Source organism: Patiria miniata, unplaced genomic scaffold, assembly GCF_015706575.1.
Source record: "Patiria miniata isolate m_02_andy unplaced genomic scaffold, ASM1570657v1 HiC_scaffold_1, whole genome shotgun sequence".
Taxonomy (NCBI): Eukaryota; Metazoa; Echinodermata; class Asteroidea; order Valvatida; family Asterinidae; genus Patiria; species Patiria miniata.
In genome coordinates this window covers 8,459,603-8,603,781 of record NW_024037047.1, presented here as the reverse complement: position 1 = coordinate 8,603,781, position 144,179 = coordinate 8,459,603, and the positions used below count along the sequence as shown (strand labels likewise).

The 144,179-nt window shown below is 40.2% G+C and overlaps 4 protein-coding genes and 1 non-coding gene across 7 annotated transcripts; 4 read left to right on the top strand and 1 right to left on the bottom strand.

Moving 5' to 3' along the window:
* Window positions 1-14,280: 14,280 nt before the first annotated feature.
* LOC119721942 (ecdysone-induced protein 78C-like) lies at window positions 14,281-31,449 on the top strand. 3 transcript variants are annotated; one of them, XM_038191905.1, is made up of 6 exons: window positions 14,281-15,000; window positions 23,594-23,781; window positions 25,312-25,468; window positions 27,828-28,147; window positions 29,312-29,771; window positions 31,014-31,449. In XM_038191905.1, the coding sequence occupies exons 1-6, from the start codon at window positions 14,970-14,972 to the stop codon at window positions 31,271-31,273; spliced, it is 1,416 nt and encodes a 471-aa protein (XP_038047833.1). In that variant the 5' UTR covers window positions 14,281-14,969; the 3' UTR covers window positions 31,274-31,449. The 3 variants fall into 3 exon arrangements, with proteins under 3 accessions (XP_038047833.1, XP_038047846.1, XP_038047838.1); XM_038191918.1 differs by having other exon boundaries at window positions 14,282-15,000; window positions 25,312-25,456; XM_038191910.1 differs by having other exon boundaries at window positions 14,282-15,000; window positions 25,312-25,462.
* Window positions 31,450-43,555: 12,106 nt separating this feature from the next.
* LOC119721935 (17-beta-hydroxysteroid dehydrogenase type 2-like) lies at window positions 43,556-63,069 on the top strand. The gene is made up of 5 exons (XM_038191893.1): window positions 43,556-44,005; window positions 56,915-57,127; window positions 58,029-58,211; window positions 60,317-60,454; window positions 62,172-63,069. The coding sequence occupies exons 1-5, from the start codon at window positions 43,744-43,746 to the stop codon at window positions 62,732-62,734; spliced, it is 1,359 nt and encodes a 452-aa protein (XP_038047821.1). The 5' UTR covers window positions 43,556-43,743; the 3' UTR covers window positions 62,735-63,069.
* Window positions 63,070-68,934: 5,865 nt separating this feature from the next.
* On the bottom strand, window positions 68,935-69,024 carry Trnay-gua. The gene is given in 2 exon segments: window positions 68,935-68,970; window positions 68,988-69,024. It is a non-coding gene; the product is annotated as a tRNA-Tyr (tRNA).
* A 309-nt stretch (window positions 69,025-69,333) lies between these two features.
* On the top strand, window positions 69,334-85,581 carry LOC119721924 (ruvB-like 2). Its single transcript, XM_038191883.1, has 14 exons — window positions 69,334-69,405; window positions 71,579-71,758; window positions 72,990-73,062; window positions 73,706-73,835; window positions 75,375-75,441; window positions 75,845-75,951; window positions 77,110-77,203; window positions 78,281-78,404; window positions 80,358-80,452; window positions 81,046-81,164; window positions 82,608-82,727; window positions 83,377-83,506; window positions 84,255-84,372; window positions 85,018-85,581. The coding sequence occupies exons 1-14, from the start codon at window positions 69,397-69,399 to the stop codon at window positions 85,038-85,040; spliced, it is 1,389 nt and encodes a 462-aa protein (XP_038047811.1). The 5' UTR covers window positions 69,334-69,396; the 3' UTR covers window positions 85,041-85,581.
* Window positions 85,582-89,492: 3,911 nt separating this feature from the next.
* On the top strand, window positions 89,493-124,882 carry LOC119721916 (troponin I-like). The gene is made up of 15 exons (XM_038191872.1): window positions 89,493-89,635; window positions 105,304-105,405; window positions 106,991-107,083; window positions 109,748-109,871; window positions 110,988-111,053; window positions 111,986-112,078; window positions 114,474-114,587; window positions 114,626-114,703; window positions 116,481-116,534; window positions 117,438-117,563; window positions 118,520-118,741; window positions 119,630-119,673; window positions 120,598-120,646; window positions 120,930-121,019; window positions 121,720-124,882. The coding sequence occupies exons 2-14, from the start codon at window positions 105,329-105,331 to the stop codon at window positions 120,981-120,983; spliced, it is 1,194 nt and encodes a 397-aa protein (XP_038047800.1). The 5' UTR covers window positions 89,493-89,635; window positions 105,304-105,328; the 3' UTR covers window positions 120,984-121,019; window positions 121,720-124,882.
* Window positions 124,883-144,179: the final 19,297 nt, after the last annotated feature.

The window sequence follows — 144,179 nt, the reverse complement described above, 5'->3', positions numbered from 1 at the left end:
CATGCGTGCATTTTGGTATTCCTATTGGTCGAAGGAGCCGGGAGTGCATGTGTACTACCTTAGCGCGACTCGCGCGAGCCTGGTGCCACCGCAGAAAATGGCTGCCGCGGGATTTGTCTATAGATGAAATCGCATTCGTGATCAAACGGTTGTACATGGTTTTTCGGGGTTTCACAAAAAGTGTAATATCCACTGAACTGAAACTTCTATGGGGTAGCTTTGAACATTCTTCTTTGGATTTAGAGTGGGGCTATCATTGGAAAGGAGCAAAATGCATGGAAAACGAATGGTCCGATATACCTTTTTAAAGTTGAATTTGCTTGCAAATTGGTTTTCGTTATTTGTTCTATTGCACTTCAGTATGATGCTTCCCTGTAATCTCTGTTATAAAACTGAAAAAAAACCCTAGGTTTTGTAACCACTGTATGACTCATTTCTATAGTTTCAATTCGGCACGTGTACCAACTTGTTTAAAGGAAATGTACAAAATTTGCAAACATCAAAAAACAAAACTAGCAAATTATTATGAAATACCTTACTGGACTGTTAGTGAATGACAGTCTAAAGCATCCTGTAAAATCATGGCACCTGGTGTGCTGATATTTTCAAGAAAAGTGGTATTTTTGTATCAATTTCCAACGTTGGTCGGTCGACCAGCATTGGAAAAAACTGGCTTTTTTCAAAAACTGCCCTCAATTTACCATATTTAGTTAGTCCGCATAATTTTGTTTGCAATCGATTACACACCTACGAACGGGTACAAGCCAGCTAGACTGGTTCCCTGACCTTACAATTCCCTGATTCCCGTTTCATCTTAAGTGGGGTCAGGGAACCAAATTACAGGGACATTCACTGAAACAGTGGTCCCGACATTTGGGATTCAATTTTTTTTTACTCACCCTGTACAAAGACGTTGGCTGCACACTATCTACGGCTGTATATGAGTGGCATGTTTTGTCTAAAGTACCAATGTTTATAATGCTTTCGTTGGCCCAAATGTGTCCACATTTTATAAATCTTAACAGCTGCCAGTAATTGTACATTATGACAGTTTTTCTGGCAAATTTTCGTCCCTGAATATCCTATTGATCAGTTCAAGTTTCTAGTTTTTCGCTGACAACAAGGAATCGCCCAAAGTGTCCGATCGCCACTAATGGTGGATAATTCTATTAGGCACGTGTGTCATGTAAATTCCGCCCTTGGTGTTTGTTGTTAACTGTTTTTGGGAAGACTCCCTTGACAAAGGACTCTTTTTTTTGTCCCTTTGCTTTTTTTTTAATGGACTGAGCCTTGTTCTTGTTTTGGTTTGTGAAAAGAAAATTGTCTGTTTGTATGTATATGTTTTCATGGTTTTAATGTGAAGCTTTTAATGTGAACGTAATGCAGATCGAGAAGTTTCATGGTTAACATGATGAGAATACACAATGTAAATTGAAATGAATTGAATTGAATATGTTTTGAATGGAACATTGCAAATGCAGTAATTTTGATATTGATTTGATTTGACTTGTCAAGAACAAATTTAGCAAATGGACAATTTCACGCAAATGTGGACATGGCTGAAAAGTGGACAATTTATGAAATCTTCTGAACTACAACCACCACAACCTCACATGTGGTATCAAATGAAAGGGGACAACATGGCCTTTTATTTGAGTCGTGTGCCAGTGAATGATAGAATGTTGTTCAATGTATTTTGTGTGTCAAAAAGCTGGGTTTTAGGAGCTAAATTAGGCCAAAAAAATTATAGTTCTGCTTCCAGTTTCTCTACCTACCCTATTCTGACAGCCCCCAATTTTTTTTTATGGGAGAAATGAGAAAAAAAACACCCCAAACCATCAACTTCTACCTTTTACCCTTGACTACAGGCAGACGCCTCCATATGATCATACACAAAAAAATTGGCAAAAAAATAAAATTCCCTACCTATCTACACTATTTTCAAATGCTTTGTATATAATCGGAAGCAGAACTATTTTTTTGGCCTTATAGGTTTAAGGTACTATGTAGTCATTTTGGCAGCTTGTTTTTACATGCAAAACGCAAGTGTTATTGTGAGGTTTTGTTTTTAAGGCAGAGAGAAAGGTTCATATGTTATGAAAAATTAACACAGAATTTAGAATACCATGATTCAGTATGCAACCAAAGCCACAGGCAAAGTTCTCTGAATTCTCTGTTATATCCTTGCCATATTTTTGACATCCTTGTGAAATCCTCACACCTTTCATTGTCTGATCGCATCAGTTATAATTTAAAAGCAAAAAAGCAGCTTTCACCAACAAATAAAAAGACAGGCTCGTGTACATGTGGTTCTTCATCCTTCACACTTAACGCAGATTTTTCTTTCATATCAAAAGATACTCTTGTGTCTCAAGGACGGAGTGAGTGAAAAACTTCTTTGTCAGATGATGTTTTTTTTTAAAATCCATTAGCACACAAGGGTAGACGCTCATTGAGCCGGAATAATAGTCATTTTTAAGTGCAACTTTGCCCTTGTTAAATGAAATGAAAGTGCTTGTCATTATGAACAAAAATGATTCATGGGTGTTTTTTGTGGGGCTGTCGTTAACAATTAACGCCGAGGGCATATCTAGAGGGAAGCACATTAAACATCCTTTCCCCACCTGGAAAATTTGTATGGTTAAATATTGTACAGTTAAATAATGGATCATGAAATACAATTGCTCTGCTTTATGCCGTTCATTTAAGGCCATCATCATTTGATGCGGTGCTTGTACCCCATCGCCACCTTTTTTCGAACATAACCTTTGAAACGGCTTTTTAAAAATCAGGATACCCCACTTTTTTATCACAATTATTTAAAGATGAAAAAGGGATATGTAAAGATCACCCCAAGTTATAGGTTAGAGGGCTCACAATTTTAAATAAAGTACAGTCTTCATAGTTTCACTTACTGTAATTTTCGGCATATCAGCCGCAACTTATACGCTTATTTTGCCCATGAAAATGTTCACTGCGGCTTATACACAGGGCCCTTTATATAGCTTTCGTAGTGAAAATAGAACTGGTCCAGAGCTTTCTGACTTCAGAATTTGGAGGCCTGACAAAGTTGAAACCGCTGCGGCCGGTGCAGCTTATACGCCGGACCTTGTAAACCCTTTATAAGGTGGTACATAGTGGGTCTCATATTTCTCATGAATTTCATTTACCTGTCTTTAATAATAGACATAATTTCCAGCGCCTCCGTTATTAAAATTGTGGTCCAATGGTTCGAACCCTGACTGTGGGAACTTTGTGCTTGTGCTCTTGAGCAAGGCACTTGACCATCATTGCTTCGTCCTTTGGATGGGACGTAAAGCCGTAGGTCCCATATGTTGTGTAATGCACCCAGTAACACGTATCGCTAAGAGAAGGGGTTTGCCCCGGTGTTTCTGGCAGTGGCTGCAATATGCGCCGCAGCACCTTGTAAACCCTTATAAGGTGCTACATGCACATGTAGTGGGTTTCATATTTCTCATAAAGTTCATTTACCTGTCTTTCATAATAGATATAATTTCCAGCACCCTGAGTACCCAATTGTCAGTAGATACATCCGCTATATATTATTAAAATTGTATACTTTCATTTGTTTATTTTGTTGGTTGCTTATACAGATAGCATTACAATTGTCCTTCACCGTATGGTTTCTCTTCGTGTTCGTAATTAATCGCAGCGTGTCTGGTGGATTGTTTTACCTTGCTCACATTAAGTCATTAAATATGTACATTTGTATGCCTGCATTTTTTTCCCTCTACTACTACTACTACTACTATTTTATTTCTTGGGAAAATATCAACAAATACATGTAAACAAATGACTAAAGTTACAACACAAAGCAACAAAAGCTTTAGATACATAAACAAACAAACAAAAACAAAATACCATTCAGCTCCCGAAGGATTGCCCAAAAGAAACGTTGTTTCTGTCTAGGGGTTCTCCAAACTGAATGGCATACATGAAAACAACAAGCAATAAATATAAAAAGAAATTTTAACTATACAAAAAAAAAAAAAATATTATGAGGTCAGATCGGTTTAGTAAAAACAACAACTGAGCTCCTGGTATTTTGATATATACATGTAGGCCTAAATACATTGTAGACCTGCCATAAGACCTGCTTTTGGCATAATATGCTGATAAATTGCATGCTTGTATGGTCGTTTGTTGATGAACTTGACTTTTACTGTGAAAGACATTGTGTGTATAACTATGTACAGTTGTAACATTTTACATGGTGTCCCAAAAAAGGTAGCCCACTAACAAAGGGATGATATGGACAGGCTACACATGTATGAACTTAATGACCATTGTTATGGTTTTATCAATCAAATTATAGGTTTTGCCCTTCACCGACGTTTAAACACTGTATACTCTGGTGAAGTGCAAAACTGGTGAAGGGCAAAACCTATAATTTGATTTATATCACCCCAACGCAAAAAAAAATCCATCTGATAATTATGGTTTTATCATAAAGTCGGGTCAGTAAGCTTTCCATTGATATCTTGGATGTATTCCTCTGGCCGTGCTTCAGTGAAGTTCCATTATCTTGAAAATGGTACTGAAGAAGGTTTTTAAGACAATGAAGCTGAGTGATGCAGGACCTGAGGAATGCATCAAAGATATATCAACGGAAAGATATCAATGGATGTGCATCAGAACCATTGATGTCAGGACCCGGTTCCAGATTATGGGATCGGGTGACCGTAGCCAACTATAGAAATTACTTAGTAACTTCTCAGACAATGAAAAAGAAAAGGTTCTGCATGTCATTTGTGAGGAATTTTCAAAGTGAAAACTAAGCTACATATTGGAAAACACCGATATTGTCACACCGATGAAGTACCTTCGAATAAAAATTCACAATTACACTTGCATTTTGCAAAACAAGGTGTCAAAATGACTTCCTAAAATCCATAATTTTAGCCCAAAATACAGTATTTTGTCAAAAAAAAATACATGCCATCTCTCTGCCACATCACTCAAATTCAAGGTCTTGTTGTCCCCTTTAATTTGATGCCACATTTGAGGTTTTGAAGCTTGTAGTTCTAAAGATTTCATAAATTGTGCACTTTTTTCAGCCATATCCACTTTTGCTTGGAATTGCTCAGATAATAACAGTACTACATGCAACCATGGAGCTACAATGTGTGTGCATGTATAGGCCCTACAGTTATTAAAACACTGCATCCAGGCACAGTTTCATTGTAATGAGGGCACGGTTTACAGATACATGTATAATGACCACCAACATTGCCTGTTCTATAATGGCGCAAATGATCTGTGATGATGCACTGGACCAGTGGTCAGTGTTCTCAATACGACGCTCCAATTTTGGACCATTTGGCAATTCCAGATTCTGCTAATGAATGGTTGGTAGATCGGTCTGCTCATAATAATTGACAAGGCTGTACAGTCAACAGTAAATAGGACAGCATTGTGGTTTTTGTTTTAGTTATTGCAATGTTTCAGAAGGAATTCAAGAAAAAGCCACGATTTAGATTTTCAGAGCTAATTTTATTTTTTTTCTAAATTCTCAATTCAGAAATATTGTGAAGTGCTTGTAAAAAAAATTGTTGGTGACATAATATTAAACCTTAACCCCTTGAGCACCTATACTAGAAAGTATCCCGAATCTGCCAAAATCCACCAATTTTGTCATGCAAAAAATACATGTATGTGGTGTCCTGAGTCCATCAGAATCCACCAGTGAGTCCATCAGAATCCACCAGTGAGTCCATCAGAATCCCCAGAATAGTACATATGCCTCATACACACCAAACATATAGCCAAGGAGTTGAACTGTTGAGATCCTGAATTCATGTCCTCCAGCTACTCAATATCCTGAATCCATCAAAATCCTGCTGTACTGCTAGGCTTACTGTCCTGAATCCATATAGACATCCCCCAACTTTTTCAATATGGAGGTATACTGAATCCGCCAAAATCCTCCAAAACAGGGGTTTTATTTTGATGGATTCAGGTATCATAGGGAGAAAAAAATTTCAGTTGATTTTGAAGATTAAAAATCCTCCTATTGTTTGATATGAGTCACAGACAATCTAAAAATAGTGGATATTTATAAAGCGCACGTATCCACCAGGACTGTTGCTCAAGGCGCTACATCATTATTACCCCTGCTCATTGGGCACATGAAACATTCCAAATACCATCTCAGCTCCCTGGGGAGTATACAGCTTGATGCAGCCTGTTAGGCGCAAGGAAGCTAATTCAATCACAATAACCATCTCTGCCCTCACAGGTACCCATTTACTCCTGGGTGAAGAGAAGCAATGAGTGACAAGGGCCCAAGGGCACACGCACCATGACCCCGCCAGGACTCGAACCCACAACCTGCAGCTTTACCCGCAGACCACGAATCAGTGCCCTTAACCACGAGGCCACAGAACTCCACGCAATCTAAAAATTCTTCCACTTTCCCTGCCATGCATTTGTATACAGACTAGTAAAAAACAGTCGGATCACATTCATGTAAACACTGTGACTAGTCAAACTCCATCAACAGACAAAAGAGGTAACTGTACAGCTGGCATATCAATCACCTCCAGTCAAAGCATGGCTTGTTAAAAACAGTCACTTGATTGATTTGGACTGCTGTGATGGCAGAGCTGAATTTGCCAGCATTTTTCTTTTAATCTGATAGATGAAAATCCCAGGCATTCCTCCCAATCATGGACGTCCCCAGGATTTTTTCTAGAGGGGGGCAAAAAAAAAAATTGCCAAAAAATGCTTGTATTTCTCAACACATTCTCGATTTATCAGTTTTAGAGGGGGGCAGGGACATTTTGCCCCCCCCCCCCCACTCATTAAATTTACACCACTTTGTCTTCGCGCCTCTTTTTCTTTTTTTTCTTTTCTTTTTTTTCTTCCTTTTTTTTTTAATTTCTTTTATTTGCTTTTCCAGGGGGGCCAAGTGCCCCCCCTTGCCCCCCCCCCTCGCGACCAATCATTGAAAAAACTTCCAATCATCGAAAAACGTCCGTGCCAAAATGCTCTCAGATAATAACTTTCTGCCTAAGTTAGTACATCAGTATTCTTTTCTCTTTTTTGGGGGAGATTATAGCTGTCATAAAAACCCACCTACGGTAGATCATTATTAGACTTTTATGTTGCAGCTCATCATGTTTTTTAAGAGCCCAATAAAACACTCTCACTAATGCCTCATGCATGTTCATGTACTGGTGTACTTTCTGGTGGCCAAATGGATAACATCATTTCCATTTTATGGGTATCCAAAATTTGTAACGTAAATGATCGACGACACTAACATTTTGCTGGTACCGTTACGGTAGATGCCCATATGTTGCTTGACAAAATTGTTTGTTTGAGTTTGTGCATATAATCTAGCAAACTGCCAGTTTTGCCAACTGACTGTGAACGTGACGCTGAAGTATGTAAATTGAGATTTATGTACAATATGTACCAGCAAGTTGTACACGTTGGACTCTTTTCACTTTCTTCTTCCAACATTGCAATTGCTCACAGTGCGTTACATCAGGATAGACCTTTATCATGTTGCAACCATTTTAGTCATGTTCCCTGTATCCAGTAACATGAATGATAGTGTTTTTGTGCAGAAAGGAACCAGACTAATTTTCCTTCCAGCCTCGCTTTGGTTACGTTGATTTGAATGGGACAGAATCAAGATGGCCGCAACATGATAATGGTCTATTCCCAGCCACTCTGGAAATTAGTGGTGGGATTTGAAATCTGGATTTTTTTAAAATTTGGTTTGGATTTTGGAAACGGAATATTCGAAACCGACCTTAAAAACAAATAAGCCTTCCATTTTTTTAATGGCACAGGCTAAAGAAAATATCTGGAGCATCCCATAATTTGCTCCATGGTCTCTGATTGTAATCGCATTCACTCGCTAACAGAACTTCTTGGTCCGTGAATAGGCTGCTCATTCAACTGATCGGAGAGTTTTTCGCCATTACGACTCTGGAGTGATTATGTAAAGGCCAAGTGGTCAATAAATCTAGCGAATTAAGTTGTGGAGGGCATTGCATGCGGCACCTTATCAAGTTTTGTTGGCGTGATTGCAAGCTGAATGGGAACTTCCAGTGAAATCAGATAACTGTTATTCGGTTTTAAAAAAAGAAGGATAACCGGATTTTGAAATCTCCGATTTCTCCCACCATTACTGGAGATCAGGGAGAACCTTGAAAACGAGTTTCCATTTTTCCAGTCAGGGAAAACTCAGTACATCTGTATCAATATAGTTTTTTATAGGTAGTCTACTATCCGCTTTTTGCAAACAGATTTTAAAGATGCAAGGTGACATTTCAGTTCAGTTCAGTTCTTTAATATTTTCCACACTTAACAAATTATACAAAGCGAATGTATACAAGTACAACATTAAGCTTATGAGGGTTACATAAATAAATGGTTATAATTAGAAAAGTAATGAAACAGAGAGAAATTAAATGTGTGGAAGGAGGCCCTTAAGAAGCAATGCTTGTCTAGTAAGGACTAGAAAATTCTAGTTGGATATTTTGGTGGATGATTGCATATTCAATATTTTGGTATTCCCAGCATAGTCGTACCATTGCTTTTTTTTTAAACATTAGTTGTGCATTGAGACAGCGAGCCAGTTTGATAATGAACACACAGGTGGGTAGGAGTAATCAATTCACATGACTGACGGAAATAAAAAAAGTAGGAAAAAATCTAGCTCCCAAAAGAAGGGCAAGGATGCAGAAGGACATACTATCACTCGGATCCGATTGCAAACAATATTTGCTCAAGTGGGCAAAAGTAGGCCACGTTTTTGTGTCTGTTTATGTATTACATGTTGAAAAGATAGCCCATTCCAACGTGTTAATAAAGGTAGTTCGGTATTGGATATTGGATATTCACATACATTTGTACAGTGAAAACGATTGTCGCTTATTTGATATTGGATATGTTCAAAGTGATATACATGTACAGGGTGAGTAAAAAAAAACGGAACCCAATCCCAAAGAAATATTTTTCATATTTAAAAACATACGTAGCACCACAAATAATTATCTTGTAAGCCAATTTAATAAACTACTTTAAAATGAAAAAATACGTCAATTGCTCAATCCATTCAAATTATATCACCATTTAAAGGAAATGACCCCAAAATCAGTTTTGTCTCCAAAAAAGGAATTTAATGTGTGTTCTGACTGTTTGGAACAAAAAATATGACACAGAATACTTGCTTCAACAATTGTAGAACACAATATCATTATTAACAACCCAGCTTTGGTTATATGATTTATAATAACAGCCCGTTTTTTTGTTAAGACGGGCTTTCAAAGTGACTTTGTTGAATATTTGTAACTTTTAAACTGAGGTTTTATCTCTGGTGATATTTGAAGACAATTGTAGCAACAATTCTTGAAATCACATTAGGAATTATTAAAAGACACAGCCAGCTTCTTAACGAGTTTGGCACCAAATATCCCCGTCCCTTTTCCAAGAAAGGAGGAATTTCAAACGTCTTAATTCCCACTCTCTAAGAGAGGATTTTCATTAAAAATACAAATGGACACGGTGTGTTCGTAAATAGTTACGTGGTACGGAATAACGTCAGCAGCATGCGCAATTGCTTCGGACAACAAGTCAATCCTTTGTGATGTCGTTGACCTGTTGAGTCCCCCCCCCCCCACCTCCCCCCTCCCTCCCACCCACGCTTGACCACAGGACTGTGTGATACAATTAAAAGGCTTTCTCACTCTGTCCAATAGGAATAAGGCCCTTTCTGTTCACAGTTAGTCCTCGGACGTGCAAACCAAGCCCGCTTCATTACACCGCATTGTACGCCTTATAAACACAATTTGTGTATGGTCGTAGTTAATTTTATTTTTAATTTTTGAACGGTTCATTGGTCGTGGCCAATAATTATTTTGTTGTCCGTGTTTTTTTTTTTTCCAGTTATTTTTTTTGTTTGTTACAGAATGCTGCTGTAAATAGATTGTTCCGATCCACACATAATTTGGTTTTAAAGAAGTCAAAATGCACAAACTGAAAACGATTGTTTCGTCGGTGAAGGACCAAGCCAATATTGAATTATCATCACCCCGACGCAAACTCCATCTTATGAATCGTGATATTTTGTATGCAAAATGATATTTTCCAAGCTGGTAAGACATGACTTTGTGTTTAACGAAGCTGCAAGAATAGATAAACAGCAAAAAAGGGGAGAATTTTACATACCTTATGATGCATATATACAGTTTGCTGAAATTTTTTTTATGGGCATCATATTGTACAAATCAATACAAATTTGTTCAAGGTCACACAATTCACATAATACATGTGGTTCTTAAATTTCATCCGTGCCAAATTTAACTCCATTTTTCCCCATTTTTCTCAGTCTGAGAGTAACAGGGAGGCGAACAAAAAAAATAAATCAAGAATTGAATCTTAAAGGAACAAGTTCCCTCACACATTTTGTACACGCGCACGTAAATCAATAACCGTTTACTTGCTGATTGAATTATGCCAATGGTTGCCATGGTAACGCATCAATTTTTGACAGGTTGAACAACCCAATTTGGGGACGCGGTGCGTCGGATATTGTAGGCGTGATATTGCCGTTGCTAACGGACTCGGGGATTGCCCAGCAACAATGGGATGTGAGCGGGTAATTTTAGCCAGCACTGTCAGTGGATGTGTTTAGATGACCACCAAAAAAAACGCTGCAAATTGAACTGAGATTTAGTTTTGATCCATTGACTCCAAACTCAAAAATGATGTTCAAATGATGATCTTTTGCTCAAACAAATTATGATATTAAAGTGGTCATAAATTGTCTCAGATTACACTTTGCCCCCCCCCCCCCCTTAGAGATTTATTTCGTCAGCATCACCACGAAGTAACACCCATGTACACACCAGTAAAAACTAGCATTCGGAGAAAACGGCATCTTAAGTTGAACGCCTTCTAAAACGACACTTTGCGTGAAAACGACAGAGTATTTTCAGTTGGGTTTCTCGTTGTGGACACTTGATGAATTGAATTTATTAAATCTGCTGTTTTTCAACCGTTTGTGAACCCCAACGGCAGGTTTTGTTGGGATCAGGATGGGTACAGTACCCCTAAGGCCAAAAACAAAAAGTCTCCGGTTTCTGGTATGGAGCTTGCCCAAAAAGTGGTGCGGCGACGCGGCTTTTTTTTTTTTTACCTGATTTTTTTGCTTCAAATGTCGGCTGATGACTGCAAATGGTGCCCGACTAAACTTAGTGCAAATATATGGGAGTCCAGAGAGGCCACAAAAAGCTTATTCTCGACCATAACCCAATCTAAAAACACATTAAAATTGTGCAGCAGCAGGAGTCCAGTCAAACCAGTGAGTTTGGCGGTTTTGAGACATCATCTTTCATTGAAAAGAAAACCTTTTCATTTTGCCGACGCGCATGGCTACGGCGACGCGCGCGCATACCAGAAACCGGAGACTTTTTTGGGGGGGCCTAAACTGGCAGTCTTTTACATTGGGTTGGCACACCTCCAGAATCAAAGTCAGAAATATGTGTGTGCAGTTTCCCATATGGTGTTGGAATTTGCCAGGATGGGTATGATTCCTTGTAAATCATGCTAGGGAGTTAATACCGATTTACATGTAACAAGAAAATCCTTGCTCAAAGTGAAAATAGGACTGGTACCAAAAACCCTGTAAACTTATTCTGTTCTGCCTGAAATGGTATCATTTGGAAGAAAACAATCATTGAAGGTGGCTTAAGAAAGTGTACCCGCAGATTTTTTTTGTGTGAATAAAATCATAGTGCTTTGAAAAAGCAATTGAAATAAAGGAAGTTTGGGGTTTTTCTTCGTGGTCAAAAATGGAGGAATGCATTTTTGAGCCCAAAGTTTGCATCAGGGTCTACATGCTATAGTATGCTCACGTCGCTTTTTCTCATACCTTGCATTATATATGAGAAACACTAAGCTTGCTGCCGCCACCGTTGTTCAATTAAGAGGGGGGGGGGGGAAGAAGCCGCTCTCATCCTGCGTCTTATTTTTGCTTTCTACCAACTCCAAGGTTACGCATCTGCGTGTTCCGTGTTTATTATGAATTTTGCATGCATTGTTATTAAGCTCTTCCTTGTGTTCGAGTTGGACAGCAGAAAACCAGGTCTAGTGAAAAAAAAACAGGAGAAGACATTGTGGTTGGTTGCGTGTATTTTATTGCGTACTAGGGTGGAAGTCGATGAGAATTGAATGCGAGTGTTCTGTTTTTGTCATGGCTACCCATTAAAATTTGAAAGGACCGGAAATGCAACCCAACCTTTCGAGCGCATTGTCAGAAACATGCACAGAATGGATTAGGTACATGCTACTTAAGAGCATGGGTTTTAATCACAATTCATTCTTTTCGTGGAGCTATTTGTTAAAATAATTTGTTTGTGACTTAATCTGTTTATGCAGCTTTTCTGGAAAGAAATGGCTTTTGTGGTGTATATATCTAACCCAAACTCCTTGTCCACCTTTCAATATCTACAAAATATAATAAGTTACATTTACATAAATGCAGGAAAGTGGAGGGTATTTTGTCACTTAGATGTTAACCCTAAAGGAGCCAGGTTATTTTGACCATCTCACAGCTGGGGGGGAGGAATTTCCTGACTTTAGGTTAAGGGGTTTTGGAATTATCGCCTAATTAATTATTCATATGCACCAATGGTAATTCTGTTTTGTGAACACTACATGTGGGGAAAATTTAGTTTTCACTGCAGGCAGTGCCAAACAAATTTTTCGCTGCGCGGTAACCATGGTAGGAATTGTATGTTTTTGGTATCAATACACAATACACAAGGATAAAAAGTCAGGAAAGCTGGGTGGGGAAAAAAAAAATTTTGCAAGGGTATTTCAGAAAAATTTAGGGGGGTGGCGTATTTGAGGAGTCAGGGTTTTATACCCCCCCAGCCCTTTTACCATTAATGCACTCATGGTGGGTTTTTTTTTAGCGAAACAAAATTTTGCAGACATCATTATTCAAACTTCTGAGAACAGTACAAATGACACCCCCTCCCCGAATAACTTTGGCAAAAAATTTCAATCCCATGGCTTATTGGATCTGTTCTTCTTCATTAATTCTAACAAAAATGTTTACCTCCCCCACGTCCTCCCCCGCGAAAGCGTCCCTCCACCCCAAGCCCCCCCCCCACCAAAAAATAAAATAACCAATAAAACAATTCCATTCATGATGGCCATTTCCAACGAACCACCTCTTGTCCATTGCTAGGATACCATTGACTATTTCACACGTGACCAGCCCCATTGGGTCGTCCCCTTGTTCATATATTATACACTGTGGCTAAACTACCCGTGCAGTATGGAGCAAGCCCGAACAGGTTTGTGTGTAGGTCCCCGCAAAGGCATGCATGTAATCGGTCTTATCGTTTGGGGACCAATCAACAATAGCCATCATGTTTTTGGCCCATTAATTTTCAACTTTGTGTTTGCCGAGCGCCAGCCACCAATCATGTTCGCAAACATGTTTACCGTGGATTGCGCGGTTCCGTCAAGGGATCACGTCAAAATAGTTCTATTTGTGAACTGAAATTCTGTGAAAAATTTGGAGAAATAATTCCTCCTATAAAAACTAGAGTAAATTAAGTAATTTTTGTCTACTTAGAATGACATTAGTAGTTGAAATATACATCACTCTACAAAATGTTTGTAATAAAAACAGCAACATCTGTCGCTTTCTATTGGCAAGGCTTCTCACGCGTATTACACATGTTGGTAATGTCGTGATTTATGCAAAATGCTTTCAATGGCAATTACAAATGTTTTGTTTTGTTTTTCTTTTGGGTAGTAACTTATAGTTTGTTTCAAATTGCAACAACTATTCAGTTCTAAATGTGACAATGGCACACCATTTCAAATTTTGGATAACTAAGTTTTCATTGGATTAATATTGTAAATGGCTATCACTAGTTTCTACTTGCTGATTTTCATGCAAGAATATAAATTGTTAATAACTGTATTTTCTCCACCACCCACACCGTAAATTCTGTAATGTAATTATGCGTGTTAATTTCCAAGCAGTAGAAGAAAGAAATAAGAAACATATGTACAAATTTATGTCTGTCCTAAATTTACAAGGCCTTGCTATTTAAACCAAACTAAAACTTCTGAAAGCACCAGTTAATTATTGTTCACTGTCATTCGTAATGACTATTTAATTAAACATTTTAAATAACTTCCACTGGTCTGTAGACACTTTAGTCATGAATACCAGCAACACACATACACACTTCAGGACCAGCATTGATTGTATTATGTCCCAAAAAACCTTCACCGCAGTGAAGTAGAGTTCATGACTTGTTCAAGGCGGCCTGTTGTTAAGACGTCATGAGTCAAAAAAAAATAATAACTGAGGCGTTATAAACGGACTGGACATTAGCGGCCATGATTTTTCCCTGTGATTTGTGGCCGGCCCTATTCCAAGGCAATCCCCATGCAAACAATATCACCCAACAGGCTTTGCGGGGCCTTGACCCAATGTTAACCTTCGCTCCAATCGAGAGGGAACCAACCATTGTCAGCCCAGCTACATGTATTTGCCTAGGTAGTTCATTGACCAATCAAGTTGCCGGAATCCCACTGCAAAAGAAGAATAGAACCAGAACGATAGAAAGAGAAGGGGGGAAAAAAAAGTCCAAAGAATCATGAAAATCGGTCGCACCAAGTGAACCCACACAATTTGCATAGGTTTAGTTCGTTCGTTTTTTCTATGCAACCGTTGGACTTGATTTTTTTTTACTTTTACATATTTTGGTATTGTTGGGACGTGAGCGATGAATAGTGGGTGTTAACGCTGAATGCCGATGCATTATTAAGAGCTGGTCTGATAGCGTGGTAGACACACTTGGATGGTGTATACCCTGGACGAAACATCGCACCCCGGGAATCAGTGCGTTGCTAGAAGGCGTGACCCAAACGGAGCGTTGGTTCTTTTTTAGCCGGCCGCTATGGTTCTTACCTGTGGGCCTGAGAGTCGGGGTGAGTTTACAAATGATGATTTTGATTTCCAAAATGCGATTTGAAACAAAGTGAAAATGTGCACGGTTTTGAAAACGTATACACAGTATACCAGCTATTTCTAAACTTCATTATTTGCTTTATTGTATTCTTAAATTGTGTTTAACTACATGTATAAACAGCCATCGAAACCAACTTTGGGGCTATGCCAGATTCTTCTAAAGGGCTTCTTCTACAGGGTTTAAGGCTGATGAATTTCAGGCAGTGGTGCATCCAGGATTTGTGGGGCCACAAAATTTTGTTTCCAATTTTTTTTTTAGAAGTTTGAATTTTTTTTTCAAAAAATGTTGCCCAAAATTTCTGGCCGCACTATTCTGACATAGGTGGCACCGTTTACACCCCTAAAAAAGGCCACATACATGTACATACCACCACGGTCAATAAAATTGAAAAAAAAAAAAAATGACAACCTCTTTGGGGAGGGGCTCAAGCCTCAAGCCCCCCAGCCCCCCCCCCCCCCCCCCCCCCACCCCCCTTGGGTGCACCATTGATTTCTGGAAAATTTTGGTAAATTTTCAGTTGATAATTCCAACCTGAAAAAAAAACGGGAAAACTTTTTCAGTATCACATGGAGGATTTGAGGTGTAACTTTTGAACCCATTCGCACTTGTACTACAAGTAAATTGTATTACATTGTGTTAATTCAGTGATGAATTCATAAAACCATAGGGGCCATTCCACGGTTACTCACGTTACATTTTTGATGTACTTTTGAGTTTCCTTGGGCTGTAATTACCTTACTGAAAAGGTTTAATAACTGTTATCCCCATGGTAGATAGAGTAGACCTAGACCTACCTAAGCACCAAAGATGACATCCAGAAAAATGTGTTATGTATGATAAACAAGATGCACAGAATCGGTTACTCATGTTACATTTTTGTAACGTGAGTAACCGATTTTGTACGTCTTGTTTATCATACATAACACATTTTTCTGGATGTCATCTTTGGTGCTTAGGTACATGTAGGTCTAGGTCTACTCTATCTACCATGGGGATAACAGTTATTAAACCTTTTTCAGTATTAGGTAATTACAGCCCAAGGAAACTCAAAAGTACATCAAAAATGTAACATGAATAACCGTTGAATTGCCCATAGGGTTCTGGGTGGTCTTGGGTGCTGGGGGGGGGGGGGGGGGGGTAATAGGCAGGGCAGTTTGGGGCGGTACAGTGACTAAAGGGTTACAAGAAAGCAGCTAGGTTTCAACTTCACCACCAAAGGAAAAGTTATAATTTTAGTTGAAAATTTGCAACACCCTGACACAATGTTCCAAAGTGTTGATTGCATTACAACCTTCTGATAAATTAAAATTGAATCATTCTCCAATTGGGGTAAATTTGGCGGTTTAAGTGGTTAAAACATCTGCACTAGTCAGACAATGGTTGTACAGTCACCCGAAGCAATCCGATCAAATTTGTGTTTTTTTGCAAAGGCTTTCAAAAATCCTTGGGCATACAAGGTTTTCATCATTGTGTTGTTGAAGGTTGTGCAGAACTTAAAGTAGGACTGTTCTTATCTGAACAAAAACTACATAGCGAAAGTTGATAATAAGCAGGATAAATTCCTTTCAAAACTAAACATCTTCTAAGCAGTAGTTATTACCACAGGTAGTTACCGCAAACCGAAACGATACCGATACTCCACCTAAAATCTTAAATACATAAATGTACATGTATATGGGTATAAGCTGCCAAAGTCATTATATTCAGGCGTGCAACTTTTTCGTCAAATCAGCTGGTTTCCCCCCCCCCCCTTTTCATTTCACACTTATGTCATTAAAAATTGGGAGAAAAGTCTGTATATAAAGTCTTTTGAATAAAGCTTGCAAGTTCCCTTGTTTTAATTCCTATAGTTGCATGCCTGTACATTATTCACCACATGAGAACTTGTACAAGTCATGAACCCTAACAGTCCAGAATCATCCACTTTTAATAGGATATTTCACACACTTTCTGGAGGTTTTAATAAATTTTATAAACTCTTTTATTGCACTACATACTTCATGTGTATTAAAGACATTCCTTGTTTGGAACAGATAAAAATCAGTCTTCCCATTGCGCAGTTGGATAGATTCCAATATGCATGTGCATATGCACAGTTGTACTTTAGAGTTTGGACGCGAGTACGATAACGGATTTCCAGGTTTTGTTTTGATTTCAGCTCCATTAACAATGGGCATTTCTTGTTTAAAGTACAAAGCTTATTTGACAAGATGGAAGTACGTGTACATGTATCTTATCGTAAAGTTTGTGCAACTTTTTTTTTTTATGGAATTGCAATCAATGTAATAATCTGCAAGAATTGAAGTTGCAGTGCATAACTGCATGTACAAGTACACTATGTACAACTTAATTAAACCGAAACTTACACTGTAAAGGGCCCATGTAATGTAATTTTTTTAATGGCATCCTTGAAAATGCACATTTTGCGTCCCATTTAAACCCTATTTTCAACTTTCATTTTGCCATTTTCAAGTTTATTTTGGTGCCTTTGTGATATTTATGCTAATATGAATTTCCATATTCATGAGCAAAATTGTGATGTCCTTTCAGGCTGAAACCTTAATGTTACGGCTATTTCTGCACCAAAAGTTGCCAGAATTGTGGATACTTTGCTGTTAGGGATTTTCTTTTCTTTGGTGATTCGTTGTTGTGTCGACCAGTACACGGCAGTAATTATCCAAGGAGCAAACTTTTCTCACAAGTGTTTCAATGAGCAACTGTTTGGGTTCACAATTTGAACAGAAAACCCCTAAACTGAACAGTGTCTTCCTGAAATGATATCACAGCAACAGCGCCCTCAGTTGTCCGGAAAAGCATGGCCAATTTTAATTGTTCAAAGAAGTGCACTTTTAAACACAATCAACCAAAAAGGGATGTCATATATTTTTCATACATTTAAGAGGAGTAGAAAGTTGCACAAAATATGTTCCCAACAAAAATTCACTGCATGGACCCTTTACAAGGCCGGTTCGTACTTCATGCGAAGCATCTTTTCATAAGTATTAAAAAGAAATACAAAGCTTATTGTGGGTAGCTTCGTGTATTCTACCTCCATGCCCTAATACTGAACATGGAGGTTATGGTTATATCATGGAGGTAGAATTGTAGAGGGGTAAAAAAAAAATATTTGTAAAATTTTCAGTTTTGAAATGTGTTACACAAAACAGCTTAGGTATGCTGTGGTTTTTGTTTCCCTTATACTACTTGACCTTTGACCTGAACCAAGTTATGAATCAACCATTGTATGGAGAGTGACATCGCTCAAAAGGTTTCCTTTGGCCCTGCAGGCCTAATATAGTTGTACGTTTCTAAGCAGAAGTGAGATTTGTCAGGATTTTTGAAAGGATTTTTCCTGATTTCAGAATTTTTAAAGAAAAATCCTGTTTGAAATCTGGAATGCCTGCGGTTTTACCATGAAGGTTTTTCTACTGTGTTGCAGATTTTTTGTTATTTTCCCCCAATCTCGACCTTGTTGTAACTTTTCCCCTGTAAGTTCCCAGACTTATTGGGGGAAGGTCCTAGATTAGAGAAGACACCACTGTAAGAGGAAGGAAATTGCAACGGGAACAATGTGTGATTTGTCAACAGTTTCCCCTTGTTGCCCTAATTTTCTATTGCCCTAATTCGATTTCTATTGCCCTGTGCTATATTTGTCATATATCAAGCTGGAATCTCCATAGCGACCTTAATGGTCTCGTGTGAATTTTTAAACGTTCTGTTTGATCTTCCATTATGTGCACGGCAGAAGGGCTATAGTGTCCATAAAGCGGTTGTAGCCACACTGCATTGTGCCTGTAGAACTTTGCAATAATGAATGAACCTGGAGACTTGTCACTCCAAGCAAAGAATATATATTTCAGGTTATTCCTAAATGTATGCATCGCCATGTCCGTGCAACAATGTCGTTTCTCCCAAAATGGCTTGTGATGTTATGTATGTGAAACGCAAGTTTTCAATGTCAAAACGTCGTATCTTGCTTAAACTAACCCGGATGTACACACAAAGTCAATGGACGTCGCGATACGCGAGATATGACCTTGTTGCACAGAGCGTATTCGCGCGAGATACGACTTTGTTGCAGAATCATGTTACGACCTTGTTACAATGCAAGTCAACTGGTTGAATATGAAAAAATATATAAAGCCAAAAAAAATGCTTTTGAAATGCATGTCTCTGAACTTGAATTTTTTAGGGGCTGATAATAGGATACCGCAAACATCACACTCACTCAAGGCAATGTCTGCAGTAAAACCCTCTATAAATTCATTCTTCAACTGTATTCTCTATCGATTCTTTTAACATTTTTTCCTACAACATGTACGTATAATACAGCCTTTGAAGAGGCAAAGCCAGTAAGAAATGGTTTAGGAGAAATCCAGAATACAAAATTCCTACATTGTTTTACTGTTGTCTCAAGGATGTTCTACCTCTGAACCAAGTGTGGTCTTTTTACGAGTTGAAATGTGCGTCGGAGAGATGTAAATTTTTATATTCAGTTCTGCCTTTCGCCAACACATCTTTAACACATTATACTCAGTGTTGTCCAAGGGCTTGCTATAGAAAGAATTCAAAAGTTGACTCTGGTGGGACTCGAACTACACTAGTAAACAGAAGGTCCTGGGTTCGAGTCCCACCCAAGTAAGCTTGTAAATTTTTGTTCTCCCAATCCCCAAACAACACTGAGTATACAGTGCTTATAAAACACATGTCGGCGAAGGGCAAACCCAATATTAAAACAAGTTTGGTCTTTGCTGTGTTTCTGCTACAGAGGCCCAGTCGGCTGAAAATAACTCTGCAGCGCCATGAAATTAGGTCCATCTGCTGAGATTCCAAATATCTTAGCTTATAGCTGGTAAAATGCAGTCTATTTTTATTTTCTAGAGGGGACTGATTATTGTAAGGACTTGGCACAGGAAACTGGATGTGACGGGGAAGGGAAATTGCCTGGCTGAAGAACCGCACCGCATCGGTAATCGGTTTGTCGGGACACGATGAAAACGTTTGGCCCGGTGTACAGCCGGTACCCATGGGGGTGGTACGGTTTTGCACACGTCATCCCACATTGCAAAAAGCCACACAAAAAATCACTGCCTGCCAATCACTGGCCAAAAACCCCCAGCAATGCGCTTTGTCCAATCAGAAGCCACGTGTTATGAAACCGGGGCCACTTTTATGGAGCCACTTAGTACAGAGTTCTGCTAAGCATGGAAGATACTTGCTCAGCAAACACAGGTTACCACCCAAAACGGCATATCATTTGAACTGCTTTGACAGGTACTCTGCCAATTTCCTGCTGAGCACAAATAGCCACCCATACCGATCCATATTAAGCCCCGCCCCATGACGCGTTGACCAATCACAGCCTTGATTGGTGTCCGCCATACATGCATGCACAAAAGTCTTACATGATGCCGTTTTGTCTGATGCCAGACATCGTAAATATTCATTAAAATAACTTGTATCCAGTCAAGAGGAAGTATTTTAGAGCACTGCATATTCATGAGGAATTAGTATCCAATCAAATTCGTGAACAATCTTTATAGTGTAACTACATGTACACTCATACCTTGCATATGGTACTTGTTCCATATCTGTGGGGAGTACACAGGAGTTGTCCCATGGTACTACATGTATGGGGACCTACGGTACATGTATTGTGGGTACAGCGGAATTCAAGTCCCCGTAACTCGGTCCTAATTTGCCTAACAATAAAAAAACCTCCCCTTGCTCATGTAGTACTGACAATTACATGCTGTGTAAATATTCATGAAGAACCACAATTCACCCATTTAGTATCAAATAAAACAAAAATGGGATGGGATAAGCCATTGAAGATGTTCAATTGCTTGCTCAGGAAAGGATCATCTTCAAAATTATTTTGTAATTCTATTGTTGAAAAGATAAATGCGATTTGTGGTAATTTTGGTCGAGTTTTGAGTCACATAGGTCTAGTCAGAGTCTGCAGGGTGGAGTCCGAGTCCCAGACATTTCTCATTAAATTATAAAGTTTGCGGGTAACACCATGTGGAAAGATATCTCTTCTTGGAAGAAGTGTGGTTCTGAAAAGAACCGGTTGGTTGAGTGTAGAACTCGACGTTTCGGACATTTGTCGTTTCAGACGTTTCGGTCATTCACTCATTTGTCATTGTTACTCGAGTCTGAGTCCAAGTCACGAGTCATACAACTCTGGGTTTTCAAAAGATCTTGGAGGGTTGGAGTTGACAAAGTTGTCTGTTAGACAATAATTTTAATATTGTTATTTTAAGTATACATGTAAAGGCTTCTACAGGTACGGTACATATCTATAATATGTACCGGTGGCACACTGCATAAATCCTTCAACATATTGCATAATAGACGGTGTATCGTGAGCCAATTTAGTAATTACATGCCTTATCCCCAATGCTTCATGGCCAGTCCCCCCCCCCTCCCCCTCCCCCCCCCCTCCCCACACACACACACACAGAGCAAACCCCTGATCCCTTTGGCCTTGCAAAACTAAATGAGAGAGTTAATGTTTCATGATGAGAAATTACGGCCAGCCGTTAATAGTGGATGGCTTTCAGTTTTTGTCCATTTTCATCAAATATTCACATCCAAGGATGTCAGTGCCAGCACTAAACATCTGTCTGTGAATCTCCACAGTGCAATTTTAATTATCATAGAACGTGCTAGAAATTGTCTTACATTTTCCATCTGGACTGGGTTTTTTTTTTTTTTGTCTGTTTATATTATCATAATTTTGCAATAATGAAATTAAGATTGTCATTTTAAGTAGTTGTATTACATAATGACTGGAAATGAAATCAAGGATTCCACAACTGAAGCACCCTATGCACTGTAGCTCGCAAGCCGGAAGACACCTGTAGAAAGAAGACAATGAGAAGCAATTACAAATTTAGAGGTGGGAGGAAAACCTCAAGAAGATTATTCTGGGGGAAAACCCATGGAATCAGGTAGGGACTGAAAACCCAATCCACATTCGGACCAGGGCAGGAATCAAACCCAGGCCATCGAGGTGTAAGGCAAGGAAAGAAACCACTGCACCAACCTGACTCCGAAAATCAAAGCTCCAAAAAATTTTTTTTATGGAATCTAGGATTTGGAGCCATAAATACCAAATTGATTTTGTCCCAACCCCCCCAAAACGAAAAGTTAATCATTAACTTGCACCATCCAACTGCGCGCCATAAATTGTCCAATTTTAGAGTTCTGATACGTAGTTCAAGTTTGTATTAAACTTTCAATTACTGTACCATTTGCTTTGCAATAATTGGCAAGATGCCATGTTTTAATTTGCATATTACACATTTTTGAAGGGTAGTTATCATAGAATTAACCACCCGCAGACCTTGAAAATGTTTCACATTTTTGTGGGTACCCTCATCTTTTCCTAAATAAAAATAATAAATGCTATTTTTTTTTACTGGTTTTCAAGCGTCTCTTTTGAGTGCAAGTATTGCAAAAAAATAAAATTGCCATAAGTCTGGACAAAACCAATAGCAATTGTGAAAAGTAAACTCTGATCTTTGTGTACTGATTGAATAGCGAAAGTATACATGTACTTGATCATCACAGACACCATGAACTGACTCTCAGTTGCGGGTGAGTGTGCGGCACGTGCGCGCATTTTACAGAACCGCGTTAATTATTTTCATTTTCACGAACTGACACCCGGCACAGTGCGGCACTTCTAGCGCGCACTCCATACATTTTCGTTTTCACAAACTGACACAGATCGTAGTTACACCAGTTAAAACGGTAGGCCCTTTTTAATCAATTTTTTGTGTATTAAACCCACAAGTATATGGATGGATTTAATTCATGTAAAACCTTTCAAAGCGTTTTTCTCCGTTCTGTATTGCCGCAGCATGCTTGGGTGTCAGTTCGTGAAAATGAAAATGAAAGGATGAACGACTTCCCCAAATGTTTGGTTATAGGGGCGTGATAGGGCACTCGGGCGTCGTGCATGCACGGGAGCAAGACTCAGCGCGCGACTGCAGTCTTTCACTGGTCAAATTTCTGTCAGGATGCCAGCTGTCTGCGATTATGTGCTCAATTTATATGCTCAATACGTTGTTCTATGTGCGGACGCGGCATATCACGCATGTAGACAATCTGTTCCGTACATTTTGTACGCAAGCCCAGATGAGTTGTTTATCCTTGTGTAGAGGATCTGTGTTTAGCCTGAATACACGCGCATGAGGTGTGCTTAAAATGCCTTGGGTCAGCGCACCAAAGTTCCCATCAAGACTGTATTTGATTCATGGTTGCGTTCGCACCCGGATCGACTCGGGTAAAGGCAGACGGGTTAGCTGTGTGAGCCGGGCTAAGCGAACGCTCAAATGCAGGCCGGTACGATCCTCACATGACGTCCATAGCCGTGGACGTAGCCGTTGACAAAAGCCCTTTTTGGACTGAGTCGAACAATTCCTTCCTCATAGCCTTTACAAACCCTGCTCCATGAGCAAGGTCTGTGGTGGCTGCCCCAGCCGAATTTGCCAGCCAGTTAAATAAAGTGTGGTCCTTTTTGTGTGTTTTGATTTGTGCAGAGAATGAACACCAGAATGGCACGATAAGTTCGCTATCCAGCAGTAGTGAAGTCCTACAGAAGCCGGTCTCAACGCAACCGACGCAGTCACCGATGCAGCCACCACTACAACAAAACTCCTGCTGCTTGGTGTGCGGCGACAAATCCTCAGGGTTCCATTATGGTGTCTTGGCCTGCGAGGGCTGCAAGGTATAGCACTCTTTTTAGTGGAGAAAATCTAAAAAAGATCCTTAAACCGTATAACCCCCTAGGCTCTTTTGCAAGGAACCAATCTCAATCCTCCAAAATCCTCCAAAATCCTCCAAAATCCTCCAAGATCCTCCAAGATTGTGTACTTATGTTCAAATGAAGGATACCCAGTGCCTCAATCCTTCAAAATTCTCTAACAGCCCTGCCTCTCAAAATGCATTCAGCCTCAATCCTTCAAAATTCTCCTCTTCTTCAAACATCAGTAAGCCGATATCCTCCAAAATCAACTGATACTGATTGTCCTTGTGCCCTCGATCCTCCACAATCCTCCAAAATGTTATGTTGCATTCAGCCTCAATCCTCCAAAATCCTCCAAAACCACGTACCTGGAGGACTCTTTAAAGTATTGAGAAAGGTTAAAGTTATGGCATTATGGGATAATGCAGTTATTCCAAAAGTAACCTACTGGCTTATCATCAAAATACTTAATTGGACTAAAGATCGTACTGGTACTAAACACCCCATGAAATTATTTGGTCTGGCTTGCTGTCATTTCGGAGAAATCGATCAAGAAACGTAGGTGATTTCCAACGATTAGTCAGTTGACTGATTATTGGAGATAAAGGAGTGTTGTGGATGAAATTTCGTTTCGTGATCGACAGGTTGTGCATCAGGTTGTCACTCATTTTCTCCCAAAATGTAATATCCACTGTGCTGAAACTTCAACAGGCTAGGTTTTGAACATTCTTCTTTGGATTTGGAGTGGTGTTATTATTGGAAACTTACAAATGCATGAAAAGCAAACGATCCTATGCCCCTTTAAAAATCTTGTAACTATATTCAACTTCAGTGTTCCATGGATACAACATCCAAGTGATACACTGTCCTAATTAGGCAGCTTTAGAGTTGAAGGCAAATGTGAATGCAAAGCAAATTTGACTTGACAAAACATTCGCCGTGAAATTCGCTGGAAACAAAGTATGCACAACTAATGCAGATTTGCATCACGAAAACTTGCAAGGCATCACAAATTCACACACATGTATTTGCATTCACTTTCATGCCGAATATGCAGTAGTCCTTATTATTATTTTGACTTTTTAGTGTGAATGTTACGCACCTCTCCAGACAATAACAATTGCATTGCTGCAACCGCCTCTCAAATCAAAATATTTCTCATGGAATTTTGGATAATGTAGGGAAAACTGTTTTCATAAAGAGCTTGGAATTATCCCGACTGTACGTGTAAAACAGTGCATTTATAATGGCCAAGCAAAATGTAGGTCCAATTAGTATCGAAGCCGAGGCTCTTAGTTTTTAAGCAAGGGACCTTTTCCTCTGTCAATCCTCGTCACAAAAAAACACACCGATGCTGTCAGTTTCTAAGGTATTTTGAAAATCTTCTTCTTCCAAGGTCTCATGACGTGAAGGACGTGTTTAATCATCTATTTGCCTAACCCAATTGTCTTGATTAAACATAATAAAAATATGATTTGTCTTTGTTTTTTGTTTTTTGTCTCCAAACGTCAGGGCTTCTTTCGGAGGAGCAGCAAGCGTGACAAAGAATACACGTGTCGCCACGGCAACGGGCACTGCACAATAGGCCGCATGAACAGAAACCGTTGCCAACACTGCCGCTTCAAGAAGTGCTTGGCCGTGGGCATGTCAAGAGAAGGTAACTGTAAGAGTAAGCCCTTTTTTTTTTATTTTCTCCTTGTTTTGTCCTCGTTTTTGTTTTTGTATTTTTTGTCTCCCATCTTTGTTTCATCTTGCATCATGAGCTTTCTGTTCATATATAAGCAAGTTTCGAATGGCAAAATATTAATTCTGCTTCTGGTTTCCCTACCTACCCTGCTCTGACAGTCTCTACCCTAATATGTTTTTATCGGAAAAATGAGAAGAAAAAAACATCTAAAACCATCAATTACTACCTTTTACCCTTGACTACACGCAGATGCCTCCATATGATTGTACACGAAAAATCTGCCTACTCGATTGCCATGTAATCGGAAGCAGAAGTTTATTTGGTTTTTTGGCCTTTTAGCTATAGTTTGATAATTCCCTGCAGTTGCAGGCCAGTAATTAGGCCCGAAATAGCCGGCCAAATCACAATTTGCATGGCCTAATTTTTTTTTTTGCTTTATTTATTTAATTCTTATTTTTACTGAGTAGCCCGTTCAGTGGAATCCACTGGTCTCCCACAGGACCCTGTAAAGTGAAGACAATGTGAAGAAATGACAGTTTTAGTTGTGGAAGGAAACCCCAGAAGAATATTCTGAGGAAAACCCACGGAATCAAGTAGGGACTGAAAACCCAATCCACATCTTGGCCCAGGCAGGAATCGAACCCGGGTCACAGCGGTGGAAGGCGAAGAAAGTACCGCTACTCCAACCTGACTGCCCTATGCTATTACTAGAGCATTTTGTGGGCCATAAACTTGAGGGTTTGTTAAAAAAGAAGGATGGAAGTCGTGCACAGGAATGGGAGCTTGTATATATATGTGAAATTGGGATAAAATTGGGCCCTAAAATTACTCTATTTTGCAGTGGAGCACAGGCATCATTTTTCACAAAGGCAATGGGCTTCATGACTTCTTTTGGGGGTGATCATCTTTGAATGGAATTTTCTCCCAAAAGTCATTGAACACAAAATGAAAGATGATGAAATGAGCTTTAATTTGATGTGTGTCTCAAACACCTTGGAGAGTTGGGGTATTTTTTCCTGTATTTCGGATGTGGGCGTGCTTATCACTGGGTCTATGGCAGTTTATTTACTAGTCTGCAACCTTATGGGGTCCGTGCACAAGTACGCCCTCAATGTTAAGACGGGGAGAGCTGGGGGAGACCACTGGTTGGGGAGACTTTTGAGCGATTGTTGGCTCTGATATTTTTGCCTCAGTGGGAGCTAGCCTAAAAAAAATGAAACTTGCTTGCATGTGACAGTAGTTTAATTTGCATCTACTAATTGTCATGAAATCGCTGTTTTACTGCGTGTGGTCTTGTGTTCTGTGCTTTTGTTCTTAGTATATCTTTTCACTTAAACAAGGTGGTAAAAATAACCGGAACCTCATACTTCCACTACCCAGAGGCATGGGGAATCTTTTTAGAAGAAAAATGAAACCAAGATCGCCCGATTCGGTCCAGTTGATTTTGTTCTAGAGCGTATTTTGTGAAGCAAGGTGGGGGTCATTGTTGTCCCGATGAATTACTAAACCGCGCCCGGGAATTTGACTTGCATTGTAATTGATGGAGGGATTGTTATCTAATAATACCCACATGAAAGAAGAATCCTTTACAAAATAGGCTCTGCAGCAAAAACTACTGGATGGATCGGGATATTTTGGTATCATAATTCTTCTAAAAGAATTCTCCATCAATTGGTACAGGTGGTTTGAGTCTCAAGGTAGTGGAAGTACATGTACATGTATGCCGTTCCGGGTTTTTGTTTTTTTTGACCACCCTGTTTATGTGTCAATTATAATTTCATGGCCCTACCATAACCAGAGAATAGAATTATGTGCTTACAGGCTCCGTACACGAACAAGAAGGGGCACTTTTTGACCACTTTCGAGAGTTGCAAAATGTGATTTGAAAATAGTAAAATTTCTCTCGTAACTTTGTAATGGGGAGGTGAACTCAAGGTTTATGAACGGGAATGTTTAGAGCATGATGAACTTTCACTTACTGTGAAATTTAGGGTAAAACTGTTGATCTAGCAAGTCACTGGATGCAACAAAAGTATGCCATGTTAGGGGCCGGCCCACCTTAGGTGTCGCCTCACCTTAGGTGTCATCAACAATGCATGACAGTCTTTAGTTGTTCTCAACCCATTTCACTATTCCTCCAAATCATTTCAATCATTCATTCATGATAGTTTGAGTTCCTATTTTAAAATTTGTGGTCTTGCCATGAAACATTAAGTTTTCTCACCAGAAGGATTGTCAAGTTCTGTCATGCCAGCACATGTATAAATCACGATTTACGTCCTTTTCAATTAAAACCGAAATGCCTCTTTTTTTTGCCTCTCTGTCTAACACACCAATTTAGCCGTGAGATACGGTCGCGTCCCGCAACGCACGAAGGTCAAAGGCGGCTCGGGCGCCACGTCGACGGCGCGGAAGAAGAGCACGGACTCGGAGTACGGCGTCAGCGACGGCGACGACATTCCACACTTGCCCCACCAGCCGCCACCCATGAACGGGCAGACGACCTATGACCTGAGCGTGGTGCAGCCGGGGGGCGACACGCTACGCTTGAAGCAGGCGGAGATGTACGACCTGGTCAGCACCGTGTCCTACGCCTTCCGCATGACCTGCATGTACAGCCCCAACAATGCACCGTATCTCAGAGATTTCGCTTTCACTCAGGTGAGAAAAAGAACCCAGAGGCGGATCTAGGATTTTGCATTCTCTATCTGGGCCTATCTGGAGAGGCCAAACAGGGGGGGTGTGGAAGTCCAAGATTTTTTTAAGAGGGATTTTGGCATAGATGTCAAACTCAACACGTACAGAGACTGTGAGTAGTGAACTGGGATTTGCAATATTGTAACAGAGTTGTAACGAGTCACTGATTTTTGTGACTAGAGTCGAGTCGAATCTTTTTAAAGAAGTGACTCGAGTCGAGTCAAGTTGAGTCATTAGGTGAAGACGGTCGAGTCGAGTGGAGTCGAGTCGAGTCGAGTCGAGTCGAGTCGAGTATTTAGCTCGAGTCAGTTTGAGTCCCAAATATTTGAACACTATACAATAAATACACACAAGAGAGAGAGTCATTTTTTTGGCTTTTTTAATTTTACATTCGGGCTACTACATGTGGGGACACCACATTTGACTCTTTATGAAAATAAAAAGGGGTGCCAGCTGATCGTCATTCAACTAATGGGGACACTGATCAAACCACGTATGTATATATACATCATTCGCGAAGATTCTAACATGAACAAAAACCGGTACTGGCGTAAGTCATTGCAAATATTTTTTGTAAATTTTTGCTTTTATTTTTTGGACTCCAGTCTTATTAGCCTTCCTCGAGTTGAGTCGAGTCATTCTGATGAGGGACTCAAGTCGATTTGAGTCACCAAAAATTGTGACTCAAGTCGGACTCGAGTCGAGTCATTGACTCAAGTCATTACAACTCTGTATTGTAAGCATGGTGTTATTTCAGGGAAGGGAATTTGGGATTTTTTTTCTTAATGGTCAGATTGGGGGGGGGGTGGTGGTTAGCCACCCCAACCACCCCCCTTCATCAGTCCTCAGAACCCTTTGATATGTCCATGAGCAATGTACTTTACTCTAGCTTGCCTTGTCTTTCTGGACCTATCTGGAGAGCCAAACAAGGACTTTTATATTTCACTGATATGAAATGCAAGTGTCACACAACACCACCTCATAAGTTTTTTTGTGTAGAAATCCTTACTTGTAATTTGCCTTCGAATGTTTGGATGATGACTATACCAATTAAATGCTGGTTCATCCAATCACATGAGCACAGCTTCAACACACTCATGTAGTCACACTTTTTCCCTGACCCTTCAGGACAACTGCCAGCTCTCGACGACCAACGGCGACAGCATGGACATGATGGGCCGACGGACGTGGCTCCAGCTGGCCGAGCTCCTAGACCAAGCCGTCAGCGGTCAAGTCGAGTTTGCCAAGGCCATCCCCGGCTTCCGCAACCTCTCCCAGGACGACCAGCTGCTGCTCCTCAAGGCCAGCTTCTTCGAGCTCTGGGTCATACGGGTCTCCCCCTTGGTCATGTCCATGAGCCCCCAGACCAACGGGTACATGTCAGGAGGGATGGGGGTCCAGGGGCACCCGCCGCAAGCGGCGATGGCCGGCAGCCCCACTGGCGGCTCGCTGCTCTGGCAGCAGCTCTGCCAGCTGCTGTCGCAGGACCTGTTCGGGATGATGTCCACGTTTGCGCACGAGATGAACCAGCTGTTTCTGCTAGAAACGGAGGTGTCACTGTTTGCTGCCTCGCTGCTGACCGCCAGAGGTTGGTTTTGGCGTTGATTTTGAGTCATTGATTTCGGCGCTGTTTAAACCGTTTCATTTTGCAGGTGGAGCAGAACTGGTCAGGCAAGTTACTGGTTTGTCAGTCTTTGTCCAAGTCTGGGTTTTGATTTTCTTAATGTACTGCAGGAGGGTGCTATCAATAAGTCAAATCCAGTCTTGTGAAGTTTCAGCGGTTGGGCCTGAGAAATTCTGAGGATACCTCAAGTACACTATGTATTCAAGACAATGTGAGGTTTGCATCAGTGGTGCACCCAGGATTTGGCTTAGGGGGGGGGGGGGCTCACAATTATTTTTTTAGAAATTGAGGGGGGGGGGTTCCCAAAATGGCCACAGAAAAAAATTGGGGTTTTTTTTGGGGGGGACGGACTATTTTGACGTTGGTGGCACCATTTACACCCCTATTATACTACTCGAAAATAGGCCACATACATATCACCACGGTCAAATCGTGGGACTAAAAAAAAGAAATGGATGTGCCACTGGTTTGCATGGCATTTCTTGGGTCCAAAGTTGCCGGGATTCCCATGACTAGACTAATGACTCTTCTGATTGACAGCACTTTCACTGCAATTGTTAGGGACCGACTGCAAATTCAGTCTTGGACTAAGACTATCGACTATCTTGCAAGGTTGTTGGTGATATGACCTGTTGAACAGCATGTTGCGCGATCCTTCCATCAGTACTCAGAGGATCCGTGCACATATATGGTGAGTCTGTGCCTGGATAGACTCTGCACATAAACAGCAGATGGTAATCCATTTTAGTGTTCATGCAGCATGAACATCACACACTTCTCAAAACAATAACAATAAGCCTCTGTACTGATGACATCGCACTTTGTTTACGTGTGTGCTTTCTGTGGTGCTTAGTGGACCGTGGGCCCCCACTGGCTCCATAGGAAAGTGCACATGTAAACAAAGTGTGACGTCATCAGTACAGAGGCTTATATTGCTGTGCTACACTACCTATTGACTTCCAAGCAACCTTGAGATTAAAAGTGAAGATATTTCTCATGGAAGTTTTGAAATTTCTCAGGGAAATATCTGGGAAAACTTATGGAATTTGTCTTCATAAAGTGCTGAGAACCCTGATACACAGGTCCTCTCAACATTTATCACAAGCCAAACACAATATGATCTGAGCTTTGGCAAAACTGACTTCACATCTGCAAGTTTAGAAGAAGAATAAATAGGACCATTTTCTTTTGCTCCCTCCCTTGCAGATATACCAGGTTTGGCCAACCCAACCCTAGTCGCTGAGCTTCAAGATCAACTCTTCGAGGCGCTACGCATCCAAGTGGAGGGCAACCACCCACCCAGCAACCCACCCTTCATTAGCACCCTAGTCAACAAGGTGCACGTCCTGCGACGCATCGGCGCCATGCACCGCGACTACGTCATGGGCTGCGCGCAACGCTGGCCGGACCTCTGCGCCAGTCTACCGGCCCTCTACGCTGAAATGATGGACATCAGCATGCAGTGACCCCAAGCCACAACTAGCTATACGACAGGGAGAAAAAAAGGTGTCTTTTTTATGGTGTTCTTGCAAATAGAAATTCTGGTTATTTGTCAGTTGCTAATAACAAGTGTCGCAGTTCGAGATGTGTTAACCCTAACCCCCATCGGGTATTCTTCAGGTACCCTGCTAAATGCAACATATCCAACTCAACTCAAATGAGAACCGCGCCAAATGCAACAAACTGCAACACTGGATTCTGTTGCATTGTGCAGTGAACCCAGTGCGCGCCAGCCTTGGCACCAAGCAGTTACCCTGCTAAATGCAACAAGATGCAACAGGGCACGGTTCTTGAGTTGGCTGCCACTGTAAATGCAACAGTGTGCAACAACAGTTCACCTTTGTTGCTTTCTGTTGCATTTAGCAGGGTTAGGGTTGAAGGAACCGTGGATTTCAAAGCATGCCTGTGCTGTGTCAACAGAGCACGGTACTTGAGTTGGCTGCCACTGTAAATGCAACAGTTGTGCAACAACAGTTCACCTTTGTTGCTTTCTGTTGCATTTAGCAGGGTTAGGGTTGAAGGAACCGTGGATTTCAAAGATACCTGTGCTGTGTCACGGCTTTTGATGCTGAAAAATGCAGGGGTACGACTATTGGTGTAAGTCGGAGCTGCTGATTGGTTGAAGATGGAGATTACCGTAGCCTGTGTAATAGACTTTGCAATTGGACGGTGTCATTAATTTGAGAAGTGCCGGCTCTGTAATTTACAGAGTGTGGCCTTTTCTGGAGAAACGTCCGGGAAAACAAAAGGCAGAAGTAGCAACTTGGTAACAGTTGGTACAGTTTTCATATGCGCATTGTTCCATCAATGAAATTAGCAGACCAGATTCTGTGATGTATAGCACTCCACTCTCAGAATATTTGCAAGAATAAGCTTAACTGGCTTTACCAATAACTTCAAAGAAGATGCCAAACCCGTCAAGGAAGATTTAAAAAGTTGTGAATGTGGTTTTTTTTCCGCAATTTTATCCGTCCGCACATGGAATATTTGCGCACGGATAAAAAGAAAACTATAAATATATCATTACGGCAGGGATTTTATTCTTTGTGAATAAATATATTATTCACAGTTTATGTTACTGTTTTTTGTGAAGAAAGCAGTAGCGCACGACGATGTAGTTTAGGAGTACAGTATGTGAACGGTATCAAATGTATGTTGATTACATTGTAGAAAACTAAAAGGAGCTTTCAAGTCTGGGGATCGCAGATGGGGTGTGGTGCGTAGCGGCAGCCATCTTTGGTCTTGTTCCCTGAAGCCACTATGAACATTGTCAATATAGGGTTGATGCATGATACCAGGCTGAAGTCTGCAAAGCAAGGAGCCACCAATTTTCTTCTGAAACTGAAATCGTTATCCTGACATTAATCTAGCCCACACCTTCAAGTAAAGTACAACTTGTTGAAATCAGAGAATCAATTTTATGAGCTGTGTACACATATGTGATGCAATCAAGCTAAATGAGTCGTTTGTCGACCCTGGCCAATTTTTTTTTTACAGATTTGAAAAGAGCTCAATCTCAGCATTACTGCTGTGAAAACCGCTTGCTGATACCATCTTTAGTTCAAAAATTGGGAAGTCGGAACACCAAGAAATGTGATAAAGTGATGTGATGAAGTGGTCCTATTTTGGCCTATATCTCCCAATGAAAGTCCCTGACAAACGACTCATTTAGCCTGATCGCATCACATATTAAGAACTATGAAGTTAAGAAGAGCAGTGAAATTTAGCCTCGATATTACAGCTGCAATGTGCTACGAATTTGACTCGACTGTAAATCACTGTTTCACGACGACTTGCCAGGCAAAATTATCCAAAATTTGAAATAACTAAACCAATACCGGAAAGAAAGAAGTTCACGACTGTGGCAATATGTCTGACAAAAACCAACCGTTGTGGCACTTAATGTCCTTACTATACATGGTTGCTTGTCATTGAAGAAAGACTGTGTCCGAATTAGTTGCTAAGTAACTAATATTCATAGCTATTGTAACTCGGACAAGGAACTCTTAACAACAAGCTGCAGCCTGTTCCATGCATGCAAATGATCCAGACCACAGTTGCATTAGTCTGGTTCCCTGTCCCTATTGTCCTTCGGACTTCCAATATGGGGACAGGTAGCTAGCAGTGAACCTGGCTATACATCAGGAGGCCATTCTCCTGATGTATGCAAATTATATGCATGACCTGTGCAGGTCTCCATCCCGCCTCGTGAATTCAAAATCACAACGGTAATTGTTGCGCACAACCAGCCTGTTGAAAAATGGCAATAGGCCGCGCCACAAACGTGCAGTTTCCGAGGTGATGAGCTTCGATTTTTTGCTGAGTTCGAAAGTGTCTCTGGCAAATATCACTAAAGAGAGGGAAATTACTGTTCAGTATTTAAAACCTATGCAGTTGGAAATGCTTGAAAGTTGCCCTCATGGAGACACTGACGAATTTGCGTACTATTTGTGGTGAGGCAAGAGCGAGTTTCTTGACAATCGTGTGTGTTCAATCACCATCCAAACGCAATGCTAAGCAGCGATTCAAAAATAAACAATCACGCTACGCGCGGGCAGAGGTGATCCAATCAATGGCTTTAAATGGGAGCTAGCTACCGGTCCCCATATTTTTAGGGGGCCGGGAAACAGTCGACAGTTACATAAGCAATTTTGGCTGTGGCTTTTTACCATTAGTGCACTGCCATAACAATCCGTAGCCACAGACAAAAGCTGCTCAATCCAGAACACGGTTTGAACAACTTGTATAAAGAACGAAAATTAATGGGCATTATTAACGAATAAACCTTGTAAAGTTATTTACAGAAATACTCAAATGTATAGCCACCGCTGTAGATATTAGACAAATTAATGCACATAAGTCTTGCTCAAAACTCAACTTACATGTAAATTGCCCTTTTTTCCCCTATTTCTTTCATAAATGTTAAGTTTTCTCTGAAATAAGCTTGTTTTTCTGCCTTTTTTTTTTATCTTTTCGAAATTGTATAAAGTTTGTGGGCGTTTAAATGAAATACATAAATGTTTGCAATAATTTGTTTGTCGTAAAGGTTCTTAGGAATTATTTTGGTCTCCGATTTTTAACGCTTCGCCAATGTATATATCAGTGTACACAACTGACACTCACTTTTAGTCCATTACACACAAGTTTTTGTTAAAAACTTCATCCAATGAAATTGTCCTCATTCACAGTGCATCGTAGATAACTATAAGATCACAATATAAGATCAAAGCTGAAAGTGGATGTAACTGGCCAAAATCTTACAACTCTGAAATAACAGTCATCTTGTCAAAATCTTGTCTAGCCAAATAGAGGTTGCAACTTTCTTTTAATAAAAAAATGCTTCAAAAGCTATTCAGAAATTGACATTTTGCCAAAAGAAACACAAGTTTTAATTTCTGTTAACCATGTTTTCTGCCAAAACTAAAAAAAAGCAATTTTTGATAATGAAACCACCCTCATATCCTTAAATTACCGTTAGTGTGACAAAATATAACTTGATATAAAAAAATAATCTTTTTTTTTGGGGGGGGGTCACTTTTAGACAATCAGTGAATAGGACAATCTTTTGTTTTGCTTACTCCATTCTAAACTAAAACTATATCTACAGTTTTGTTAAAATTGCATGATCAACTTTTTTTGGGGGGGGGGGCAACATGATTTCTTCTGCTTATAAATTGTCTTCAAATCTAATTAGGGTCATGTTAAAAAAAAAACCTGGTTTCTTGTCAGTATATGTGTCATGATATGTATGTACTCTCTCCATGTATTTTTTTCCCGATTTTTGCTTCAATGTTGTGTACAAGGAAAGACATTTTATCTGTGGTCTGCATGTTGTGAAATTGGAACGAAAACTTCAGCCATTTACAGAATTTGGGCCAGATTTTTTTTCTAATTTCTTCTACCCATACCGGTAACTTATAGACCTTTCTTTGCCAAACTATGGAAGGCCAGCACCGCAAAAATAAAGAATAGTTATAAATGTTTCCAAAACATATCTTTGGATTGCTGAAAATACAAAATATCAAACAAACTCTACCAAAAACTTTATCAAAACACCTCTTTACACAATGAGGGTGTTAATATACAATTTTTTTTTACAGTACAATAAGTTTCTGGCCGCGGCTTACATTTATGCCCTTGCAGCAGCCTATACAAAATGGAGCTCAACATTTACAAATGAAAGAAAGGTCTATATTAGGCAACCTTGTTTCCATGGGTACGAGATCTTGCTGCGCCATGTTGTTTCCCATCATGCCTTTCGTGAAGCTTAACCCCTGGAATTGTGTAATTTCAATGTGTCACAAAGTAGGACATCTTTATTAGGACTGCAGTCGATGTACCTAACGCGCGACGCAGTGCTTAACATTTTGAAAGTTCTTTTCTGTGTAGAATCAATCTTTTCAAACATGACATTTCGACGTCGCGTTATTTAGCGAGGATGTACGTATCACTGTCATCCTTTCACAACACGAGATGCAGGTTTGCTGAGGCTAAAAATGAGACTTCCATAATCCCTATCATACAGGCATCGCGCAGTTACCAAAAAAATGTTCGTACGTGACGTGACGTGCATTGTTGGTCGTGCAGTTTTCAAAATACACGCGCTGTACTCTCTGAATGGGTGGGGCACGTGTGGTCTAGCGGTGGAGCACAGGATTCGTGATTGAGAGGTTGTGGGTTTGAGCCCTGCCGTGGTCATGCGTGTTGTGCCCTTGAGTAAGGCGCTTTACCTCAATTACTCCTCTCAACCCAGGTGTTAAATGGGTACCGGCATTGTTCAATGCTGGGAAGGTAACAGACTCGCTGTGGAGGAGGTGTGGTGATCCCTCCCACAGCAGCATACGAGTCTGGCCCAAATGCTAACGAAAGAGAGATGGGCACTCCGTTCCTGTGAATACAGGTTTGTCCCCCCTCCCCTTTACTCTCTGAATAGCCGGTCAGCGTCATTTACGTATTCCTCATGGCCAGGGGTTAGTGAAGGAATGCGCACGCACCCATGGAGTCGAGGCTGTATATTAGGGCACAGTGCTGAAACAAGCCAGGTTTTTGTTTTGTTTGGTTTTTGTAATGCGGCTTCATTAGGTTTGCTTTCTTGTGTAGTGTGTGTATCTCGTCTGGGCGTGAAGCGCGTGCTCGCTTTTGTCGTCTGACGTCATAAAACCAGTATGCTGAAATATCATATGGGGTTCGTAGTGTGCAGTATTATATGCATGTATAGACACTTGGGGATATACTCTGTGTAGTGTAGGAAAAGGAAGAAAAAAAACCAAGCAGTAAATTTTTATATCTTGTTGTTTTTAAATGTTGTTTTGTTTCATTTTTTTTTTAAGTTTGATTGTGTAAGTCTCTTAAGGTCAGTGGTATATTTGTTCATGGTAAAAAATCCCATACTCTTTGTAATTTACGATTACTTGTTTTTGACGGAGTTTACTTTTTTGTGTTGAAAAAAAGTAGCCATGCAAACACGAGGTCCAGTAAACCGATCCGCTAAGCACCGTAGATCATTAAAGCCAATCATATAGCCTTGATTATTCACGTCCGATGTGCATGCATGAAAGTCCAATATGCGTGCACACACATATGACATGCGCGGCTGGATTGTGGCATTGAAGAGGCACACATGTTGTTGCACCATATGCGTAGTGGGCGGGGCCTAGTGCGTAGTGGGCGGGGCTTAGTGCATTTTGGGTGGGGCCTAGTGCATAGTGGGCAAGGCCTAGTGCATGGTGGGTGGGCCTTAGTGGCTCAGTCTAACCCCTAGAAATTGCTTTATATATCTACCTCTGAAGGGTTCTCCGCTATGCATATTTATGATAACACAAGTTGTCTGATTTGCATATGTATGATTTATGTAAATGCAATGACTGACAGGTCCAGAAGAAAAAACCAAGGAATAAACTCATTTGCTACAAATCTATCCGAAATTGTTGAATTTCTACACATGTTGCATCAGCCTACCCTGGATCTGAATTTTTGTAGGGGGGTCGAAACTTTTAAACGCACAATACATCTTTACAGACTCTCTTCTGAATTCCTTTTTTATGTCTTGATCATGTCTGCTACCTCATATTTCTCAGCATTGGCAAAAAAAAATTAAATCTGCAATACTGTAGATACGTTCATTCGTTTAGATAAAATCATGGAATCAAAAATAATGTGCTTTACTTTTTTTAATACTGATTGTAATTTAGGAAAGTTAATATTCTTTCTTTGACATATACCTCACTGTTGCAGTTTTACATCTCATAATTTTTACTCAAAAATTTTTGGTTTGGCTAACATTTGGCCAAATGCCACTTCAGTGCTGAATTGACTTATGCAATTACATGCGCAGTAATCAGTGGCTATAACTCAGGGTTCCCATAGCAACATTCTCTCTATCTGTGTGTGTATGGAGTATACTGATTGGAGGAAGTTATCATGTCATCCAGTATCAGGGCCAATCAGAAGTGGTCTTACAAGTTGTTCATTTTTACTCCAACAAGTGTGCCCGATATATGACTGTAATAATTTTGTCATTTTGTGATTGTTTTGTGATCTAACTGACACATTAACTCAAAATGACAAAAATGTCTCGGAACATTTAAAACAAAAACTTCAGTTGGTGTACATTAATTTTAAAAAAGCGTATAATGATTTTGACAAAGGAGAGTTACATATTCCTGCATCAAACTTAGCTTATTGTGCTGAATGTGATCTAGGACCTTATGGGATTTCATATTTTATTTCCACAATCAGACAAAAGGCAAAAATGATCTTCATGCAAATTTTGGGAGCTCACTTTTGAAATTGTTATTCTGTGTGAATTTTTGGGTTGTTTCCTTTCTGGATGAGAACAGTACTTCGTATGTGCCTTATATTTCTTGAGTTTGTTCGAATGCAGTTAATTAATTAAATCAACTCATTTTTTGTTGTTCAATAATAAGTATCAATTGTTTGTAGTGGTATTTCATGTATTTTACTTCCTAGGGGAGCACTATGTTACCTACTTGTTGGAATGGAACTGTCCAGCTATATTTCAACCGATGAAAACCCACCAGAGATCACGCCATACCTATAAAGCTATATAAACCCATTTCTGATTTGCTTGTCCGTGTCAGTGTTTCAGCCAATCAAAATTCCTCTAATCGGGCACTTTTTAATGAGTTATCTTTTCATATGTCAAATATACAATTTTTTTTAAGACTTTATAGCCTCTGTGTTGACGCAAAATGTAGACATCTCATTAATGACAAATCTTGCCAAAATTGTTCTTGTTGCATTGTAAATGTCCTCATTAAAAAAAAAAAATTAATATCTACGCATCCCGCCGTTTTTGACATTTGAAGCATACTAGACATTATAATAATTTACCCATAACATTAGTTGATTTTTTTTGGTATAAATATGCCCTTTAGAATATTTCATTTATTTTTTTCTTCTTTTCTGAAAGAAACCTGTCAGTAATTTTTATAGTAATGCATTTAGTAAATTTTAAAATCAACCACAGCTTTTAGTACCTCGGACTGGACCATCTGGGTCCAAAAAAAATGAAGATGAAACGTCCCAATAGTATATTATATAAAAACAAAATAGCAACACTTGTGTATAAAACTAAGGCTCTGTCAAACAGAGATCTTGTTGTATAAACTCTAAAAATGCTTAAAACGAGGGATTTTTTTTCTGTTGCATAATCATATGTGGTGGAGGGAAACCTGTGTTTCATTTTGCTTTCACGTTACACTCTGAGGGTTTTGTATGAAGATGACGTACTTGCTATGTTATTTTCCCATTGATTTGTTTTTGTTTATGGTGATATTTTTGTAAAACATTTAGTCGACCGTTCACAACGTTGTGATTAATAGTAATACCCTGTCTATAATATGCAGTTGCATGCTAAATATAAAGATTGCATATTGTGTTTTGCATTTTCTAAATTCCTTTTTTTACTCCACACAATTTTGCGAAGCGTATTTTGTTCAAAATTTCTCAACGAAGCATTTCTTGGATGTGGACACGAATTCCAAACAGTGAAAATAACTGAGAAAAAAATTATTTCACAACGAAGTGTATTCGCTCGTACCCCGGGCCCCGCCCAGCAAACAGGGCACTGGGAAGGGCTGATCTCTTTGGGCTCTCACTGGATAGATTTTGCGTGACCTGTGATGTAGCGCGTGCTAGCTGCATGTGAAGGTCATGATAAGTTACCCATAATGCCATCCGTACTTCCTTCTTAAGATTCTGTTAAGCGGCATTATCCCTTCCCAGCAGCCTGTTGCAGGGAGGGGGGTACGGCGGACGAAGTGTACTCAATACTATTGCATGCCCATTGAAACTATTTTTTGTTTGTTACAAGATTGAAGACACTTCAACAAATAAATAAACTGGACATCTGCCTTTCTTAAAAGGGGATAAGAAAGCTGGTCCAATGAGGTTCTTTGTTATATGTTAAAGAGTGATGTCAGTTGTCAAACAAAGCATTTCATTGGGACAAGTGTTGATAAAAGTATTTTTTACACGCAACAGAACGTATGATAAAAGTCCCTAAGTTTAAAAGGCAATTCAAAAGTTTCAGAGTGCAGAGTTCAAAGGTCAAAAGAGGCCAAATTTGTCAGACAGTGTTACCGTGGCAACTAACTGCAAGGCAACGTAAATCAAAGATAAAATGTGCATTGCTTAGGTTTAGAAATATGTAAAGTGAAATGGATTCTTGTATATAATGGAGTAATTGTTTTTTAAAGCGTCGTAAAACTTTTTTTGATATAGCGACATTAACTAAAAAAAAAAGATTTAAAAATATATATGTTAATGATATAAAAACAAGACTTTGGAGTATTGCATGCTGGATTATGGCTTTCCATGTTATATTTTATAGTGAAGTATTTTGTCAACGCTTGCTATAAGTCTCAGGGGTTGGAAGCCATTTTCCATAATACTCTTATAGGTCAGAGGTCGTCAGTGTGTGACCTGAAAGGTCATATGTCGCGACCTCGTCAGTGTTTAAATGGATGCCAATTGCATTGGTGCGATAATGAGCATGGTTGGTTTTTTTCTTAGGTAGATTATTGTTTTATTGTGAATATTAGATCTGTTTTCCTGTTTTAAGTACAAGTAATCTACAGTGTAGGTATTTGGTGGTGTGGAGAAAAATAATCGTATCCATCTTTCTCAAAAAATAGGAGTCCCTAACGAATCCCCTTAACCCAAAATACAATGTGTTTTTTTGTTTCGTAGAAGTCTTGGTAAGAAATGTGACAAAAAGTTGTGATTTTTTTTTTTTTTTTTTGAAAAAAAGTTACCCATGAATGTTCCCTTGCCAGAAAAAAGTGCAGATTACAAAAGTAACCAATGTAGTGAGTGTTATAGGTAAGATGTCAGTACAGAGAAAAATGGTTTAATGTGTGTTTATGTATTGAAACTAAAAAATATGCAAAAGTTTGATTTTGAGAAAAACTTGACATGTGTAGAATGTTCTGCAACGGTGTAGTCCTGTGTACATGTATGTGTGGGCATTTCCTACGATATGCAAATTGTGTCATTGTTTGTGTGTAGATGGTAATTGTTCATTGGTCAAAATGGGGATATTCATCAATGAATATTCAAATTAATGAGTTATATAATAATGCATTTCCATTTGATAATGTGTGTATGAATATTCATAAAAATGCAAACTGGACGCCATGGACTGGAAACATTAGTGCCGTGTGTAAACTCGCATTGAGTTGCATCAGGAACAACTCAGGCTTACATGTATATTGTGTGATTTGCATAGAATTTACATCATGAATATTCATGTCATGCCGCTTGTGAGATTTTGTAATTCCAAAAAAATGTGTTATTGCCTTCAGTCGGTCTGAATAACTAAATGTTGAGTGTTCACAGAAAAAAAGTTACTACCTCAATTAACTGCTGTCTTGAAGCTATAAACCTGGTTAAAGAAGCTATTATGTTAATGAGTCTGTTTATCGGAAACTAAACAGGTTTATTGACAAACAGTGGTGGATTAAACTGGTTATAGGTCTATCGGCCAGGGTTTATTTGCACTGCCCAATTTTCTTCCACTTTGGTAAAAGTAAACAAAATGTACAGTTTTTGTTCGGTTTCTTAGGTGTGATTTGCAAACAAAAATAATTGTAAGAAAAAATGTGTAAATTTAAGGATGAAGACTTTAAACTCAGGGTTGGATTTTCTTCGGTTTTGTTATATATAGTAGTAGAATCAAAACTTGCACAGAAATAGAATAAGTTTACCTATCCATTTATTGTTAAAAAGAAGTTTCTCTTATACAAATTTTTAGATGATTTCTTCTCATTGTATACTTGTAAGATAATATTGTCAAGAAAGATTTTGAGTCTAATTTTTTTTTTGTGAGTTAATGATTTTCATGGGTTGGATTATTGGAGATATTAAGAAAGTAGATATGGTAGTCAAAAGTACAGTAGGCAAAAGCAGAATCATGAGAAAAAAAACATTGAATAAAATGGAAAAAAAATCTTGAAAAAAAAAACAGTTTGTGAAATTGTGAAGTGTTTTTGTTATCAAGAGCGCTGTTGGCTATGTAAACGTAGCTATTATGAAGTCTTTGTTTCCAAAATACCAAAACAGGAATGTTTTGTTTTAGTACCCCTTTTTAGAACCCTCTCTTCAGTCTACGCCTGGCTGCCCAAAGTCAGTTTGAACATGGAGGAATGGTTTGAACAAAGTTTACTGAGGCGCAGATCCGTAACGCCCCCCCCCCCCCAGCTCTGTCAAAAAAAATTTCCATAGAAATTCATAAAATAAATAATGGTAGCCCCCCCCCCCCCCCCACTCCGACACCCAAAAACAATTTTACTGTATTAATATATGCCAGTACACAAAATACAGACGGAGCCTGCTGGGTTACAGGGGTATTTGTACACTATCCTGTAATAATAGTGTCAATAACCTGGATTTGAACAGCGGCCCCATTTGAAAGTGTGGTATGCCCCCCCCCCCCCCAACCCAACCCAACCTTTTGATTTTACGAGTGTCCGGGGGAGAAAAAAATTCTACATTTCAGCATTTATTCATGCTGATGAACTCCCCCCCCCCCCCCCCCCCCCCCGCCAAAAAATCCTGGATCCGCCCCTGGTTTAAGAAGACAAAGTGTTAGTGAAATGCCACACTTTTCTTAAAATCCACTTCCCATGTGCATGATTTCAGATCCTACAGCCACAGTAGGCCTACACAAATTAAAATGCAATTTTTGTAAGAGCTTTTCATAAGATTAGATGTGCTAAGTTTGATTAAGATCGGTCATACGTCAAGGTCTGCTCAGGTTATGGCGTTTTGTTTCTTACCCTTCCAACCCTAGTGCTAAGAAAAGGCATCCAAGTTTAATCAAAGGCGGTTTCAATAAATGGGCTCCTGAGAAAGTGCATCCCTAAATTTTTACTGTCAACATTTTTTTTCCTATTGGCAGAGATGCCACCAGTATATCAATAAAAAGCCTGAAACACTACTAAAAACCTGAAACTACCCTTACCCCCTATCAAGAATGTGTTTTCTGGATGCTTCAGACCAAATCCAGCACTTTTAATTTGTCACATTTTTTTAAAACACACACCTGAATTCAGGTTAAAACCTGAAAAGTGGCATCTCTGTATTGGGGACATGCAAAGGATCAAAAAAACATCGGTGGCGGTGGGTTGGGGGGGGGTGCACTGGGACCCCCCCCCCCCCCCCCCATAGCCCACGGGATTATACCCTCAAAATAGTTTATATTAGAGAGCTCTGAGAGCCATAAAAATGGGGAATTGAAGAGATATAGCAATGAACCTCTGGCCCGGACTTGGGGCTTCCAATTCTGAGTATTTTGGATGCAGTTGGGCTCGAAAGTGGCGTTATTTGCCATGTTGTGGTTTTTCGAGATGGCTACTTTGAGTCCGCACAGGGGAAAATAGGGGTCGTCTTCTTTGGGTGGGAATTTCTCGAAAAGTCGATGGTCAACCCACCAAAAAATGAAAAGAAAATGAAAGATGACATGTTGATTATCATTTTGTTGTGCAGCTTAAATACCTGTGAGAGTTCTGAGTATTTTTTGAAGAATTTTGAAGTACGGGCATTTAGCACTAGTGTTTGTTGCACCCTGCTACTGCTACTAGTGCTAGCTCACTTTTATTCTGCATCTGGCAGACCCCATGTAGGGCGACCTCTGTCTGTGAAAACTGTCAGTGCTGTTGACATTTTACACAGTCACCGTGTATTTCATGCACGTGTATGATCCAACACGCGCGCCATGCGCCAGCTGATATAAAAATACTAAAGGTCATTGTGTGCGGGTACGGTCGTACGACACATGCATTGATAATATCAGCATGCAGCAGGCCACAGTTCAAGAACACTCGGCAATATTTCCTTGTTCGTCGGTGGTGTGTTTTCATCCTTCCATGAGTATCGATCTGTGTCTTCCAATCGTGCCAAGATCCAGACAACCATGTCCGCGAAACTGGTCCTGTATTCAGCGATCACGCTGGGCTTCAACGGCCTAGTCTTGCGGCGCTACTTACGGGACGAACTGCTGCTGACTTTCCCGTACGTGCTCGTGCTGATCTTGCCCACGATCACCCAGCCGTTTTGCCAGTATTTTCTCGGCGGGTTTTGCGGGGTGTTCGTCTTCGCCGCGGCCGTGTACAAGCTGTACCAGAATCTACCCCAGCAGTTTGTGGACGTGAAGGATAAAGTTGTGTTGATTACAGGTGTGTATTTATTTACAATGAATTAATACTAATAGTACACCTTGATCTTTTTTTTCTGTTTCAATCTTTTGGATTTTGATATCGTTGGTCATGTTGGTTTGCCTCCTTGAATTCAATTCCCTTGACTGAATTCATGGAAATGTTTTGGAAAAAATGTTGCAACCTGACGCCACTTTTTTCTTCATAATGATGATAATGATGATAAGACATGAATCTGGGACCGAGAAACATTTCCAATTTTGTTGGGAATTTTCTTGACTCTGTAGAAATTATACACAACCGCTGAAGTTAGTGGCGTCAGGTTGCAACATTTTTTCCAATGTCATTCCCAAGCAAGACAGTGGTGTCGAGGAAATTAACAATTTCACATGCCACAGTCGTGTACAAACACTCTGTGACACAGAACAATGGCTGAAACTGAAACTTTTGATTGGCACAGTCCTCTGAAAACAGAAAAGCGAATGGCCGCTTCGCGGCCTTCTAACGTAAAATAGGATTTTCCAGAGTCTAAAAAGCAGGAAAGTAGAAAAACACAGTTGTCAAAACATTCTATCGGCTTTTCTGCCTTTCTCAAATGAGAAAAGCAGATTGCCATTTTTTGTAAAATGAGAAAAGCAGATGGCCTCATTACGGTCGCCTGAGTAAAATCTGATTTTCAGGTGGCAGAAAAGCAGAAAATGAAAAGGTTGAAAAACTTTCAATCTGCTTTTTCGCTGCTCGAGCTAGAAAAATAGCAGATGTCCACTTATCGTCCTCTGTAATCTACCTGCCTACCCTTATATTTGGCAAAGGGTACAGGGTCCTCTTCCATTTTTTTCGAGGGGGGGGGGGGGGGGGCTCCAAAAGCTCCAAGCCTTAGGCCTAGTAGAACACCATGGTCCAGTTGTTACGGTGTTTGACTCACGTGCGAAGGTGTACGTGTGTGGGTTTGAACCGTACCAGGAACATGGTGTTTGTGCCCTTGGGCAACACACTTAACTACAATTGCCTCTCTCCACCCAGGAGTACGAATGGGTACCTGTGAGGGTCGAGGACCAATTGAGCGCTGATATCGGCTTCCGCTTGATCCCATGGCCCAATGAACAGGGCAATAATTGTAAAGCACTTTGAGATCGTTATTATGATGGAAAGCGCTATATAATCACGATAATTATTAATTATTATTAAAAGCTGCAAACCTTTATAGGCCTACAGTTTACATTCATTGTGATCAGACTCAAGTTAAACTTGCAGGTACACAACCAGTACATGTACTTCAGCAAATTCAGGCACTGTCAAGATATTGACCAAAAAGTGTCTTTGGAACTGATATGAATCGGATGAAAACTTGATAATAAGCGGAAGTTTGCATTCAGACACGTTTCTGCAAGCTATTTTCTATTTACCTTGTTTTATGGGGTTTTTTTTATTATTGATTGTCAAGGTATCGTCCTTGTACCAGTACATACGGTATGTTTGAGACTATAAACATATAGCCTCGGGATAAATTGACAACATAACCTGCGTTGAACCTTCACTGAAATTATTAAGATACTGGTGAACTAGTGAGCCAAGGTCAGTGAGGATAATTTAGGGATAAAGAAGGAATGAAGAAGAGAAAACACAAAAATAGGAAGGAATCCTGGAAATAAACATCTTGGTCTACTGGTTCCTGCCAAATAAAAGGGGGGTGCGGTTGGCTGGACACCACATGATTATTTTTGGTCGCCGTTCAAAGCAGACGATCTTAAACATTGGATCAGACGAAGGAGGCACTATTTGTCAAGATATTTAAACTTGATTTTGCTGACCAGAGGAGGGAGTGTGTGGCCTAGTGGTTAGGATTCGTGACTCATGATCAGAGGGTCCGGGGTTCGAATCCAGCCGCTCGCCATATATTGTGTCCTTGGGCAAGGCACTTCGCCCCCACTTGCCCCTCTCCATCCAGGAGTATAAATGGGTACCGGCATTAGCTGGGGAGTAATCCTGTGATGGACTGGCATCCCATTCAGGGGGAGTAGAAATATTCTCAGTCGTTTCATGCCAAGGAAACCGGAGATAAACACCGGCCTGATGAGCCACATTGGCTCGGGACAGACTTTAGGCCCTACTTTTTTTTGTTGTTGACCAGAACATGATTTAGCAATCAGAACATTTGGAGTCTAATTCTTTTCGTGTCCCAGTTACATCTGATATTAGAAGATTTTGTTATTTCACATTTTCTTTAATGCCTTCCATCTCCAACAGTGGTCATGTATTAAAAGCAAAGTACAGGCCTGCCAAACAATAAAAAATGATACTTTGCAGTTAATTTTAATGATACCTGCATGGCAAATTACGTAGGTCAGGTGTAACAAGGATATAAGAAATGTCACACTTTTGGACCCCAACTTTATGAAATGACCCAGTAACGCACCCAGGATGTGGCTTGGGGGGGGGGGGGCTTTTTTTTAGAAGTTTGACTTTTCCAAAATGTTGCACAGAATTTTTTCCACAGAAAAATAAACTTTGGGATGGGGTTGGGGGAGGAGACGAACTATTTTGACGACGGTGGCACCATTTATCCACCTATTATTGTATTATTCGAAAATAGGCCTCGTACATATCACCACGGTAAAATCACGGAAGTTAGAACTAAAACAAATATTGACAACCTCTTTTTTTTTTGGGGGGGGGGATTTAAGCCCCCCTTCCCCAGCTCCCCCCTTGGGTGCACCACAGGAATGACCCACAAGAACAAAACAATGCACCATGCTGCCCAGTGGCGGCAAAACAAATTCGCCAGTCACACACATGGCCTAGAACATGTTATTTCTGCGACTTTCCGACCCAGCCCCGGATTAAATGTCCGGTGATGAAATTGAACATGAACGTGATGTGATTTGAGCGATCCCAGCGGGGCGAGACGCTAATATGCAATAGAATGTCAAACCTCACGCGGCGATTCATGCTCGCCTGGTCTGCATCTGCAGTGACACAGTACACGGGGAGGGACGTGTGTTGCTAAATCCAATTGACTTGTTATCAGGTCACATTCAAGAAGGGATGAATAAGATCTGACGCCTTCAGCAAGTCTTGAGTTTCCTTCCGAGAGTCTGATGCACAGCATTTTAAAGGCCAGCACAAAAGACATTTTGATATTTTGATTTCATGAAAGTGCAAGATTACTTTATTTTCAGGTTTGTAGTCATTAACAGGCATGCAACTTTTCCTCGGATGAGGAAATTTCTTCTTTTTTATTCTCATTTCTGCCATTCAAAATTGGAAAATCACTGTACAAAGTCTTCTGAATTTAGGAATTTCCTTTTTTTTTGGTGTATTTACAGTTGCATGCCTGCATTAAGCACCGTCGATATATCAATAGTACTTGATTATTTGATTTTTTTTATATCGATATCGCTGATAGCAAATTTTAATCACTATTTTAATCGATATTGAGGAATCATACTGGTATACATCAAAAATATTGAAAATACCTCAGGTTATCGTCAAAATAAGTTTGTGCTTAATACTTCGTGTTTAACGTTTGCTGAATAATGACATAAAATTCGGCAGCAACTTGTGTTTGTGACTCAATATAAAAACATTGCAAAATACTAAGCAGCGTCGCTTTGTGCTCTGCGTTCGCTGGAATGGATATGTATGAGGTTCAACTATGGGTTTGCCCACATTCCCCCACTTAATAACAAAAGTCTTAAATTCTGTCTTGCCATGATCAGTTTATGAATTCCTTAGTAAAGTCTGTCACGAGCCAATGTGGCCCATCCGGCTGGTGTTTACTTCCAGGTTAGGCACATGAAAGGACTGAGAATATTTCTATTCCCCCTGGATGGGATGCCAGTCCATCACAGGTTACTCCCCAGATAATGCCGGTACCCATTTATACTCCTGGGTGGAGAGAGGCAAGTGGGGGTGAAGTGCCTTGCCCAAGAACACAACATATGGCCAGCAGCTGGATTTGAACCCCTGACCCTGTAATCATGAGTCATGAAGCCTAACCACAAGGTCACACTCAGGCCCAATGAATTCTATGCATTTTAATAAAGATGTACGGTACGGTATGTTCGTATAATTTGGGGGGGGGGGGGGGACTGGACGTTGGAGTTTGATGAGCATGCCTAATTTTCGCCAGATTTGCCATTGACCAGAAAGTGTAAATCATCTTTAAATTGTTAGGAAGAAATGAAGTCAACTCTATCTGTCATATTGAATTACAATTACAGATGAACTGTACACGTACATTTGTATATACTGCTACCGGTACGCACATGTACATGCACGCACACATGTACATGTACATGTACATGTACATCAACAGAATGGTGTGCGTATGAAACGGGGATTCCTAAGTTAATTCTGATTGTTAAAGGGGAATGCCATTTTTTAAACTGTTCAAATTGTTTCCATATTTTTGTTGGTCCTAGTTAGCTACGACGTCCCATGGGCGGGACACATACATTTCGCTGGTTGACCCGCGCGCACTGTTCCTTGTGTGTGACGCATGTACACCAGGGGATTTGTACAATGTACACGTAGTGGCCGTGCTTCGCGGCAAAATATTGCAGTCGGGCAAGATGGCGTCGTTCGGTCACCCCCAACTGTACTTTCTTTGCCGGTGAGGGGGTACTTGTGAATGGAGCGGATATTACCGGTAGCTTAAAAGTCTACTCTTTTTTTTATTCCTGTACACCCTATACAAAGCATTTGCTTTACCACAGTCACTGAAGCCTTGCATCTAGATTGGATGTAAGCCAGGGCTGTCACCAAGTAGGGGCCTGGTGGGATCAGGCTGGCCCCCCTGGTGAGCAATTGAATCCCTCCCCACCCCCCCCCCCCCACCCCACGGCAAAAACCATGCATATTGCATGTGTACATGTATGTATTTTTTTTATTGGACTTTGGCACACCCCCCTCCCCCCCCTCCCTGACCGGAACTGGCGACAGCCCTGGTGAAAACTAAATGGTATGGTCATGATGGCACATGAACCTGTGAGTGTGAAGTATTTCCATTACTGTATAACTTAAGTCACATGCGTGCACCTGAGATAGTTTTTGATCTGATGCATCCGCTCTAATGCACATGCGCCTGGAGCTGTGTAATGCTATATGAACTCACGCTACATTAGTGGCGCTGTGGCCTAGCATTCATTGAAGGGACAGTAATCACATACTGTACCGGTACATGAATGTCACTCAGTTGCTGTGGCTCAAACAACTAGTGAATATCACAATCAGATATGTACATCTACATACTGCACATGTAGGTGTGACAGTGTGGGGTTGTGACACATCTTTAAAGGTGTACATTACAAGTCGGCCATATTGAAGTGAGAGTGAGATAAACTCTTCAGTTTTAGAACTTAGAATAGAAAAGACTAAATGATTACAAATTAACCAGTGTGCTATAGTGAATAATTTACAATTTGTGATTAAACATACCTAATGTTTTTTTAAGCCACATTTAAAAAAAAAAAATCTGAAAGTGAGGCTTGGAACGTCCTCCAATCACAAAATAGTCTGGTGCCATCCCAATCAACAGTTTGCAATATGTATAAAATACATGTAGATTCAGGGAACACCATCCAAAGTGGCTACCCTGTGAATAAGGTCTATTGGGTGCATTCGTTTTAGCTCACTCTGGTCGACATGGGTCAGCCCCGTGCTTTGATTAGCTCTGACGTCATTCTCGGGGCTCACCTGGGTCAGCCACCACAGACCCTGCTCATGGAGCAGAGTCACTGGTGGAAATACGGTACGTCACGTATTCGTTGTGCATTCCCTAGGACAAATATGGCGGCCGGACAGCAGAAATCTCAAGGGGACTTAAAAGTTGACTTTATTTGAAGTCTAAAGGTAATCATTTATTTAGTTCATTACGACTGTTGAGTCTATAATGTCAGCCCAATTTTTTTGAGTTTTGCAATTGACTAAAAAGCAGTAAATTTCAAACTGAGACCCAATCCGAAACGGGTGTTTTGTCACTGGTTGCGGCCATGGCTAACAACGTCACGTAAGGATCGTGATGGCCCGCGGTTGAGCGTTCGAATAGCCCGGCTGTCGTGGTTGACCTGTCTGCCTTTACCAGTGTCGACCCGGGTGAGCTAAACGAGCGCACCCATTGACTCTGTGCTTTCATTAGCAGTAGATGACGTTTTGCCCTCATTAGAAGGACGCACCGCACATGCGCACTGGTGTGCGCACACCAAATTGTCATGCCATTCAAAATAGAGCGGTCTAGAGCAATTTCAGGCAAGAATATTGTAGAGAAGAAAGTTAGAAGAAATGACAGTTTAAGAAGTGGTAGGTGGGGAAAACCCATGGAATCAGGTAGGGACTGAAAAGCCATTAAAAACATACATGTGGACCAGGGCAGGAATCGAACCCGGGCCATAGAGGTGGAAGGCGAGGAAAGTAACCCACTGCGCCAACCCGAATGGCTGATTTGTGACGCAACTTCAGACTGCGCACTATGATGACACGTTTGAACGCCTCTAGTCAAACCATAATCTTGAAAAAGTCCTGGTTCCCCGTTGTGCTTCATGATGCCTGCAGCCATTGGTAACCAGTGATGGAATCGTGCCCCATGCTCTAGTTCCAAATAGTCGACTAGAGTAGTCCAACAATCCTTCGTTCAAGTGAAGTTAGTCAAACTATGGTTAACTATACATGTAGTTGGCACCCGAACTTGCTCCTAGCTACATGTACCGGTATAATTGAGGGGACAAATTAAATAAGGATCTACATGAATTGCCAAGGCCTACTAGAATTACAGCGCATTACTGTGAGTTCCTCTGCTGCTCTGGGATACAAGGTTTTAATCATGTTATTTTAGATTTCAACCCCCTCCCCCACCCGATAATACTAAATGCACACTGTTGTGTATCATTGTGGTGCCAAATTTTAATTCACCGAGTCAAAAAGCAGAGAACATCAATCAAAAAAGTTACTTGCTGGGCTAACATCAACGGCTGATCCGGAACACCCAATTTTTTTTGTGGGGCCAAACAAAATTTGGTCGTCCCCCAAAAAGTGGGTCCAAAAAATTACGGCGTGGTGTTCGGGGCCCGCTGAAGGGCCCCAACATTGTTCTGTGGTGCGATCTGAGGCAATTTCTGACCACTTTGACCAATTTTTTTTTTTAGGAAAAGATGCTGAAAAGTGCCTGCTTTTATTGCGATATCACTTAAAAAAAAAAGATTGGGTTCAGCATGGCCCCCCGTTGCCCCCCCCCCCCTCCCTCCCTGGATCTGCACTTGGCTGTGAGTGGAAAACATTCAAGCGCCATGCAAGAATGCATACTTTCAGTGCAAATACATCCATGTATTACATGTGTACATGTACAATGTATACGTGTACACACAATGTCTTTATGAGTGGGATAATATACTCGCTGTTATCATAAAAACTGTATAGGTCAATTGTATTCATAAGGTGATGTTGATAAGATACACCACTCAGGCGATGCCATAAGGGATGTTCAGTTACAATGGACATTTTTACATACAGTACATGTATTAATTGTCAGATGATTGACCATGCAGAGGACTAGCGTGGCATCTCTAATCTAAGGTATCCCAGAAATGCACACACGCATCTGGTACATCAAGTTGGGGGATGTGCAATCACTCAACTATCTCTGGAACTTTGTGAATATTGATAGCAAGGCAGTCGGGGTACTAACCTCGTGCAGATTCTCTCGATTTATATACCTGTGTGGACTAGAATTAGACTGGTGCCCGACGTACTGTTTCTATAGATATCCAGGCGATCATTAAGTTTATTTGTAAATTTGAAATTTTGAGGGCTATCGATTTGGGTAGTTTTGCAAAATTCATTTGTGACGCACATTGTACTGTCACAAGTCATCTTCTATTTTGTGTGTGTGTAAATTATCGTTTGCAATCTGTAAATTGTTCCAAAATAGGCCTAGTTCTTTATTTTTAAGACTCTTTTGCCGATGGTGACTATTTTGCCAATTTAATTTCTTTTGGTTTGAAATAGTGAACATGATGATATTTTACTGGAAACCTGGCTCACTTACATGTCTTAACTCAAGGGCAGATCCAGAACACCATTTTTTTTCGGGGGGGGGGGGCAAATTTTTTAGGCAACCCAAAAAATGGGTCAAAAAATTACGGTGAGGGGTTCAGAGCCCACTTAAGGGCCCCCAAAAATGTTTGGATTCTAGATGCACTGTGGTGTGATCTGAGACAATTTCTGACCACTTTAACCAAATTTTTTGAGGAAAAAAATGGTGGTGTATGCAGTGCCTGTCTTTTACTTTAAAAAAAAATGGGGGGGGAGGCCAGTAATCCCTGTACTGCCCCAAAGCGCCCTGCCTGCTGTATTGACTCAGCTACTTTGGAATTGAAACAAGACCCAGAATATTGTGTTTTTGTTTATTCTGTTTTCTCAAAATATACAGCATTCACAGAGCTAAAATTTCATCAGGTTATATGTTAAAGGGCACTGCATCCTGGAATGAGCCCAATTTGGGTTTTAAAAAAACGCGCTTTGAACGAAATGCTGTTAATTGGAAAGAACAGTTAAAAGTAGGATATAAACATTCACACAACTATCCTTTAAAAACTGGGGTTTTGTGTTATTTCTGTATTATGCGTGCAAGAACAACTTTCGGGGTCCACTTTTGCGACCCCAAAAAGTCGGGCTGTTCATGCTAGTTGTGATTCCAGCCATAAAGTGTTTGCCTTTTGCGGACGTGTAAGAAACCACATTTGTGCATTGGTGCTGTGTGTAATTTTATGTGACACACACAACATGTATCGAACATTGACTGAAACGACAGAAAAAACGTGTGCGTACTCAGTCATGTCCGATGTAAACAACCAGGGTTTTTTTCTGGAACGGTAAGACACGAGGTTGGTTTCCTTTCAACCAGATGTTTTTGAAATAGGATTTATAAGTAAACACTCTCAAACATGAACATTTTTTGGATTTCAGGACGGAGTGCCCCTTTAAGCATGTTTTGAGCACTTTTTGTTAGTTCAAATGAAAATAAATGCCTACTCTACCTGTAAAGCATGCCGTGCATGGACTTGATTCAATTTTAGCAATTTGGTCGATCGGAAATGGAGGTGAGCCAGGGTAATGTGAGGATAGGGCTAAGTGCCAGAATTGGCCACAAATAGTTCCTGTGGTCATTTAGATGATAGACGATTGATTCCCGTCCTGAAAATAGCTCAGACAGGCTTGAAATAGAACCCATTTGCGAGGGACTCACGTGCAGCTGTTTCCAAGATGCTTTTGCCAGATAAAGAGTTTAGAGTTGTGTTCCACATGCTCTTCAACAAATACAATGTATGATATTTTTTTTCTCCTTACAAATTTTTGGTTTCTATTTTTTATTCCAACCATAAAAAGAACCTTTCTTTCATTTGTTGGATGTCTGTAACCCTCTGAAATAAAAGTTTTTCATATTGGGCACAAACAGATCCACTTTGCGAGCAGACTGGTTACTGGTCCGTACAAATACTGATTGTGGCACGGGAACCAGCCAAACCCTGTGGGAACCAGCCAAACCCCGTGAGAACGGAATAATCAATAATAATAATAATCAGTAATTGTAGGGTCGCAATAATTAGAAATTTGTATTGATTTAACCCTAACCGAACTCAACCCATCAAAGCCCAACAGCAGGTTTTGTTTAAATCTGTTGGGATGGGTAGGGTACCACTAAACTGATGGTCTTTTACATTGGGTTTGGCATACCTCCAGAAACTAAGTCCAACAGTGTGTGTGTACAATTTCCCATGTGGGTGTTGGAATTTGCCTGAATGGGTACGGTTCCTAGTAAATTATGCTGGGGAGTTAAGGTTTTAAAGTAATAAATTCACTTACTAAACATGGGTTGATTTTTTTTTCGGGTTGATGTCTCATTCAAAAGTAAATGCGTTTTATTTTGTTTGAAAAATAGCAATTTATAAAAGTAATATATTTTGGGGGGATAAACTTGAAAATAAATGCCTACTCTACCTGTAAAGCATGCCGTGCATGGACTTGATTCAATTTTAGCAATTTGGTCGATCGGAAATGGAGGTGAGCCAGGGTAATGTGAGGATAGGGCTAAGTGCCAGAATTGGCCACAAATAGTTCCTGTGGTCATTTAGATGATAGACGATTGATTCCCGTCCTGAAAATAGCTCAGACAGGCTTGAAATAGAACCCATTTGCGAGGGACTCACGTGCAGCTGTTTCCAAGATGCTTTTGCCAGATAAAGAGTTTAGAGTTGTGTTCCACATGCTCTTCAACAAATACAATGTATGATATTTTTTTTCTCCTTACAAATTTTTGGTTTCTATTTTTTATTCCAACCATAAAAAGAACCTTTCTTTCATTTGTTGGATGTCTGTAACCCTCTGAAATAAAAGTTTTTCATATTGGGCACAAACAGATCCACTTTGCGAGCAGACTGGTTACTGGTCCGTACAAATACTGATTGTGGCACGGGAACCAGCCAAACCCTGTGGGAACCAGCCAAACCCCGTGAGAACGGAATAATCAATAATAATAATAATCAGTAATTGTAGGGTCGCAATAATTAGAAATTTGTATTGATTTAACCCTAACCGAACTCAACCCATCAAAGCCCAACAGCAGGTTTTGTTTAAATCTGTTGGGATGGGTAGGGTACCACTAAACTGATGGTCTTTTACATTGGGTTTGGCATACCTCCAGAAACTAAGTCCAACAGTGTGTGTGTACAATTTCCCATGTGGGTGTTGGAATTTGCCTGAATGGGTACGGTTCCTAGTAAATTATGCTGGGGAGTTAAGGTTTTAAAGTAATAAATTCACTTACTAAACATGGGTTGATTTTTTTTTCGGGTTGATGTCTCATTCAAAAGTAAATGCGTTTTATTTTGTTTGAAAAATAGCAATTTATAAAAGTAATATATTTTGGGGGGATAAACTTGAAAATAGCATGTGGAATACAACTTTAAGCGACAGAATGGTTAGGAAAAATTGGCCTACTTTTCTGCAAAAGTGAAGGTCTTGTGACATCACTTGAGTTTTGTTTGGAGTGCAAAGGAGATCGTCACAATTGAGTACAGTGTGCAATTTAGATTAATTTTTCTTGTATATTTCCAAATCAACATAATGTCTTATGTTGTGGGGTGCTATGGTCCAATGGTTACGGTGTTCGACTCGTGTGCCTTGGTACATTGGTTCGAATCCCGACCATGGGAACATGGTACTTGTGCTCTTGAGCAAGGCACTTCACCATTATTGCTTCATCCTTTGGATGGGACGTAAAGCCGTATGTAGGTCCCGTGTGTTGTGTAAATGCACGTCAAAGAACCCAGTAACACTTATCGCAAAGAGAAGGGGTTTGCCCCGGTGTTTCTGGCAGTGGCTGCAATATGCGCCGCAGCACCTTGTAAACCCTTATAAGGTGCTACATAATGGGTCTCATATTTCTCATAAACTTATTTACCTTTCTTGAAAAATAGCAATAATTACCAGCACCTTGAGTACCTAATTGTTGGTAGATAACTGCGCTTTATTATAAGACTCCGGTATTGTATGTTTGGAGGACATGTTGAAAATCGCTGTGTGTGTACACGTATATCCAGTGCAGTGACCATTTTTTGCCGTCTCCATTCATTTTTCCAATAGTGATTAATTTTAACAACTAGTTGTTTTGATAATGAAACCAAGGATTCCTCAAAAGTGCCCTAGGCACTGTAGCTCCCAAGCCTGAAGAAACTTGTTAGTTCGGCTTCAAAAATGCTTTAATTTCCCCCTGTCCTACGACCTCTATCCCCAAACCAGATATGGTTGCAGAATGAAATCCCATTTTCTTCTTTGCCATGTTTGCAAGGATTTTTGTCTCAACATATTGGATAATTTTTCAACTGTTGAACAATTTTCTTGAAGCTTGCAGAGATTTGGAGTTTAGTTTATTTGAAACGAAGATAATTGAAAAACGGAAACAACCGCATACTGAATTGGCTACAAGCCAAAAGATGGTGCTACATAATAATTTGAGAGGCTAATCATCCTTACTCGCAGCTGGGAAGCTGAGTTGCGAAGGACGCAGCTAGAACGTGGTCAAGCCACAGGCATGTAAAGGCGCCTTTGGCAGCTGCCATACGACCCATGTATGATTTGACAACGGAACAGAGATTAAAAAAAAAGTTTGATGGTTGATGGAATGCTTTCTTTAATTGATCATGTTGATAGCTTTGTTGATTTTTGTAGAGTGATAGAATTTCCAACATGTGTATAAATGTGCATGCCTCAACTTTAAAGGGAAAATACAACATTTGCAAACATAAAAAATAAAACTACCAAATCATTTTGAAATACCTTGCTGGACTGTTAGTGAATGACATGGCACCTGGTATACTGTCATTTTCAAGAAAAGTGGTATTTTTGTATCAATTTCCAACGCTGGTCGGCCGACCAGCGTTGGAAAAAACTGGCTTTTTTTCAAATACTGGCCCCAATTGACCATCGCACTTGTTTGCAATCGATTACACACCCAAGAACGGGTACAAGCCAGCTAGACTGGTTCCCTGACCTTACAATTCCCCAATGTATGTAAACTGATCTGTTTCTTCTTATATGGAGTCAGGGAACCAGACTACAGGAAAATGATTGTTTTTCTTGGTTTTTATAGCATTTTCGAACCCAAAACCTCAAAAAAGTCAGTGTAACTATATTTGCTATATATTTCCAACCCCCCAATTCCATCCATTTCTGAAAATTACAGCAAAAGCAAATGATGTATATTCCCTTTAAGAACACATGGGTAAGCATGGAATGTCTTATTGGCAGTTCCTTGTTATGTTTTCCTGGATTAGGGTATGCATGTACATGTAGTACTGGTCCCACACAGGTTTTTAATTTGACGTCAAAATTAAATTCTGCAAAGCTAATTTGGAGAATGGTTTTGTGCTTTTGTAGGTTGTGATACTGGTCTAGGCCATGCTACAGCGTTGTACCTGGACAGTCTGGGCGCTCATGTCCTTGCCTGTTGCTACGACAAAAATGGCGCCGGGGAGCGGGACCTCGTCGCTAACAGCTCCAGCCGACTGATGACGATTGAGCTGGACGTGACCGACCAGGATCAAATACAGGAAGCGTTGGAGATTGTCAAAGATTTATTGGACGGGCGAGGTAAGAGAAATGTGAAGAGTGTGGAATGTCGTGGTCTTGAACTCAAGATCTGTCGGTAATTCTGTGGGTTGTGGGTTCGAGTCCAGCCTGAGGTTTTGGGGTGAGTGTGTCCTTGGGCAAGGCACTTTGTCATTGATTGCTTCTCCCCACCCAGGAGGTGGGGGCTTTGGCCTAGTGGTTGGGGTTCGTGACTCGCGATCGGATGGTCAGGGGTTCGAATCCAGCTACTGGTCATATGTTGTGTCCTTGGGCAAGCCATTTCACCCCACTTGCCTCTCTCCACCCTGGAGTACGACTGAGTACCGGCATTAGCTGGGGAGCTACCTGGTGGACTGGCACTGCATCCAGTGGGAATAGAAATATTCTCATTTGTTTCATGCCACACTGAAAAAAGAGTAAAGGGACGAACCTGTGTTCACAGGAACAGAGTGCCCATCTCTCCTTCGTTTAGTGATTGGGCCAGACTCATATGCTGCTGTGGGGGGATCGCCACACCTCCTCAACAGCGAGTCTGTTACCTTCCCAGCATTGAATAATGCCGGTACCCATTTAACACCTTGGTTGAGAGGAGTAATTGAGGTAAAGCGCCTTACTCAAGGGCACAACACGCATGGCCACTGTGGGGCTCGAACCCACAACCTCACGATCATGAATCCTGTGCTCCACCGCTAGACCACACGTGCCACACTGAAACTGGAGATAAATGCCAGCCTGATGGGATAATTGGCTTGTGACAGACTGTGCTGCTTTGCTACCCAGGAAAAAATGGACACCAGTGATGGTAGAGATGCTCACTGTGATTGATTTGAGCTGTTTTGCCTTACCCTACATGTACCGGTACCCTAGGATTGAGGGTTGGAATTAAACACTGTTTTGTTTTTCCTTCCCCTAACATTCTCAGAATTATGGGGTGTCGTCAACAACGCAGGCGTGTGCTTATATGCCGAGGCAGAGATCACGACAGTGGACGCTTTCAAGAAGATGTGGGATGTCAATTGCTTGGGTCACTTCCGCATGGTCAAGACATTCTTGCCGTTGCTGCGCAAGTCCAGGGGTAGAATTGTGAACGTGACCAGCATGTGTGGTGAGTTCAATAAATCAATATTCAAATAAGATAAACACTTAAAGGTATGGTCCATCATTTGCAGCCATCCGAAAAGTAACTGGCGTAATTATTGTTGATAAACAAACTTGGTTGAAAAATAGTAAGGGGACTAAACTTCCTGTGAAATTATTCTTTCTGGGAAGCTGTCATTTTGAAGTAATCAACGAAAGAAGGCATTTCCAACGGTGATTCTTAAGAAGCACAGTAGGAAAATTTAAATTAGTAGTTCGTTTTGTTATTCAGCGCAGCGCGCACAAGTATTGGAACGACGCACACGCGCGCGCGGTTGTTATAATTCGTCGGATCAGTGCGCGACGTCGCGTATAGCTGCAATTCAAAACAATTCAAAACATGATTCAGTAACTTTGGATTTGAAATTGAGATCTTGGAATGCTGTTTTTCTCGGAATGTACAGCTGAAGCTTAGCTGAAACTTCATCAGGTTAGTTGCTCAGTATCCTTCATTAGATTTTGAACTCTTTTGTTGCTTCAAACGAACAAAATGCACAAATTACAAATGATGGACTGTAGCTTTAAGGCATATCGGATCATTTGCTTTTCATGCATTGTGTTTTTTGCCAATAGTAACAACACTCAAAATCCCAAGAAGAATGTTCAAACTTAACCTGTTGAAATTTCAGCTCAGTGGATATTACACTTTTCGAGAAAGTAGTGAAAAACCATGCACAACTTTTTGATCACAAAACACAGTTTCATCCCAACATGTACCGGTAGCACTCTTTTATTTCCAAAAATGAGTCAATTGACTGATCGTTGCAAATCACCAACATGTACATTTCTTGATTTCTTCTTAATGACAGCAAACCAGAAAAATAAATTGATGGGGTGTTTACACGTAGTACCAGTACAATATTTAATCCAAATATGCTTTTGATAATAATTTTGTAGGTAAATTATGTATTTAAAGGTATAGTCCATCATTTGTAATTTGTGCATTTTGTTCGTTTGAAGCAACAAAAGTGCTCAAAATCTAAAGAAGGGTGCTGAACAACTAACCTGATGAAGTTTCAGCTCGGCTTCAGCTGTATATTTCGAGAAAATAACATTCTAGGATCTCGATTTCAAATCAAAAGTTGCTGAATCATGTTTTGAATTGGGCCTGAATAAGCCATTTGCGAGTTAAATTTGAATAAAATCTGGAACGCTGACTTAATACAATGCTTTGCACGTTTTAACCTAGCATTCTCCCGACCAAAGAGACTGTTACTATATCACGTGATTCGGGGCAAGCCTTATGCTAGCAACCCCCAGCTCCGGCATGGTCTGGTGTCTTTGTGCCATTCTCACCCATTGCGAACGATGTATTGATGCTGAACGTCTCTTACGTAACTATGCAAGAGCTTGCCCCGAATCTTGTGATTAGCAACAGTGTCTTTGGTCTGGAGAATTCAAAGTTAAAATGTGCCAAGCATTCTGAGCAAGTCATTGTACCAGACGTTTTTCAAATGCAAATCCCAAAGGGTATAGGTTACTCGCAAATGGCTTAGTCAGCGTCCGAGACACGTTTTCACTGAGCCGATTGCAGCTACGCGATGTTACGCACCGATCCGACGAATTATAGCAACTGCACGCGCGTGTGCGTCGTGTCAACGAATAAAAAACGAACTACTAACGGAAATTTTTCAACGGTGCTTCTTAAGAGGCACCGTTGGAAAGGCCTTCTTTCGTTGATTCCTTCAAAATGACAGCTTGCCAGAAAGAATAATTTCACAGGGAGTTTAGTCCCCTTACTATCTTTCAACCAAGTATGTTTTTCAACAATAATTACGCCAGTTACTTTTGGGATAGCTGCAAATAATGGACTCTGGCTTTAAAAGATAGATTCTCTTGCTGCATTGGTTCATACTTCATGGGTATATAAATGCAAAACAGCTTTGACTTTGTGGAGGATTTGCGACACAATTTGTTGGAGTTTAAATACGCACCACTTTCGCAAATTTGCAGGATGCTTCCACGCCGAGTATGGAGAGGCCAGCATGCAGGGTCTTTCCTATGTAAGATGTGTGCAAACAGTTACCCAGTTTTGATCGATTTTCCATTTTTGTTATTCTCTTGTATTTTTAGATAAATTAGCAACGCCAAGTTTCCCAGCTTACTGCAGTTCCAAATCAGCAGCCTTGGGGTTCTCTAATGTCCTCCGGATGGAGCTGAAGAAATGGGGCATCAGCGTTTCTATCATACAACCTGGCGGCTTCAAGACACGTAAGTCTGCCTCAAAGTGTGGAGTGCCGGTGGCTTCGTGGTCTGGAGCATTGAATTTGTGGTCTGTGGGTAATTCTGCAGGTTGTGGGTTCAAGTCCAGCCCGGGTCATGATGCGTGTGCCCTTGAGCAAGGTGCTTTGTCACTCATTGCTTCTCTCCACCCAGGAGTAGATGGGTACCTGTGAGGACAGAGTTGGTTACTGTGAGAGGTTGATTATCCGGCCAAGAGTGCTGAAATGGTTGCCTACCAGCCGTGTATGCTTCCCAGGGAGTTGAGAAGGTTTCAGGAGTGTTTGCCTGTTGAACAGGGGTCATAATAATTGTAAAGCACTTTGATACCCCGTTTAAAAGCGCTATATAAATGCCTGTTATTATTATTATTATTAGAATAAATAGAGGGTGGAATTTAGCCTTGCGGCAAGGACGAGTGAAATTGCACAAAATTTCGGTGAAAAGCTTGCTGCATACCAGGAGGTTTCTCGTGTCCAAAATGATGTTTTGGGTTTTCACTGTCAGGTTTTTGCCTAAATTCTAAGCATGAAGTACATGTACTCAGTAGAGAAAGTATTTAAAGGGAATGTACAACATTTGCAAACATCAAAACACAAAACTACCAAATTAGTGAGTGACAGTCTGAAGCATTCTGTAAAATCCTGGCACCTGGTGTGCTGACATTTTCAAGAAAAGTGGTATTTTTGTATCAATTTCCAATGCTGGTTGGCCGACCAGCGTTGAAAAAAAAATGGCTTTTCCCCCCCAAATACTGCCCCCAATTCCCTGACCTTACAATCCCCTGAAGTCTGGAAATTGCTCCGTTTGTCTTAAGGGGGGTCAGGGAACCAGACTACAGGAACATGATTGTTTTTCTTAGATTTTCCAGCATCTACGAACACAAACTTCAAACAAGTCAGTGTTACAATAATTGCTTTAAAATACCACCCCCCCCCCCTCCCAAATCCATCCATTTCTGAAAATTGCAGCAAAAGCAAATGTTGTATTTCTCTTTTACGGCAACAATTTACTGGTAAAAATATATGTGCAACTTCATGGAAAATGTAAACTTCCCGAGTAGTGGCAGATTTCAGAAAATTCAATATGAGTGCATGAAAATGGCTTTTAAAGGGAATATACAACATTTGCAAACATCGAAAAATAAAACTACCAAGTTTTTATGAAATACCTTACTAGGATGTTGGTAAATGACAGTCTCAAGCATCGTGTAAAATTATGGCACCTGGTGTGAAGTCGTTTTCGAGAAAATGATATTTTTGTATACATTTCCAACGGTGGTCGGCCGACCAGCATTGGAAAAACCTAACTATGTTTCAACTACTGCTCCAAATTTACCATTTTTTCAGTCCAAATTTTGTTTGCTATTGGTTACATGTTCATGAACGGGTGCAGGCCAGCTAGACTGGTTCCCTTGCCTTACAATTTTCCATCATCTATAAATTGATCCATTTTATCTTTTGTGGAGTCAGGGAACCAGACTACTTGAAAAAAAAAGTCTTGGTTTTTCCAACCTTTTCGAACACAAAACTTCACAAATGTCAGTGTAACAATATTTGATCTATTATACTAGCCCCTTGAATAGTTCATTTCCGAAAATTACAGCAAAAGCCAATGATGTACATTCCCTTTAAGGAAAACTCTGTTCATATAAGAAGATACACTGTCTTTAACGCCATATTTTGATTGAATTGTTGTTTGTTTATAGAAGCTGTAGTTGGTACCCAGTTCATAACAAGGTACCAGCAACTCCTGGCAGCCCTGGATCCGAGGATAGCCGACGACTATGGCAAGCGCTACTTCAACACGGCGTTGAGCGCCATGTATACGTCGGACGACATCCGACTCATGGAGGATTTCTCACCGGTATCCACAGCAGTCGCGCACGCCCTCTTTGCCAAAAGCCCCAGGGCGCACTACCTGTGCGGAGTACCAGCCATCATTCTGGACTGGATAGCCAATCACCTGCCGGCGTTTATCAACGACGCCGTCGGGATGCTGGTGACGGGGACGTACATGCCGGAGAGCGCCCTCCCGACCGAAGAGGAAAACCGCCTTGCGACCGAAAGGCGGAAGTCGCAACGCAGGGCGAAGAACCAGCGGGCGAACATGCCACACAAGCAGGTGCACTTTGAGTTGGGAGCCGGTGAAAGTGGGAACCGGGAGAGCAGTGCTAACGTCATCCAAAACGTTGGAGCCGGTGAAAGTGGGAACCAGGGAACCAGTAATGGTATTGAGAACACTTCTGATACTACGCAGAGCAGTACGTAATTTGTAAATAAAATTTATAGATAAATTAGAGGATTTATTTCCTTGAAATAGGTTTAAATCCCAACAATATTTCAGTACGCAAATTTAAGAGACCATATCTATTTCTATGCAGTTCCTGTACCATTTCTTTTTATAATGGACAATGTTAACCCTATAACCTTAACAACTCCATCAAAATCCATCCCTAAGTTTGTGGGATTTTGTCAGATATGCCATGGGTACTGAGTCCATCAAAATCCACCAGCACCACTGGTGGATTTCAACGGATTTGATCCTGAAGCATTATTTGAAGCAGAACGAGTGATGGATTTTGAGGGACATGGTCCTCTACTTAGTAAGAGTAAAGAGGGAGTTAGGGTCAATCGAACAAGTTTTTTTATCAACAATGCAAGCCCTAACCTTGCGCATTTTTGGGGGAAGTAGAAGTACTAGGTTTATTTGTAATTGGCAATGTACATGTAAGTTAATTCTAACTTCCTAGGCTATAACCTTAATCCTGCAAAATCCTCCAACTGCCTCCATGTAAAAATTGCATACAGCCTCAATCCTCCAAAATCATCTGTTATTTCTTGAATGTGGTCATTGGAGGGGTGACCACTGCCTCAATCCTGCAAAATCCTCCAGCAGTCACTGTCGATATGTTGAGGCAGAGCCAGTGACATCCTGGAGCAGTGCGGAGGATTTCAAGTAAAATCTAGGCCTAAATTTATGCACAGCTGAGCATAAACAACATGCGGTCCGGCTCAAGACCTTGACACAGTGCATCCACCAAAATCAGTCACACGTTTTTGCCATATAGCCTCAATCCTGCAGATTTCTCCATTTTGCAAAGAGGATTTTGGAGGATTTGGGAAGGTTAGGGTTAATAATCAACCTGTTTTGCACTTTCCTTTTGGTATGTAAGATAAAAAACAAATTTTGTATTAAGATTTTTTAAATTCTGTTTGCAATTGCAATCTGAGGTAATTTCCCAGCATCGATGCAAATATATGAAAATAATTTATATCAATACTGTCAAGAACTTAATCTTTACTAAAACAGGGTTTTGCAGCAATTATTGCGTAAAAATATTATTGAAATAAAATGATAAAGCACTAATTAATTCTTGGGAAAAAAAATGTTACGTGGGAATTTTACTTAAATGTTCATACATTTAGATTGACGGTGTTTGAGGCTAACTTTTGATTGATATTTGGGGTTGGATGATGTGAATTTAATAATGACTTCAGAACTGACAAAAAGGAACAACTGGCATTAATTATAGGTAATATACAACATTTGATTTTGCTGTAACTTTCAGAAATGGATGGATTTAGGGGTTAGTATTTTAGAGCAAATTTTGTTCAGTGATTTGTTAAAAGTTTTGTTTTCATTGATGCTGAAAAACCAAGAATAAAATGCTGTTTCTGTAGTCTGGTTCCCTTAACCTACTTCAGACAAAACAGAGCAATGTATAGACGTCGGGGAATTGTCAGGTCAGGGAACCAGACTAGCTGGCTTGCACCCGTTTATGGATCATGATGTGTAACCAATTGCAAACAAAATGTGGACTAACTAAATTGGGGAGAAGTATTTGAAAAGAGTTTGGTTTTTTTTTCAATGATGGTCGGCCAACTATCATTGGATATTGATAACTCCACTTTTCTTGAAAATGACAGCGCATCAGGTACCATGATTTCACCGGTCATGCTTTAGACTGTTATTCACTTAAAGTCAAGTAGGGTATTTTATAATAATTTGGTACTTTTGTTTTTTAATGTTTGCAAATGTTGTATATTACTTTTAAGGAGTGGATAATTTCAGTACTATTGTGCGGTGGAGGAACTGAGTTTGTACTTTTTTAATTAATGCGACATCAAGGGTTTGGTGGTTTGTGGGATTTTTTGGGTTTTTTTTACCTTTTAATTTATATAATGTGCCATTAAGTACTTTTTCTAAAAATCGCTGCTGTAATTATGAAGTAAAGTTTTTAAATCTTCTAAAAAGTGATAGTGTTGAAGACCATCAATGAAAACCATAGCCTTGGTCAAGGCTTTCGACGATAGTGTCAGATGATCGAAATTCGGCCACTAACATAAAAAAAAGAGCGTGAACCATGTGCTATGCATTCACACATACTGTACGAAGCATGACTTCATGCGGTTAGGCTATGATATGCAAATTGGGTTGGTACTGGTCGAACGCCTTGGACCAACGGTTTGGCCTAACGGTTTGGCCTATTGTTTTCAAGCAATTTCCGTCATTTTGTAGCTGGATTTATATCGGGTGATATATGGTCTGCAAGCTCTAAACTTGTTGGAGAATGTAGCCACACTGTCCAGCTCTCTGTCCATGTAAACTGTAAGCCTCCACTACCGAGTACTGAATAGTAAACTCATCTCTATTCGCATACGAGATCGTCGCTGGAAATCCAGCAACAAAATAAAATAAAAACATAAGCCAAGTCGAACGGTTGTTCCGAGATGTTCGACCAGCAACAACTGATTTGCATATTGTAGCGTAGCCGTGTGAGATCGCTGTTCCCGCTTTGTACAGTAGTGCCATTACGTCTATGAGTAGTATGTGTGACTGTGAGTGCATAGCGCGCATAGCGCGCAGCTACTGTTTTATGTTACTTAGTGGCTATCCAGCAATCATCGGACACTATCGTCAAATGCCTTGACCAAGGCTATGAGAACCAGTCAATTTTGCTGGTTTTGCGTTATATTTTTAGTTTGCTATTGATAAAGAAATTTGAATTGTAATTCAGGTTTGGCACGCCCCCCCCCCCCCCCCCCCCCCCCCAAATCTAGAAACCTTAAGCGGGCCCTGAACCCCTTGTAATTTTTTGGACCCACTCTTTGGGGGACCAAATTTTTTTTAGGCCCCCCCCCCCCTTAAAAAATTGTGTGCTGGATCCGCCCCTGAATGCACAGCCCTAGTCACAACTTCTAAAGTTGGCACTGATTGGCTGGTGCGTGGAGTTGCATAAAATTTACATGCAGGGATATATCAGACATTTGTAGTGCGGCTCTGCACACGTGAACATCTGCTACTCGGACTATGCATCCTACTGAAAAAAATTAAGAAAACTACCAAAGATTTCCCCTTTTTATTGTCTTCCGTAATAAATAGTCAAAAAATAACGGCCTGCTGTTAAATTGTGAGTTGCAAACTTTGGCTTTAAGTTTGGCATCATCATAGATATTGAAGTTAATGTAAGAACTGACTTTGTAAACCGCATTGCCCTTTCGCAAAACAGTTTGATGTTGGTAGTTTTTCCAAACTCATGACTTTGTGTGTAAACAAATGAAAAAGTTTGGCATTTTCACTACAATTTATTTTAAAAGGTTTAAATTTTGAATGTTGTTTTGAATCTCTTGAAATCAAAGCCCACAAAATGTTTTAATGTTGATGACACTATTTAGCCCTACGGCTTTCTGAATGGAAGACTCTGTTTGCTCATGAAAATGAGAGAAATTGTGGTAAAGTACCCTGCTTGGGGACACCACCATCATCAGCTCTTCATTGCTTCGATGCCAAATGTGCCAATTTAACTTGCATCCACGAAGCAGAATGAGTGGTGTTAAATTAAAGCAATACAAATCAGAGAAGTCTTCTTTTAACCTACTTGAAGTAATTAGGCAATGAATGATTTGAAAATAGAATATATTATTGAAATTAATATTAATTTCCATTGATTGTTTGTGCCTTGATAGAAACGAAGAGTTTAATTTTCAAAACGCAATTAACGCCATTTTGTTTCATTTTGGAGTCCTGCTCTCTCGTCTGGTAGACCAAAATCAGTTTTGACTGCTGTTATATACATTTGTAGTTAAACACAATTTAAGAAATAGAATAGAATAAAGCGAAAAATGAAGTTTAGAAACGGGTCTGATATTGCTTTTTTCATTAAAGTTTCATAACAGTGCAACTCACTTTTTTTTCAAATGGATATTTCGCATTTTGCAAATAAAACTCTTCAAAATTTATGTCATTTTCTCTTCCAATTGCGCCTTTTGAACAGTTACTATATAGCTTTGTATTTCTTGGGGAAATAATGTTGATTTTTTTTATTTAAAGGAATAAACAATGTTCTAGTACAGTATAATTATATCCTTATATATGGATCGCAGGAAAATAAATGGTTTGTTTTATTCCATTCTTGCCGGAATGAAACATTTTGTTGCAAATGATTTTGGTGTTGTAAAAAGAAGTTCATTTTTCATGTGGTTTCTTCCCTTGTTGCCAGCAGGGTGACCGTTTTTGCCGATTTTCGGTTAACTTTGACAGAACTTTTGTTAAAAAAACGAATTTGACAGAAAATTTGACAGAATGGATTTTTTTGGGCAGATTTCTGGCAAAATACTGCAATAATGGTTATTTGACAGAAAAACAGCAAATTTGAACAAAAAAGTGAACATATTGTTTAAAAAAGCTTCAATCCTTTCAAACAAACCCTTGCATAATGGGACAGGATGGCTGGTCTAGGTGCTGAGGTTCACTGGGGAACGAACTTCGTCGTGGCCGGATCCGCGTTTTGCCCAAAATTCACCAATAATTTCACAACATCTTAATGTGACTAGTTTGTTTATTATGAAATTTGAATATTATTAATGTATTTTGAGTAATTCTGGAGAATTTGGCAGATTTGTGATAAATCGGACAGATTTTTGATGCGCCGCTTTAGCAGAATTTGGCTCTGTCCTTACGGTCACCGTGGTTGCCAGATATTATTCATCTTTCACTGAATATAATAACCCAACACCCCCCTCCCTATAAGTTCTTTGAAAAACTAAATAAAATTGAAGTTACACAAAATGGTCCGAATTCCATACCTGGACATCACTTGACACCCTGTGTACAAATCCTATGAGCCTCTTCCAAAAAAAAAAAATCTTTTTTTCTTCTAAATAAATGCTTCACTATTTTCCCTGCTAAATTTGACTGTTTCTGATGGCTGATAGGTAAATGTCCATGTATCAGGCGCGGATCCAGAGGGGGGGGGGGGTCCTAAAAAACAGCTTTGTCCCCCAAAAAATGTTCCCATACAAGTTCCCATAAGTCGAACCCCCCCCCCCCCCCCCTGCTGTGACACCCCAAAAAAATTATACTGGTATAATGTTTGCCTGTTCAAAATACGGTACACCATTCTGTAATCTAGTGTTAATAATCATCGAATTTGAACAGCGCCCCCCATTGAAATATGGTACGAGGCCCCCCCCCCCCACCCCCCCCCAGTTTTTGATTTTACGGAGGCCAAGTGTCCGAGAACAAAACCTGTGTACATTTTCAGAATTTTTTGCTGCTGAACCCCCCCCCCCCCCCCCAGGCGTGGTTCTTCGGGGGGGGGGGGGGGCTAGGGGGGGCTATAGCCTCCCAAAATGTTGTCTAGCCCCCCAAAATAAATTCCGTTAAAAAAAAAATTGCATTAGCAAAAAGAATGATTGTGATGTACATGCGAACGGTCTCCCCCTAAAGAAGAAATAGCCGTGACAAGGGTGCATTAGTCAATATAGTTTGAATGATTTTAGGATTTTATTTGCGCTCCCCATTGAAAATATGGCATGAGCCAACCCCCCCCCCCCCCTCCCTCCCACTTATTGATTTTCGGAGGCCTAAGTGTCTGGAAAAAATAACCGGTCTACATTTCAGCGCGCCTCCCTGAAAAACTTCTGGATCCACCGTGCTAGCCCCCCAAAAATATTGGTTCTAGGAAAATTCCTGGATCCGCCCCTGTGTATGGAATTCTGTTTCACAAAATTGCACAAAATGTAATAAAATGTTATTACACAAAATTTAATAACCCCTTAATTCCCAAGTCCCCTATTTATTGAAACAGGATTTTGGCTTATTAAAATTTCCTAGGGTGTGTAAAAAAAATCCAATTAAAAAGGATTTGGACTGTTTGGGTTAAAAAAAATTAAAAATAGAAAAGGAGTTGGCCTGATGCTGACTTTTAATACTGATATATTCAATGTTATTTGCACAAGTATTTTCTATTCCTCAAGATTTCATATTTTGAAAGTTTGTAAGATGAAAACTGAGGTTTTTTTTCGAAAACTATTCACAATTGTCACTGTGAAAGCCCATTACCCAATATTAAACTAGAAAATACAAAAGAAAACAAAAATTGTCGAGAAATCTGCTTTTTCTAATGTTTGTCCAAGATGAGAAGAGATAAATCAATAAATTTTGGGGCCCAAAAAAAAACTACCCACTCCTTCGAACCGGATTCGAACCAGTGACCTATGGATTTCTAGGTGTTTATTTACTACAGTCCACCGCTCTACCAACTGAGCTATCGAAGGTATGTTGACTACGATGGTGTTTTATTAGCTTATGAATAGTGAGCTTCCTGGCCTTTTGATCTGATAGTGAGTCATGAATATTTTATTACTGCAATATGGCGAGCCAAGCGTTTCAATATTCAATATTATAAAATAATGTGTGCCATCAATGACTGGGAGGTTTGCGGGAAAACCATGTGAATGATATCTCCTTGTAATTGTGAGTTGTAGGGTTCTGATAAGAACCAGTTGGTTTAATTCTAGTAACACATAACATATAAATAAAAAAAAAAGGAATATAATGTGCGATGTGTTTCGGTACGGTGTACAACAATATCCGTACATCTGTTGTAGCGCCCTCCTACGGCCGATACCGGAGTATACACGTGCAAAATGGCGGCGGTAAGTTGGCGGTCTTGGAGAGATCCGTTGGAAATTTCTTGTAGATTGTGGTTTGTTTTTTATTTTAAAAACACAGAAATAAAGTAAATGTATGACATTGTTGTTTTATGAATTACAGATACGCTTTATGACTCTAGTAGGCTTGTGTTTGAACGGGAACAAATGGATTTTTTGCGTTGTCAAGGAAGCAGTTTATCGTGCATGATGCATCACGTTCGTCATGTTGTTCGTTTCTTCTGCTTCTGCTGATTATGCAAGCGGGTCCTACTAAACTGCGTCAACAACCGTCAACAAGCGTCAACGGTCGTCAACAAGCATCAGCAAATTTTGTATATGCTTTTGAACATTAAAAGTATCTTTATAAATTATATGGTAAAAAAAAGCAATAAAGAACATCTTCTGCATATCAATTAAACTTAAAATTATTTAAAAACTTGTTTTATGATGAACGCAAAATGTACGACGAGTTTGCCAATTAATGTTGGCCGCCATCTTGTTTGGATGGCGCTGTACACTGCGCGCATGTGTAGTATGGCTCTGTACACTTCACGCATGCGTAGTACGGCTAGCTTCACGTAAACAAACTGGCGTCCACCCCAAACTTGACAAACTCGTGCATTTCGCATTCAAAAAAACAAGTTTTTAAATAATTTTAACTTTATTTTATATGCTGAATGTGTCCTTTGTCACTATTTCTACCACAAAAAACGTCTTGTGATGTTCCAAAACTTATACAAAATTTGTTGATGCTTGTTGACGACCGTTGACGCTTGTTCACGCAGTTTAGTAGGACCACCAGATGGTGGTTATAACGCATAGGTCAGTGTGGTGGAGGTGAATACATTTTGTAATGAGCTTTTTGACCAGCTCATCCATATTTATTTGAACCAGTTTCTCTTTGAAAGATTTGATGTCAGGTTGAGCTCTACCGTCTGGTGGGAGGATGTTCCATTCACTAGTTGTCCGGGGGTAGAATGAATACTGGTAACAGTTCTTGTTGAATGGTAGGGTTTCTAAGATGTGAAGCCCGGTTTTCAGTCTTCGTTGTCTTCGGTCCTAGTACTAAAATGCGTCAACAAGCGTCAACTGGCGTCAACAAATTTTAATGGTTGTCAACCCAGCGTCAACAAATTTTGTAGAAGTTTTGAAAAATCAAAAACAGCTTTATTTGGTGGAAATGGCAACAAAGAACACCTTCAGCATATAAATTAAAGTAAAAACTATTTCAAAAGTTTCTGACGATTCTGTCCAGTTTGTGTTGGCCACCATTTTGTTTAAGTGAAACTAGCCGTACTACGCACGCGTAATGTGTACAGAGCCATACTACGCATGCGAGAAGTGTACAGCGCCATCCAAACAAAATAGCGGCCAACACTAATCGACAAACTCGTCGTACATTTCGCGTTCAAAAAACAAGTTTTTAAATAATTTTAACTTTATTTAATATGCAGAAGATGTTCTTTATTGCTTTTTCTACCATATAAAGCTACTTTTAATGTTCAAAAGCATATACAAAATTTGTTGATGCTTGTTGACGTTTGTTGACGCATTTTAGTAGGACCCCTCCAACTTAATCCTGCACGACGTGTGCATCCAAAATGAGCTCTAAAAACACATTTTTCCTAAAAAATAAATCGCATTTGCAAGGCTTCCTGGATTCATCTTGGTTGAAATCACAAAGTGAGGTGAAAATTGATGTGTTTGGCGGCAGGTAAGTGGTGACCCAGTATGGAATTTTTTTCCGAAAACAGTCCCCTTTCCGTACCGAAGCTACAGTTTGAGTTTTAACGTGCACGCAAAGCGTTGTTGGCGTGACATCAGAGTCTTTTCAAGTTTTGGTCTGGGAATCGACCACAGACACCGTCTATAGTGAATATCGCAGGCAGAGTCAGACGGGCCAATCACGAGGCCTCGTGATAAACGCTGCGGATAATTTGGTATCGCACTTATGATCCGGACATGAGGAGTGCCCTTCGCGAAATCACTCTCAGGGTTGACGCAGGGTGGAAAATCTTGAAGAGTGAAGTGCCGCATGTTTTCAACCCCGAGATTTGTCTAGTTGGAAAAGGCCTTTAGTTCCCTGTAACGGACCAAAACAATTGACTGAAACACTGGACGCATCAGCATGAGTGGAATACCATGATTAATGGGTTTTTCTTTTTGCTCATAAAAGTCAACAGCACAAAAAGTGGCGGAGGTGCGGGAAGTGACACGGATGGAGCGCATCGGTGCTCACTCCCACATCCGAGGGCTGGGGTTGGATGACGCCTTGGACGCCCGCAAAGTCTCCCAGGGCATGGTGGGGCAGGTGGAGGCCCGACGAGCAGCTGGAGTTATCCTGGAGATGATCAAGGTAGGACAAGAGACTCACCTAGCCTCGGCCCTAGACTGTATCAAGATTATTCCCCTATGCCCCTTCTCCCCCCCTCCCCCTCCCCCCATCCAGCGGTCTGAAAATACAAGCAGTTTTGTTCTGGTTTTTAACACTATTTCCAGGGAAATTAATTTTAGATATAGAGGGCAACGAAGCACAGTCTAGGTGTATGTTAGATGCACAAATCAATAAGTTGCAACAGATAATTTCAAACTTAAAAGTAGAGTACATCATGTGTTGTTTGTGCATTTGTTTCGTTTGAAGCAACAAAAGTGCTCAAAATCTAAAGACGGGTGCTGAACAACTAACCTGATGAACCTTTAGCTCAGTGAATGCTGTGTGTTCCGAGAAAACAATATTCTCGGATCTTGATTTCAATTCAAAAGTTGCCGAGTCATGCTTTGAATTGCAGCTGAAATCAGCATCCGGGACATGTTCTCATTCAGCCGATTGCAGCTGCGCGATGTCACGCACTGAACCAACGAATAATAGCAACCGCGCGCGTGTGAGTCGTGTCAACACTTGCGCGAATCCATTCACGGATTCGCCCAACTACAAACCTACTATTAACGGAAATCTCCAAAAATATGTCACTTGACACATCTTTGGAAATGACCTTTTATTGTTTTCGTCAAAATGACAGCATGCAAGAAGGACTAGTTCACAGGGAATTTAGAGCCATTACTGTCTCTAATCCAAGTAACATTTTTAACAATAATTTGGTCAGTTACTGGATGGCTGCAAATGGTCTACTCTACCTGTAGAATCAGACCCTGAATCTGAGACCATCATCAGTAAAGAAAGCAATGCATCTTTCGGACCTTTCATCCAATTTTTAGACCTTTATAAAATTCACAATATCGTCCCTGAACAGAAACTGCGTGCTGTTGGATCTATAAAAATAATAATAATGTGGTGCTTATACCAAAGGTCTCAAAGCGCTTCTCACTCATTACCCCTGTTCATCAGGCCATGAGACCAGTTTTTGCAGCAGCTTGAGATCAGCGCATTGTGGTCTCTACCTTCACAGGTACCCATTTATACTCCTGGGTGGAGAGAGGCAATTGTAGTAAAGTGTCTTGCCCAAGAACACAAGCACCATTTTCCCCGTCAGGATTGGAACCCACGTGCCATGGCATGTGAGTCAAACACCGTATCCATTGGCCCGAGGCGCAAAATAGTGACTGTTTGTCTTTATTTCTCTCTGCAGGAGGGCAAAATCGCTGGCAGGGCCGTCTTGATCGCAGGGCAACCAGGAACGGGGAAAACGGCCATTGCTATGGGTAGGAATATCTTGAGTTGAATTCATTTAAATCTTTAACCTTTTTCCCTGCGATTCTGCTGCAACTTGGAGCAATTCACAATAAAGCCTGTTAACAAGATTTTGCCAAGAATTTTAGGAGAAGCTGCTTTGCGTTTGTCTTTCCTCATACATCCTCCTACAATTAACCTTCCATTTTCATTGTTTAATACTTAATCCCTCCGTGTAGTCGATGTTTTGGTGTAACGTAATTTTATAAAAAGTCCAACATTTGCAGTGGCGTAAATCTGTGCCGGGGACTGGGAGGGATGGGGGATGACTGAAATCACAAAATATCCCAGCCGTGGAAATTCGAAATGTTTGCCCTTTTTCTTTTATCAATTTGGTGTTTTTTTTGTAAGGCGGCAGAACGCTATGCCCCAATCTGTAACAAATTAGCTCAAGTTGTCTGCTGACACTCATTCAAATGGGCCATGTTTTGTCGACTGAAAACTTGACAAATAGACTCTCCATGGGAAACTCTTGGTGGCGCACTGCAGTGTGAATCGCCCGAATTGGTGCAGCATGAAATTCAAGAATATTTGAATGAATATTGAAGTGAAGTGCACAATGAAGTGCAAGAATATTTTTGAATACATAAGAATTTTGTATACATTCGTGCCCAGGTATGGCACAGAGTCTGGGGCAAGACACGCCCTTCACGGCGATTGCCGGCAGTGAAATCTTCTCCCTGGAGATGAGCAAGACAGAGGCCCTGACCCAGGCATTCAGGAGGTCCATCGGCATCAGGATCAAGTAAGATTGTTTTGGACTGTCATTCATCTGAGTGGTAAAACTACAGGGTGTCCCCCCCCAAAAAAAACCCCTCAAAGTGCCCTCTTTTTCACTGTTTTCAAAAAACATATAGCGGAAAGATTTCCATATACGAAGTTCACTAATTTTCCTCTGTATTGACTAACAAGCCCCCAGATAGCAATTTCATGTCATCAAAGTCAATTTGAGCAGTGAGAAAATACAAGCATTTTCTTAGAAAACACTTAGAATTTTTCAGTCCAATCTCATAGGGTTTGTACACAGGGTGTTGAGTGAACTTCTTATATGGAAATCTTTCCCATATAGCAAATATAGATACGTTTTCGAGAGTATAATTCATTAGCTTTTCAACAATGAAAAAAATATTTCCAATTGGGTAAATACTAATTGAGTTATGGCCAATCAAAAACAAGTGTGGCTTTTCCATTTTCACCACGGCAACTGGTATTTGACTGCCGCAATAAGAACACGGGCCGAAATTTGCATTGACTACCATTTCTTCCAAGAGGAGAAATGACCATTGTTGCAAAAAAAACCGAAAAATAAAAAAAGAACCAAATAAAGAAAGAAAGATAAAGCAAAACTACCCTCACCTTAAATCCATTACATTCCTTATACTATGAAAATTACGACCGAGGACAAAATGAAAAAACATATCAGCAATTTTTTTTAATTGGCCATAACTCAGTAAATATTTACCTGATTGGAAGTTGAAAAGCTAAAGAACTATACTCTCCCAATAAGTGTTGATATTTGCGATGTTTTTTTTAAAAAGCTGTGAAAAAGAGAGCGTTTTCAGGGTTTATGTTTTTGGGGATGCCCGGTAGTTTACTGAAGCAAGCATAAAGCTGAACTGCATAACCTCTGCGCAACCTCCTTGTTCCTCTTTAATTCCCGAGTTGAGACATCTTCAATTTATGTCTGCAGAACATTGAAACCAGAAGAGACAAAACTTTGAATAAAGTGTTGTAATATAACGTGCGAGCACAATAGAGACAGAGTTGAAATGCTTATGTAGTAATTATATAATGTTCTATGTGACTTGAAGCTTTGCATGACGGATGAGATAAAATAGAGGAAATTTTTGGGTAACACCATGTGGAAAGAAATTTCTTCATGGAAGAAGTGTGGTTCTGAAAAGAACCAGTTGGTTGAGTGCTGCACTCGACCAACCGGTTCTTTTCAGAACCACAATTATATAATGTTCTATGTGACTTGAAGCTTTGCATGGCGGATAAGATAAAATAGAGGAAATTTTCGGGTAACACCATGTGGAAAGAATTTTTTTTATGGAAGAAGAGTGGTTCTGAAAAGAACCGGTTGGTCGAGTTCTACACCCAACCAACCGGTTCTTTTCAGAACCAGACTTCTTCCAAGAAGAGATTACTTTCCACATGGTGTCACCTGAAAACTTCCTCTATTTTATATAATGTTCATTTGTGCGTTTCAGCTTTGATTAATAGCGATCTTAAAATGTACTTATATGAGATGTTTTTCTTTTCTTGTTTGACTTATTTGCAGGGAAGAAACAGAAATAATTGAAGGTGAAGTTGTGGAGATACAGATTGACCGACCGGCTACTGGACAGGTTTGCAAATCATTGTTTTCCTTGAGAAGCAGAAAAAAAGTCCTAATTTAAGGCAGGAAAATGGTATTTATTTCCGGCACCGAAATTTGATTACCAGTGGAAACCGGGGCCAGATTTTCATAGTGCTGCAAAACCAAGAATGACTGGCTTGCAAGTTCATGTGCTAAGCATGAGTCCGCAGAGAACCAGTCGTGAGCAGTTTGGATTGCATGACTTTTTGGCTGGTAACCCGTTCTTGCTGAGCAGAAATTGCCTGTGCTTAGTAGGGCTGTGCATCGGAACCGGGTACCCGAGTACCCGACCACGGACCTGGGAGGACTGGCAATGGATTCAACTACAACACTCTAATAAAACACCATAACATGGAAACTTATGTTGAACATTTTTTTTTTGGTACAACCAGGGAGCCAAAGTGGGCAAGTTGACTCTCAAGACCACCGAGATGGAAACAATCTATGACCTGGGCACCAAGATGATTGAGAGCTTGACTAAAGAGAAGGTGCAGGCGGGGTGAGTGGTCTTATCACAAATGTCTCTCTGGGCACCAAAAATGACAATATTTTATTAACCCTAACCTTCCCAAATCCTCCAAAATGCTCTTTGCAAAATGGAGGATTTTGCAGGATTGAGGCTATATATGGCCAAAAAGTTTAGCCAATTTTGGATGATGCACTGTGTCAAGGTCTTGGGCCGGATCTTGTGTTGTTTATGCTCAGCCGTGCATAAATTTAGGCCTACATTATACTTGAAATCCTCCGCACTGCTCCAGGATGTCACTGGCTCTGCCTCAACATATTGACAGTGATTACCAGAGGATTTTGCAGGATTGAGGCAGTGGTCACCCCTCCAAGGACTAAATTCAAGGAATAATGGAGGATTTTGCCGGATTGAGGTTGCATCCTAGCAAAAATACCCAGGGAGCTAGTGTTAAATAACAATTGCTTGGTGAGAGTATGTTGTATTAAGCAAGCGTATCTGTAAATATGTCATTCCTAAATATCTGAGACAGTTTACCTATTCCTATTGGTCGAGAGCCTGTCGTGGGGGTTGTTTTATACACTGCTCAGTGTTTAAAACCGGTCGCGAGCACCTGTGTTCCGCGCCACATGTGTGCAGTATGTGCCGCGCGCTCTGCCGGCTTGAGAGCCACTGACATGTTCTCCATATAAGGAGATGTTGAGCATACCGTAGCGCTGCGTACACCATAGAAAAGTCCCGAACAGACAACGCATCAGATCACCAAACATTGGCTGGCCATATGAAAATACCCCATTTATAACAAGGTGAAGAATTTACATTAACCCTAAATCCCTAGGCCTTTTAGCTAGAATGTAGCCTCAATCTTGCAAAAACCTCCAGTTGGCCTCATGGAAAAATAGCCTCCATTATTTCTTGAATATAGTCTGTGGAGGGGTGACCACTGCCTGAATCCTGCAAAATCCTGCGGCAGTGACTGTCAAAAAAACAACACAAAGTCCGGCCTAAGACCTTGACAAAGTGCATCCTACGAAATCAATAACGCACTTTTGCCATCTAACCTCAATCCTCCAAATTCCTTCACTTTGGCAAAGAGGATTTTGAAGGATTCAAGGCGGTTAGGCTTAAACAAAATCAATCCGTTATAAACTAGCTAGCCCCTTTTATGTTGTTATTGGTGTTTTCTTGCAGCGACATCGTGACAATTGACAAGGCTACAGGAAAGATCACCAAACTGGGCCGATCCTTCACAAGAGCACGGGACTATGACGCCATGGGACCTCAGGTACAGTACATAGTCTTTGGATCAATTCCAAATTTTAAAGTTGCATTCCCTTGCCCTCCAACAAATTCAGTTGTTCTTTCTATTAACCCTAACCTCCCCAACTCCATCAAAATCCATCCCGCCGTTTTGGTGGAGTTTGGGGGACTTGGTCCTGCAGGCCTGGTGTGACTTAATATTGATGGAGTATGATGGACTTGGGCCTGGAGGCCTAAAGCAAAGCATGCATTGGAAGCAGTGTGGTTGATGGATTTTGACGGACTTGGTCCAGTACTTAGTAAAAGACAGTAGGGAGTTAGGGTTAATACATTTTCAACATGTATGTTTTATTCCAACCAAAAACCTCCTTTTGCACCTCCTTTTTTTGTCTGTAACCTTCTGGAAAAAAAGGTTTTGAATTGGGCACAAGCGGATCCACTTTGCAAGCACACTGGCTGTCGGTCCGTACGTTAAAGCTACAGTCCATCATTTGCAGCTATCCAAAAAGTAACTGACATAATTATTGTTGAAAAACATACTTGGTTGAAAGATAGCAAGGGGACTAAACTCCCTGTGAAATGATTCTTTCTGGCATGGTGTCATTTTAAAGAAATCAACGAAAGAAGGCCTTTCTAACGATGCGTCTAACAGGCATGCAACTTTTCCTCAGATCTGCTGATTTCCTCTTTTTTTACTTCCCATGTGTGCCATTGAAAATAGAAAAACACTGTACAAAGTCTGGGAAAAATTTGAATTTCCTCTTTTTTTGTGACTTCCCAGTTGCATGCCTGGTCTAAAGACGCATCGTTGGAAATTTCCATTAGTGGTTTGTTTTTTATTCGGCGAAGTGCGCGCAAGCGTTGACACAATGCACACGCGCGCGTGGTTGCTATAATTCGTCGGATCAGTGCGCGACATCGTGTAGCTGCAATCGGCTCAGTAAGAACGTGTCTCGGACACTGAATTCAGGCCCAATTCAAAATAGATTTTGAAAACTTTTTTTGCTTCAAACGAACAAAATGCACAAATTACAAATGATGGACTGTAGCTTTAATTGGAAGGGAATGAAGGTTTAACATTTTTGTCTCTTCTTCCTTCCAGACTAAGTTTGTCCAGTGCCCGGAGGGGGAGCTCCAGAAGAGGAAAGAAGTCGTCCACACCGTCACACTGCACGAGATTGACGTCATCAACAGCCGCACCCAGGGGTTTCTGGCCTTGTTCTCTGGTTAGTCTGCCAACATTTTGGAACCCTCAGTAGAGTCTGTGCATGAATGGTTGATGATGCTGTGTGAACACGAATAAGGCACACACTCTTGTTTTACTGTACTCTTGAGGACAATGCTTTGTGTTTCCCTTTGTCCCTGTAATATAACACTCTCCCATAGACTAAGCACACAAACTTACTACAGAGGACCGTTTCCAACAAAAGACACAACTCCCGAGGGCTGAAAGGATCTGTTGTTCTCTCTTTGTGTGTCGGTCTTTGGGGGTTATGTAGAACACGTACAGGCTGCTTCGTGCGTGCATGGCCTAATTATGCACATCAAGTTTTATTTTGAAGTGTGCACAAACCAAATATGCACCTTATATACAAGGGCAAGAGCGTTCAATAGTCCACATAGCTCTCACTTGTGCACCGGGCTGCACTTGTGCACCGGGCTGAGTTGGTCAAGAAGCATTAGTGGTGTGCATTTATGGGTAGTACGGGAATCAGGTGTCCTATTGAAGTAAAACGCGAGTACCCGGGTACCCATAAAAGAAACCCAGCCCCCAAATTCAAATCCAGGAAGTTGTCTGAAGGGCTTTATAGCTTGCAGTATAAACTGCAATGTGAGTGAGGGTCATCTGTTGCACATTAAAATGCACATCAATGTCAGGTTGGGGAGTCAGGTTGACGCAGCGGTACTTTCCTCGCCTTCCACCTCTGTGACCCGGGTTCGAATCCCGCCTGGGCCAATATGTGGATTGGGTTTTCAGTCCCTGCCTGATTCCGTGGGTTTTCCCCAGAATATTCTTCTGGGCTTTTCCCCCCACCTCTGAAACTGTAAATTCTTCTCATTGTCTTCTCTCCACAGGTTTCTTCAGGCTTGCGAGCTGCAGTGCTTAGGGCGCTTCTGAGGAATCCTTGGTTTCATTACCAGAAATGATTAATAATAATAATAAATAATAATAATAAATAATAATAATAAAATTTGTCTTGGTTTTCCATGTAGCCTGGTTTTCATTTTGCAAATTCCCCACAAAGGGCATTCAAAGCCTTTCTTTTTCATTGTCTGAGAAGTTACTGAGTAATCTGTAAAGTTGATTACGGGTAGGTACCAGATTTCTATGATCAGCAACGAGTGGTAACGCCGAAAACACAATTTTTGAATCGCGACTTTCTTCTCAAGAATTCAGCAAGTTGCCAACATTTTATGGACAGATCCCATTTGTATCTTCAGGGGTGCTTCAATCTTTGTTCAGAGTTTTACATTTTTTCTCGAATAAATTCTTAGGAAAAATTATATGATGATGTTGTACCACTCATTTTCAAACAAGGAAATATTTCGAACTCAACAAAAAATAAAAGTGTTATTTGTGATTTTGAAGCGGTGGATATGCTGGCAAATTGCCCTTACGAAGCACATCCCTTGACCGCAAATGATGTGATCCAACGAGCACTGCGTGTGACACGTACGTTTGGATCGCACTGGCATTACACAGCACAAAACTGAGCGTGCTTTTCGTTAAGAACACATATGTTCGTAATTAATGGCATAACGGTATGATTATGTAGGATAGCATACAGGGTACACACGATGGGATCGCGGTTCACTTTAAAGCTTCTCGCTGTGTTGGACAGCCAGTGAGCAATGTTCAAGTCACCGAACTAATGCGAATCAAACGGAAGCAGAATTTTTGTATTAAAGCAAGCGAAATTGAAAGTGAGGCGGTAGCGTAGCAGAGCGATTTAAGCGTAGCAGGTGCTGGCGCTAGAACACTGATTGAAAGGTACTTCCAATTGAATGAAGACCGCTTTTTGAGTGAAACCAAAACAAAACATACAATGAACAGCCCAAATAACACGTGCTGAGTTTTAGGAATAAACGTGATTCTTTTTCTTGATGGCCTCAGCAGCGACCCATGTAATGAATTCCCATAAGAAGGCTAGTTGAATAAATGGTTTTGTTTCTTGCAGGCGATACCGGTGAGATTAAAGGCGAGGTGAGAGAGCAGATCAACGCCAAAGTGGCTGAGTGGAGGGAAGAAGGCAAAGCCGACATTGTGCCTGGGGTGAGTGAAAAAAACAGAGTCTGCCGTAACATTAATAACCCTAACTTCCTGGCGTCTTTTACTAGGAACTGGACCAAATCCATCAAAATCCATCAATCACCGTGCTTCCAATACAAAACTGTACATGACATAATGGAATCCACCACTGACGCACTGGTTGACATTCTTGGACTTGCTAAACTGGCTTTTATCACAAAAGCAGTTCAGCAAGCTAGGCAAAATCAATCGGATACCCCCAGCACTGCTTCAGGCCATTAGGCCCAAGTCCATCATACTCCATCAATATTTAGTCACGCCAGGCCTTCTGGACCAAGTCCTCCAAAATCCACCAAAATGGGGGATGGATTTTGATGGTGTTGGGGTGGTTAGGGTTAAAGTGTTCTCCATTAGTTGTCTTGGGAGGTTTGACATTAAGGACTTGACTTTGCCTTTAATTTTGTAAACATTTAGCAAATATTTTAAGAACCGTCAAATTGAGCGGCAGCACTGTGTGCGATAAATAATATACATGTGTTCATTTGGCGGGCAGGCATGGGCTAAATTTCACTCGGAAAGTCTGTCAAATATAAAAAAATCCATGGATTTTTCACCAGGTGCTGTTCATTGACGAAGTCCACATGTTGGACATTGAGTGTTTCTCATTCTTGAACCGTGCCTTGGAGAACGACATGGCTCCCGTCGTCATCATGGCCACAAACAGAGGCATCACAAGGTACGTCAAATACTGTCAGGGTTCCAAACCACACGTGATTGGCTGCCCGTAAGGCGAAAGGCGTTGGACTGTATTCACTAACAGCAAAGCTTTGAGATGACAACAGCAAATAGAGCAGAAAACAGAGCTTTGGAATTGAACCCATTGTTTGCCCTGTATTTACCTTGTCCATCGTGCCCTTTTTGCAAAACATTCATCAGCCTATTAAAACCACTACAATCGTTGATTTCAGTTGTTTTTTTCACACATTGACAATGTATTTCGATGTCTTGCCAGCCCAATGGGTTGTTTTAAAATCTCGCTAAATCAATCACGCGCGCACTGGCGATTCCCCGTGCACTGTACACAGGCATGCAACTTTTCCTCGGATCAGCTGATTTCCTCTTCTTTTTTTGACTTCCCATGTGTGCCATTGAAAATAGAAAAACACTGTACAAAGTCTGGGAAAAATTTGAATTTCCTCTTTTTTGTGACTTCCCAGTTGCACGCCTGTGTACACATTATGCATGTACGATGCAATCTCCAGTTCCGGAGTGTGCCGATACTTCAAGTAGCGACACCCCCGCCGCAAAAATCTTACGTGCAGTCAACCTACTTTCTTTTTCTCAGTGCTTGCAAGCGCGGTACACAATATACGCATTGATGTTCGTGTACGAGGCAAACGAGCTCGAGCCGTAGTCAAAACACGTGTGCACATGGTGTTCCGATTGTCAAAAGATATAAATGGCGATCGTTTATTATGGGCGCGGTTCCCTAAGAGAACAAAATCCACTTATAATTTATTTGACTTACCAAACTTGTTGGTGACATTAAGAACATGCAGGTAGGTCATAGATAGAGGGAAGGGTTTTGAATTTTTTAGGGAAATTTTGGGGTAAATTGACGATGACAACGACAAAACGCAACACGAAAATAAACTTTAAAGATGGCGATCGCACGGCACCAACTATAAAACCGCGTACAAAAACCGTAATTTCTATACCAAAATAAAACTGTTCAAAATTACAAAAAATGTGTCATTTGAACGGAGAGAAGTCTACTTTAGGTTGAAAGGGTAATTTTTCTGAATGATAAAAAACACCCTTGACTCTAATTTGATCAAAACTAAAGAGGGGCCCTACACTACACGATCGCCGATATATTAGCATTTTATTTAGCTGGCCTCTGTGCCCCTTCTGCAGATATTATTTGGCCTTAGTGCCCTACCTACTGGCCTTGGTGCCCTCTATAATTTTGCTTCATTCAAGGCCACAATGGCCTTGCCCTTAATAATTACCAAATTCAAGGCCTGAGAGACTCCACCGTTTCACACAAGGTCTATTCAAGCGCAGAGTCCAAACACTGCACATTTTATTGGTGTCAAATTTCTTCCACTGCCTCTTTAGTTAGAGATAAGTTTGGATTTTTCTTCCAATGGTTTTGATTTCTTCCCAACTCACTCAGAATTCGAGGCACCAGGTACAAGAGTCCCCACGGCATCCCCATTGACCTGCTGGACCGCCTGCTCATCATCTCCACCTCACCGTACTCCGAGAAAGAACTCAAACAGATCCTCACCATCAGGTAAAAGAAAGCCCAACATTGGACTTAACCCGGGCCTTGTCTCTAGCTTTTGTGTTGATTTCTTGCTTCAGAATCCCCTACCAGAAAACCAAATCTAAAAACTGTTAATGTTGGACTCATGTTGTGCTAACTATAGCAGAAAATTGTGCTAAGGCCAAAAAAAAAAAATATTCGGTCTCTGGTCAGACCAAAGTTCCGGAATTGACGCGGCCATGCTTGGATTGCACAGACAAGGTGGGTACTATTTTGCTTTTTTGGTGTCCTCATGTACATTGGTGTCCTCCATAATTTGCCTTGGTGCTTTCAATCATTTGCCTTGGTGCAATTTCCCATTCCTTGGTGCTCTTTGGTAAAAAAAAAATTGAGGAGGTGCGGAAATAGAGGGCGCTGTTGGAGCTACCGCGGAACATTTTGGAAAAAAAAAAGATCGACACGCATGGTTAAAATCGACGCGCGCGCTGACCAGAGACCAACTTATTTTTTTTTTTGGCCTAACCTCTATGCACTATTTCATAGCGCAGATGTGCTTAACGGTTGCGTGGGCATGGAGATATCTATTATTACATCACTTATTTAAGCAAAGGTAGGCAAGTTGCTCAAGGGCAGAACCCAGAATTTTAATTCACAAAACAAAACGTTTTTGCCTAAGATGTGAGGAGGAGGATGTTGAGATGTCAGAGGATGCCATCACCGTGCTGACCCGCATCGGCATGGAGACGTCGTTAAGATACAGCATCCAGCTCATCACCGCTGCCAACCTGGTCTGCAGAAAGAGAAAGGTGGGCATTGAGAGTTCCCTCCTTGTAGAGAGTATTAAGGAGCAGAAACATCTTGAACATAATGATTGACTCTGATTGACTTGTTGTTGAATCTTATCGACTTGCTATTGACTCTGGTTGACAGGGGTGTGAAATCTCAGCTTTAAAGCTGATTTCAGCTTTTTTTGTTTTGGATTTCAGCTTTTTTCCCTCACTTGCTGTGTACAAAAGTATAGGAGATTTCCAAAGTTCAACTTTTTTGCACCTTTTTCAGCTGTTTTCAGCTATTTTGATCAGAGGTCACTCACACCACTGGGTTGACTCGTGATTGACTTGTGATTGACTCTAATTAGCTTGGAATTTAGATTGATTTGTGATTGACTTTTGGTTGACTTGTGATTCGACTTTGATTGACCTGCGATTGACTCTGATTGCCTTGGGATTGACTCTGATTGACTTGTGATTGACTCTTGATTGACTTGTGATTGACTCTGATTGACTTGTGATTCACTTTTGATTGCCTTGTGATTGACTCTGATTGACTTGTGCTTCACTCTTGATTGACTTGTGATTGAGTCTTGATTGACTCTTGCTTGACTAATGATTGACTCTGGATTGACTTGTGTTTGACTCTTGATTGACCCTGGATTGACTTGTGATTCACTCTTGATTGAATTGTGATTGACTCTTGATTGACTTATGATTGACTCTTGATTGACTTGTGATTGTGATTGACTCTGATCACATTTTTTCTCATCTGAATACCTAGGGAACGGAGGTTGACATGGATGATATCAAGCGAGTCTACTCTCTCTTCCTGGACGAGTCACGGTCCACACAGTTCCTCAAGGAGTACCAGCAGGAATTCATGTTCAATGAGGTCACCGGTAAGTCCAGAAATCTCACCGTTTTTTGGGGTTTTTTTGGGGTAAATTATCTTAAAGTTGCGTTCTCAACACACCTTAGAAATTCCTACTTTTTGAGTAAAATCCATATATCTATTTGTGGAGACATATTCACCTATGGAAATTGCCCTGTGGAGACGTATACAATCTTTTGTTCCCTATTATGCACATGTCTCCACAGGGTACCATGTATACATCAGATTAAACAGATCCACTTTGCAGGCAGACTAGCTCCTGGTCCGTACAGTATCGATACTGATTGTTGGGCGGGAACCAGCCTACCCCGCGAGAACAGAATTATTGTCTGGCAGCCAATAATTTGAAATTGTGAAGTAATAATTCAATTCCAAAACATGGTTCGATTTTGAGTCAATATCTCATTCATAACTTTTGTGTTGCCAGAAAAAAAGCAATTAAGAAAAGGAATCTACTGTAACAGTTCAGGATGAAACTTGAAGATAGCAATGGGAACACGTATAGTTAATCATCCTTCCTTTACTGCTTCATTATTTTCATGGATACTGACTTCCAGCATTTTTAGCATATCCTAAATTTTGTTAATAATTTGCAATACCTGTGGCAAGATATTTGATTTCCTTGTCGTTTTTTTGTTTTCAATCAAAACAGAAGACGAAATGGAAACTACATGAGGACGGTGCCGGAGCAGTTTCCCTTGACACATTTCCAGGTCTTAAGCTGTTCAGATTCATTGTCACCTTCCCCCAATTTGCAAACGCGCACCCAAACTTGCAGCCACGTTGTAGTTCTCGTACTTCAAATCACACAAGTCTAGGCTTCGTAAACCCACTTCAAAACTGTTGTCCTCTGGTCGCCGTTTGTAAATAATTCCTTATGAATCACTGCTTCAGTGTCTATTTTTCATTTCTGTATAAAATGTAAGCATTCCATCTTTTTTATACCCAAAAAATGTATTCTTTGCCCGTTTCCCTTATTTTTTTTCAAGTATTGTGTCAGATTAATCTTCTGGCACTTATTTGCTAGTAGTTTGTTAAGTTATTTGAATCTGCACACAAGAAAAAGGACGTATTTGCAAGGTTTGAATAACATCTAGTATCCCAAGTTTCTGTATTAAAATAGGTCTCTCTCAAATGACGCCACTTCCTACAGATTGCCACGTGCATCGTCATTTTGGGCGCCCAATTCTCGTGACGTGCATCGTCTGCGCCGTATTTTGGAGAAATTTTGAGCAACGTGCATGCGTGTTTAGAACATTTTGCACATGCTCACACTCAGTCGTGTTTTACTATACTCCCAAGGACAATGCTTTGTGTTTCACTTTGTCCCTGTATTATAGCACTCTCCCATAGACTGAGCGCACAAACTTACTACAGAGAACTGTTTCCAACAAAAGACCCAACGCCCGAGGACTGAAAGGATCTGTTGTTCTCACTTTGTGTGTCGTTCCTTGGGGGTTATGTAGAACACGTACATACGCACCTGATGGCGTATGAGAGGGGTGTATAGACCTTATGCAGAGCAGGTATCTCAGGGGGTTTGAACCTGCAACCTCCGGATGGCCGTTCCAGTGCTCTACCAACTACCACATGTTGGAAGTTCTTTATTTTGTTGGAAGTTCTTTATTTTGTTAATGGGCGCTAGTCAGAAGTCATAACAATGAATGTATTGAAGGTTTAACCACGCCTATCCCACTAATCCCAGCAAAACAAAAACTTGCCCTCTGACCCCACCCTAACGCATAAGGTCTTTTTGCAGACTCAATCTGAATTTAATTCCTAAGCAAAAATAATACACTGTTGTTGTGTACATGATGCAGGGCACAAACCTGCCTGCAACCGCCTGCAGTATGTACGCTTGGGAGACTTGCGCAAGTTTATTGCTAATGCATATTCATCATCTGATTTGCATGCACAGTAGTACACAGCAGGGTACTTTCAACACCTTCCCATTCAACTGCACCTAGGTGTGATATGTCAAAAAAGACGTGGCTTTTTAAAAGGGCTCCAGATTTCCAAAGAAAATGCAGTGACTGTCACATCATGACATTTTGATAATTTTATCAATGTGATGACAAACAATCATACTTTAAATTACAGATGCTGTTTTAATTTTATCATCATTTAGTTTTTGGTTACTTTTTTTTAAGTTTGTGAAACTATTGGTACTTTCTTAATTATACCAAGTGTGAAAAAAATACATATTTGTGATAGGTTTTCATTAAATTGGAGAATAAAGTTTTGTTTGATACAAAGATAGTGCATCTTTATCATTTATATGTGTTTCAAATTGGTATTAAAAATGGTAGGAATTGGCTGACGCTTGACTTAAAAATGTGAGCATACTATTGTTTATCACTCACCAAAAGAGCAAAGTCACCAACTACAAGTTCCTTTAAAAGACCAACATCACATCGCCCCAGGCGCCATAAGCCAAAGTCATATACCAAAGCCAAGCCGCACTGTGTATTACATGTTTATTGGACCATCGCCCTCTACGACATGGATTGTGGATTCCTTGCATACCTCCAAAACAGCCGACTCGGTCCTCATTACATACCATTCCCTTTAGGACGGTTTAAAGTCGGGTGTAGTATTAAATTAAACTCTATTAAAAAATTCCTATGGATGTATTGCGCGTGCCCCTTACATCGTTGAAAACAGTGACGGGTCTGAGGTTACAGTCCATAATAAGGTAAACGGGACCAAATTTCACAGCAGTCCAAATTTTACATGCCACCGGCTGGGTCAGACGACGGATCACGCTGCTCCCGGCGGAGGCGCAGGGGGGGGCGAAAATAGGACAACGCAAGGTCAAGATGCTGGCCCGTGGGGACTTCCCAAGGAAACGATTATTTTTGTTCTTGTTCGGATTTTTTCATTGGTTTTGTTTTAACCATAGAAAACCGAACTCTATATGTTTCGAGGACAAACTTTGTGTTTTTTAGAGCAAGTGCAAAGTCACATCACCGGTTCAGAATAATATTAGTCCATCTTCGATCTCTTTTATAGAATTTGTCCACTGATGATTTTTTGTCTCATTATTTTCATATGTTTCATTGTAATTTTTGCTATTCTGGCTCTTGAGAGTACGTCTTGGTCAAAAAAAGTTAGAATTTGTACAGCCGCTCGGTATAGTCGCCACGGCGATAGAGGTCGCTATCAACACGATGAATCACAAATCAGTCTTGGGAACTTCGGCAACGCTACCCAGCAAATTCCGAGCATGCCTCACGCATTGCGTGCTCATTCACTGACTTCGTCATAATCCTAAGCATGCAACTTGGCACTATTTCCTGTTCCAATGTTACTTAAAATGGGCAAAACGAGGCGTGGTGTAACTGAACTTGAGTAACGTTACACTTACGAACCGGGTTCAAGCTAGAAGACATGCGTGCACGGGTAGCGCTGCCAAAATTCCTAAGATTGAACTTGATTTAAACTCGCTAAGCACAGAAAAGTTTTGCTTAGGAAAAAAAAAGTTACCAGCAAAAATCCACTCAATATACATTGCTTGTGACTGGTTTCAACTTATTTTTGCTATAGGCATGTGCTAAGCATTTTGTTTACTAAACAGCTCCACTGGCCTATAGCGCAATATGGCTTTGTAATATTACATGTACATTGTACATGGGGTTTATAACCACATTTAGTGCCTGTTGTTCATTATCAACCCGGAAACAATCAATTCCCTGCATTACTGAACAACGTCCGTTTTGAGATTTCCTTAAAAGGACATTGATTGAAAACCCGTCATTCAATAACTAGTGCCGTTTTTGCAATTAAGGAGTACCCGTTGCGGTAAACCGAATAGCTGTGGTATTCCGCGGTATGCTGATGCGAGGACAGATAAAATCGCGCGTCTAGTGTACGTGCAAACAGAGTCTCTGCTAACCCCTGAGTAAACTAAAATTAATATTCCATGCATGTGTGACTGTTATTGCAGGCACGCGGCATCTGAATTAGAACCTAACCGATGATTCAGGTTATGAGTCCTGTAATTCTTTACTTGCATATAAAAATGCCACTCCGACGTCTTTTAAAGAGCCGCGAAAAGGGGCTACGATTTGCAGCTTTTCTTATCATTTTTTGGCTAGTCGTTTGTCGGCTCCAGTATAATAAGGCCTACATGTTCCTGCTTAATATGAAATTAGGACGGTCCTTTAAATTAGATTAGTCTCATAGTCGAGTAATTGAATTGGTCGAGCATGGGCTTTCAGTGATCGAAAAAAATGGTGTTTAAGAAAACATCGACAAAAACACCACTGGAGAAAAACTTGACAGCATAGTGTATATATTTTTTTGCACACTGACTCTACGTATACGTAAGCACAGAACTTTGGAGAGAGTAAACTTCTCTTGGGCTAGCTGGCTCCGACAAAACTGGGGTGCGCGTGCAGAACGTCACAGAAAAAAAGTCACAGGAAAAAATCATTTGAGATGGCCAGCAAGTTATAGTGAGTTATAGTGCCATCTTTTTTTTTTACAAGAAATAACGATATTATAAGTGCAGCTTAATCGTTATGTGAAGAACAAACATTCTTGTTTAGGCTGCTATTGAAATGAAGGTTTGTTACTGCTAATCGCTAACACGACATTCTTAAAATAGAAACCCAATCACGTGATGTGCAAACAATATCAGGAAAAAAGTAAATACGCATTGATGCAGTCTATTCTTTAAAAATAAATATATTTAGAAACACATTGGAGTTGTTCACGGATTAATAGAGGATACCCATAATCCTGAAGGAATGTTTAAACATGCTTGATTTTTTTTTCTGGTTTATTTTAGCGGTCGATCGGTCATGTACAAAAGGCATTGTGTAATTGCATAGGGCCTACATGAATATAAGCACCTCTCCAAAATTTAATTTCACGATGTTTCGACTGTGCCATTACCAGGGCACGGCAATAATTCTCAATCTTGGTCCGAAGTTCAACCATCTACATTATCTACCCATCACCATTGCCATAATCCCATGATATTATTGTTATTAATGAACCAGGTCAAGTACTTCAACCAAGCATTTATCAATCAACGCATTTACGACGATCAGCTTTTCAATGACTTAAACTTTTTTGACGCCCCCAACGGGAGTGTGACCACTCCATGTAAGAGCAGAATAGTTGGCACTTGAGCCGGCCAATCAAAGGCTGGTCCACGCGTCACGTGACCTGGAAGAAATCACTGTCCTTGATTTAGGTGGTGGGCAGGGGACATCGCCGACAAAGTTGGACAGGATTTTACACGCCATTTTTTATCATTCCAGGTAAGATTTCCCGTTTAAAATTTCACTCACACAGACATTCAACGCTATAATTACTAACACGAAAAAATGGAAGTGCTGTCGTAACTGCATAAAGTAGAATTTTAGTGTTATTTTCTGCTCAAACCTCAACGAGTTGTGCACTGTGCGACGGGTTTTTTTATTTTGCAAAAGTGCACAACGAAACTTTCTACCGTCTTGGGTCAGTGAATTGCCGTATTTGCAAGCCATGTTTTATGACTAAAACGGGACTTCTAGTGGAAGACATGTATTCTAGGGAAGCAACTTGTCTACTTGTGTAAACCATTTAATTGCGAGTAATTTTCATAATCAAAACGACAGTCGAGAGTGACAAATCCTCGTCGACTTGGCCGATCGAGGAAATTCGTAGACGCTCCATTTATTATATGGGGGCAAGGAAGTTGAGATGGGCAATATTACTAGCATTCTTGTTGGTACTAAATATTGATTGTTGTTAGTTGAGAAATACATTTGTAGGATAATCCTTTTTTTTGGTCGTTTTGTAACAGTATTTGGTATCTGGGTATTACAAAGGATATGAAATACGTTGTTTTCGTGTACTCCTAGAACTATGAGGCTCCACGTAGTGGAGCCTCATAGGTTCAGAAGCCCGCAAAATTGTTGTCAGCACAAAACACTAATTAAGTACAAAAACGTCCATCCCAAGCAGGCCGTTTTCCACAGAACCGCTGCACAGTTTGCCCCTAAACTCCATACAATACCTCATGACATACTCACGTTATGTGCACCCAACAAACATCGGTGGATTCTGTCTGTTTTTCGGCAAAAATGATGAAAAATATGCCCTTTCTGCACTGAGCCAACCTAACACTTGAAACGAGCACGCGTGCAGAATGATCGCAGTTATTTTCGGTTCGATTGCTCGGAGCGCGCCGCGGGGGGTATGGTGTAGGAGCGGAACAATAGTATGCACATGCGTACAAGTGCAAGTACGTACCCCCCGCGGCGCGCTCCGAGCGATCGAACCGAAAATAACTGCGATCATTCTGCACGCGTGCTCGTTTCAAGTGTTAGGTTGGCTCAGTGCAGAAAGGGCATATTTTTCATCATTTTTGCCGAAAAACAGACAGAATCCACCGATGTTTGTTGGGTGCACATAACGTGAGTATGTCATGAGGTATTGTATGGAGTTTAGGGGCAAACTGTGCAGCGGTTCTGTGGAAAACGGCCTGCTTGGGATGGACGTTTTTGTACTTAATTAGTGTTTTGTGCTGACAACAATTTTGCGGGCTTCTGAACCTATGAGGCTCCACTACGTGGAGCCTCATAGTTCTAGGAGTAGTTTTCGTGTACAATTACAAAAGTTCCTGTTTTGGTATTTTTTTACAAAAATTGTGCTTTCTGAAGTAACTCCTCAAATTTTTGTCATCCATGCAGTTTGAGAATATGCCATCTGTAGGTGTATGTTTACATACGATTGTCTTTGCTATTATTACCATTGTCTCTGTTTTGGGGTTTTATTTTAGGCAGCCTGGAAAATCATTTTTCAAATTAATTTGCAGTTGTTGTTCTAACCATTTTATCAGTTTCGAGCTTTCCAAAAAGACTTTGCACACGAAAACTCATATGTTTAATTTGTAGGCTAAGTAAAAATTAAATATTAGTTAACTAATGTTTTATTTTTACCCATGCATAGCACCCAAAATAAAAACAAAATTTGTGAACGATCAAAATAATTAGAGTGCAAAGGATCATATTAAGTGCTTTTGTCATTTAAAAAATTATGCTTTAGTTTTATACCTTGTTTGCATGACAATTTCGGTAAATGGAATATTAGGAGAACACGGACTATACAAATGTTTAAAGATGTACATTGTGTCCCCAATCCCTGTGCTATATTCGAGTTTCATCCCGAAAAACAGATTCCTTTTCTAAATTGCGATTTTTCAAGTAATACAAAAGTTATTCACATTTGAATGAGACATCGACCTAAAAAAAAATGGGCCCCTGTTTAGTTATTGAATTCATTGCTTTACACTTTTCGAATTATTGGCTGCCAGACAATGATTCCATTCTGGCAGGGGTAGGCTGGTTCCCGCCCCAGAATCAGTATCGATAATGTACCGACTTGGAGCCAGTGTGCTCTCCAAATGGATCTGTTTGTGTCCAAAAACAAACACACACAATTTAGAGGGTTACAGATGTTCAAAAATGGTAAAGGGGATATACAAATTTGCTTTACCAGTTCGCGCCGGGATTACTTTGACATTGACTGGACCCAGGTGCGGGATTGTTTTTCACAAACCTCGATGCCAGACGGGTTCAGGCCGTCATCTCCGGGTAGTTCACCCTTATATTTCCGGCCTTGCTTGCTGCGAGCGGGTTGCAGCCAGATATTACTGGCCTCGCTCGTTGCGTGTTTATCACTAATATCAGTCATCCGTTCCGAATACCGCAAAACCTTTGCATGTAAACACGTCATCCGACTTGAACTGGTTAAGTTGAAAGTGTAAAAATGGGGGGGGGGGGGGGGAGAGCAATAAGTTTTGTTTTTTAAGAGTACAAGCAACCATGCAACGCAACTTTAAAAGTCTACATTAAGCAGTTGCCTATTGCATTTCTTGAAACTGGTTAAGGCAATGACCTTCACCCTAATGCATGCCAACCTATTGAGACCCACCTGTGCTGATAATGGTACAGTCCATTGCCTGAAGTCAATGGCACATGTAATGTGATGTGTGCTTGGCTTTTGGACTCACCATAAAAGGTCACACAAACCATGTACAGTTCATGCGGGCATGGAAAATGTCTCCCTGTTGTACTTTAGAAAACTGGGGAAAAATGGTGTGAGACAAGAAAAAGAGTGCATATTTTTTGGCAAGAAAATGCCTTTGGGAATAGAAGCCAAAGTTTTATAATAAAGCGAACAACAATATGATTTGTGCTTTATAATATGTGAAGTTGACTTTCTCTAATAGTAATAATAGGCCTATGGGTAGTGTAAAATACATGTACCGGTATGCGTGGGCATCCAGAGTTCCCAACTGCTGATGCCAGGAACGGGTTCCAGATTATGGGATCGGGTTATTCGGGTACCCGTAAACAAATTACTTGGTAACTTCTTTGACAATGACAAAGGCCAAGGAAGGATATCCAATTTGTTGGGAATTTTCAAAATGAAAACCAGGCTACATGATGTATGTATGGAAAACCAAAACAGATTTCAGAAGACGCTTGCGAAAGTTGCAGTTTACACCGTAAAGCTATAAAGCCCTTCAGACAGCTTCCTGGATACCGGATTTGAATTTTGGGGTTGGGTTTCTTTCATAGGTACCCAGGTACTGATGTTTTACTTTAATAGGGTGCCCGGTTCCAGTACTACCCGTAAATTATGCACACCACAACTAGTCCTTACAAAAAGCCTGCATTTTACAAGTCTGCATGTATTTAAATTGTATGTACACATGTACATACATATGCACATACACTAAGTTTTAGGTAGAACTGCTAATACTTTACTATGTGTACATGTACCCGATAAGTTTGTATTTCAGTTTGTATTTCTTGATGTTAAAATCAAGTATTCACATCAAGTTTTCCACAGACCCACACACTTGTACAAAATTGGTTTTTGAACAAGAGTGAAAGTACCCAAAGTATTGTCAATGCACTTTTATTGGAATTTTCATGTTTGCAAATCCCAGGCCCAGCTTTTTCAGCTTCAGTTGAAATTGTTTTAGAATTTTTTAAGGGGATTGAATTTGGTGAGGTGTGAGCAAAAGTAAAACTTTTCAGGTGAGTTTATTGAAAATTGCCCCAAGGCAGTGGTATTTATAAGCACTTTAGATTATTTGCCCCATTTTCTCCCCCCATTCAACACTGACCTTGACTTCATTTTTTTCTTTCGTTGTGGGGGAAGAATAATAGGAATTGGATGGAGCTGATTTTATCACAGTGAATAGAACCATTCATTGGGAAAATTTCTTGCTGAGTACTGGACATAATACACCATTTGTATTCATCTGTTTTTTTATTGTGGGTGCTTCTTTGAGCGACGATCATTTTATTAATACGGTTTTATTTATTGTTGGTTAATGGTGTCGTGGTCACCAGTTTTCATGCTTGTGTGCGTATTGAAGTGACCCAGTCGAGTATGAGGAAACTTTGAAGTTGGTTGTCATATCTAGGAGATGCTCCAAAAACTGTGGGTAATATTGTAGTTAGGCCCCCAAAAAAGTCTCCGGTTTCTGGTATGGAGCTTGCCCCAAAAGTGGTGCGGCGACGCAGCTTTTTTAAAACTTTTTTTTCTTCTTCAAATGTCAGCTGATGACTGCAAATGATGCCAGACTAAATTCAGTGCAAAATATATGGGAGTCCAGAGAGGCCACATAAAGTATAAATACTTGATCGTAACCCCATCTAAAAACACGTTAAAATTGTGCAGCAGCAGGATTCCAGTCAAACCAGTGAGTGTGGCGGTTTTGAGACATCTTACATTGAAAAAAAACTTTTTCATTTTGCCAACGTGCATGGCTATGGCGACGCGCGCGCATACCAGAAACCGGAGACTTTTTTGGGGGCCTTAGCCAGAGAAAGATCAAAATTTGAGAGTTTCCAGTATGCGTTGTACTGTATGCACTAGTGCTGTGCATTTTTGAATAAGTTTAAGTATTTGGTTAATACAACCTTGGATTCAATTCAATACTCGCAATGTACATTTTGTACCAATTGGAAATTCAATGGTCTTCCACTGTGGAACCTGCGTGCATCTGTTGAATAATATATTTTTTGGTGGATATTTTAAATCAGTAAATGTAAATCTTGTAATTGTATTTATTTGAAAATATGTGAATTTTTGTTTTTAATATAAATCCCATTCATGTGTTTGTGTACAGTACAACAGTTTCTCCATTAGTCTGTGCTGTTCTGCCACAAAAGCATGCCGTAAATTTACAAGTAAGCTCATTGAAAATCAATTCCTCTTGTGTGTGATTGGCAGGTGGGCAAGGCGGCTTAACATACAAAACACAAACAGAGTTTTGTTCTGGCCAAAACGACCACAAAATCATGTGTAGGACAGTGTACAATCCCTCTGATTAAGTTGTCCTTGTGGATTTGTGGACTGGATTTCTGTTAGTGAGACAGTAAGACAGATCAATCAGTTGGGTTTAATGTGGGATGCTCTTGTTCAGTGAGTTCAAAGGGAATTTCCAATCTAGATACAGGCACAAGACCTTTGTTTCCAGATTTTTAGGCTGGCCACTGGCTTAAAGGGAATGTACAACATTTGCTTTTGCTGCAATTTTTAGAAATAAATGGATTTGGAGGATTAGTATGTTATAGCAAATATTGTTACACTGACTTGTTTCACATTTAGGGTTCGCAGATGCTGGAAAAACCAAGAAACCAATCATATTCTTGTAGTCTGGTTTCCTGACCCCACTTACGATGAAACGGAGCAATTTATAGACTTTGGGGAAAAAGTAAGATAAGAGAATCAGTCTAGCAGGCTTGTACCTGTTGTTCACAGGTGTGTAATCAATTGCAAAGAAAATGCAGACGAACTAAATATGAAAAATTAGGAGCACTTTTTGAAAAAAGCCAGTTTTCTCCAACGCTGGTCAGCCGACCAGTGTTGGAAAAATACAATTGTTCTTGAAAATGTCAGCACACCAGGAGCCACAACTTTACAGGTTGCTTTAGACTGTCATTCCCTAATAATCCAGTAAGGTATTTCGTTTTTTGATGTTTGCAAATGTTGTATCTTCCCTTTAACCCTAACTCCCTAACTGTCTTTTGGACCTTTTTCTTCTTCTCGGGTCACTGCACTACACCCGTCCAGTGCAGGATGCAGGTCCGCCAAAATCCATCAATCACACTGCTTCCAATGCATGCTTTGCTTTAGGCCTCCAGGCCCAAGTCCATCATACTCCATCAATATGTAGTCAAACCAGGCCTGCTGGACCAAGTCCCTCCAAATACACCAAAATGGGGGGATGGATTTTGATGGAGTTGGGGAGGTTAGGGTTTAAAAGGGGTCCACCTTAAGCCCAATTCCATCATCCAGAGTTAGGCTCGAACCAATCTTAAAACCCAAACCCCCCAGTTTTCTTCAGGTACGTGTACCCTGCTAAATGCAACAAAATCCAAACACAGTTAAAATGACAACCCTGCTAAATGCAACACACTGCAACACTGGATTCTGTTGCATTCAGTGCGTAATGAACCCAGTACACACGTGACACCAGCCTTGGCACTGTGCAGCTACCCCGCTATAAAATGCAACCAACTGCAACAGTGGATTCCGTTGCATCGGCCTACAGGTAGGCACAATGAGCAGTTATCCTGTAGTGTTAAATGCAACGAGATGCAACGCAGCACTGCTAAATGCAACAGGATGCAACAGCTTTTTTAGCATTGTTGCTTTCGATTGCATTTAGCAGAGTTCTAGGGACTCCTGTATTAACCAAATGTTGATCAAAAATGGGAAATTGTGAAAAAGATGTGTTGGAAAACCCCAAGAGAATTCAGAAATAAAAGTTAGTCATAGCAGTGTTGTAGTACTTATACATGTACTTGTACTCGCAGTCTCGCACTCGAGTACATTTTTGGTTCTCGTAGGCTACTCATGGCAAAGTACTCGACTACAACACTGTCTCAGTGAGTGTAGCTTGTGGCAATACAAGAAACACCAGTTGGTAACAGTGCAACTGTCTTGTCAACTCCACTTTATTTTTGCCCTTCTGCGAGTCTCCCACAGTGCTTGTCAGCAATGACCGGAATTTTCCCTCATTACAATACATCCCAGGCAGGCAGGCAGCCAAGGCAAATTGTGGGCCTGTCTACGTGTGCAATACGCAGATGTATGATTTACCCTGAACTTTAACTTGTGAAAAGCACATACATGTACTCGTATTATATCGTTGGTCGCATCACAAAATGATGTGCACAAAGTTCATAGACGATCATATTCATCACGTTCAATCAATCAATCAAAATACATTTCTAAAATCAAAAAGTTTGCTCTAAGGCGCTTATGGGGCACCAAATGAAGACCTCCGTTATGGTGCACCAAATGTGAAACATATACCCTGAACTTTAACTTGTGAAGAGCACATGTACATTTTGTATACATGCATGTACTCGTAAAAATCGTTGGTCGCATCACAAAGTGATATGTGCACAAAGTTCATAGACATCCGCTACTTCTTGGTGGGGCAAAACAATCATATTCGTCATGTTCAATCAATCAATCAAGCAATCAAAAGACATTTATAAAGCGCCAAAATCAAAAAGTTTGCTCCAAGGCGCTGATGGGGCACCAAATGAAGACCCCCGTTACGGTGCACCAAATGTGAAACATATACCGGTACAATAGTTTCATTCATAGTAGGTACATTTGTAATAGGCATCAATTTATCATCAAGACTGTGATATAATTTTGAAATCTAGAAATTTGCTTCTCCTGCATCATGCGACATTTTTTTTTTTTTTTCGGGGGGGGGGGGGGGGAGAAGAAAGAGTAACACCTTCCCCCTCCCCCAACCCACTCCTTGAAGATCCAGGGGTCTCAACAGGATTTTCATTCACATTCTGGGTGAAAATACTGACTTAAGACAAAACGTTAAGGGTGTGGCAAAGTTAAGGGTGTGGCAAAGGGTGGGGTTGGGGGCCAAAATGATTAGTTTTCCAGAGTGGTGCATTATATTATTATTTTTTCTTCAGTTTTAAGGATTTCTCTGGGTTTTTTTTCCAGTCAGCATTGGGGGAGTGCCAACTTTACATCAGGTGAGACATGTAGGATACATACATGTAAAGTTGCCCTACCCGTGCTACAATCCTGGCCAAATCTCGCTGGGCCCCAAACCCCCGGCCCCCGTTCAATGTTGTCTCTCATTGCGCGGTGTGTGCTCCATCAGCTGGAGACAACAACATTGACCGGGGGAGCGGGGGAGTGGGTGACCGTGGCAGGCTCAGGAAGTGTCCCAACCATTTTGGCCGGGATTGTAGTTTCAAGTTTCATTCCATTTTGAAATTGCTGTTTTTCTAGCAATACAAAGTTATTCACTTTTGAATGAGACATCGACCAAAATGAAAATTTATTAACCCTAATCCCCAAAGAGTTAATTTGGGGTAAAGTACCACATACTGGTACTGCCCCCCCCCCCCCCGGTACATTTGAAGTACTACAAAAAATATGTATGCATGTACCAAATACTAAAAAATACTATGAGTGCTGTGCCCATTACTTGCTGCAGTACTGCATGCATTTACTACAGTATTTTGTAGCTTTAGGTGAGGTCCGGGTTAAGGTCCGCACGATAAAACTACGCATCTGTGCGTCGATACAGCAAGATACAAGTGTGTACAGCAAGCTTATAAATAGCTTTACGGTGTATAAACTGTAACTTGTTTTATGTTTTGTTTTCCCATGGAGCCTGGTTTTCATTTTAAAAAACCACCCACAAATGACATTCAAAATATTTTCTTTAAGTCTATTGTCTGGGAAGTCACCGGTACCTAGTAATTTGTAAAGTTGGTTACCCGATTCCATAATCTGAAACCAGTTCCTTACATTAAAGGGATTATACAACATTTGCAAACATCGAAAAATAAAACTACCAAGTTTTTACGAAATACCTCACTAGGATGTTGGTAAATGACAGTCTCAAGCATCTTGTAAAATTATGGCACCTGGTGTGAAGTCATTTTCAAGAAAATGGTATTTTTGTATACATTTCCAACGGTGGTCGGCCGACCAGCATTGGAAAAACCTAACTATTGTTCAACTACTGCTCCAAATTTACCATTTTTTCAGTCCAAATTTTGTTTGCTATTGGTTACATACTGTTCGTGAACGGGTGCAGGCCAGCTAGACTGGTTCCCTTGCCTTACAATTTTCCATCATCTATAAATTGATCCATTTTATCTTTTGTGGAGTCAGGGAACCAGACTACATGAACATTTTTGTTTTTCTTTGTTTTTCCAACCTTTTCGAACACAAAACTTAAAAAATGTCAGTGTAACATTATTTGATCTTCTATTATACTAACCCCTCAAATAGTTCATTTCTGAAAATTACAGCAAAAGCCAATGATGTACATTCCCTTTAACAGTCGGCCAGTCAGGTACTTGGGTACCCTGTTCCGATGCACATCCCTACTGTCAGTGCAACTCACTGTCTCATTTTTTTTTGGGGGGGGGGGGGGGTGTGCGCTCTTAGGTTGAAGCCAAGTTGAGGAACATTTATCAAAACCTACTGCCGATCCCACACAAAACTGACAGCTTGATGCCCAATCTGCCGGGCAAGACCTAATTGGTGTGGCCTTTTCCTTTGAACCGCTCTCCATCGCTTCCTAGTCGTCACTGTTTATTTTGAGAGAAACTTTGGACTTCTGCTCGGGATGTTTGTGATAAGTGAAATAATTCAACCATTCAGTAGGCCTACTATCATGATTCAGTTGTCAGACTGTGCATGATATTCGAAAAATATTAACCGGTGAGTTAATGAACAGGGGCTCATATTTCCTTTTGACAAATTCTGATCAAAAGTTAAGTTTTTCTCCGATAAAAAAGTTAATTTTATACCAACGTTGCCTAATATTCTTTCACCAACTTTAATTTTTTTACAGTGAATTCTGTACAAGTACCGTACAGTGTATTGTGGTTGTGCGCCTTTAACAACCTTTGAATGAAAGAGAATGCAACATGTACACATGTACCGCCCGGGGTTCTTGCTCTATGATGTATACATACGTGTACATATATTACATGTAGATCATAATCCATTTAGAGGCTCTACATTGTGTATAGGCTATTAATTTTTACAATGTACTAGAGCGCTGACTCGATGTACAAAGTAATGCCTGATGGGCGCTTCCATGTTTGTGCACAAACCTGAGGAAAACTCAAAATTTTGAACGGCTTTTGTATGGCTATTTGCATATCTGGGTATTCTATATACAGGTGCATTACCGAAACCGATATGCCCAAACCCGAAAGGCACAATCAGTAAATAAGTGTTTCATTTTGCTCTGCGCAAACAATGCAAACTCGTTCTCGTGCGCGTATCCACTGCAGATGATTTTTGCCGCGACTTTTTTTAACCGTAATGACGCACTTAAGTTGTTTGCATATTGGCACAGGTATGTTGTTCTTACGTGTTGCATTGAGAGTACACTTTCAAAATTCACTCCATCTAATTTCATTATAATGTTCCACAAACACGCATTAATTCAAATCTCTGTGCAGAGGATGGCTTCATAGCGTCTTTTCGTGTAAGAATGAGGAGTTGGCTCTAGCAATTTAATATACATGTAGCTCTATCTGTACATCGCTCTACATTTGTTTGCACACATGTGTTTGGGAAGGGTGCCAAAAAGCTTTTAAAGTACTTTCCATCATAATAAATTTATATTCACTAATAAACATAAAGGTGCTTGAATTATCACGTATAATCCCTCCCAGACCCTTTAGAGTTTATGTGTGATATGTGTGAAAGAGCTCAAATGAAAAAGCAAATACATACATGTACATGTACTAATGTAAACATTGTGACTCTGCTTTACATGATAGACATGTGCATGTACACTGGAGGGTACATGTATGTGTATAAGTTCACCATATTTGTCAGATCGTCCGAATAACACAACAATACAACATTTTCAAAATATGTCTAAGTTAGATTTGAATTTGCACCCAATGCATGAACTTCAACAGCTGAAAATGGACTGGCAGTTTTCACTCCCAATTTCACCTCTGTGGCAGTGTACACAGAATGCATGTAGCTTTGTGCATTTTGTGTCCGGACATTCCTTTCCACACTGATCAACATTGTATAAACAGATATTGTCCAAACACTGGATTGTCCACATAGCATTCCTGCTCCGGCTTTATGAATGGGGGTCCATCCATGGCAGTTATCGTTACAGACAACTCAGTCTGCTGGTCCACAGACCAGTGCCAGGGTTTATTATAGCTGTAAGCAGAAATAAGGGTAAGCAAATGTGTGCTTGATGTGTTTAGCAGAAATCAGCAGAGGACCAGTTACGAGCAATGTAAATGTACATGTACATACACTTTGGCTGGTTACCAGTTTTTTGTAAGCAAACATGTTAGGCATTCTGGCAAAATGAGACAGAACTGGGCAGAGGTCGAAATGAGGGTTTGCAGGTATTAGGAAAGAGAATAATTCTCTTTTGTTTGTTGCACTTTAATCTGACTTTCCATTGATAAGTTATGGCTGTTTAAAGTTTGCAGATATCGACATGTTCAAAAAGTAAAGTATTGAGAAAAAGGCCTTTAAATTTTCGAGTTTTGTAGTCATACAAAATGCCAATTATTTTCCCTCAAAAACACTTGTATTAAACCATTCTTATACTATTTCTTTATGTGTAGACATATCGAAGATTACAAATATCAACAAATCTGAAAAGCCCTCAAAATATTTTTTAAAAATCACCCCCATTTGGTTTGGCATATTTAGCACTATGGCCTGTGCCCAGTTTATCTCATTTTGCCAGAACACCTCACATATTTTCTATGCATAGCAGATTACTGTGCTTTCTGAAACAGTTCAATGAAATTTGCCCCTGTGTAACATCCCACAGCAAGATCATCCCTTTCCCTATAACTTTAAGGCCAAGCTAAAAAAAAACCCAATTAAATCCTCATCTGGGCTTTTTGAAAATAAAAGAAGGAAGCCCTTTTTTTTGTCTTGCCCTAATATTGGCAGATTTTCCAAGATGGTGACTGGATGGAGTCATCCATTTTCACCATTCTTGTTCCGATGTTTTTTTGTCCAAAGGAGCCGTCAGTCACCCTTTTCCAACCTCCTCACCTTTTTACCAGATTTGGAACTTGCATGCACAGAAACACATTTATCGAATAAAAAGATAAAATATATTGCAGATGACCCCAAAACAAAACAAATTTATGAAAAAAAAATATAAGGAGGTGGGCGGGGTCGAGAATTGAAGCAATCGAGAAACTGGTCTCTTAGTAATGATAATGATGTTGGGGATGTAGGCACCACGGTCATGACACATGACAAATTGTCTTCCCAGCTTGTATCCCGAGCATGTCCCTTCCTCGGTCTCCACTGACTTTATATGCAGACCTGGTATGCCAGGTATTTCCCCTGCCCCACAAAAAAGGCTGGAGGACACTTAGGGACGGTCTCATCAAACCACCGAATGTACATCTGAATTGAACAGTTTTTTTTACTGCATCCTTTGAGAAAGTTTCACACTACCTTGTTATCTAGAGTGCATTATGGTGATGGGAAAACTCCATATGAAAAACAAATTTTATGAGTCGTGTATTGAATATGTAGGTCTGCTTTTTGGAACAGACTGTATTCAAAAGATAATTTCCTATGTTTGGGTGCAGTTGAATCACTGATGATGCTGTGTACGTCTTACATAGTACTGTACAACAAATGCAGGTGGTATATTGTTCAGTCCGGACGCCAGAGTGTCCTCGGGAAGTCAATATTGAAGTAGATTCCACATTTTGTTATAAATGCTCCTTTAGAAGGAAATTTACACGCCTTCTAATTTTTTTTTATATTTAGTTACTTCACTGTGCACGTACATGTAGCTCACACAAAATCATATCAGGGTTGTTTGTTTACACATCTCTAGCTGGGTTGTGCCAACTGAAATGACTGTATTATTGCCCCACACTTTCCTCATTCCATACATTTTATTGGTATGAGTCTATGAGTACAGACTTGTTCAATTTGTTCCACACAAGTACATAGTGGGGGGGGGGCAACATGTCCCCACTTTTTTTGAAGGGGGGGTATCATATCATTTGTCCCCCCCCCTTTTTCATCCCCAATAAAGTTGTAGCGTACGTTTGATTCTATAGAGCAGAATAGCTGATTCAATAACTCCAGACTTGTTTAAATGATGATCTATTGCCCCCCCCCCCCAAAAAAATGGTTAAAGTGGTCATAAATGGCTTCCGATTGCACCACAAAGTGTCTAGAATCCGAAAATGTGGGCCCGAACCCCACACAGTTAGGGCTTCGCACTCCCATTACATGTAGTTCTGCTAAAGGTATGTCCCCTCCCCCCCCCCCCCCACTTTTGAGAAGCGATTGACGCCCTTGCCGCCCTCAGAAAAAAAGTTCTGCTTGTTATTGTTAACTTTTGAGAAGAAGGAAAAAAACAACCGGGTGGACAATTGAAAAGGTCTCCTATTGTTAAACAGGGAGGTTCGGGCCTGTAAATGTACAGTATGTGGAAACATACTACATTCTTTATGGGCACTTGTAGCCTTGTGCATTATTTCACTGTAGACTTGGTTGCAGGAGTTGTATTTCCTACCGTACCAAGAGTGTATTGAGATTGGCTTGGGCTTCAAGGAGTATCCACCCTGGGATTTTGATGGGAGGATGTTTTAGCTTTGAAGTGCTACATTGTAAAGGACCTTCACCTCATTACATGATGTATACCTGTACCTAGAGAATACTGTTCATGTTGGTTGGATTAGTCAGGTCAAATGTCAATTGTGGCATTGTGAGTTACACACAAGACCAGCTTGCACTTAATAAACCAGTACAGTTAGGTTTGAGCTGTCAGTTGTGCCTTCATAGACCTCATTGAAGCAGACTTAGACAAAAGAACAAATGGTTTTGTATAGTGTGGGTAGGCATGAGTAAAATATGTTACCAAATTGAATTAACAAAAAACACCCTCTGAGACACTCGCAACGCGTTAGGTATATAGACCCCTGTCACAGACAGCCATCTTTGTAGGCAAATTATTCGTATTCAATGCCATATAAAGTACCGGTAGGTACCGTACGTGTGCGCGCAGTGTGCAAAATGTTCTTAACACTCGCACATGTTGCTCGAAATTTCTTCGAAATAAGGCACAGCCAATTGCGCGTCATGAAAATTTGACTCCCAAAATGCTGATGCACGTGACAATCTGTAGGCAGTGAAGTCATTTAAAAGATATCTATTAGCTTAGAATATACTGACCTTACACATTTGACTTAAAGGGAATATACAACATTTGCAAACATCGAAAAATAAAACTACCAAGTTTTTATGAAATACCTTACTAGGATGTTGGTAAATGACAGTCTCAAGCATCTTGTAAAATTATGGCACCTGGTGTGAAGTCATTTTCAAGAAAATGGTATTTTTGTATACATTTCCAACGGTGGTCGGCCGACCAGCGTTGGAAAAACCTAACTATTTTTCAACTACTGCTCCAAATTTACAATTTTTTCAGCCCAAATTTTGTTTGCTATTTGTTACATGTTCATGAACGGGTGCAGGCCAGCTAGACTGGTTCCCTTGCCTTAATACAATTTTCCATCATCTATAAATTGATCCATTTTATCTTCTGTGGAGTCAGGGAACCAGACTACTTGAACATTTTTGTTTTTCTTGGTTTTTCCAACCTTTTCGAACACAAAACTTCAAAAATGTCAGTGTAACAATATTTGATCTATTATACTAACCCCTCAAATAGTTCATTTCTGAAAATTACAGCAAAAGCCAATGTTGTACATTCCCTTTAATGCATTGTTTTTGTGGTAATAGACATAAATGGTTAGAAATTTTTGAAAATCTGACAGGGAATTTCAACCTCTGGATTTGTACTGTTTCTCAATGTTTTAAATGTAAGAAATCTTCTTCCTTCTTTTGGGGGAAACGTATTGCATTGTATTCATTCTAAGTTTAAACTAAGGTTGATTTCATGTTTAGTCTTATGCTTAAAAAAACCAATTGTACATGTATCTGTAAGAGTTTGTTCTTTCAGTTCATGAAATTTAAAGGGTCCATGTAATGTAACTTTTTTAATGCAATCCTTTAAAATGCACCTTTATGTGCCATTTAGCTTATTCTCAAATTTTTGTTTTGCCATTTTCAAGAGTATTTTGGTGCCTTTTTTTATGCTAATGCAAATTTCCATAGGGCCATCATGGATAAAAATGTGATGTCGTTTCAGCCAGAAGCCGCAATATTTCAGCACCAAAAGTTGTCAGAATTTTGTATATTTTGCTGTTGTAAATTTTCTTGTCTTTAGTGATATGTTGTGTCAGTACAGCAGTAAGCCAATGAGCAAACTTTTTCTCACAAAAGTTTTCAATCAACAAATTTTTTGGTTCAAAATTTGAAGAAAAACACCCTAAAACTGAACAGTGTCTTCCTGAAAAGACATCACAACATTGCACTTTTCAATAAAATTAACCAAAAAGGAATGTCAAGTAGTTTTTCATTCATTTAATTAAGAGGAGTAGAAAGTTGCACAGATTGTGTTTCTAAGAAAAAGTCATCTCATGGACCCTTTAAATTACCTTCAAGAGTAAAGTACGTAAATTATAAAATCTTGTTTTTTCCTCTTGGGTTGTGTGTGCAGTTGTGTGTAAATGTTAACATTTCTGTATACACAAGCAAAAGTGACTGTTTCTACACACCCATGACGTATGTAAATATTGTACTTGATCAAGTGTTATGATACATGCCATGCAAACTTTCACTGTTAAAGGGATTGTTTACTGAGGTTGTGGCAGGAACCGTTGGACTTGGACAATCAAATTTGGTAAATTGTAAACTGTGAGTGAAAGTGAAATATATTCAATCTTTACTTCCTTTTGGGATTTGTACCCGATTTTTTTTTTTTTTATCTACATGTTCTTATTTATTTGCTTTTTTTTCTCTCGAGGTGAAGGCCCAGCTCACTCTTAGTCATGGAGACAGAAGATGTGGAGATGGACGAGAGGGCACGGCGCAGAGAGGAGAGAAGGAAGAAGAGGGAGGCAGAACGGTAAATGGAACAGCCGTGTCATAGTCATGGCAAAAACTATATCACATCCAAATCTTTTTGACAAAACTTGCCTGTTTTTTTTGCCACTGAAAGTTACCAGGGATTACATGCATTTTGAAATTTCTCTGATTTATTTTCCCCTTCAACATTGTATGCTCTGAAATTATGCAAATTATACTTCGAAAGAATCTGTCAATGCTTCAAAGTTCAAGTTGGTCAAATGAAATCATTAAATCTCAGTAGTGGCCTATTTTTAACTCCAAACAAAATTACTTACAGTCCATTTTTTTTATGAGTGGTGCAACGTTCAAGAACATGTGATAAAAACTTAATAATGTGTCTATAGATGGTTTACACATTAACAGTACATGTATATTTGCCCCTAATGTTTTCTGGATTTGTGCAGTGGATTTTTTTGTCTGACCCAAAATAACCACCCACACACTTTGCCTGCAGTGTTTGCACAGTTATGTCTTTTGTACACTGTTCCTGACCGTCCGTCCGTCAAATTTGACATGAATTATATTACTATCCTCTTGGTATTTGGTATTTGTTTCCTCCTTTGGATTAAGGCATGTTGACACAGATATGAATAAGTGGGTTCGGCAGTCTTTGATTGATACCTGGTTGGCTGAGGGGCTGCAGGTCAAAGGTCACCATATGGGACTAAAGGGACAAGCTCAAATTTAAGATGAAAAGTCCAGTTGGTTGAACATTTTAAAAATACTCCACCAAAAACTCATCTTTTATGAAACATTAATTCAAGCTTTAGATATTGTACATTTTTTTTTGTTCAGAACAAGTTTATTTTGTTTGGTTTCTGTTAAATTGGTCTCAAAAATGTTCTTGTTAATTTGTTTATTCTCACAGCTCAATTAAATGAGTGGGTTTTTTCTATTTCTGAAAGTTTTGCTTACATATTATGTGTTTTAAATACTTTGTAGAAAAAAAAGGGAGGGTTTAATGTGTTTTTTTTTATTTATTTATTTTTTGCAATTTTTTTTAGGAATGGGGTAAATTTTGATGAATATGGGTGTCACAAATGGTTTGTCTCGTTTCGAAAGCGAGAAAAAAATAATGGGTTAAGAATACTAAAATGTGAAATGTACTGTTCATTATGTGTCCTCTTCCATTATTATTGGCACTTTTGTGAGTGATCTACGAGCACAAGTTGAACAATTCTAATTATTGTTCGTGTGGTGGTCCGTGAATACCTACCGGTATTACATGACATGGCCAAACCAATTCAATTGACCTATCGCAGTAGAATTCCGTTAGAATTGCGTAAACGCAGCATGTGAAATATTGTCCTATTGCGGTACATGATACAAATGGACGGGAACGCGCAAAATCTGAGACAAACTTAGCGTGCAAAAATTACATAGGGTTGTCGAAGGGGCGTGGCTAACTCGCTAATGGCGATAGGTCAAGTTTTCCTAACCAAGAAATATCTTTTTTTCTGGTTTTCCCGGACCACCACACAAACACTTTTGCAGTGACGTTAACATTAACAGTGTGCTTGCATGCTTGTACCGTTTCCCTGTCTGTCTGTTTTTTTCCCCCAATCCTCCGTCGACCCGTCCAGACTGGCCCTAGAGAACGGCGATGCTGAGGAGGTGGACCGACAGCTGGAAGAGCTACGCAATCGACGGGAGGAAAGGAGACGAAAGAGGGAATTGTGCGTGCATGTATAAACTGTTTTTGTGCATTTTGAATGTTTTTTTTTGATTTAACTTCAAAAGAATTGGACAAAAATTTGGTCTGATATTTTTATATTTTTCCAAATAATAAAGTGGAGCTATGAGACTTTGTGCCACAGTCTCAAAGCGCTTCACAATTATTACCCCTGTTCATCAGGCCATGAGACCATTTTTACTGCGGCAGCTCGAGAGCAGGACAAGCTGGTCTCTACCCACACAGGTACCCATTTGTACTCCTGGGTGGAGAGGGCATCTTGCCGAAGAATGCTAGCACCGTGTCAGCAGCTGGATTCGAACCCCTGACCCTCTGATCATAAGTCACAACCCCTAAACCACTAGGCCACACAATCCCACAAAACTCAAGGTTATTTTACCCAATCTGAAACGTACAATAAATTGAAAATTACACAAGAATTACCCCATTTTTCACGAATTTTAATCATCTACACTTTTATGATATCTCCCTTCCCATGCCTACCTGGAATCGTTCTAGATATCCTGCACGAACGCATGTAAGTTATTTTGAGCAGAATAATGATACCCTCGTCTGCATCCTGAAAATTCAGTGTTTTGGTTCAAGTTTCCTGAGGAAAAACAAAAAAACAAAAAACTTCCGAAGTTTGTGACCTTGTACTCGTGTTGGTGTTTGGTTACTTTGTATCCACTTTTCAGCATGGAATTTAAATTTGAAATCAGTGCACGGAGTCGCAACTTGATAGTTTTGTTTGGCACTGGAATGTTGTGAATATGCAAATGTTGCACAAGTTTTCCATTGTCCACTGGAATGAATTTCACTTTTGTTTCATGTTATATAGTTTAGGTACACGTATACGGTTTGTTTTATTTGGCATGAATAGTCATACTGGTACTTGTGTGTAAAATAACAATTGAATTTTGCTCAAATTAAGTTGAGATGCAAACTTTCTGTTTCATTTCACGCCAGAAATGAGCAGAAATGTCAGCATTGCCTTCTAGTTTCAGATCCGTACCATTCATACATGTATCTCTCAATGAATCACTTTCTTTTCCCTTTTCCCTTTACTTTCTTCTTTTATTTATTTGTTTTCCCCTTTTATACATACAGAGTGGAAGTTGATTGTGTCTTTCCAATTCATGTACTTTCCTGAGTTTCAATTTCCAATTCATGTATCTTTCCTGAGTTAGCTTAGCTAGTTAACTACAATATTCAAATGGGTGTTTTGAAAGAAGCATTGAAGTTTTGCAATGGTGGTATAGAGCGAGCGAGTTGACCCGAAAACCCTGCGAGATTTCACAGGAATACGTCATCCGCGCACCATGTACTGGTACATGTATAGGATCTACGACGTAACGTCGTAGTTTTTTTGACAGTTATGTTGAGTTTGTTTCTGCATTCAATAGGGGACGTTGAACAATACAGGACAATAGGGTCCGCAATTCCCGAAGGTCCCCAATTTGGCGATGTGTACAAAACATATGGGAGGTCTTTCTAAAACATTAGAGTACAAACAAAAGAGGGACAATAAGGGGTCCCCGATTGCAGTCAAATACACACTTGCTAGTGTGTCCTGACAAGGCTTATCCAATCAAGGGCAATAATTGGGTTCTGTGAAAGGAAAGAAAGCATTACAATTTTAATACAACGTTTTGAAAATGTGAATTGATGACTGTAATAAAATGAGAAATTTTGACTTTGATTTCCGTTCGATCAATCACGCAAATAACAATTGGGTACATTCTAACATGGGAGTCTGTGACTAGACTAGTCAGTGTTTGGTACCAAGACGTTCACATGAAAAGTGAACGTGGACTGGCGAGACTTACATGCTCTATTTCAGAAAAAAAGGATATATGGTAACAACAAATTTGCCTTGGAATGTTTGATGCTGCGTGAATATGTGTTGATCTGGATAACCGTTTGTACACATCCATTTCATTTCTGTTGACCTTTTGCAAAATTAGTGTCCTTGAATTTCCCGCCAAAAATGTTGAATCATTTTCATCCAAGGTTTAAAATAGGTTGAAAAATGGGAAAATGTAATTGCAACTGTTAGAAACTGAAATAAGAATCTCTGTTCGTTTCAGAATCTGCACATTTCTAACCAGCGCTGGTTTCGGAGTAAATAAAACAGAAGTTAGTGATGAAATTAGAGCCTTCTCAAGTCAGAGTGCCCGAAATTTAAAAGATTTAAATTTTAACACCACTTTCTACAAAAGTAAAATGGGAATTGTCATTCTTTCACGCTCCCATACACGTTAAGCTTGTAGTTTGTATAGAGAGTATTGAAGTGTACCGTGTATTCTGGTTCCCGTGCACTGCTTAAGTTTGTGAAGGCATCAGCACGCATATCAGCGCGTGAACCAGAACGACAGCTGACATCTGACTTGTTACTCTAAAGACCATTACCATGTTGCAGCCATCTTGATTTTATCCCATTCAAATCAATGTAACCAAAGCGAGGCTGGAAAGGAAAAATAGTCTGGTTCCTTTTTGCACCAAAAAAATTATCATTCAGTACTGTTATTGGATACAGGGAGCATGACTGAAATGGTGGCAACATGATAAAGGTCTATAGTCTCTGTCTCCTCCCTCTCCGGCCCTGAAAAGAAAAAGATGGAGTTGAATTTTACAATGATATTTATTTAATTTGGGGGGCAAACAGACTAGCAGCTGCTGAGGCGGAGACGATTGAGACAAACGGTCCCACCGAGGAGACAGACGCAGAGAGGAGGAGACGAGAGAGGCGGGAGAGAAGGCAGCAGGAGGCAGGCATGGTCAACGATGAGGTAAGGGAAAAGAGAAGTTGTTTAGAATCTGATTGACTTGGGTTGTCTTAGATGAATCCTGGTCCAGAGCTGGGCTTTTTGGGATGCAGATGAGTGAGACGAGAAATCATTACAACATGGGCATGGGTGAATTCAGCATGTTTGGAATCGATTCCGATTGCGTCAGGGAATCGCGATTCCACTTCAGAATAGATTTCATATTTTTTGCAAAAATAGACAAACCCCCCCCCCCCCCATTTTTTTTTTTAAACCGCTAATAATGAGGTTATACTGGGGTGTTATCTCTCTCTTACCAGTATAGATGATCATTTGTCAGCAGATATTCATATACAGCGCGTCCCAAAAGACCCGCAACCCCTTTTTTGAGAGGCTGTAGTGTTGGCGCAGAAACACGTACCGCCATTATTTTTATACCATTTTAAAGTTTGGAATTTTAACTTTATCCCTGGCGAGTATTGGTTTGATATTTAAAAGAATTTAAAATTATTCATGTTCAAATAAAGGCATGCCGAAAACAAACTGAACCAATTACAAGGCAAATCAATGATGCTGAACATCAGATGCAAACTCGAGTCAACAAGCTGTTGAAATAACCAACAAAAAAACAGTTGGTTTATATTAGAAACACCTTGAATTTGAAACGAAGAACAACATTGTGATTTATATAAGATAGTCTAGGTGGATCGAAAAGAAAAGGAAACACAAAAAGTAAAAGGCAACAAAGATTGTTACATCATGAACATCATGAAGAAAAATGTGCATGATTGATTTTCCTTGAAATTGGTTGAGTTTGTTTTTGACATGCCTTTATTTGAACACGAATAATTTCAAAACCGTATCAAACCAATACTTACCAGGGATGAAGTTAAGATTCCAAGCTTTAAAATGATATAAAAATAGTGGCGGTACGTGTTTCCGTGGCGACGCTAGAGCCTCGCAAAAAAAACGTTGCAGGTATTTTGGGACGTGTTGTAAAAGTCACATTTTGGGCAGGGGACACATACCTGGTTTGGATGCAACACCTATCATCCTAATTCCCCACCTTCATGTTGGGATACAGAAATCACAGTCTAGGCATCTCATGTCTCATCAGATGTTTATTTTTCTTTCCAACAGACGGACAGTGCACCGGCTGAAAGGCAAGCGGAAGAAAATAACAACGAAGAAGAAATAAGACGCAAGGTGAGACGACAGACCCAGATTCAGGCACTGTTTGTTACTTGTACATGTTAAGCTGCCCTCAGATGGACCGTACGATGACACAGATCAGTAAGCGACTGACTTTTCAGGATCAAGCTGATTTTTTTTGCGAACTGAGTGTAACTGCGACGATATTAAGACGATCGGAATTAGTCGCCGCTCAAATAAAAATCAACAGTCACAAGAGTAGAAACATTTCATCTTCTACAACAACGTCGTGCAAGAATCAAGATCATCCTTTTTCATTGTGTAGCCAATCAGCACACTGCACCGGTGCTCTGAGTTTTGCGCATCATTACGCAGTACACACCACAATCACCATATAAGGAGATTGTTTACTACAGCTCGCGAGGGGCTATTTCATACCATGGCTAGAAGTAAAATGAAGTAAAAGTGTTCAACAAAATCGTTGAAAATGTATAATTTTTGACTTGTGTCGACTCTTTGACTTGAAGGTATTTGTGAATGGGAGTACAAGTACATTAAAGACCATATCGGGGAATGCGCACTGATAATGGCTCGAGCCGAACCGGCCAAGCACATATTTATTCCCTTATTGTTAAAGAAGTCACATGACTGTCTATGCTGTGGAATCATGGTGGATCGTCACGCCGTGGATGACATGAGCGTGGTTGCGATTAGTTTGCCGCTTGTTTCAAGAGAATCACACGATTTCTCAGTTTTGTGACCTGAGCAGCATTTTTCTGCTTGATGCTGACGGTTCCGTCGTGGCGCAAGCAAATCGCGGGTCGACCTGAGGCCAAGCTTTAAACTGAAAAAAACCCATAGCTCTTTCATCGTTGACTAGAAATTGAAAAGTTGAACAGAGAGTTATTGTGTGAAGAGTTCCTGATAGTGTGCTGTTTATTGAACGTAGTAGAAGATTGACATTCTTCTTTTTCTGATCTTTTCAGGAAGAGGAGGAAGCGGCAGCCAGAGCGCAACAAGAAGAGGAAGAACGCAGGAGGCAAGAGGAGGAAGAACAGGAGCGCCAACGACAAGAGGAGGTCAGTCTGGGATCAAGTCAACCCGAGACTACCACAAGTTATCATAACTCAATCTTAATAATGAAAATAATAATAATGGGTACTTATCTAGCACTTTTAACTGATATTCATAAATACCTCAGACAGTTTAGCCATTCCTATTGGTCGAGAGCCCGTCACGTGGCCGGTCTTAAACGGATGATAAAGACATGGCTAGCTGGTCTTAAACACTTTTCCAGTGTCACATAAAATGTGGACTCCTAAAAATCCAGTGCCTCTTACCGTTTCATTGGTTGAACGTTCACAATCCTCACGTAGGCATGCGCAACACTACCAGTGAGTCAGAATTTTATAGTTCTAAATTCAAAACGCAACGCCCCAGGTGCGTTCTGCGCGACATCGCGCAGAATGTGCTACGCGCGCGTCAATCTCCATAAAAGGGTTGTTTACATCTTACTCGCCAGCTGAACACTCCATTATTTTGCTAGAGGGATGTTTCAAAAAGCTGGAGTGAACTTGTTGATCAAAATCGGGATTTTTTGAACGAATTCCTTGATTTTTTTTACCGAAAAGGTATTTATGAATGGGAATAAATATGTGCTCGGTCAGTATTAATCACTCTGTTTAAGACTGCTTAGGGTCTGGGTGCTGATAATTACCCTCGCCTCCGGCTCGGGTAATTATCAGCACCCAGACTCTAAGCAGTCTTAAACAGAGTGATTAAAACCTCTCGAGCACACATTTATTCCCTTATCAAAATGCTTTACGTTATTATTAACCCTGCTCATTGGGCCAGTGAAACATTCCAAATACAAATCCGGCTTCTAGGGGACTATGCAGCTCGATGCTGCCATTTCGGCGCAAAGCAGCTAGAATCAACCACAATAACCATCTCATGCCCTCACAGGTACCCATTTTTCTCCTGGGTGGGGAGAAGCAATGAGTGACAAAGTGCCTTGCCCCAGGGCACAGGCACCATAACCCCAGGCTGGACTATAACCCACAACCTGCAGAATTACAATGTACCCGCAGACCATGAGTTCAATGCTCTAGACCACGAGGCCATCGACTATAACAAGTCAATTACAGGCACTAAAAAAGTCGTCAAAAATCAATCATAAGTCACTCGCAAATCAATCACAGCCCGTCACATGTTATCACTAGTCAGTTGTAAAGAGAGAATCACACAAGACAAGCACAGGCCCTTAAAAGTCATCACCGTTCAATCATAAGTCCATTTCCAGTCAATCACAGGCCCTCACAAGTCAATCATAAGACAATCCCAAGTCAATCACAGTCGATCACAAATCAATTTTAAGTCATCACAAATCAATCATAAGTCCATTTCCAGTCAATCACAGGCCCTCACGAGTCAATCATAAGACGATCACAGGTCAATCACAAGTCAATCACAGTCGATCACAAATCAATCAAAACTCATCACCATTCAATCATAAGTCCATTTCCAGTCAATCACAGGCCCTCGCAAGTCAATTGTAAGACAATCACAAGTCAATCACAGTCAATCACAGTCAATCACAAATCAATCGTACGTCCATTTCCAGTCAAACACAGGCCTCACAAGTCAATCGTAAGACGATCACAAAAGTCAATCGCAGTCAATCACAGTCAATCACAAATCAATCATACGTCCATTTCCAGTCAAACACAGGCCCTCACAAGTAAATCATAAGACGATCACAAGTCAATCACAGTCAATCACAAATCAATCATAAGTCCATTTCCAGTCAATCTCAGGCCCTCACAAGTCAATCATAAGACAATCACAAGTCAATCACAGTCAATCACAAATCAATCATAACTTATCACCGTTCAATCTTAAGTCCATTTCCTTTTCAATCACAGGCCCTCACAAGTCAATCAAAAGACAATCCCAAGTCAATCACAAATCAATCTAAGTCATCACAAGTTAATCCAAAGTCAATCACACTCAACCACAGTCAACTGTTTGATTCCCTAATGATCACTTCAGAATAATGTGACCGTAATGTGGCCGTAATGTGAGACGTAATGTTAGCTTGAATCTTATCTTATCTGTGGAGTGCTGTGGCCTCGTGGTTAAGGGCATTGGATTTGTGGTCTGTGGGTAAAGCTGCAGGTTGTGGGTTCGAGTCCAGCCTGGGGTTATGGTGCGTGTGCCCTTGGGCAAGGCACTTTGCCACTCATTGCTTCTCTCCACCCGGGAGTAAATGGGTACCTGTGAGGGCAGAGATGGTTATTGTTGTTGATTTAGCTTCCTTGCGCCTAACAGGCAGCATCGAGCTGTATACTCCCCAGGGAGCCAAGAAGGTTTCAGGAGTGTTTGCCCATTGAAACAGGGATAATTGCAAAGCAGTTTGATACCCCTTTGCGGCGTAAAAACGCTGTATAAATGCCTGCTATTATTATCTTTCAGGAAGAGCGCCGGCGACAAGAAGAGGAAGAAGAAGAGCGACGCCGCCAGGAGGAAGGGGAAGAGGAACGTCGCCGGCAGGAGGAAGAGAAGGAACAGAGGAGGCAGCAGGAGGAGGCGGAGCACGAGGAGGAACGGAGGCGTCAGGAGGGGAGGAGCGCAAACGCAAGCAGGAGGAGGAAGAAGCTGAGAGACAGAGGAAGGCGGAGGAGAAGAAACGCAAACAGGATGAGGTGAGGATAGGTTTCCCACGGTCATGGAAAATAAAACGTGGATCATGGAAAGTTGTGGAAAAGTCATGGAATTTTGGTATTTCTGGAAGGAAAGTTATAGAAAGGTCATGGAATCCTTGAAAAAATCCTGGAATTTAAAGCTATATCATGGAAAGTCATGGAAAAGTCATGGAATCTTGGAATCCTGCACAAAATGCTAGAATGTAAAGCTATATCATGAAAAGTTGTTGAATTTCGATATTCCTAGAAAGAAAGTCATGGAAAGGTCATGGAATCCTGGGGAAAAAAAATCTTGGAATTTAAAGTTATATCATGGAAAGTTATTGAAAAGTCATGGAAGTTTGATTTTCCTAGAAAGAAAGTCATGCAAAGGTCATGAAATCCTGGAAGAAATACTGGAATTTAAAGCTTTATCATGGAAAGTCATGGAAAAGTCATGGAATTTTGATATTCCTAGAAGAGAAAGTCATGGAAAGGTCATGGAATCCTGGAAAAAACTACTAAAATTTAAAGCTATATCATGGAAAGTCATGGAAAAGTCATGGAATTTTGATATTCCTGGAAAGAAAGTCATGGAAAGGTCATGGAATCCTGCACAACCCAGACATGATGATGAGTCTTCTTTGGTTATGGCAGTCTTCCAGTTATTTACACCAAGTATGTTTTTCAACAATAAATTCATCAGTTACTTTTTGGATAGCTGCAAATGATCTACTCTACCTTAAATAATCTTTTTAGTTATATTTTATCCTCCTTCGATTCTTCTTTCATTACTTCCCACAGTCAACCTCCTGGGGTTCCCGCAAAACTTTAAAATGAAATTCCATGACTATTCCACGACTTTCGCAAGACAAAATTAGGGTTTTCCGTGACCAATTCCTATGCTGTTTTCACATCTCAAGCGCCTTTTTACAATACACCAGTCATCACACTGAGGCAAGGGACACCACGCCCTTTCAGCCTTCCAGTTTGACACATGTTCACCGAGCACCACAAGAGCATCACCATATGGTGCACTGGACATGCAACAAGTATAGAGTGGTATGCATGCATAAGGACTGAGGAAGTACAGTCAACTAGAACTATTAGAAAGATAGTAATGGCTCTAAACTCCCTGTGAAATTATTCTCTCTGGCATGCTGTCATTTTGAAGAAAGCAATAAAGAAAGGCAATTTCCAAAGATGCGTCAAGTGATGCATTTTTGGAAATTTCCGTTTGTAGTTGGTTTGTAATTCGGCGAAGCCGTGAACGGGTGGGTGCAAGCGCTGACACGATGCACACGCACGCGCAGTTGCTATTATTCGACAGTTAAGTGCGTGACATCACGTACCTGCATCGGCTGAATGAGATCGTGTCCCGGATGCTGATTTCGGGTGCAATTTCAAAAAACGACAATTCAATTCAATTCAAACTTTGAATTGAAAATTGAGATCCCAGAATATTGTTTTCTTGGAATATACAGCATTCACTGAGCGAAAACGTCTTCAGGTTTGTTGTTAAGCACATGTCCGTAGAGTTTAGATTTTGAGCATTTTTGTTGCTTCAAACGAAAAAAAATGCACAAGTGACAAAGGATGCATCTTTTATACCTGAAACCACTCTCCTGAAGACGGTCAGAGCATACGTCGAGTTTATGCCTCTGATTCTTTTCAGAACCATTCTTTTAATTTGAGAAATTATTCGCACATGGTGTTTCCGCAAACTTTTATTATTTAGTATCTCCACCATGCAAAGCCTCAAATCTTACTTATTAAACCACTTTTGCTCGTTACACAGGAAAGAAAGAGACAACAGTCCGAAGCTGAACGAAAGAAGCAGGAAGAGGCGGAGGTAAGAACCACCAGGGAGCAAGGAAAGAATTCCAGACATGGACATCACTCATTCTTCCCTGCAGTGACCTTTATCAGCCATCAGACAGCGCTAACGTGTCCTACAAAGTCAAATTTAGCAGGAAAAACATTGAAGCATTTACTGAGAAAACACTTGTTCAGACCAGTCTGATAGGGTTTGTGCGCAGGGTGTCAAGTGATGTCCAGGTATGGTACTCTTTCCGGGAGAACTTTCATTGAGCTGTGATGCACAGAAATGAGCCAAGCACAGGCCGCGTCCAGAATTAGGTGGCTACGGCTAGAAATAACACACAGGTCTATGGGAAGTGGCTGCGGTGCTTCCATACAAGGACGGATCCAGAACCCATTTTTTTTTTGGGGGGGGAGGCAAATAAAAATTTGGTCCCCCCAAAAGTGGGCCCAAAAAATGACAGCGTGGGGTCCGGGGCCCGCTGAACGGCCCCAAATATTTTTTGGATTCTAGATACTCTGTGGTGCGATCTGAGGCAATGTCTGACCACTGTAACAATTTTTTTTTTGAGGAAAAGATGGTGGTGTACGCAGTGCCTGCCTTTATTGCGACGTCACTTAAAACAAACAAACATTTGGTTCGTTTTTTTGGGGGGGGGGGGTGGGGTGGGGCATGGCCCCTGTTGGACCTCCCCACCCCCCCCCCCCCCCTGCAACTGCCCTTGCTTCCATATATGCAGGTGTGCAATTTCCAGCAGTAGCCATGCAATTCAGACACGGCCGTACCGTAGGAACTTTTGACTGAGAGCAACAACAGGATACCAGTTAAATTGACATGCTTTATGGCTTGTGACTGTCTGGGAGCCAGTTTGGATATGTACATGTTCTTGAAGAGCATTCATTTGTTACATGTACCTTTACATGTATAATGCAGCGTAAGAAGAAAGAAGCTGAAGCGCAAAAACCAGCTGAGAAACCGTCAGAGAACGGGGCAGAACCGGCAACCGAGAAGAAATCTCTGGCCTCCAAGATGAAGTCTGGCCGCAGGATGAACATCAAGGTATGTTGGGGTGGGGGAGTGGGGGGATGTTAATTCTGAAGGGATCATCAACAGGATTGGTCCTTTTCCATTGTTTACCAGCCAGCAACCGATTTCACGGAGCACTGAGATGCAGAGAAACTCGAGTTGCGACGTGTTACCGGCGCGTCGTAACATCCATTTTAAGAAACTTACAATGCTTTGAACACATCGCAAGTTCTTTGGCATCGGCTTGAAACAGGTCGCACAGTTACGACTTACCTTTGGGACATCGCAAATTAAGAAGTGTCCTTTCTCAGCCAGTTTTATGGCATAATTTAAAAAAATATGAGACCATGAAAATGGAATACACATAGTATTAAATTTGAATAAAACATTGAATACTGCAGTTGAAATTTTGAAGTATCTAAGGGGTAGCGTCGTAAAGATTTTAACCGTTCACCCGCATCAGAACGGGAGGGACGGGGCTATCGTTAGTCTCATTGCTTTTCGTGCAAGAATGAGAAGGAACCTGGGCGCATGCGGGGGGAGAGTGAAAATCTTAATGACGCTCCACCTAATAGTCCACTGTGAGCTTGTTTACCTTCAAAACAGCATCATGCATCCACAATTTTGTTTTACGTCGTAAAACGTTTCGAGAGAAGATTGGATGACTCGTAGTTCGGACGTTGAATATCAGGCGACTGTTTTACTGAGCGTTGGATAAACAAAGAAATATCAGTCAACGCATTGTGCTATAAATACACCTACGGCAATAAGTGATGGACGTGTTTTATGAAATGGTTCGCAGGACGCATTGCAACCGCGATGCGTCGTAGGGATGAGATACGTTGTAGGATTGCGTTGCATCGTCTGTTGTAGCAGGGTGATATGAAACCAAAGCTGGGCGGCTCAGCTACCCAGACCCATAGTAGAGAACTCTATCACATCCTTTCTCTAACACACCCCCAACCCCACCTGGACCCCTGTACCACCAGAGCATGATGATGAAGAAAGCTGGCCAGGACTTGAAGAAAGAGGCCGACGACACGGCAGCAGAGAAGGCCCAGTTTATCAGCGACAACGTCAAGACGGTCAACGTGGACGCCATGAGCCAGCGGGATCTTAAGTCGCTGTGCGAGCGCTTGCACGACCAGCTCAAGCAGGCCGAGAGCGACAAGTACGACTTGGAAGTGGAGATCCGCGATCGAGATGTTGATGTAAATCTTCTTTTTTTTTATAAATTTTATTTGAATTTTTATTTAAAACAATCTGTATCCTCTCTGAGTGACCCCAGTTTGCTATTTCCAAGGTTTGCAGCACTGCTCATGTTGCTAGCATCGTGATCCCTGGCTACATGGCATGTATGGGTTTATGGCTCCTGACTAGCGCCCCTTGAACAAAGACATTGACAAAATGTGGAAATTGCCAACATAAGGCTGGTTAGGTCAGTTGGTAGAGCACCGGAACGGCAATCCGGAGATCGCAGGTTCAAACCCCGCTCCATCAATTTTTTTTTCCAACTTTCAAATTAATCCTGTTTTGTTTTTAGAAAACTGATTCGAAAAACATTTTGGTAATCCTTATCTTTAGGACACCTCTATTTTTACGAGTTCTGTTCAAAAACTGACTTTTGCAGGTGACTTTCCAGTACCAAAGTTACTTTTACAGGATAAAGCAGTCTTGTTTCTTCAGATAAACTCATGTTAGTTGTAATTTTGAAAGCACTTTCAAAGAAAATGTGACTTTTCTACCTTTTTTTCACCATCTTGCTTTTTAAATATATTTTCTGTTTGTCATCGTCATCTTTAACCCCTCATAAATCAAAGCCCTACCCTCTTCTACAAAATTGAACCTGCTGATATTCAAAAAAGTGTCATTTGCATTGGTTCAAATGTGTCAAAAATATCAGAATGTCACTTTTGAGTGTCATTTAGACAGCTGTTTTGGTGAGTCTTTTAACCTTAGTTATATAGGAACGGGGTCCTAAAGGTAAGGATTACCAACATTTTGAACAATGGGAAAAAGTAACAAAACTCTTTACAAGACGTTTTGCTAGATTTGGAAATGCACAAATTAAAGTATCCCTCTTTTTTGTTTTGTTCCAGATTGAAGAATTGGATAGAAGGGCAATGGAAATCAAGGGTAAATTGTAAGTATCTGAAACAAAGGTTCATTCATTATAAATGCTATACCGGGCGAGTCACGAAGAAAGTGACTGAATTGTATACAAATATTTTTAAAAATAGGCGGCTTGCTCCATAAAAATAACATGGGATAAAATACATGTTATTGACTAGTAGCTGTGAAATTTTACGTAATTTGCTTACTATGTTCACAAGTGATATCTATTTAAAGGGAAAATACAACATTTGCAAACATCAAAAAATAAAACTACCAAATCATTTTGAAATACCTTGCTGGACTGTTAGTGAATGAAAGTGTAAAGCATCCTCTAAAATCATGGCACCTGGTATACTGTCATTTTCAAGAAAAGTGCTATTTTTGTATCAATTCCCAACGCTGATCGGCTGATCAGCGTTGGAAAAAAATGGCTTTTTTTCAAATACTGGCCCCAATTGACCATCGCACTTGTTTGCAATCGATTACACACCTATGAACGGGTACAAGCCAGCTAGACTGGTTCCCTGACCTTACAATTCCCCAATGTATGTAAACTGCTCTGTTTCTTCTTATATGGAGTCAGGGACCCAGACTACAGGAAAATAATTGTTTATCTTGGTTTTTATAGCATTTTCGAACCCAAAACCTCAAAAAAGACAGTGTAACTATATTTGCTATATATTTCCAACCCCCCAATTCCATCCATTTCTGAAAATTACAGCAAAAGCAAATGATGTATATTCCCTTCAAATACAAACATCACAAAATTCAGGGGTCCACCAATGATCATTTCCCGTTTAAATACAATAAAACGAGCATTTTCCTGCCTTCATGAATGAACGAAAAAAAATGTTAAGTTAACTGCACAGTACTAGATTTTTTGTGGATTTCAGAAGGTATTGTTTTTCTCTGAAAATTAAAGTGACGTATGTGTGTTTCTTTTTTACTCCAGCGTCAAGCCGACATTGAAGAAAGTCGAAAAGAAGAGTAAGAGCGACCAGGTTTGTGACGAAAATGCTTACGCTTTCTTCCATCTTAGCAATATCAAAATTGTCTCTGCACCAAAAGAGGCATTTGATTGAGAATGCATTTGTAGTCACATAAAAAATAAAGTATATGTATATTTTTTTTCTAAGTTTGAGGTTTCCTGTCCTTTGTGCTTGTTTTTTATGCACATCAGACATTTATGGAATATCTGGTAATTTTTGTGTATTCTCTTCTTTAACTGATTTCATGCAAACAACCTTGATGAATCTGGATGTTTTTGTGTTCCTCCTGTAACAGCATCAGCATCAAGATTTCCGCGAAGGTCTGAAGAAGCATGAAGTTACCAACTAGAAACAAGTGTGTTAGCACCTTGTGCAACACAAACAGGTAACAGCTGATTAAACCCATAAAGCTATACAAAATTACTAGAGCGCTGACTCCTCATTCTTGTGCGCGGAGACGCTTTGAAGCCATCCTGGGCACAGAATACGTGCGTGTGTTTGTAGAACATAATGAAATGAGATGGATTGATTTTGGAAGTGTACTCTGAATGCAACGCGCAAGTATAGAACGTGCGCCAACAACTTAAGTGCGTCATTGCGGTTTTAAAAAAGATAATCATCTGCAGCGGATACACACACGCATTGCACTGTTTGCGTAGAGCAAAATGACACGCTCATTTGCTAATCATGCGTTTTGGTTTTGGGCGTATCGGCTTCGGTAACGCACCTGTATAGAATACAAATGCAGACATGCAAATACCTGTACAGAGTTTTTCTTACGTTTGTGCACAAACATGGATGTGCCCAGCATGGATAACTTTGTACATGAGTCAGCGCTCTAGTAATTTAATATAGCTCTTATGGTTAAACCCCACCCCCATTCCCACACCCATCCCCGCCCCCATCCCCACCACCACTCCCACCCTGGCTAAAACTGGTCTGGTTAAGCTCACCAACAAAAACCACGGCATTGCAATCCGCGCCAGATGAATCTGTGACTCATTTATCATGTAATCATCCGTCTCTGATGACAAATCGTCCCACTGACATTTTCTTCTTTGTCTTCTTTTTCCATCACTTTTCAGGAGTGTGCTTCGCTTTCAATATTTTATAACCCTACCCCGGCCTGTTGCTATATTAGTGTTGCTCCAGTAGCAGAAAAACTGAAGATGATTTGGTTCAACTTTAAATGCTTGCCTTAGGTCTAGTCCCTTTCATGTTGGTCCGTGTTCAAGATATGTTCAACAGTCCATTTAAAAAAAAATTAAATTGGTAATTTTTTCTATTCTCCGAGATCTAGGGAAACGGCCAACAACAAAATACGAAAGACTAGGCTAAGATATCTGTGGTAAAGGATAACTTTTGAAAAAGTGACGGCAGATGCAGATTTGGAAAGTTTTGCATGCGGCAAATCCTTTGTAGGAATGGCTGATTCCATTGGAAATGTCCTACACGACTTTGATAGTAATTCTACGTCATGGGATTTGGACATGGGATTTTGCCATGGGATTTGCCATGGGATTTAGACAAGGGATTTTGACATTTTGGATTTTTGATGTCAGCTTTTGGTGTTGAATTTGCCATGGGATTTTGCCATTGGAGTTTGCCATGGGATTTTTGCCGTGGTTTTATTGGCCATTGGATTTTGCCATTGGATTTTTGCCATTGTTTTTTTTATCAATGGGATTTTGCCATGATTATACACTGGGATTTTCATCAAGGGTGTCTTTCCATGTGATTTCACCGTGGGATTTTTCCTTGAGATTTGGGCATTTGGGCATTATTATCGACGAAATGTCATGAAGCGCAATGGCTGTTTTCCGGTTCTTAAAACAAACATTTTTTTGTATGAAATGTTAAAGAGAAGATTGTTTCTCATCCTAAAATGGACGGGGCGCACACCTTTGCCCTGTTTTGGACATGTTCTACTTTTAGAAAGTAAACTATTTATATCTATGTATTTAATATTCATGAGACTCCTTGGGAGTGGCTAGTTCTTTTGTTGGTTTGATATTAATAGCTGTGTACAGTTGGTAGCCTTCATTAGCATACATTAGCATATATCTACATATTCGTGAATTAATGCTTCATTCTAACCAATGAGTATCCACACTCATGAATATTTATCGGTGTCGTATTATAGCCTATTAAATTTTGTGAATTATTAACCAGTGACCTTTTAAAAAAAAAAATTAAATAAAATGCCGATTTTAAACAGCTCAGTGTAACAAAAATAAACAAGTGTGCATATACTTTTTGTCTCGTATATATGTTAATTTTAATTTATTAGCCTGTTTCAAATTGTTTTATGTATACCTGTATTTGTAGTATAATACAGTGTTTTTTAGATGTGTATAGACGTCACAGTGCATGCCTATGACATGTGTATTTGTATACAGTGGTTAGTATTAAGTTTTGTCATTACAATGTTATTTAATTGTTATGTTCCAATCCTGATAATTGCTTTGAAGAGAATTTACTTGGGGTTTTACAAAACAAGACTGTACTCAACTTGAAAAACGTCAGGAGTATGTGAAGTACGGTACGTACAGTACCAACGGAAAATGTTTGTTTCTATATATTAACATGTTTTTTTTTCTTTAGGAAAACAATCTGGGGTTTTTTTTTTGCTTGTAGGAAATACAATTGTAATCTATCCAGTACTGTAATAATGAAGTTTATGTGATGGAAATTGAACAATAATTTCAAATAATTAAAAAGCTGCTTGGGTACTAGGGTTTTGTTTTAGCCTTGAATATCTAGAAGCGAAGATGATCATTGCGTACTTACTGAAACATCGAGATACTCTGAAACCTCAAAAAAACCACCAAGATTTGAACCTTCACTTTGAATAGTTCAAACCTGCTTCACTTCGAACTTTTTCTGAAAACAAAGAGTTAGCCACAAAATGATGCACATTAATAGAAGAAAGTACGGCAATAGAGCTTGACATTTTGAAATGGAGCCCAGACTCCCTTAGTATGCAGCTGCATGCAAAGAACTTAGTCACCTCTACCGACGCTTCTTTCATTGTGAGAAAAAAGTATATTTTTGTTTTTCATTTTTTTTTTTGCTGCCCTTTAAATATGACAGTTTATCTTTCACGTAAGTTTTTTTCACTTTTGCTATGGATTTCAAATTGACTAGCATCAGTTATAATGTAATCTAGGTTTCTAAGTCGTGAATTTCTAAATTTTGTCGAACATCTAAAAAAACAACCTGCGGGTTTTGAGTTAGATGTACACTGAAAACAGCAATAATGTTTGTAGTTCAAATTAGTAAACAGTAAAGTGAATATAGTGCTCATTTTTTATCGTAGATCGTTTTTCAATTGTATCAAAATTGTACCAAAGTTCCTTTTTTAACCCAAAGGATGTGAAGAATTTCTTTTTAGTAACCGTGACGAAGTGATCAGAACTTTTTTTGACTCGTTTAGTGGACTTTTTATGTTAATTAGCTTCGCCTATTGATTATGCATGAAGCGTGCTCGCTCTGATTGGTGGAAAGTTGTATTGCGCTGTTAGCAACGCCCCCAATTAACTCATTTACATGCGTGAGAACTGGTGTTGTTGCTTACATAATCATGTGAAATGAATGAATCGATATCAAAATCATAATTATTTCAATTTTGTATATTTTCTTTATATCACAGATTTTAAAAAATCTGACCATTTCAGTAAGCTCACATGACTGACCGCAATGTGCGACTTTTGAAGTTGCGCTTACACACAACTTAGAAAAATTACGTAGGGAAGCTAAATGCTCTCGCGAATGGGTTACCAGTCACATTGCGGGCACCAGGGGAACAAAGGCAAGTTGCAATATGACTATTAAAAAAAAATCTCACGGAAAACCCAAGGCAATAAATTACATCGAATAATTGATTTTTAATTACTTTGGAAATGTTTTGTTTATAAGCTTCTCAACCATCAATTGAACACCCATGTTTTGTTGACTGTTCACTTTTTTTTTAATTTATAATATATATTCATGATTATTTTAAAGATACCACATTGTATCCGCGTGAAAATCCAAAGCTGTTAAAAAAAAGACAACTTTCAATATGTTTGGACAAGGATTGCTAAGGATTGTTTAAGAGTGGTTGAAGAATGAATGAATTTTAAGTTATTTAGAATTGTGTAGAATCGTGTGAATAAACAAAAATAATACAAACAAATAGTGATTTTTTGAATAGCGTACTGTTACGTTCAAGAGCAATAGAAAACAATAAACCAAGCCTATATAAAATTGCATCGCTTTGTGTCATTTGTAGTTGCGGAAAACAGCTCTAGAAATGCTCATGTCTCTCAGTTGGCTGGCTGGTTGGTTGGTTTGTAACAAAATTGTCACGAACTGCCTTTCATGGCAATCAATCACCTTGTCCCTTAGGCCCTCGCAACTTGGGTTCATGGGTCACTATAAAACTAGATGTTAGTACTAAACAAACTTCGCATTTGGACTGGCACTGTATGCACACGTTTGATGTTCCACATATACCTAGCATACAGCTATAAAAACGCTCCATGCACCAACTGACATTCAACAAATAGGAATCCTTTATTTCAATTGACCGTCACAACCACGTGACTAGTTGTGCATCATAAGAATAGACTTTTACATGACTCATAGATATAGGCTACAACAGGTCTACAGTTGGGCCACAGCTTACGAGATAATTTAGTCCTGTTTTAATACTTGCAAGCGAAAACTAATAAAACATGGCTGTGTGATTCTTGTTGGGAAGCCTATTCACAAGATTTCAAGTTTTTGCAGTGTTTATTTTCGAATCGCTAACGAGCGTGTGCTGAGTTGCCAGATGATTTTGTAATAATTTGTATGCTTGCCTCTCTTCTCCCCCCCCCCCCCCTCCATTTTGACCTAACATTGTTTTATTCATACAGATCTACTCCAAACCCACCCTGCCCCCCAATTCTGGGATTAAGGCACAGGAAATTTTTCTTTGTTAAACAAAATCCATTTGGAGCCCCCTTCCCCGCAAACTAAACCCTAGTTTAATATTCCTGTGCATCCATGATATAAAATTGATATATCCATCATATAACACGACATTGATCGACGTGTATATTTTTTTCATATCGTCTATTGCTCCATTGCTTACTATTTAAAAAAAAAAATGAGTAAACAATATCAAACCAAACCAAACCAAACTTGCGCAAGGACATCCAGTCTTTCGCGAGTAAGGTAAATAGCCCGGCGGCCAACGTGATATTATATTGTGCCATCATTCCACCTATCAGTAAAGGCTAAACGAAACTAGGTTAATTAATGATATTTTTGAGTGACAATGGACGTTCCTTAACTGTTCTGACATCTTGTGATTTGATCTTGCCAAGGTCAGAGATTTGCGATGACAGTTTTGACCGTATCGATTTCGACTTACGAGGAGACAGGAATAACAACGGTCAACGGATTAATTTTCCCCGTTGCGTTGCTCCCCTCTTATTACATGTATTTCAAATATTTGTATATTAAATAGAGATACCTCTCTCTGTCTATTTAAAACAGATCGCTTTTATAAATACCGATATCTCTATTAGAAATAGAGATATCTCTCTTTCGAGATTAAATGTTAAATTTGCACGCCATACACTGGGGATGTTGTTGAAATCTTAAACAAATTGCCCCAACTGTTATGTTCACCTTCGTTATTTTCTGGACCATGCATATAGAGTTAGATAAAGTGTTCTTTATTTATTTGTGAAATACACTGACTCTAAGACCATACTGGATTGTTTCACAGTGCTCACAGACAAGGAGCGCACATTAAAAGTGTGAGGAATTTATACAATTTGTCATTAGGCTACTTCAGAACAGATAATAATGCTTGGTTTGCAGTAGTGAATAATACATGATACTTATTAAAATGTATAACTTCTCTTCAGTATGTTAACAACTCAAATATTAACTACGTCATTATTACAAATTGGACATTTTACAGTACATTCATAAGTACCTAAGACAGTTTACCCTTTCCTATTGGCCGAGAGCCCGTCACGTGTCCGGTCTTACGGTTGATAAAACACCTTACATACCGCCCATTCAAGTGGACAAATTTCTTCCCTTGAATATTAATACTTTGAATCCAGATTTCAAGTCGATACGGTACGAAGTCATGGCCAATTCTCATTAATAACAACATGGTAAATCTGTGCCTTAGGCCTAAAGCCATCAACAGCATTCTGGCACGTCTAGAAATTCTGGCACTTTTAAAACAAAACGGATATTTTTGTTGTTGGCATAAAAGATCTAATTAAAGTCCATCTCACAGATTGAAAAGAATTGCACTGAGTATTGCAGCAAAGACGAATTGGATCAACAATTAAGTTCATTTTTAGCGAATGGACGAGTGTAAACAAGCCCGTACCGTGCTACCGCAGACTGAACTGTCCGTCCCAAAGTGTTCACTCTTTAAGAACGGAATGCTGTCTCGTGCATGGATATAGCGCTATTATTAATTTGGCGTGATGGTAAAATAACTCCCAAAATATTATAATATGACGACAATTAACCGACCGAGAGAGAGGCACGTCATTTTTGACAACCACCCTGTACATCTACATAGAAAAGTAATAAGCTCAGAGTTCCTCTACTGTCACTTTTCCACGCACAAACCGAGTGAACGTGTTTACGTATAAATTTGTTTTATTTTCATAATTTTCATAAAATCGGTCATTGTCTGTCAGTTTTGATATCGGTAAATTGGTTTTCAGGGACAATGATGACAATGGGATATCAATGTCACTTTATATAAAAAACGCCAAATTATAGCAAGGATTATACTACATAGCACAAACCATGCGCCAGTTGCGTAAGTCTGTGCCTGCTAGTAAGGTGCATGCATAAGGTTTCGTGCTGTTCATTCTCCGTTTTCCAGTGCTATTGGGCTCAGGTTGGAAAGTTAGAAAATCACCTTCAAATTGGCATTATTTGTTTCTCAACCCAAAAATCTTGAAAAGGGGGGGGGGGGGGGGAATCCAATGGCATATCCCCCAGGTAAAAAAAAGTGTGTCTGGGAGTATACGTGTTCTACATAACCCCCGAGGACAGACACACAAAGGGAGAACAACGGATCCTTTCAGTCCTCGGGAGTTGGGTCTTTTGTTCAAAACAGTCCTCTTTAGTAGGTTTGTAAGCTGCGTCTATGGAAGATTGTTATATCAAAGGAAAAATGGAAACGCAAAGCATTGTCCTCGGGCGTATAGTAATTCAAGAACAATGCACACCGCAGTATAAGCGTTGAATACTATGCAAGAGTTCGGAGTTCGAATCCCAGCATCGAATTTTTTCTTCTCCACACAAACGATTTCGGTCATTTTTGTTGGTATTGAGACGAATATTGTCGTTAAGTATACCACCAGTGTCTTAACGCAAGTGGTATTGGATATAGTGCCTGCCTATGTCATGTTTGATGCACATTTTGCTTGGCGGAGGTCAAGACTGCTGGCCGCCTCGTTTCCTCCCTCTTTATGGTGCGATGCCTTGGGGTAATAAATCATTGCATGACAAATTTGGCACCTTATTTCACTAATGAAGAAATGCGTTATTTATTTACATCAAAAGATCACAGTCAAATGTTCATTGTTGCTAAATATAAGTACAAGGGTTGAATGATAATTGATAATAACACTTTTTTGTACCACACGATATTTTGTTGAAAACAAATACTATGCTATACTTCTGTTAAGTCTCGTAAAAGTTAAACTGTTGACTGGTTGAGCCTCTTTCTAATTTGTCAATATGCTGTATAATATAAGGCTATTTAAATACAACTATCTGTGAGCACTGTTTCACTTCTGTTATTCACATTTTGCTATGCTAAACAGTGCTACAGTGCTATGCAGCATCCCACGTTTGGTATTCAAAAAATAATAATAGATATATATCTATATACGCCCGTCTGCTCTGTTAAAACAAAACACTGTGTTCAAATTTAATGTTTTTAAAAGCACTATTATGCTCACTGCTAGCGTTCACAATTTTTACAATCAAATTAAATTTCTGACATTTGTGGCGATACACTTTAGAGATTGCAATGGCTTTTTTTTTAAAATGTTGCCGTGGTGCTATACACACAAATAATTTAGTCGCAACTTCTCATAGGTCTAAAATCACACCCAATGACAAAGGAGAATATATATATGAATTAGTCAAGAATCAAACACAATCAATATGCTGAGCATGAACTAGTCGAGTACCAGTCACAAGAGATATGTGAAATGCATGACATCTTGGCTGGTAACCCCTATACCAAACTATGCTAAGCAAAGTGCTGTGCTGATATGAGATCCCTGATTATGGAACGCCAAATGCACCAATTTATGGTGTTGCTGAAATCGGTCCCTGGTGCTTGGTTTAGTCTTCCCACCCTGTGGGCGGGGACAAATTAGACATAAGGGAGGGGAGGGGAGCTATACGCATGGCGTGTAGATCTGCCACTTAACATGGCCGTCAGAATTCAGCAGCAGTTCAGTGCTATAGATCTCATGACGGTGATGGTGCGTGTGTTCATAGTGAACCAGAGAAGCCTTGCTCCCTTCTCGTCTCACGTCGATCTCGCCATCGGCGTAATTGACCCGAAAACGGCCGGGAAAATCCGCACCATCCCCTCGTGCCACGTCCTCTGATTGATACCCATGTTGCACTAAAGTCTCCTGTGCGGTCAAGCCTGCATAAAATATAAATAAAACCGAGATTTCGATATACATTTATTTTCATGCGTTAACTAATTTGGTTTGATTATAGGGATCTGAGGATTTCTTGGTTTGTTTTGTGAGTGATCTAGTGGCGAAGCGCAACATAGCCCCATCATCTATATGCCTAAGCTTGGTGGGCGGGTCCTTCAATATCTTTGAGCTCTGATTAGATGGATTCGTGTAACGTGACCAGGTTAACGCCCACTTGTGCGCACAATGCATGCGCACCTGTCATAGACCCCAGTTCGTGAATGATATGTTACGCCTGCGCTGCATGGTTTGCGCCACGAGTGAGGATTTTGCGCAACGAATAGACCATTATGATGTTGCGGCCATCTTGATTTTTTTCCCATTCAAATCAACGTAACCAAAGAAAGGCTATTGGAAGCAAAATAGTCTGGTTCCTGTTTTGCACCAAAAAAAAATCATTTAGTACTGTTATTGGATACAGGGAACGTGACTGAAATAGTGGCAGCATGATAAAAGGCTATACTGTAACAACGTGCACATTTACAGCATGATTCTGGTTTAAAATGTCTGGTTTCTGGGTAAATTTCGAAAGGAAGACTCCATACCGACTTTGTAGACCATATCGCCATTTGCGTCATTGAAGCGGATTTGAACCTCGTACACAGTCTTCGGCGTCGCAACGACAGCAAACGAGAACTGGTCAAAGGACGAGTTGGCATGGCCTCTCTCGGGGTAGGGACCCAACCAACCTTCGCCCTTCCTTTCAAACGTGGCACAGGCTGGCGCCTCACCGCAGGCGGGTTTTCCTGAATTGGAAAACAAAAACAGGCAAGCCTCTTTAAAGTTGTATTGTCGGTGTTATTTTCGAGTTCCACACCCCCCAAAAGTTTGTTTCTAAGTTTTCTTCTCTAACAATACAAAAGCAATTCACATTTTAATGCGACATCTATCGAAAAAATAAAACCTGACAAATTTCAAATCATTTTCGACCGTGTAGGTCTCGCATGCGTATACGTAGACTGTTCCCCACTTCTTTTAGTATCGACATTAAAAAGACCTGCGTCTACTGTTTGTGCAACGATGTAACACAAAAATAAACGCCATTTTTTAAGAAGGTTGCAGGCGCCCAAAATATTACACAAACATTTTTTGTTAATAACATGAAAGGTCACCATTTTTCCTTAGGAGATAAAAATCGAATTTGTAGAAAAGTACGGATATAATATTGGCAGTATATAGGTCAAATTTGGAATCCCTAAACTATCCACTGAATGTTATACAATGCAAAATAAACCAGAAAAAAACATAAGTCTCGCATTTCACGTACCATTCGCCATGGGTTTCAAGTTCAACGCCTCACGATCACCGCCGATCGTCGTCCGATTGGTACGGAGCGGCCGCGTGTTCAAACCACCGAGTTGATATGCCGTGCACTCGGTTGGATCTGCCGTGGTAAGAGACCACAGCAAACCCGCGGAGTCAGAGCCGGGCTCCTGGCCTGGGTAGCACACATGGCCATTTACTGAGGAAATAAAAAATAAGGAAAATAAAAATAAAGAAGATTGGAAACTGAAATTGAATGTACCCCGCCCGCCTCTCTTAAACACCCGTGCCCCCCCCCCTTTCAGTATAAAGCATATTTGGCAGTCGTTGTTAGAAGCTCGATATAGTCAGAATAATTTGCCTAAATCTTGAACTTATTGGTCTAACACCTTCATCAGTGTTTCGTCCGGCCCTTTTTAACGAAATGAGTTTTGGAGATGTACTTTATACGAAAGAGAATGTGATGTTTGCATGAGAAATGGGCATACAATGGAAGAACAGGGTGTCCCCAGAAAGTGCAATTGCAGATATCCTATAATTTCTCAAAAATTACCTAACATGAGTTTTTCATCTTGATGGAGGATATTCATTACACTATTGTGTATATTCAGTAAAAATGCAATGGAAAGCCGTTCATGCAAACCAGAGATCTAACAGATTATAAAAGGCTATGAGTTTTTTCGCCCATTTAATGGGATGGGATTTACACAGTTAGGTTAATTTACACCAGAGTGAAAAGGCCCATAACAGTCTGATGCACTGATATCACTATCTGTGTAAATCCCATTGGAATGGGTGAACAAAAACCATAGCCTTTTACAATCTGCCAGATCTCTTGTTTGCATGAATGGATTTCCATGGCATTTTCACTGATTATGCACACGAGTATAATATTAATATGCTCCATCAAGATGAAATACTCATGTTAAGTGGTTTTTGAGAAATTAAAGGATATCTGCTTGCACAACTTTTTTGGGACACCTTGTATAATGGTGCATTTTTATCATTTATGGCGGGCACATTCTTACCTTCGAAAGCAATTGCAGCAAGTAGAACACCAAAGAAGATCTGTACAAACAAAATCATTTTGACATGGACAGGTGGCGGCCACATCCGCAGAGAAACTGTCAGTTGTCGCACACACTCGGTTCTCAGTTGTGCACGATTGGGCTGTTTTGTGTGACGTCAATAGGTGGTTTTATAAATGCATGAAGCGACAAACAAAATAGTGAAAGAAAAAGACAATCTGATTTCCTTGCTCTATGGGTCAACAACGAAGCGATCTATTAATCACAGAGCAATTAAGCAACACGACCTTTTTCTGTTATCCTTTTCATTATTTTAAGCCTATTTCTGCAATCTGCACTCACTGCAGGAATTGAGTTCGGAGCTGCTTATTTTCAATCCGCCACTTTTTTGAGTCAATAATATTGATGACAATGGAGATTTTGATAAGCTGATTAAAGTAAAATATGCAGTTGGCGTCAGCAACAAATATTACTCTTCTCTTTTTACACGTAGCGCGACCTAATTGGTATTTACAATGCAATTAAAATGGCCATTAAATTAAATGTATTAATTTCGTCAGTATAGTAATTGAAATGTATGTGGTTGATTTGTTTATTTACTTTTCTGGTTATTTTTTGTATGACCGTCCAGTTTTGGGAATAACATTTCAGTCATCCATTTTTTTTTTTGTTCGCGAGTTTTTGTTTCCATCTTTATTTCCCATTATTCCTTGTAATGACGCATATGCCGCCCATAGTATTTCTTTATTATGCAAAATAGGAAACCTTTACGCAATCTGATTGGATCCCCGAAGATCAGCGCCTGCATGTGTTGACCTTTGGCCGGCTGTTTGGTGACCTTTGCAAATCGCGGGAATAAAAAGAACCGGTTTTTCATATTTTTTTTTTCAAACTGCCAAATTATAGCAAGCATTAGGCCAATACTACTATTCTTATGGCACGAAATTTAATGATACACACCGCAGACCAAGAGCTTATTATTTGTTGTTTCAGGAGTTCGGGGTTCGAATCCAAGCTTTGACTATTTACCTGCGGAATAGCAGCTCGACAAACATCATGTCTCTACGTTAGTCCGTTAGTTAGTAACAAAAGTTGACATTGTCTATTGCTCCTACATATTTTGACCGATTTCAACCAAACTTTGTCAAAAGTATCAGTAGCCCAGCCCCAACATGTTCCGTAACCAAACTGGGGTCAAAGGTCATACTGGGATTAAAAACACTACTCCTTTCAGAAATTTCATGGCACAATCACGTGACTCATGACTCACAGCCAGTTTTTCATCTTTTTGTAAAAAAACTAAAAATATAGTATTTACTGATTTATACACCACTTAATTTATTTGTATTATAATTTATTTTTTGTTTTATTTCTTTAATCCAAATTTATTGATCTCTATATATCTAGTGCCACATCTCACTCATGCATAACATATCCTTGTCCCCATTATTTGTATGTATTTTTTTGTCCTTGTGCCAGTATATTGTTTTGTTTTTGTCTTCATAGGGAAGGGGAACAAAAAGCGATTGCTTCTGCTTTTTCCTACATGTTAACATCACTTCATCATTTATTTGTTACATATTGCTAGAGACAATTTTTTTGAACAAGTTGTAGTGTAAATGATGAAAATTGTTACTGCATTTTTTTTCAATGATGTTAACATGAAATAAATGTATCTGAACTACTAACTACTGAACTACTCATGCTTGAACAGGAATTCGTTGGCCCGCAGCTTCCGAGATATTTCCGATCGAACTTTTCTTTCGAAAACGGTTCCAGTCATTCTGGTATAACTGACACGATTTACTCTCGTTAAGTACCAAAGTATTAGGGAACAAGAGCGGATCGGGGGGGGGGGGGGGGAGGGGGCGGGGAAACGGGGCCCATGCCCCCCCCCCCCAAAAAAATAAACGAACCCAATTTGTTTTTAAATGACGTCGCAATAAAGGCAGGTACTGCGTACAGTACTACCATATTTTTCTCAAAAAGATTTGGTTAAAAAGTGGTCAGAAATTGCCTCAGATCGCACCACAAAGCATTTAGAATCCAAAATTGTTTCTGGCCCTTAAGCGGGCCCCTAAAACGGGCCCCGAATCCCACGCCGAAATTTTTGGGACCCCAAATTGTGTTCTGGATCCGCTCTTGGCAAGGAGTATAAGGACGGGCCACCCAATCTTCGCATGCAGGGCTGGTTTTTTTTTTATGAATGAACCATTTCCTCGGATGTCCACATTTGGTTATAATACTCAACGTTTACAATTTAGCTTCATGTACGTTAAGAATGAAAAGATGGTTTCATGACAATTTTGACGCAATATTCTACTCGTGACGATCTACATGATTTATTTATCAATGTATCAATGTCAAATGCATTTTGAGGCAAAATGAACATCACGTTAAGAGTTTGTCGAAATAATAACATTTTGGTCCATTGTGTTTTCTTGAAAATAGACAGATACAGCCGTTGCAATATTAAATACGTTACTATACGTTGAATCGTTACATTTTATAACACATTACATGTATGTTCAAAGCGTTCACAATTTTTACTATCAAATTACATTTCTGATATTGTGGCGAAAAAAACAAATTGAGAGATTGCAATTTTCTCTGGTAAAATGGGGCCTTGGTGCTGAACTATACACAGAAATAATTTATTTGCAACTTCCCAATCGGTTTAAAACCTCACAAAGGACCAATTTCATCTAGCTGCTAAAGCAAGCGAAAAAAAATGCTTAACATGTATTAGTTGAAAGCTAGTTTAAAGCGAAATACATTGCATCTTCGCTGGTAACCCGTACCCAATTGTACCAAGCAGTGCTAAGCAAATTTCTGTATACTAAGCAGCTTCATGAATATAGAACGCCAAATGCGCCAAATTATGGTGTTACTGAAATCGGTCTCTGCATGGGCGGGGTGCCGCGGGGACATAGTCACTGTCTTGGGAGGGGAGCTATACGCATGGGGTGTAGATCTGCCACACAACATGGCCGCCGTAATTCAGCTGCAGTTCAGTGCTCCAGATCTCATGACGGTGAAGGCGGGTGTGGTTAAAATGAACCAGAGAAGCCTTGCTCCCTTCTCGTCTCACGTCGATCTCGCCATCAGTGTAACTGACCCAGAAACGGCCGGGAAAATCCGCACCAGCCCCTTCTACGTACTCGTTCTCCCTTTGCTGGATATGTTGCACAAATGTCTGCCCTGCGGTAACACCTATAAAAAAAATTCGGGATTTTAATATATTTTTTTTTCATGCGTTGATTTAGCTTGAAATTATAGAGGTCAAAAGAGGGTTTCTGATTTGTGTTTTGTGAGTGATCTGGTAAAGCACATAGCCCCATCATCTATGCTTGTTGGGCGGGTCCTTAAATATCTTTGACCTCGCAATGGATATATTTTGTGTAACGTGACCCAAGCTAACACCCATAATTTTGTGCGCACAATGCATGCGCACTGATCAGTACCGCCGTTCGTGAATAATGATACGTTGCGCTTCATGGTTTGCGCCACGAGTGGGAATTTTGCGCAACGAAGACTGTCACACAATGCAGCGCAGCATTATGTACCGTTTCGTGATAATATTATCAGTAAAGGGTAAAATCGCAAAGGATAAGACTCTTACCGACTCCGTAGACCCCTTCGCCATTTGCGTCACTGAAGAGGACTCCAACCTCATCCGTCTTACCCGCCGCAACGACAGCAAAGGAGAACTGGTCAAAGGCCGAGTTGACTTGGCCTCTCTCGGGGTAGGGACCCAACCAACCTTCGCCCTGCCTTTCAAACGTGGCACAGGGTGGCACCTTACCGTTGGTAGTTTTTCCTGAATTGAAAAACAAAAACACGCAAGCACCTTTAGAGGTGTATTGTCCGTGGTATTCTGGAGTTCCACCCCCCCCCCCCCAAAAAAAACCCCAACAACCACGGTTTGTTTTTAAGTGATATTTTCTATATAATACAAAAAGTGAATCACTTTTCAACGAGACATCTAAAAAAACAAATTAACTTGCTAAATTCCGAATTATTTTTGGCCCGACGACAATGTAGGTCGGCACGCGTACGTAGACTGTTCCCCCCCCCCCTTTTAGTATCGACGTTATAAAATCCATTTTTAAGAGGTTGCACATTCCCAAAAATAGAACAAAAACATATTTTTCGTTAAAACATTGACAGGTAAAAATTCCTCAGGAGAGAACAATCGAATTTGTAGAAAAACACGGACGTTCAGGGCCTATAATGCATGACTTGTATTTTATTGTATTGGCAGTATAAAGGCCATCCCTAAACTAGACACCGAATGTTATACAGTGCACAATAAACTAGAAAAAATAAGTCTTGCGTTTTCACGAACCATTCTCCATGTGTTTCAAGTTCAACACCTGGCGGTCACCGCCGATCGTCGTCCTCTCTGTACGGAGCGGCCGCGTGTTCAAGCCGCCGAGTCGATATGCCGTGCACTCGGTCGGGTCTGCCGTGGTAAGAGACCACAGCAAACCCGTGGTACCAGGGCCGGGCTCCTGGCCTGGGTAGCACACGCGGCCATTCACTGAAAAACAAATCAAGGGAAAAAATTGAATTGAAATTGAAATTGAATTGATTTTTTTATTTTATGACACCCTCGCCCCTCTTCTAGATCCCCACAACAGCCGACCCCTCGCTTTCAGAACAACCTATTTGGTAGCTGTTGTTAAAAGCTCTCAGTGCGTATAAAACAAACAACGCAACAGACAGATCATTAATTTTTTGAAGATTGTGTAAGTTACACCAGAGTGCCTAGTAGCATCTTAAAGCCACAAATCTCCTCTTTTCAATGGTATAACATTTTTTTCACATCAGGTCATGGTTGACTGGATAATCATTGTTTTCGCAAAATTGGCAAAAGTTGGCTCGGGACCAAGTTTTAGACACTGCAGTAATCAATGCATACAGTGCTATTGCAAAAATTAAGACAAAACAGATTAAAGATCGTCATTCGTTTTATCATGCAACACGTCTCTGTCTGTTTGCACTGACGGGCATCTTTACTCATTAATTTTGGCAAATTAACCACTGATTACTGCAGTGTCTATAAAACTTGCATCCCGAGCGGAATTTGGCCCTTTGTACGGATAACAATGATAATTCAGTCAACCATAACCTGATGTGAAAAAAAATGATGTACCTTTGAAAAGAGGAGATCTGTGGCTTGACACAATCTTCACAAAATTAGAAATGATCTGTCTGTTGCGGGTTTTTTTTTATACGCATGTATAGTCAGAGTAATTATTTGTCTAGGCCTATACATCATGAACTAATTGTTCTTATACTTTAATCAGTGCTTCGTCTGGCCATTTTAACAAAATGAACTTTGGAGCTGTACTATAGACCTTATTCATGAGGAAGCCATTTTGGCCGTGTTCCCTGAATGTATTTTATAAATTGTGAACTGTTGAATGGGATGGTGCCAGACTATTTATACATTCTAGTCTCATTTTTTTTTTTGGAAATGTGGCTTACAACATGAGGGTATGTTTAATCACACATTTAAAATTATTCATCAGAGCAGACTGGTGTTAATTTGTAATTAACTTTATGTCATTGCTTTCATTTCCCCTCGCAAGTTCCAAAAATGAAGATTTTACCTCGCTTTCAATTTAATATTGCCGACTCGGGAATATAGCCCATACCGAAAGAGAATGTGACTTTTGCATTAACAAGTGCGAGTGCACAATAAGCTCTGGCGAAAAATGCGACGCCGATGGCACATGTGGAACACCATACATTTGGTCAAGTTTCATTTCCTCCTTCTGGATACCGTCCAACCACTACAGAAAATACAACGTGACTATAACATTACTGCACGTATCTTGCCTCCGTTTACACAATTTTCCTAAACAACTTAACGAATTGTTATAAACAATTTTTAGAGTGCATTAAGTGACGACGGCATGGTATTTGCTTAATTTTGGTAAAATGATGTTTGGTCAATTTTTGGGGACCGACCGACACCAAAGTGACTTTGAAAAATGGGAGTACAATGGCGCATTTGTATCATTTCTGGCGGGCACATTCTTACCTTTGAAAGCAATTGCAGCAAGTAGAACACCAAAGAAGATATGTACAAACAAATTCATTTTAACATGGACAGGTGACAACCACATCCGCAGAGAAACTGTCTGTCCCGGTGTTTTCAAAACACTGTCAGTTGTCGTACGCACTCGGTCCTCAGTTGTGCACGATTGGGCTGTTTTGTGTGACGTCAATAGGTAGTTTTATAAATGCATGAAACGACCTTTTGCTCTAAGGACCAACAACGAAGCGATCTTTTAATCATTCTTTTCTATTTAATACCTTCATTATTTTAAGCCTATTTCTGCAATCTGCACTGCGGGTATTGAGCTTGAACTGCTTATTTTCAATCTGCCAGTTTTTGTAGTCGTACATTTCGGGTGCAAATTATGATGACAATGGAGATTTTGATAAGCTGATTAAAGTAAATATGCAGTTGGCGTCAAGCAACAAACTAACACACTAATCAGTTTACACGTAGCGCGACCTTAGTATTTACAATGCTATTAGAATGGCCATTAAATTAAGTGTATTAATTTGGTCATAGTAATTGAAATGCATGTGGGCGATTTATTCATTTATTTTTTGATATTGTTTGTATGACCGTCCAGTTTTGGGAATAATATTTCAGTCATCCATATTTTTGTTCGTGAGTTTTTGTTCCCATCTTAATTTCCCATTATTCCTTGTAATGACGCATTTGCCGTCCATAGTATTTCTTTATGCAAAGTAGGAAACTTTAACGTAATCTGATTGGTTCCCCGAAGATCAGCGCGTGTGTTGATTTTTGGCCAGCTGTTTGGTGACCTTAGCAAATCGCGGGAACGACAGATTTACTGTCGTTATAAGTACCAAAGTATTGATGTGTATGCAAGGAGCAAGAGCGGATGGGGGGGGGGGGGGGGGTCCAACGGGGGCCATGCCCCCCTCCCCCAAAAAACGAACCCAATTTTTGTTAAGTGACGTCGCAATAAAGGGAGGAACTGCGTACACTACCATATTTTCCTCAAACAGATTTGGTTAAAAAGTGGTCAAAAATTGCCTCAGATCGCACCACAGATCATTTAGAATCCAAATTGTTTCGGGCCCTTAAGCGGGCCGGCCCCTAAAGCGGGCCCCGAACCCCACGCCGTAATTTTTGGGACCCACTTGTGTTCTGGATCCGCCCTTGGCAAGGAGTATAAGGACGGGCCACCCAATCTTCGCACGCAGGGCTGTTTCTGAATGAACCATTTCCTCGGATATCCACATTTGGTTATAATACTCAATGTTTACAAATACATGTACGTTAAGAATGAAAGATCGTTTCATGACAGTTTTGAAGCAATATTGTACTCATGACAATCTACATGATTTATTTATCAATGTCGAAATGCATTTTGTGGCAAAATGAACATCATATTAATTTAAGAGTTTTGAAATAAACAGATACAGCCGTTGCAATATTTAATACGTTACATATACGTTACTACACGTTGAATCGTTACATTTTATAACACATTACAATATTGTTCACAGCGTTCACAATTTATACTACCAAATTACATTTCTGATATTATGGCGAAAAAAATTCGAGAGATTGCAATTTTCTTTGGGAAAATGGGGCATTGGTGCTCAATTATACACAGACATAATTTATTTGCAACTTCCCAGTCGGTTTGAAACCCCACAATGGACCAATTTCATCTAGCTGATAAAGCAAGCAGGAAAAAAGGCAGTTAAAAAGCGAAAAGCATTGCTTCTTGGTTGGTAACCGTTACACGAAATGTTGCACCCAGCAGGGCATGCTTTGCAAAATATCTGTACACAGCTTCATGAATATAGAACGCCAAATGCGCCAAATTATGGTGTTACTGAAATCGGTCTCTGAGCGGGGACATAATTAGACACTTGGGAGGGGAGCTACAGGCATGGGGTGTAGATCTGCCACACAACATGGCCGTCAGAATTCAGCAGCAGTTCAGTACTCCAGATATCATGACGGTGAAGGTGCGTGTGTTCGAAGTGAACCAGAGAAGCATTGCTCCCTTCTCGTCTCACGTCGAACACGCCATCGGCGTAATTGACCCAGAAACGGCCGGGAAAATCCACACCAGGCCCTTGTACGTACTCTTCCTCTGATTGATCGACATGTGCCACAAAGGTCGCCTCTGAAGTATTAGTGATACCTATAAAAAGCAAATCAGATTTTTTTTGTCATGCATTGATTTGGCTTAATTACATAAAGGGATCGGAAGAGGGTCTCTGTGTTTTTGTGTTGTGTGTTGTGAGTTGTGGTAAAGCACATAGCCTATCATAGTCTTTGTTGGGCGGGTCCTTTAATATCTTTGAGCTCTCATTGGATATATTTGCGTAACGTCACACGTGACCCATTTGTGTGCACAATGCATGAGCACTGATCACAGACCCCTGTCCGTGAATAATGATATACGTTGCGCTCCATGGTTTGCGCCACGATTCTGGCTTGGTGATCGGCTATCCGTTAATAAGGGTAAAATCGCAAAGGATAAGACTCTTACCGACTAGGTAGACCGCTTCGCCATTTGCGACATTGAAGCGGAATCCAACCACATCCGTCGTAACGACAGCAAACGAGAACTGGTCAAAGGCCGAGTTGACTTGGCCTCTCTCGGGGTAAGGACCCAACCAACCTTCGCCCTGCCTTTGAAACGTGGCACAGGGTGGTGCCTCGCCGTTGGCGGCTTTTCCTGAATTGAAAAACAATAGCACGCAAGCGCTTTTAAAGGTGTATTGTCGGTGGTATTTTCGAGTTCCAACCCCCCCCCCCGAAAAGTAATGTTTGTTTCTAAGTGTTAGTTTTCTCCAACATAACAAGAGTGATTCACTTTTTAATGAGACATCTAACGAACACAGGGTGGTTCCTCGCCGTTGGCGGGTTTTCCTGAATTGAGAAAAAAAAACAAAAACACGCAAGCACCTTTAAAGATGTATATACTGACCGTGGTATTTTCGAGTTCCACCCCCCCCAAAAAAAGTCTGCATGCTTTTAATTGCATTTTTCTATAGCAAAACAAAAGTGAATCACTTTTTAATGAGACCTCCAACGAAACAAATATAATATACAAATTTCTAATTATTTTCGGCCCGACAAAAATGCATGCAGTTCTCACACTGCACACTTGCTCTGGCCCCTTTTATAGTATCGACAGAAGACCGGGAAGTAGTCTACTTGTTGGGTTGATCCGTATGTGAAAAGAGGTAACTTGAAAATAAAATTCACTTATTAGTGGGTTGCAGACGCGTTTGACGTACCATTCTTGACGGGTTTCAAGTTCAACGCCTGACGGTCACCGCCGATCGTCGTCCGCTTGGTGTGGAGCGGTCGCGTGTTCAAGCCGCCGAGTCGATATGCCGTGCACTCGGTCCGATTTGCCGTGGTAAGAGACCACAGCAAACCCGTCGAGTCAGGGCCGGGCTCCTGGCCTGGGTAGCACACACGACCATTCACTGCAAAGAAAATATAATGAAGAGAACAAAAGATTTGAAATTGGAATTTAATTGACCTTTTTATACCCCATCTGCCTTTTTTTTTCTGTTAGACCCTCCCCTCTTAACAGCTATGCCCCTCCCCATTAAGTACAGCCTATTTGACAGCTGATCTTAGAAGCTCTTTATAGTCAGAGTAATTAGTTGTTTACGTGATGAACTAATTGTTTTACATTTTTTACCAGCGTTTCGTCCGGTCGAGTTAATCAACAAAATACGTAACTTTGGAGCTGTATACTACTGAAACAGAATGTGAATTTTGCCTCCCCCATCCAAAAAACAACAACCCCCAAACAAACAAAAACCCAAACACCCCAACAAACAAACAAACAAGGGACTCTACAATGATAGTGCACCATTTTTTAAAATCATTTCTGGCGGGCCCGTTCTTACCTTCGAAAGCAATTGCAGCAAGTAGAACACCAAAGAAGATCTGTACAAACAAATTCATTTTGACATGGACAGGTGACAACCAGATCCGCATAAACTGTCTGCCCCGGTGTTTTCAAAATATTGTCAGCGAGTGTTTTAAATGAAATGATCGCACGCTCTCTGTTGTCAGTTGTGATGTGCACGATTGGGCTGTTTTGTAGGTAGTTTTAAGGCATGGAGCGACTATTAACGAAGCAATAAAGAAAAAAGGCAATCGGATTCCCTTTTCCATGGACCACCAAACGCTAGCGATCAATAAAAAGAGCAATTAACGCTAACAACTGACACATGACCTCAATTTCTTTTTTTATTACTTTTCATTATTTAATCTCTGCATGCAGAAATTGGGTCTGAGCTGCTTAGTTCACACCGCCAGTTTTTGAGTCGGTACATTTCTGGTACAATTATTGGTGACAATGGAGATTTTGATAGGCTGATTAAAGAAATACAAAATTCAGTTTGCGTCAAGCACTGACAAATTATGCTAATCTTTTTACACGTATAGCGCGGCCATGGCATTCATAATGCAATTCAATGGCCATTAAAGTGTATTAATTTGGTCAGTAGTAATTGAAATGTATTTGGTTGAGTTGTTCATACATTTATCTGATATTTTGGAGCTTAATCAGTCATCCATTTTTTGTCAGTACAAATAACTTGGGCGAGTTATTGTTCCCATCTTAATTTTGCCATTATTCCTTGTAATGACGCATTTGCCGCCCATAGTATTTCTTTATGCAAAATAGGAAACTTTTGCGCAATCTGATTGGTTCCCCGAAAATCAGCGGCTGTGTTGACCTTTGGCCGGCTGTTTGGTGACCTTTGCAAATCGCGGGAACGAAACGAACCACTTTTGTGCATGCGATATACCGGGCGTACGTATGGCCTACATGTAAAGCTTGTGTTTTGGATTTCAATCCCAGAAAATTTGATTCGGATAATTCTTCTTAATCTTAAGTCTTCTGTTGAAGTGACTATATTCTCCATTGAGGTTACTATAATAATTATTGTCATTTTTATGCACCGTTACTAAGGGTGCATTTTATCATTTCTGGCGGGCACGTTCTTACCTTCGAAAGCAACTGCAGCAAGTAGTACACCAAAAAAGATCTGTACAAACAAATTCATGTTGACTTAATTGGACAGGTGACAACCAGATCCGCATAAACTGTCTGCCCCGGTGTTTTCAAAATATTGTCAGCGAGTGTTTTAAATGAAATGATCGCACGCTCTCTGTTGTCAGTTGTGATGTGCTCGATTGGGCTGTTTTGTAGGTAGTTTTAAGGCATGGAGCGACTATTAACGAAGCAATAAAGAAAAAAGCAATCGGATTCCCTTTTCTATGGACCACCAAACGCTAGCGATCAATAAAAAGAGCAATTAACGCTAACAACTGACACATGACCTCAATTTCTTTTTTTATTACTTTTCATTATTTAATCTCTGCATGCAGAAATTGGGTCTGAGCTGCTTAGTTCACACCGACAGTTTTGGAGTCGGTACATTTCTGGTACAATTATTGGTGACAATGGAGATTTTGATAGGCTGATTAAAGAAATACAAAATTCAGTTTGCGTCAAGCACTGACAAATTATGCTAATCTTTTTACACGTATAGCGCGGCCATAGCATTTATAATGCAATTCAATGGCCATTAAAGTGTATTAATTTGGTCAGTAGTAATTGAAATGTATTTGGTTGAGTTGTTCATACATTTATCTGATATTTTGGGGCTTATCAGTCATCCATTTTTTGTCAGTACAAATAACTAGGGCGAGTTATTGTTCCCATCTTAATTTTGCCATTTTTCCTTGTAATGACGCATTTGCCGCCCATAGTATTTCTTTATGCAAAATAGGAAACTTTTGCGAAATCTGATTGGTTCCCCGAAAATCAGCGACTGTGTTGACCTTTGGCCGGCTGTTTGGTGACCTTTGCATGCAAATCGCGGGAACGAAACGAACCACTTTTGTGCATGCGATATACCGGGCGTACGTATGGCCTACATGTAAAGCTTGTGTTTTGGATTTCAATCCCAGAAAATTTGATTCGGATAATTCTTCTTAATCTTAAGTCTTCTGTTGAAGTGACTATATTCTCCATTGAGGTTACTATAATAATTATTGTCATTTTTATGCACCGTTACTAAGGGTGCATTTTATCATTTCTGGCGGGCACGTTCTTACCTTCGAAAGCAATTGCAGCAAGAAGTACACCAAAAAAGATCTGTACAAACAAATTCATGTTGACTTAATTGGACAGGTGACAACCAGATCCGCATAAACTGTCTGCCCCGGTGTTTTCAAAATATTGTCAGCGAGTGTTTTAAATGAAATGATCGCACGCTCTCTGTTGTCAGTTGTGATGTGCACGATTGGGCTGTTTTGTAGGTAGTTTTAAGGCATGGAGCGACTATTAACGAAGCAATAAAGAAAAAAGGCAATCGGATTCCCTGTTCTATGGACCACCAAACGCTAGCGATCAATAAAAAGAGCAATTAACGCTAACAACTGACACCTCAATTTCT

Coding starts and splice junctions, on each gene's coding strand:
- LOC119721935 (XM_038191893.1), top strand. CDS start 43,744: ATGTCCGCGAAACTGGTCCTGTATTCAGCGATCACGCTGGGCTTCAAC. Junction 58,212..60,316: donor GAACGTGACCAGCATGTGTG/GTGAGTTCAATA, acceptor TTGTATTTTTAG/ATAAATTAGCAACGCCAAGT. Junction 60,455..62,171: donor ACCTGGCGGCTTCAAGACAC/GTAAGTCTGCCT, acceptor GTTTGTTTATAG/AAGCTGTAGTTGGTACCCAG.
- LOC119721942 (XM_038191905.1), top strand. CDS start 14,970: ATGGTTCTTACCTGTGGGCCTGAGAGTCGGG. Junction 25,469..27,827: donor AAGAGAAGGTAACTGTAAGA/GTAAGCCCTTTT, acceptor ACACCAATTTAG/CCGTGAGATACGGTCGCGTC. Junction 28,148..29,311: donor GAGATTTCGCTTTCACTCAG/GTGAGAAAAAGA, acceptor CTGACCCTTCAG/GACAACTGCCAGCTCTCGAC.
- LOC119721924 (XM_038191883.1), top strand. Junction 75,952..77,109: donor AAAGAGAAGGTGCAGGCGGG/GTGAGTGGTCTT, acceptor GTTTTCTTGCAG/CGACATCGTGACAATTGACA. Junction 82,728..83,376: donor AAACAGATCCTCACCATCAG/GTAAAAGAAAGC, acceptor TTTTTGCCTAAG/ATGTGAGGAGGAGGATGTTG.
- LOC119721916 (XM_038191872.1), top strand. CDS start 105,329: ATGGAGACAGAAGATGTGGAGATGGACGAGAGGGCACGGCGCAGAGAG. Junction 114,704..116,480: donor AGAAACGCAAACAGGATGAG/GTGAGGATAGGT, acceptor CTCGTTACACAG/GAAAGAAAGAGACAACAGTC. Junction 120,647..120,929: donor AGAAGAGTAAGAGCGACCAG/GTTTGTGACGAA, acceptor CTCCTGTAACAG/CATCAGCATCAAGATTTCCG.